The sequence below is a fragment of the Microtus pennsylvanicus genome, chromosome 11 (genome assembly GCF_037038515.1).
Source record: "Microtus pennsylvanicus isolate mMicPen1 chromosome 11, mMicPen1.hap1, whole genome shotgun sequence".
NCBI lineage: Eukaryota > Metazoa > Chordata > Mammalia > Rodentia > Cricetidae > Microtus > Microtus pennsylvanicus.
The window spans coordinates 47856164-47970331 of NC_134589.1; the positions used below are offsets into that span (position 1 = coordinate 47856164).

Below are 114168 nucleotides of genomic sequence, written 5' to 3' on the forward strand. Positions count from 1 at the left end.
GTCACTTCTCCAAGACCAGGGCACTACAGGAAGACTCTGTGTCCTCCCTGCTTGTCCAAACGGCTTCTGGGGAAGGGGTGGAGCCGAGCTTGACTCAGGAGCTGCCCATGTCCTTCTGCAGGGGAGATGTGTAGGCAAGGCATGACAGGGTTGGAGTGGAAGTCCCTGCTCTGTGACAGTGCTGTTGGCTGACAAAGCAGGGACTTTCCCGACTGTTCCCAAGAGGCAAGATTCTGGATCACTGATAACTACAACCTGCCAGGCCTGGGGAGGTGGCGGGATGAGGCAAGGTCAGCTTCTAGGCCACGAGAGAGAAAGACCTGTAGCCAGAGCAGCGCAGAGTGGTCTTCAGGTGTGGCTTCGGTAGGGTGCTGCTCCTGCAGCCTACGTCATGGAAACCTACAGTTAGAACTCAGGGGTTCTCACCACTGCACCAGCAACGCCACCATCAGGGCCCTACCTTCAAAGAGATGCAGGCTCTTTCTTCCTCGCCTGCCCAGGCCTGACTCAGCCTTGGCTTGCCTTTGCTTCTGATGTCTCAGAATCCTGGGCAAGAGGCTGTTCTGGGCTCTGTGTTGAAACTTTCCTTGATTACACGCTTTTCTTCAGCAACCAGGTGGAGACTCGCTTAAAAAATGCTTTATCGCTCACGCCAAGTCTCGCCCTGCAACAACTGGATTAGGGGAAGCCCCCTCTGCGCTAAGGATATGGCCTCACAGAAACTCAGTGTAGCTCCAAAGGCTGGTCCATATTAATGTCATTGAATCCAGCCATCTAAGACCCCTTACGTAGGAGACCCCAGCAAGAGCCCAGTGAAGGATTCAGACCCTGAGAAGGTTGTCCCTATCCTCAGGAAACGTATGGACCATCCAGAAGACCGGCTCCAGCTGGGACAATCCCTTCACAGGTCACAGGGGCCAACTAAGGTGGGAGGGAATCATCAAATGAGGAAATGATGGGTTCCAGTCAGAGGGAGCATTTGGACTGAAATTGGAAGGAAGGAAGCTTCCTCCGCAGAGCATCAGACTCCAAAGACCCTGACCTGTTTCAAGGTGTGGTGACATGCCTAGGGCAATGTGTGCACTCAGCAAATGATCAAACGTGGGGTTGAGATGCACTGAATGACCCCTTAGTCACCCAGAGTTGTGTCTGGCCCCTGGCCAGTCAGGGACACTGTCGCCACTGCAATCTAACAGGGAACTGACCCGGCTGGGCCGACCCAGCAGTGCATGCAAAAGGCAGTGCTTCTGCCTACACAGTACCAAGTTTGCCTTTGTGAGGTTCTGTCTCCAGCCTGGGGTCCACAAAGCACAATCGCAGATCTGTGCAGCTGAAATCCCCACCTCCTTCTGTATCCTTCTCCAGCCCTTGCAAACCCAGGATTGCTTGCCTGGTCCTGTCTGCCATGTGAATGGCCCCACAAAGCCCCAACTCTTAGCAACTGTCTCCTACCAGATTCCCAGTTCCTGCGGCAGCCACGAGCTGGCTCGTGCTTGCTTTTCTTCAGCAATCTCAACTCTCCTTCCTTGGTGGAAAGAACATACAATAATCCCAGGAGGAGGCCTTTCAGATTAGGGTATGTATGCACATGGAAGAGACAGGGCCAGAGCCTGGGGTCAGGTGCAGGCAGGGAGGGAGAAAGGCAAGATTCTTGCTATCCCTGTCCCAGCCTGCTTTCCAGAGGCTATCCCTGTCCCAGCCTGCTTTCCAGAGGCCTGAACATCAGGCAACCTCTTATGTCTGTCAAGATACCCAAGATCCTGCTAGCTGAGGTCAGAGCAGAAACCCTAGTCAGTGGTCTGTCTAAAAAGCCATCCTCTGCCTGATGCCCCACACCAACAGAGGGCTCACAGGAGGCTCTGAGCAAATTCACCCTACTCTCTGCATCTTGTAAGACCTATAGATACCAGGTTACCAACCCACAAGATTCCAACTCCCTAGAGAGGATGAACGGGAGTCTCTGTGGGTGGGGGCCAGTGAAGAGGAGCAGATTCCTTCACACATTCCTAGAAAGAAAGAAAGAACCCTAGAGGCTGGAGCCGAGAGTGAGGCAGAGTTCCGTCTCCGTCCTCAGGCCTGAACAGAGATCAGGATAGGTTCCACCTGCATCAAGGCAGGACATAGCCATTTCAAGGCTAAGCGCTGAGAGGGAGTGCCAGCGGTTCTGGCACAGGGTGTCAATAGAAGGGGGAGGGGCTGTTGAGGGCAGGGTTGGAGAATTCAATTCATGGGAAATCTGCACTTCTGATCAATTTTGCTGTGAACCTAAAACTGCTCCAAAAAATAGTTTATTAATTTAGGGCTTGGCTATATAGCTCAATGGTAGAGTACTTGACTAGAATGTATGGGGCCCTAGGTTCAATCCTCACAACCAGCAAGAGAGAAAGGGGAGGGAAAGAGAGAAAGGGAAGGAGGGAGGAATGAGGAGAAAGGAAAAAGAAAAAACTGGAAGCCACTGAATGAAGGTGCATTAACAAACAGTATTTTAATTTAAAAAGAGGAGCAAGATTCAGACATGACTTTTAAAAACAAAAGAGGTTCACACAAACATTTTGTTTGTTTTACTTTCAAATTTTCATTTATTTCAAAATCTTATTACAGCCAAGACAGTGGGATTAACTACATATAATAAAGCATATGCACATGTTAAGTTATGGGGAATAAAATCTATTTTGGTAGGCAGTGTTAATGAAAATTAAAATCACATACATTATAATTCAACATCCTCAATTTAGTACGTTATCTTGCTTTCCTGTGTTCTGCTAAATCCCCACACCTAAACTGTCTTTAAATACTTAAATTTAGTATTACTGTCTTTGCCTATACTCTGATTTCAAACAAACTTTGCATAAGCTTCTCTAATATCTGGTCTATTTGATCGTCAATGTCATGCAAATATGGATGACCAGCCCCTGATAAATCTGTTCCATTTCCTTCATAGTCTGAAAGGAAAAAATACTCTTCTCTTTCAACTAACTCTTGATGTCTGTCTTGGTAATCTACAGCCACTCTACCAGACTGAGGCTATATTACCTCCAGGATCCCAGAGCTGGACTCCTCTGGCTCCAGGGAAGGGGGATTCATCCTAGAATAAATGAAGTCCCAAAGAGTTCCACCTAGTTCTCAGAATAAAATCCCACAGCAGAACTCAGAGCCACCAGTGACTAAACCCCAAATGATTATGGCTCCTGTGCCTAATGTCTAAGTCGTCTACAGACAGCTCTGAACTTTGACCATCAAGTCCCTCTTCTGAATCCCCTGAAGCCAACAGGGACAGTTGTGAGGCCCCCATGCATCAGAACACGTTCAGGATTCTCTGAATTGTCTCATACAGCAGCCTGGGAGATTTGAGGTAGAAACTGAGAAGCTTGCAGAAACCGTGAATGTTTAGGTTACAACAGGAGAGGCTTGGCAAGAACTGTAGGACTCATCTACCAAAAGGCCGCTCTGTCCCAATTCTCTCTCATATGGGAGCTTGTCTGTGTATCAAACTGGCAACTTCCTTCCACCAAGTGTTGCCTCAGAGGCGTGAGAATGAATGCAAAATTAAGGCTCAAGCTGCAAAATGGATGGATCAAGTTGATCCCACAAATCTGTGCTGTCTCTGGAAGAACCTTGTCTTAACCTCGGTATCGACAGAGCCAGCAAACAGGTTTCAAGAGCAGATGTTCTTCAGGCGGGTCCATGGGCACCGCTGAGTGCTCTCTTCTCTAACCCTGTGGAGGACCACTTAATTTGTGCAGGAAAATTACTAAAATTGACAAGGTCAGTTTTAGAAGGCACTAGAGGAAGGGAAAGTCTAACGCTGAAGAAATGGCTCAGAGAATTGAAAACGTCTAAGATGCAAATGGCTGCCGAGATGCAAAACAGACGTTGCTTCTACAAGCAACTCCAATCAAATAGCTGTGGAGGCGCCCATTCAGCTTCAACACACAGAGAAGATACGCCTGAAAATGATCCTAACTACTTCACGAACGAATCAATATTTTATACATTGGGTGCTGTCCCTTTAACAATTTTGCAGAGGAACACCCATAAGATCTCCTCCAACTCTGACTACATTCAAAAAGCTGCTCCTATTTCAAAAATCTGAGGCAGGGGAGAAGACTGAGAGGTTAAAACACTTGCCACACGGGTGTGAGGACCAGAGTTCGGATCCCCAGAATCTGTGGAAATACGGAGCTGCTGTGGCAGCTCACCTGTAACCCCGGATCAAAGTCTTGCTCAGAGGCGTCGCCTGAGCAAGCTGACAGCATGGCAGACTGTATTGGCTAGTTCTGGGTTCGACTCTGAGGCCTTTCCTCAGTGAATAAGGTGGAGAGCAATCTAGGAAGATTACCAGTATCAACCTCAGATCAACACACACACACACACACAAGCACGCACGCACGCACATGCGCACGCACAGACAGACACCAGAATACATGCATGTACACCACAGGCAGAAACAAATGAAATGTGTTGTTATCAAACAATCTGTTTCCTGACACAACTTGCTTTCTGTGCTACAAGTAAAGCAAGGAGCCCAGGGCCCACAGCAGTAGTAAGAAGCCTGTCCAACTCCCTTGGGACAGGAATGGCCCGCATGCCCCAAGCCTGACTCAGCAGTAAAGATGGGTTTGAAGTCAGGCTGCCTGGGGTCAGACCTAGGTCATGCTCTTTGCTGGCTGTGTGACTTACTGTTGGAGCCTTGCTTTTCTCATTTATAAAGGAGAGCTAATAACAGCTTCCTCGCGAGCTGTTAGGAAGCTTAAAGGATAACGCACATCAAGCCCTTTCATAACCACTCCAACCATCCTGGCGGTCGGCATTCTTCCTCCTCACTCACCTGCCCTGTGGGCTGCGCACATCACACTTCGCCCATGAGCACCTCAGCGGCGGACCTTGCCCTCCTCCATCTTACACGTGAGATGAGCGTGGAAAGGGGTCTTGCTACTCCCTCCAGAGAGTGGAATGTCCCCAAGGGCTTGTAAATTTGAACACTTGATCTCCATCTAGTGGCACTGTTTCAGGAGATTGAAGATCCCTCTGGATGTGGATCCTAGCTTACAGAGGCAGAAACTCCCACACTTTTAACTGTCAGACACTGATGGCTTAGAGCCTGGGCCCAGCATGTCCTTACACCTTACACAAACATTTAGAGCCTGACTCCTGGTGATCATGAGCCCTTATACTAAACCAGTGGCTCTCGATCTTCCTAAAGCCGGGACCCTTTGTTCCTCATGTTGTGGTGGCTCCTATTCATAAAAGTATTTCATTGCTACTTCATAACTGTCGTTTTGCTACTGCTGTGAATCGTAATATTAATATCTGTGTTTTCCGATGGTCTTAAGTGACCCCTATGAAAGGATCGTTGACTCCCAAAAGGGTAGCAACCCAAAGGTAGAGTGACAAAATAGTCTCAAGAAAGACCACTGAGCCTGATGGCTCAGCAGGTAAAGTCTCTTGACTCCAAGTCTGAAGACCTGAGTTCAATCCCTGGGACCCACAAAGTAGGAAGAGAGAACTGACTCCCACAAGTTCTTCTCTGACATATGTTGTGGCAAATAAATAATTTTGAGTAGAAAAAAAAAGAAAAACAAATGATGCTATAAAACTTATTATTTAACAAGATAATGAGAAGCCTACTTCACCTCTCCTGATATGGGCCCCAAACAAACAGCGCACAAGATAAGACCATGTAACTTCCTTCTAACTGTAAAAACAAAACAAAAACCTTCCATTCCTCAAGAAGGTGATCCCTTCCTCTCTCTCTCTCTCTCTCTCTCTCTCTCTCTCTCTCTCTCTCTCTCTCAGAATTTAGCTCACTATTAGCCAGGTGTGGTGGCACATGCCTTTAATTCTAGCACTCAAGAGGCAGATGGATCTCTGTAAATTTGAGGCCAGCCTGGTCTACAGAGTAAGTTCCATGCAAGTCAGGGCTACAGTGAAATCCTATCTTTAAAAAAAAAAAAAAAAGTCCCATTTTCCCACTGTCTCTTTCTCTGTCCTGACATTTCCTCACACTCTGAGCTGATAGACTTTTTATCCGTTCTCATTGTCATTGCTGTGCCCTGTACACATAGCAGTGTTCCTCTGTGATCTCCGCTCCAGGCTTCTGCCTTGAATCTCTGCCTTGGCTTCCCTTGATGATGGGCTGCCACCTGTAAGATTAAATAAACCTTTTTCTCCCCAGGTTGCTTTTGACCAGAGTGTTTTATCACACACACATACACACACACACACACACGGGGGAGAACACAGACTGAAGAGAGAACCACCTAGCAATGTCAGCCCAATTATTATCACCAAGTTCATACTTATTATAAAGAATATCTGCAGACACATACAGAGTTTATTTTGTGAATTACAGGACTAACATTGGGAGGTGCATTTAGCACAGCAGGAAGTGGAGCAGGATTGTGATTATGGCAAAAGAAAGATCATTAAAAACTTCCTGCCATGTCTCCTGGATTGAAAACTTCCTGACATGTCCTTTGGATATGGTTTTGTATTTTTTTTTTGAAACAACAATGAAGCTAATACTTTGTAAAGACTAATATTCTACATTGAAGAGGAAAGTCACTTTGGAACAACTTGATTCTGCTGGAATTGGGAACGAGACTAGCATCCCCCACCTTCTCTGGGCTTGTCAAATGACAGACTCCTCCAAAGCCTCTCAGGGCAGGTAAGACAGTCAACACAGTGTAGAGGAGAAAGGTTTCAGCATTTTATATCAAAGCAAGTATTTAAAGGTTGTTTTCCTGGACTACATCTGCTCCTATCCCAACAGTCCAAAAATCCAATAAAGCCAGGGTGTAACATGTGTCCAAGTGGAGATTTGCTCTGTTTAAACAAAGCTTGTACACAGCTGAAGGCCAAATGTTTGAAAATTCGCCTGAAGACAGTCATGGTTGGATGCAGATCTCTTCCCACGCAACCTCCCACTTTTCCACAGCATTCCCTGTGACGTCCTAGGATTGTGCCTAGGCAGGCACAGAATGGACCCAGGCAACGACAGGACTCCATGTTCCCTGAGCACACCCTTCCCCCACAGAGGCAATGGGCCATCCAAAGGCCCAGCATTGACCCCTGGATGGTGTCCCTCACTTCTCCTCTGGGGCCATGGAGTCCTTGAAGACCTCAGCATCCTCTGGCTTAAGGGATCCTGCAAAATGCTTCAGATGAACTTCCTCAGGCTGGGTGGTGTGCCTCTCTCGAGTGCTTGCATCCCTCAGAAGGGGAACCAGGGCAAAGTTCTTCCAGTTTCTCCCTGCAACTGAAAGGCAACAAAATCATTAGCACCTTCGATACAACAAAACAAGTATGGGTTTATTGGTAGGCCTCACATCTCCAGATGAAAGGAGACCTAGGTACCCCTCAATCAAAGAAACCTCTCTTTAAAGCAGACAGAGACCATGACAGAAACCACAACTGGATATAATGCAGAGATCAGTAGGTTGTGGGGAACCCATCCCCAGGGGATACATCATCAACACAACTCCTACACCTAAAGCTCAGGTAATGTTTTGGAAGAGGGAGCAAAGACTGTAAGAGCCAGAGGACCAGGAAGTCTGCTATTAGACTGTCTCCTAGAGATGGCTGCCTAAATAAGACCTAAATAATGACAATATCAATAGACATGATAACACAGAAGAAGAAAATCTCAGAGTCCCACCCCTGGACAAAGAACTACAGGCAACTAATGGCTGCTGAGAGAGGAGGAATTAGCCTCTCCCAGGGCAAGCTCCATATTGGTTACCCAATACAAAGTGGTATCCTGGAAATCATACACACACTAACAACAAAAGCAAACTCAGAAGGTTATGTTTATATATTTGTGCATATAAATATGTGCATACATATCTATAATAACAAATAATGGGAGTACCTGGAAGGGGTTGAAAGGAGGTGACATAGGAGGGGTTAGAAGGAAGAAAATATGGTATTATATTTTAATTTTAAAATATATTTTTAAAAAAATCTTAGCCAGGTATAGTAGCACACACCTTTAATCCCAACACTCAGGAGGCTGAAACAGGTGAAATTCTGTGAGTTCAAGGCCAGCCTGGTCTACAGCATGAATTCCAAGACAGCCAAGGCTACATAGTGAGACCCTGCCTGGAAAAAATTCTTCAAACTCTTGGATCCATGAAGTTTCCTCTTCCCCTCATCCACGCAGGTAACATCTCTCTCTCTCTCTCTCTCTCTCTCTCTCTCTCTCTCTCTCTCTCTCTCTCTCTCTCTCTCTGTCTCTCTCTCTCTCTCTCTCTCTCTCTGTGTGTGTGTGTGTGTGTGTGTGTGTGTGTGTATTCGTGTGTGTGTATTCGTGTGTGTGTATTGGTAAATAAGTATATTTATTTGGTTTTTTATTGATTTTATTGGCTATACATTTTTCTCTGCCCCCTTTCCTTCCTCTCCCCTTCAACCCTCTCTCATGGTCCCCATGCTCCCAATTTACTCAGGATATCTTGTCTTTTTCTACTTCCCATTAGATCAGATCCATGTATGTCTCTCTTAGGGTTCTCATTGTTGTCTAGATTCTCTGATATTGTGGTTTGTAGGCTGGTTTTCTTTGATTTATGTTTAAAAATCACATATGAGTGAGTAAATTGATAATTGTCTTTCTGGGTCTGGGTTACCTCACTCAATATGATGTTTTCTAGCTCCATCCATTTTTCTGCAAAATTCAAGATGTCATTATTTTTTTCTGCTGTGCAATACTCCATTGTATAAATGTACCACAATTTCCTTATTCATTCTTCGGTCAAGGGGCATTTAGGTTGTTTCCAGGTTCTGGCTATGACAAACAATGCTGCTATGAACATAGTTGAGCACATGTCTTTGTGGTATGATTGAGCATCCTTTGGGTACATACCCAAAAGTGGTATTGCTGGGTCTTGAGGAAGGTTGTTTCCTAATTTTCTGAGAAATTGCCATACTGATATCCAAAGGAGCTGTACCACCTTGCACTCCCACCAGCAATGCAAAAGTGTTCCCTTTACCCCACAACCTCTCCAGCATAAGTTGTCATCAGTGTTTTTTATCTGGGCCATTCTTACAGGTGTAAGATGGAATCTCAGAATTGTTTTTATTTGCATTTCTCTGATGACTAAGGATGTTGAGCATTTCCTTAAGTATCTTTCAGCCATTTTAGATTCCTCTGTTGAGAGTTCTCTGTTTAGGTCTGTACTCCATTTTTATTGGATTATTTGTTCTTTTGATGACCAGTTTCTTGAGTTCTTTGTATATTTTGAAGATCAGACCTCTGTCTGATGTGGGGTTGGTAAAAATCTTTTCCCATTCTGTAGGCTGTCGTTTTGTCTTGTTGACTGTGTCCTTTGCTTTACAGAAACTTTTCAGATTCAGAAGGTCCCATTTATTAATTGTTTCTCCCAGTGTCTGTGCTACTGAGGTTCTATTTAAGAAGTGGTCTCCTGTGCCAATGCATTCAAGTGTACATCCCACTTTCTCTTCTATGAGGTTCAGTGTGGCTGGCTTTATGTTGAGGTCTTTGATCCATTTGGACTTGAGTTTTTGCATAGTGATAGATATGGATCGATTTTCGTTCTTCTACATGTTGATATCCAGTTATGGCAGCACCATTTGTTAAATATGCTTTCTTTCTTCCATTTGATATTTTTTGCTTCTTTGTCAAAAATCAGGTGTTTGAAGGAGTGTAGATTAATATTTGAGTCTTTGACTCAGTTCCATTGGTCCTCCTGTCTGTTTTGATACCAATTCCAGGCTGTTTTCAGTACTGTAGCTCTGTAGTAGAGTTTGAAGTCAGGGATTGTGATGCCTCCAGAAGTTCTTTAATTGTACAAGATTGTTCTGGCTATCTTGGGTTTTTTTGCTTTTCCATATGAAGTTGAATACCATTCTTTCGAGGTCTGTGAAGAATTTTGTTGGGATTTTGATGGGCATTGCATTGAATCTGTAGATTGCTTTTGGTAAGATTGCCCATTTTTACTATGTTAATTCTGCCTACCCAAAAGCATGAGAGATCTTTCCACTTTCTGGTGTCTTCTTTAATTTCTTTCTTCAAAGACTTAAAGTTCTTGTCATACAAGTCTTCCACTTGTTTGGTTACAGTTATTCTGAGATATTTTATGCTATTTGTGGCTATTGTGAAGGGTATTGATTCTCTGATTGTTTTCCCCAGCCCTTTTATCATCTGTGTACAGGAGGGCTACTGATTTTTTTTAGTTAATCTTGTGTCCTTCTACATTGCTGAAAGTGTTTATGAGTTGTAGAAGTTCCTTGGTAGAATTTTGGGGATCTCTTATGTAAACTATCATATCATCAGCAAATAGTGAGAGTTTGACTTCTTCTTTTCTGATTTGTATCCCCTTGATCTCCTTTTGGTGTACTATTGCTCTAGCTAGGACCTCAAGAACTATATTGAATAGATATGGAGAGAGTGGACAACCTTGTCTTGTTCCTTATTTCAGTGGGATCACTGGGAGTTTCTCTTCATTTAGTTTGATGCTGGCTGTTGGCTTGTTGTGTATTGCCTTTATTATGTTTACATATGTTCCTTGTATCCCTGCTCTCTCCAAGACCTTTATCATGAAGGGATGTTGTATTTTGTTGAAAGCTTTTTCCCAAGTAACATCTTAAGGTCTCTTCTTCTCCCAGGCACTGGCAAACCTGTGACCTCATGAGTCTATCACACACCTGTTTCCACCTGTATTACCTGGCTCCCTAAACGGGAGGGTAAAGAGGTTTCTGCAATGCAACTCCACATTGGGCAATTCTTAAGTTATGAACAGCAGCCAAGAAAAATTAAGACTTAGAGACAAGGTCCAAGCAGGGCGTAGAAGCTGAGGAAAACACCAAGGGAGACCTGGTGACACTGGGCTTCAAATAAGAACTTTGGCAAGAACTAAAGCCCCAAGGAACTCTTAAGGAAGACTAGTTATTATTGTCCATCAATATACTGACCACTAACTGGCTGGGAAGTGGAGACACCCAGCTTAGGAACTGTTGGCCTAGCCAGTTCCAGGGTCTCCAGAGCATCTAAAGTTCCCAGTACCATTCACCATATCCTCATTCTCGTACCAAGACTCCCCACGCACTCCCTAGTTCCTTCACCGACCACCTATTCCTCCCTCTCCTGCATTCTCCCACTTCTTCCATCCACATGCAGCTGGGCAGGGAGGGGTCCTTGTTATCCAAATTATCAGACTATCATCACTAGAGTTACTACTGTTACAGAAGTGAGAAAGCAAAATCCTGAAGGAATGGTCCCTAAGAAATAGGTATAAAGTGTAAAATCTGTTATTAAACCCCACAGCTTCTGTTCCAAATCACTGGTCCGACTGGATAAAGGTTCATTGAGAGGTATAGTGTAAAGGGCATGGTGTCCTTGTGCTCACAGATAAAGCACTAGGGAAACCAAGAATGTTCAACACTCGGGGTTGTCTCCTCAGGTGAGGAGATACACACCTGTTTTCCACCCAGAAGGCTGGGAGTGGATGTGGTTGATAGCTGGCCGCTCTATGCGATCTGTAGGGCCAGGCCTCACCCAAATCCCCTCCCCCAGACTATTATGTTTATCCCACACTCTACCTCCCTAGACCTTTATCCTGACCATTGTTTCTCAGTCAATAAAACCCATCCTTAAGGGTGATGTCATGTGTACTGTGTAGCTGGGTAACCTCTACAATGACCTAGACCACACCAGATCCTCTCCTAGGCCCTTAAGTTATAGAAACCATTCTTATGGAAGAGGTCATACGTGTTTTGCAAAAGAGTTTCAGTGCAGTCATGTCTTAAGCTTTATTGTGATAATTATCACTAGGAAACTTTTCCCAAAATGGTACCATATTTAAATATGTCTAAAATAAACTGCCCTGTCTCAGATTCTAGAAGTCTGAACCAACACTAGCTCACTAAGTCAGTGAGAGGATCATGGTAGGCCACTCAAATCACGCACAGCCATCTTTGAGTAGCTCTCAGAAAATGTTAGCCTGACTGACAAATCGAAGAAAAGATAATGAGCAAAGGTGGCAATTAGACCAGGGAGTCTTTCCATTTGCAGTCCCAGGAAAATCACCAAACTTCTGGGGACCCATTTGAAAACAAGGAAGCCCAAGGGCAGGGAACTGCTTTCCAAAAGTGAGCCGCTTTTTTCTGTGCTAGAGATGGAATCCAGACTGGTTTCACAAGCTAGCCCAGTACTTGACCCTGGGCTACATCACCAGCCCGCTAATGAGCACTGATGAAGTAGATCTCCATACAATCTTGTTGCTCGTGACAACCATAAACTGTGAAAAATGCCATTCAGCAGATGTGTTTAGACTTGAGGTGACAGATGTAAGATTCTACAAACCCTAAGAGAAGCGGCATTCACAAGGGAAGCCCTATCAATACCCTGGCTCTGCTTAGCGACAATTTTAGCAACTGTAGTACAGTGAACAGCCATCCTAGCGGAGCATGGAATTTCCCCTGAGAGAGAAGGAAGCAGTCGCGGGGCAGCTGACACAGTTAAGATCAGTAACACGGAGCATAGGGGAACAAGTGTGGGATGCTGGAGGGTTGGTCAGCTTTGGGGCAGGGTGGTTACCCAGAAGTAGTTGCTGAGAACTAGACCCTGCTTGCTGATGGTGAGCTCTCAAGATACTTGATAGATAATGGCTGTAATGGGGTTGGAAGTGGGGCAGACATATTTAACTCAAGTATAAGAAAGGAACTCAGCCAGTGTGTGGAAACACCCTTACACTCACTTATGCCTGGCACAAGCTCAAGGCGATTCCTAAGTAAGTGAAGTACCGTTTAGTATATAAAATAATAATAAATAAATAAATAATAAAATATATAAATATAAAATGTAAAAAGATACATAAAGGTAACTGAATCCAGGCTTTCCACAGTATCTTATCTACCATGTCCAGCACACAATCTGAACATACTGGACCTAAAAGGGAATCCAAGAAAATGTGGTTCTCTGTCACAAAAAAAAAGAAAAAAGAAAAAAAATAGCAGTCAAGAGAAATGGATGCCACGATAGCCCAGATGTTGGGTTTAGCTAGAGACCTTTGAACTCAGAACCCTGTGTTGGTAGGTGGCGAGTACTACCTCTGAGCCAGTCCATCCCTTAGCAGATAGAAATTGTAAAGTAACATTCCTATGTTCAAAGAAGCAGAGGAAAGCATACTCCTAATGAGGGAATGGCTGGAAGACCTCAGCAAAGAAATAGAACCTTCAGCACAGGAGAAATGGGAGCTCTAAAATCAAAAGGCTTAAAACTTGAAGTGTGAAATTCTACACAAGGGATTAATAACAATTTGGAGCTGACTAAAAACGGGGGGGCTCAATGAATATGAAGGCTTCTGCAAAAATACTATGTGGTCCAACACCCAGAGTCTCAAGCTATGGGTTGTGACCCCCTATGGGGTCATATAGCCAAATGTGAGGGCCATTAAAATGCTGGTGACATGAAAGGTTTTCTGAACACGCAATGACCAAAAGTTAATCTGAAAACAATGAGTCCAAGGAGCGCCTAGCAGAGCTGCACAGGCGTGTCCGGGGACACGCAGCAGTCACTAGCATGTGGATGGCCGGCATCTGTCACTGCTACACAGCCCAGGTCCTTTGTGAGGAAAGTCAACATGGAGTAGGAAACCCCCCCTTCCCAGAGTCAGGCCCCACCCATCCCAACTCACCTCGGCCTGACCTCAGGGAGAAGCTCAGGGTGCGCTTGACGCCCTCACAGTTGCCCGGGTCCTCATTGATGATGCCCACGTTGGTGTTCCAGGTAGTCCAGTTCACCTCATCCACCCTGTGGGGAAAGGGACAGGATCCAGGGCCAGCTGTCTAAGGCCGAGCCCATCAGGATGAAGACACAGCAGGTGGAGGACCGACAGGGCTTGTTTCACGGACAATCCGTCCTTTCTAACCACTCCAAAAGGTCCAGGAATTTTAACACTGGATTCCTAGGTTTGGCTCTGTTCACCAGGCAGTCATTTTTGAACCCCTCAAGTCTTTCAGGGCTTCATATTGGAAGTCCTGCCTCCTGAGATCTCAGCGGGTGTCTTGTGCCCACAGCTGAGTCCTATGTGGCCCTTGGACCTGCTGCTGGCTTTGAGAGTTCCCTAAGCCTGTGACTGGTCCCAGGGAGTCCTGAGCCCAGCCTCTACACCCTCTTCTGGCTCTCGATGGGTCCTGAATGCCCTGGACTGAGAGCAGGAGCTCTCAGCTTCGACTCCTGCTTTGCCTTACCTGAAACACCACCGGTAATCATCCTTGCCATCCGGCGTGAACCCCACCTGTAGGAGCTTGCCGGAGCGGAAGGCCTTCCTCATGCATTTCAGGAAACTCTTCTCTGTGTCCAGGATGGTGATGGCTCTCTGACAGAAAGGGGAAATAGGCCTTCCTGGATCACCATCTCCAGAATCTCTCCCAGCCCCAGCAACCTCCAAGCTGGCCCTGAGGTACCTCCTATAGCAGGTCTGTTTCCAAAGCCTGGCAGGCACATGCTCCATGAAGAAGATGGGCCAAGCCTGCCTATACCTGGCTATTTACTGCCTACTGAGTCCAGGAAGGCAACCCTACAAACTGATGGCGCTTACCAAGGGATCACTGGTGACCTGTGTGACATGAGAGTCTCAAACATGAGACTACCAGGTCTAAACCCTGGCTCTGCTACCAGCCAGGCATGTGACTGGAAACACAGACAGATGACATCTCTAAAGCTCAGTGCTTCTGGCCCCTACTTAGTCCTATAGGAGCTCATGTGCCCCACTGTGTGACAGCAAGGGACAGTCAACACCTTCGAGGCTGCATGCCCTGCCCCACTCCGTGGCCCACCTGCAGCTTCCAGATGTTCTTGCTCTCTTGTGCGATCTTGTTGACCGTCTCGCCCATGAGGGCGATGAGCATGTTGAGCAGGAGGATGTAGGTGAGGATGACGTAGGCCAGTAACAGGATGATGAAGACAGCCTTGAAGTCGTAGTTCTCGGTGAACTCCAAGTCGCCCATGCCGATGGTGAACTTGAACAGCTCCAGACACGTGGAGTACAGGCTGTTGTAGGAGTTGTCGGGTGGCCTGCAGGCAGGCCCGCGCCACCTGTGTGGGGTAGACTCCACAGGCACAGAGTCATTCTTCCCATCCTCAATTAGTGTCACCACGGCTGTTGGTCACAGGAGAAGGGGGTGTGAAGGATGGAAAACTGGACCCCAGACTCCCTGATACATACCTCTCCTACCCCGCACCCGGCAGCAGGAAGGCCACCCGGTTATGTAGCATCTCCCCCTCCCAGACTATCAGAAAGTTGTAATAACACACGGCTTTCTTATAATAAGAGCTTTGAATTGATCTAGTAGAAAAGGTGTTTGAAGAAATATGCAAAGCTATGTCGACCATGTACATACAGAGGCCTTTGTATAATATGCAACGTGCCTAAAAGGACAGGAAGCCTGAGTCACTTTGCCAGCCACACCATGTCTTCTAAAGATCCACTCTATAATCACGGATGTCGAGCAACTCAAAGCAGAGTGGCCTCTGCTAATATTCTTCTTTGGAAGTGTACTGCAGAGCCTGAGTACCGCTAAGCAGCCATGTGCTGTCCATACTGTGCATCCGAGAACACCCTAAGCCCAATCCCTTCTTGTACTAATATGCAGAACTTCAGATCAGGTGCCACAGCCCATACCTATCAGCGTCCCTAGTCACCAATGTTCAACCCTCCTAGACAGGAGTTCTAAAATAAACCACAGAGTGGGAGCAGAGATGGGCATGCCTCAGGACCCACGTAACCACAGAACCCAAAGGAGAACAGAGGCAGGGGCATTGCTAACAACAGGATGTGGACCAGGTAGAGGGGCCGAGGATCGGCTTGAAGGGGCTCCCAAGGACCAGATCTCAGCTTCAAAATAACTGATGATAGTAAGGGTTATGCCTCACGTGACAGTGAGAATCTATAGGGAATAAAAAGAACCCCCAAGGCCATCCATCCTCGTGTTTAAAAAAAAAAAAATTGAATTGAGGAGATGAGAAAAGCTCTTCCTTATGATAAAATGCCAGGGACTAAAGAGGCACTGAATGGTGGGGTTAGGGAATCATGAAGGCTGGGGTTGTAGCTCAGTGGGCGCTGGCCTGGAATGTATTAGACCCTGGGTTCGATCTCCAGAACCAGGAATGAAGAATGGAAGGGATGAGAAAGGGAGGGGAGGAGTGGGGAAGGGAAGGAAAAGAGAGACAAAGACAGAGAAGAGACAGACGAGGAAATGGAGATTTTTAAAATGTTTAAATTGGGGAATCTGCATAAGAAGAAAGGAATCATCTGTACTACTCTTGAAAGTTTCCTGTGAGTCTGAAATAGTATTGAAATAAGTTGGATAAAAACTGGGCCAAAATGGAGCTGTACGGCAAGCAAGTAGCACAGTAGCCTCATCCATCGCATTTCCAAGTTCTCGGGCTCTTGCTGATGTGTGTTCTGTCTATCCCTCGGTCACCTGCAAGAATGCACCTGTCGTCCCCACCCGGCTCCTCCTCCCCCAGCCCTGCAGAGCCTGAGGAGGTCAGGTGAGCAGCACACCTGCCTTCCACCAGCTTTGACTCATCCCGTTACCTGTGGAAAATCCAAACAAGAACACGAGGTAGACGAACATGAATCGGCACAGGTCCCTGAGGATCATCTGCAGGAAAGAGCAGGCTGGTAAAAGGCAAGTCCAACCATGGTAGGAACACAGGAATGATCAGGGTTGCATCAGCCTAGAGCGACAAGAGGGTATGTGACAGGAACCTGCAGTGGGCTAGGCTCTGTGGTTTCCAGCTCAGACGTCATGAGGAAATGACTCCCACCTCTCCCATGGCTTTGGCTCCGGTTGGGAGATGGCGGTTTGGAATGCAAAGGCAACAAGTTTGAAGAAAACCTGCAGGCTTGGGTCAATGCCGGGTTGCTTGATTCTAGGGAAATAAATGGGCTAAGGGCTAAACAAATGGCTCCATAGAGGATACAGAGAGGCTGAAAAGAATGCATAGGGCAGTATCTCACATCCGTGGGGCAAACAGAGCTCTGTGGGAAACACGCTTGGGAACCCACCTTTTCAATCATGACAGCATAGATGCCCATCTGCTGGAATCCTCTGGTATAGTAGAGCATGTTGGTCCAGCCCATGGCGAGGGAGAACACCATGGAAGCCACGTACTCCTTGCGATGGCTAAAGTACAGTACCACAGACGCCAGCATGAACAGAGACTGCACAAAGCTGAGGGCAGAGGCAAAGTCGTTCAACTTAGGAAAAAGGCCCAGGCTGCAAGAATCGCAAGAGTGAGAATGTAGCCATGCAGGGGCTGGGGCTGTGCTGTCCCAGCAGGTACAGGGAGGAAAATGTATGGCAAGTTAGAGGGGAAATTTTATTCTTCAAAATTTTATTCAATGTAAATATAATGTAGATGCTCCTTGACTTACGATAGTTTTATCCTGCGCAATCCATTGTTTTTTGAAAATATAAGTGAGAAATGTACTGAATAGCCCAGCCTACTGATGAAGAGCTCTTACACACGGCACTCTACAGCATCTGCTGCTTCCCCTCTGAGCAGCACCACTGAAACACTCAAGGATGTCCAGAAAACAAGAAAGACCAAGAAAGAGAAAGAAGTGAGAAAGAGATGGGAGCCGTGAGAATCCCAAGGCTGGCAACAGAAAGACGTGTCAGGTGAAAGAAGGATCAGGCTGGAAAATAAACCAGTCTCAAAGAGAAAACAGGAAAGAAGGTATGGTGGACACCTCTGTCACCCCAGCACTCCAGAATCAAAGGCAGGAGGATTGCTGCGAGTTAGAATAGAGGGTAATTTGGGTTACATAGAAAGGCCCTGTCTCAAACAAAAGAAAGAAAACTCTAGGAAGAGATCCCTCAGGGGGAGAAAAGTGATCTGGCCATGTGTTACAACTTCTAAATCTGATTTTGAAGAAAACTGCACCTGCTTTAGGATGTGTGGGAAGAATTAACATTGTCTACAGAGAAAACTAAACAAGGGAAAATTAAGGGAATGGTAATCTGATAAGTCAGAAGAAACAAACCACAAACAAGTAATAGAACTATTACAAAGCTGTTTGACACTTAGGAATATTTACAAAGGGACAAGAATGCAAATGAAGATTACTGACTAAAACAAATACTATATAATCACATTGGAATTGTGGAAAAGGGGAAGCAGATGGGAAGGAGGATGCTAAATCCTTCTCTGTGGCATGAGTATGTGTCAGAAGAACGAGCCCAAGTGGGTTTCAGAGAAAGGGAAGGGTTGGGGGTAGGAAACTCCTGGCTTTGAGTATAAGAATTCTTACACTCTTATGAGTTATATCAGTATGTTTGAGTAGTTTTGATAACATAAAAGTAATATATATTTACTGGTATAATTGCATGCATGTGCATGTATATGTGTGTTTTAACGTGACTGTAATGTGGCTGTAACTTTTAGGAATGGAATCTTAAGTCTACTCCTACAGTGCTATGTAGGGGAACATTTCTCCTTTATGCAAATAGGTATTGTGCTTACCGATTGCTATAGACCCGAAAGATTGAGCTTGCCCTTTGAAACTAAAATAAAGGTATTTGAAGATTACCATGAGAACATGAGGCTTATGTATCCTAGGAACAAGCTCGTCACAATAGCACCAGAAATCAACTCCTTAGTCACACCAGAAGCAAAAAGAGAAGCCCCTGGACTAAGAGAAACCTGGGCATCAGAAGAGAGTTTAAGTCCAGATCCTAGGAAACCCGTGGTGGAAAGCCTTCTGTGCAGGATGAGGCTCACAGGGTCTAGTCTATTTTATGAACAGAGGCTGTGCGACACCTGTGCCTTTGTTTATCCATCTCCTCTAAAAGCAGTGGCCCCCAACCAGGAGCACATGCCACCACCCACAAGAAAAGAACTGTTGGTATTTATCTGCGGGCGTTTTGATAATCAAGCCTGGAAGTGGGGGGTGGGGGGGAAGCTATTGGACAGAGGCCTGGGATGCTGCTAGACACTCAGTGTATGAACAATCTCTTTCTCAACAACTGTGAATTATGTAGTCCAAAATGTCCGTGAAGTTGGAATGAAAAGCAAACAAATTTTTTAAAATCTACCTTAAAGACTAGAGATTCTTGAAGGCAAGAACTATGTATAGTTCACCTCCGTCTCCCAGTGTCGACCCAGTGAACAGCAGAAGGATGCACACTCGGTGAACAAAGGGAAGGAAGGGACCCCCTAACTCCACCAGTAAATCATGCGACACCATGACACAGTCAGCCAACCCCAGCACCTGACATTTATCTGGCAGTGTAAACAGTTGATATTCACTCATCTGATGAATATTTGTTGAGCGCCTCCCACCATTGCTTCAGCCTGCCTACTGAGGCCCGCCCTGCTATGTGCCTGTTCAAGCATAGGTGAGAGAATGAAGGAGCTAAACGGAACACAAAGCAGCACTTACAAAAGTATCTCGCTGTAGCTGTCCACAAACAAACTCTTGAGGGATGGCCGCCTCTGCAGGAAATACTGAATCTGTGAGGGAACAGACAGAGTAAGTTTCTGGGAAGTTTAGATGTGGCTGAACAGGGAAGCTCCTGGTGTCTTTCGGAGGGCCAGCATGCTGGAACACTGGCGTGGGTTCCAGCAGACTGTGAAGAACGGAGCAGTAGCAATCAAGCTAATTGGAAGGGTGATGTCATGTGACTCATGGAGATCTTTAAAAACATTGACTACAATAACAAGTGTCTCTAGAAGGCAATTCGGAAAGAAACAGATCATCAAAATGCTATGAGCTGCTGTATCCCATGGTAGAGCTGAGAAACCTCTTTGCTTCTAACTTGTTCTCCCAGCACCACCTTCCTTTATGATAAATGAGCATAGCATTATCGTAAAAATCCCTTTATGCTTTTGTAGTATGGTTGGGCATCTCTTGGGTATATTGCCAAGAGTGGTATTGCTGGATCCTGAGGTAGGTTGACTCCCAATTTTCTGAGAAACCGCCACACTGATTTCCAAAGTGGTTGCACAAGTTTGCATTCTCACCAGCAATTATTTGTAATAGCCAGAAACAACCTAGATGCCCCTCAATGGAATAATGGATAAAGAAAGTGTGGCACATCTACACATTAGAGTACTACTCAGCCATAAAAAATAATGACATCTTGAATTTTGCATGGAAATAGAAAACACTATCCTGAGTGAGATAGCCCAGACCCAAAAATATGAATATGGTATGTACTCACTCATTAGTGGATTCTAACCATAAACAAAGGACATTGAGCCTATAGTTTGCGATCCTAGAGAAGCTAAGTAATAAGGTGAACCCAAATAAAAACACATATAGATCCTCTTAGAAAATGGAAGCAGACAAGATCGCCAGGCAAAAGTTGGGAGCATGGGGGTGGGGTGGGGAAAAGGGGAGAGGGGGAAAGAGAAGAGAGAAGGGAAGGGTTGGGGTGAGCTTGGGGGAGTGGGGTGGTTGAGATGGAGGAAACATGGATATGGGAGCAGGGAAGAAGATATCTTAATTAAGGGAGCCATTTTGAGCTTGGCAAGAGGCTTGGCTCTAGAGGGGTTCCCAGGTGTCCACGGGGATGTCCCCAGCTAAGACCCCAGGCAGTGGAAGGGAGGGTGCCTGAACACTCAGGAGGCACAGGCAGGTGGATCTCTGTGAGTTTGAGGTCTACAAGAGCTTGTTCCAGGACAGTCTCCAAAGCTACAAAGAAACCCTGCCTCGAAAAACCAAAAAAAAAAAAAAAAAGAATGCAACAACAGAATAAACTACATAGAGAGAACTCAAGTCAAAATTATATAATAATAATATAAATAATGATGATGATTTCAAATTCTGCATTCAGGTCTCTCTTCATGGAGTTCTCACCCCTCTTGAGTCTCACTCAAGGAAAGCGAAACTAAAAAGCATAAATCCCATGTCTTCCCTAAACTCAAGTTTATACGGGGAAGTTGACATAAAATTAAAAAAAAAAAAGCTCCCAAGTTAAAAGAAAAAGCCGCAGGGCCTGAGGAGATGCCTCAGCAAAGTACTTGATGTGTGCATGAGACCAGCAGGTGCAGCAGCATTACACATCTGTAAGTCGTGCTGGGTAGGGAGTGCCCTGGGGCTCGCTGGCCAGGCAATCGAAGACCCCTCCCACAAGACAGTGGTGGAGGTCTGCCTGTCTTGCCTGATTGTCATGGGTCCTTAGGATGGCCACCCACTGGATGGCCCCTGCAACACAGTCATGAACACCCAGAGGATTCTCAGCTGCACTCACTCAGCTCCCAGTGGGTCCCTTGACTTTTGTCAGGGACAATAGAAGCCCACAACTTCTGAAAGAATGCTTACCCCTCGGAAGAAGAAGTAGACTCCTCCCAACACAGACAGGATCTCTCCAGTGACTCGGAAATAGTCTCCAACGGTGTTCCTCAGCTTATAGGGAGGCTGTGAGGCACAGAGAGCCCAGAGAGCTTATGGGGGCCGGGGGGCTGTGAGGCACAGAGAGGCCAGCGACTCCACTCACTCACTCATTGACCCATTCAGCAAACATTCACCGGGGCCACCAGGTACCCAGCCTTACAGTTCAGACTTGGCCCTGCCTAGGAGACAGGCCTCCCTCTGTTGAAAGAGAGAAGCAGAGGCCTGGCAAAGTGATTCCATGGAAACCTGAGAACTGAATTTGGTCCCCGGAACCCATGATGGAAGGACAGAACTGATTCCAAAAAGTTGTTTGTTTCCAATCCTGATCTCTGCATGTGCACTATGACACGTGCTCGCACGTGTGCGCACGTGTGTGTGTGTGTGTGTGTGTGTGTGTGTGTGTGTGTGTCACATACATACATCACAACAACAACAACCAATAAACAACGAGGTACTAGGGGAACATCTGCAAGAAGATTCCTCTGTGGGTCTGATTGCCTGAGTCTCTGGGTATCAGAGGATCCTTGCAGGGCTGTGCTGTCTCCCAAGCAATGTCCCTTCCCAAGGATCTGAGTGGACGGGAGCAGGGGACAGGGTAGGTGGAGGTGCTCTTACAGACCTGGTGCACTGGAATCCCATTCTCCCCACAGCCTGTGATGTCCTCCACACGCCCGTGAACATCACCCTCGTGTCGCAGCCATTTTCTGGGAGGATCCCCTTGACGCTTTGTCAGCACTAGCTCACTCCCTCCTCTCATTTATTAGCAGACTTCTCCTCTCTCTAACAACGTGTGTGTCCCTTCTTTTGTTATTTTGTTATGATGCTGGAGTGCTGGGAATCAAACCTAAGGCTTTGCACATCCTAGGCAAGCACCATGCCGCTGAGCTATACCCATTATCAATTTTCTTTTCTTTTCAAATGAAGTCATTAAATGCCCTTTATACACAGATAGAACTCAAGCTTTTAAATTAAATTTACAGGTAAAAATGTTCCAGAAATAGGGTAGAAAATTAGTGATCTGGGTATTAAATGAGAAGGTTCAATTCAGAAACACACTGAACTAAGAGATGGAACCCAGCCTGACACAGAAGAAGTACTCAAGGGCATAGGTCTAAGGAGCAAATTTGTAACAAGCAGGTGAGTCAAACAGTGCAGGCTAGCAGGTAGCAATGGAATTGGGGCTTGTACCATCCTATGATCTCCAGACACCCAGGGGCAACTGCCTCCCCAATCCTGAATCTTCATACTCAGGAGCCTCAAGGCTCATGTGCTCTACTTCCCAGAACCATGGACTTAAAAGACAAAATCCAGGCACAGGCCAGCCTGCAAGAGGGGAAACTAAGGGCAGAAAGCAAGGCTCTCCAAGCAGCCTTTCTACCTCTCAGTGAGCTAGGAAGGGGTGGCAGGCAAGGTCTGGACCTGGAGCCAATAGCATCTCAGGAGAGTACCCCACCCCAACCCCCAGATAGGGCCCGTGCTCCTGTCCGCACCAAGCCTTCCACAGGCCGATAGTAGGCAGCCGTGGTGAAGATGATCATATACAAGCAGTAGACGAAGAAGTTGAAGTAGAAGATGCGCTTGATAAATCTGTCCCACTTGTCCTGTAGGAGTCTGTTCAAAGGTTCCACCAGAAGCATGTCATGGCGGTTCTATGGGAGCAGAGAGAAGTGAGGCTCACTCTTGCACCAGCAGCTACCTGAATAGCTACACCAGCCCACGGCACTCCTCACACCTGTGTAGCCCATACAGTCAAGGAAGAATGCCCCCTCAGCCAGCCAAGCAACCAAGGGTCACCGGAGGTCTGAACCGCTGTACAGCCAGGGCCTTGGGCTGGCCCCAGCTCTGCTGCGGTTCCTTGAGTGAGCCACCCTCTTAACTTTAGTGTCTCCGTGAGTACACTGACTGGGAAGAAACTGGACAAGCCCTAAGACAGTGGTTCTCAACCTGGGGGTCAAACGATCCTTTCACAGGGGTGGCCTATGACCATCAGAAACCACAGACATTTATGTTATAATTCATAACTAGCAAAATTAAAGTTATGAAATAGCAATGAAAATAACTTTATGGTTGGGGGGGTCACCACAACATGAGGGTCACAGCGTTAGGAAGGTTGAGAACCACCACTCGAAGTGCTCAAGCAAGACTTCATCATCTCCCACATCCCGATCCCATTATCTCTAGCAACTCTCTTCACTCCCAGGGCAAGAGGATGATTCTTGGGGGGGGGGGGGGCACAGTCTACACTCTTCACTTCTCATGAAGTTGGCTTTAGGCAAAGCCTCACATCCAAAGGCTTGGACAGCTCACAGGACCTAGAACGTAGAACAGATGAACCCAAGGCAGCTTGCTCTCGCCTCCTGCTTTCTGTTTGGGCTCTACCACAGAGGCCCCGTTGTGCGACTCCTTGAATACTTTGGGGATGGGAAGCCTCACTCCCTCACGCCAGAGCTTCTAAACGGGTGCTAACTGCAGGGGTGATCTGTTATTGGCATACATTTAGTCATCTCGGCCTTCCACCAGCCTGCCTGCTCAAGCCGAATGGCCCAAGATAAGCCCACACTCCAATCCCCAGAAAAAAACGGGGACAAGAATTGTTGGTGGCTGGGCTGGAGAGACGGCTCAGAGGTTAAGAGCACTGGTTGCTCTTCCAGAGGTCCTGAGTTCAATTCCCAGCAACCATATGGTGCAACCATCCATAATGAGATCTGGTGCCCTCTTCTGGCATGCAGGCGGAACACTGTATACATAATAAATAAACTTTAAAAAAAAAAAAAAAAAAAAGAATTGTTGGTGGCTGCCCCAGAGCTTTCTCTCCTCCAGATTAAATTCCTCAGTCTGTAGTGAGGGCATTCCCTTTTCAGACCACCCTATAAGAACTCAGAAGTCACATTTAGCATGGCCGCCTAGGCGGGGCTGACAGGACAAACTAGACCAGGCCTCACCTTTCTTGGACTCTGATTCTATAACTACAGCTCCATCCTGTGAAGTGCTATGGTAACCCCTCACTGCCTCCACTGGAGTCTGCTTCTGGAGCCTGGAGTGTCACTCTAGGAAGAGGGGACAGGTGAGGTGGCCTTCCACCCAATGAAGGTAGGCTAGTACTCAGTAATGCTTCACTTGGAGCCAGAAATATTAAATAGAATGCCATCCTCAGTACACAAAAGTAACCTCTAGATAAAGGACCCAAAATGAAATTCCCTACAAATGAGAGGGAAGAGAACAGAGAAGGGCCGCTGTGTGACTCCGTAAAGAACAGGCCTTCAGAGCACAGCACACAATCCAGAAGCCAAAAAAGAAAAAGAGCGACCAGCTTAACCCTATCAGAATGAAAACCGTAAGTTTTTTTTCATTTTCATAAGTAAAGGGTGCTGTAAAAGCCAAGAGACAAACGGGGAGGAGAAGCAACACCACACTGCAGCAGGAGAGAAAAGGCTGATGATTCATTTGGAAGCGAGAGGTCTATAAACCAGAATAAACCAGCAAATAGTCCTGTAAACCTTAGGAGACCCACCAAGGTACAAAAGGCCAGTAAATGCATAACAATGCCCCGCCTCACCACAGGGTGGGTCAACCCACGACTTACAGTCCTAGCACTCTGGAGGGAGGAGAGTCAGGAGTTCAAAGCTGGCCTGGGCTGCATAGCCAGCCCCATCTCAAAAAGCAAGAAGAAATAGGGTAAGATTTAGAGACAGCAATTTCATGTGTCTTTCACTGAAAAATCCCCAGGCTCGTGTCAGTGGCCTGCGGAGTGGTGAGCAGCTGCAAACAACTTGACCGTCCTGTGGGAGGGACACTGGGCAACAGCTTTAAACAGGCAGATATCTGGGTGCCAATATAAAGCTAACTACAACACACACCAATGAGTGAAAACAATTGCTTATCCTACAGGGTGTATAGTATGAGCCCATTCACACAAATTAAAAAAACTCTCTGGAGCTTTTCACACGGTATCGAAGGGAGCTGTCCTTATCGCTGGACTTCCGAAATGTTCTCATTTTTATGAGCGAATGGCTATCATTCGTTTGCTAAGGGAAACATAATGGAAAGGAGGAGGGGCACGGCTGCAGGACACAGGCTCCTAACAGCAGCGTTTCATGTGAGAGACGAGACGGATGGAGCTTGGGCAAGGGCGCTGGCCTTGGCCACTCACAGGGGTCTCGCTGCTGCTGTAGGCGATCACCTCCAGAACTGAGTTCTTCTCGCAGGTGTCAATGCAGGACAGGTCATAAAGGGAGGAGTGCACCGGCCCATAGGCCCATTCCGTGAATTTCCTGGACAGGTGCCGGCACTCAGGTTCATGGATCTCCCTCTGGAGAATGTAAGCCAAGACCTGTAGCAGGTAGGAGAGCCCTATTGGGTCAGTCAGGGCCACGCCACAGGCTGCTTCCCCATGCAGGCTCTGAGCTCCTCTGAAAAATGCACTTAGCTTCCCACCTCCACCAGGAACCCAACCCAAGCCCCAGCAACTAGTTAGATCCACTAACTAGCTGCTTTTAGCCCCAGCTGCATTACACCAGGGCCTCAAGATTTACAGTCCTTCTGTGAAGGACAGTGGTGGCCCCTTCTAGAAAACCTTCAGCCAGAAGGAAATAATCAAAGTCTAAGGAAGCAATAAGCCAGTCCTGATGGTTTGTGGCTGTACTCACAGCACTCAGAAGGCTGGGACAGGAGGATCACTGCAACTTTGAGACCAGCCTAGTCTTAAATGGGCAGGGATAGCTTTCCAGTATCTCTACTATTGAGAAAGCCCCTCCCCTCCAATTCAAGCAGCCCCAGACACATCATCAGCCTTACCTGACATCATTCATAGGACCCTGATTTGGCTGGGGCCTGGTCTACCTGGTCTGCTCCAAGTTTCCCCCTTAGGACCCTCCTTATATTCCAAAATTCTCACTCACCCTAGTAAAATAACAATCAGCCTCTTCTCTCAACCTAGACTACATACACACACACACACACACACACACACACACACACACACACACACACATCCCTGCTTGATGGTTTCTGCTCACAGCTCCTCTGACTCACACTAACAGCCCCATTAGCTGGTGGAATTAGAGTCCGGTACACACAGTCCTCTATCCAGACCCCCTCCCTGCCTGATAATAGCAGCTCCAGCCAAAGCACCCACCCTACCCCAATCTTCCCAGTGCTAGCTGCCAGAGCTAGTGGAGTGAGCCCCTTTTTGTTGGTGAGTTCTTCCAGCTTCAGGGTGGGGTGGAGTTTGGCCCCCAGGATCAGGATCTCGTTGTACATGTTTGTCACGAACTTGGTGTTGTCAGCTGTATTATCTGCCACCTCCACCAGGGCATGTAACACCGTGTTGCCCACCGAATCCTGGGCACTGATGTCTGCTTGCTGCCAGGAGTTCTGCAGCAGGAACTTCACAATGGCCAGCTGGTTAGTGCATGCAGCCAGCGACAGAGGTAGCTCACCTGCAGCCAACACAGGGTCCTCAGTGGGGCCCCAGGAATGAGACTGGCTAGTCCCTGAATGACTGGGTCTCTAGCTCCCTTATGTATGCCACATGGCCTCCCTACCAAAGTAGAAGCCGGGCCGCCCTTTGGTTTTCTTGAAGAAGTCTCCATTGGCCGCAGCCTGCACGTCTGCTCCGTTCTCTACCAAGAGGGTCACCAGTGCCATGTTTCGCCTCTCAATGGCAATGTGCAGTGCTGTCTGGCCTGCAGAGGGAAGCTCAGTTAGCCTTGTGATTACAGCCCAGAGAGATGCACCCCCAGAGAAGGCCCCTAGCAGGTAGCAACTGTGGAAGAAGCACACAGAAAACGCCAGCCTCACAGTGGGAGGCCAGGATCCACAAATGAAGCCAGGAAAATCGTGAAGCAGGAACAGAACAGAAAATACCAAGCTGCAAAAGAGAGGAGTCAGAGGGAGATAGGAGGGAAGGACAGTCAGCAGGAGAGCAGCAGCGATCCCAGGAAGGAGACTGATCCGAACCAGAACGCAACATTGTGGCAGGAAGTGGGGCAACCCCCTCAGGGCGTAGGTGTGCTGTAGCTGCACCAGGCCACCCCCCACCTCACCCTTGTAGTAGCTGTCTGTGTAGCTGGCATTGACAAACTGCTTCAGGCTGTCAGTCTGCCGTGCGACATCCAGGAGCAGAGCGATGGTGTCGTTCTGCCCGTTGTGCAGGTTGAGCATAGCTTTTAGCAGACAGGTCTTCCCTGTCTCTGGGTCTGAAGGGCAGAGAGAGGGTCAAAACCAGGCCAGGGTTGGAAAATGGCCCCCTCCTGGGAAGCCAGCCCTCAAAGGGCCACCTTTGAATTCGCTGTCAGTCAGGCGCTTCTTGCTCTTCTGCAGAAAGGACAGCAGGCTCTCCAACTCCTGGCAGTTACTCTGAGCCACAGCATCGAAGATGCTCCTGCGGTCATAGAGCCTAGGGGGCTTCTCCACGCCGACACCGGTGGAGACAGAGTCCTGGGATGCCTGCCTGGGAAATAAATTACACCCTCAACTCGGGCCCTGCTCTGCCCTGAAGCCTTTGGGGCTTCTGAAGCCCCAAGGCAAACCAGGCAGTTTAGGAAACAAATCTAATGGGGATCCTGGGGCACAACTGTCCATCCCATCATGCCCCTGACCTGTCTATAGAGAGACTGGAGAAAGTCTTTGCTATTGTCACCTCTTCTACCCAGTTGCCTTCCTTCTGGGGCTCAGAAGACAGAATCCTAGAGGGAAAGCAGGGTTGGCTTGGCCTCTGATGAATGAAGACATCTTCACACTACCCAGAAGCCACCTTGTGACTCCTGGCCCTGCCTCAGAGGACGTAGGAAAGCTGATAGGTTCTTCCCCTGAACTGTTTGTCTACTTAGTCCACAAGATCCTAACCTTGACTTTGAAGTCTAAGTTTTTGGGTCTGGTGAGCATTCAGGGCCTGGAAATCCTGGCAGCTGGGATCAGTATACACACTCCAACTTCTGTGACTGTGTGTCCAGTGAGGGTACAAGAGTGTGGGCCAGACCACCTCTGAAGGCTTAAAAGTTCTGTGACTTTTAACCCAGAAGCAAGACCGCTCTGAGGAGTTAGCCCATGGCTGGGACTGCCACTGGTGGAACCACTTGGGTCTTGGAAAGGAAGGACCTCCAGATTTACCTGACACAGGCAGGCCCATCCCCAGGCCTCTGGGTAATGACAACAGAGCTGACGGTGATAATAGGGCAGGAGGCCAGTCCGCCTTCCTCGTAAGGGCAATCCATAGGGGAGGCCTCCTCTGAGTCACCCTTCCCAAAAAGCCGGGTGCGACTCCTGGTCGTGAAGATGTGGGGCTTGGCTGGAGACGGCCTGGAGTTAAGATCTCTGTCCGGAGGATCCAGGCAGTTCTCTTGAAGTGGGTGCTCAGACTCCCCCGAGTCTAAGCCATCCCATTTCTTCATCTTTCCCAGATCCTCTGTGGCCCAATGTGCAACCTGTGGGTAGCCACAAAGATGAGGTCTGTGCCCATCTGGGGGACCACAACTCCTCATCCCCTCCCCGCTCTCCTTGTCAAGGCTCCCGTGAAGCAGGACACCGCAAAAGCCCAATTAGTACTGCCCTGCAGAAGCTTTTAGGGCTGTGCCTTCCACTCCAGCAGCCCTGGGGAAACAGAACTGTACTTCCCACGGGGTCCTGTGGCCACAGTGGTCAAGCTCCCCACCTTAGAGCCAGCAAGCTCTGAGGCTGAGGTCAGAAGCCTCCCACCCCTGAGATTATCTGGGGCTCAGCAGCCTGGTTTGTTCTTCCTTCCTCCGCATACCACATTAGAGAAAGGACATGGAGGAACTAACTCAGTAGTGAGACCAACGGGTTGACCAAGCCCCAAGGAGCCAGGCAGTCCATGTTCGTGGAAGATGGTGATGCCCCCGTCTATGCTGTATAAACTCGTGTGCCAGGTGCCAACGGTCACATGTACCACCTCCCTTTGCCCTTCCACACAGCTGCAGCAACCGAGTGTCAGGAGGGGACTGATGTGTGGAGCATGTATGCAAGCCTTGGGTCATTTTTGTGAAACTGGTGTGTTTCCAGCATCTCCGCCTATGCTTTGTGGCATCATTTGCTGTGGGGTTAGCAGGTGTTCTAGACCTGAACCTCTAGACGTAAGCTAGTTCCTCAGATGGGTGCTCTCCACTTAAGTGGGGACCAACACTCTTTCTCCCCATCTCCCATGGTCCCCCTCCACCTGCTGACCATCCTGCTCCCTGGTGCCCAGGTCTCTCCTGGATCAGGGACCTTTGCTCCCATGGTGCCACCAGATGGAGTGTTTTCCCCTCCCCTTCCCTGCCCAAATATTCCCACCTTTCAAATGCCTTCTCCCCTCAGGACCCAACACGGGTCTACCCACATCCACAAAGCCCCCCTCCATTCCCTGATCATTCAGAGAGGCCAGGCTCCTGCCTAGCCATCCTGATAGACCTTTTAGCACAGTCTGCCTTAGAGTGAGCTATATCTGTCTACCTGCTTGACTCCTCCCATGCCCTGTGACCTGCTGTGTCCCTTCATACCAAGGCTCAGGGCCCATCATGGAAGAAGAGGCAGAGAGTTTGCAAGGGCCAAGGGTCCGGGGGGAAATGAAACACTGTCTTCAGGACACGATAGGGCTGCTGCCCTGGTGGACTCTCAGCAGCTGCAGTTTTCCATGCAAGACGGATTCTACCCACACTGAAGAGCAAGGTCTCGGGAGGCTCCATCCCTAACTCTGAGTTATTGCTAGTCGGTGGCTGCTGAGGAGCGAAAAGTTGGTTTTCTTCCGGAGTGTGGCCCCTGGTAGGTTGCCTGTACTCCGGTGGATGATCCCATATCTATGCACATCAGGGGTTCACTCGGTTCGGGTATTTAGAAGAACAAGGAAGAGGAGGCATGGGCAGGAGACACGGAGCACAGTGAGGCTAAGAGGGTAGATGTGATCAAAGTGCATTGTGCTTGCGTGTGAAATTCTCAAAGAATAAATTCTGATAACTATTTTTAGAAAAGGAAAGGCTGTGCTGGACTCTGGAAATCAGAGCGATCAGACCCAGGCTGTCATCCGTCTCAGATCACAGTCCGTTAGGGAAACGAGCAGCCCAGCCGCATCTCCATGCTGGAAAGCAGCCACTGACAGAGGCTGAGGAGGTCTCTCGAGTCCTGCATTTCCAAGGGAAAGTTCAGGCAGCACAAACCCTGAGCGCATGGCCAGGCCAGGCCCACAAATCGGCTGCGGACTAATATTCACAACCAAGAAAAACCAAATGAGGGGCCCTGACCAGCCCCAACCTGCGCCTGGCAGAGCATAGCTGCTTCCCAGCTGGTCTGCTCTCGGGAGCACCTAAGGGTGTGGGATCCGTCAGAGCCACTGCCACAGAGAGTGCTTCCAGACACAGAAAACCCTCTTCTAACCGCTCCTCCTCTGTTCAGCTTGCCATTCAGCCCCATCTACACTGTGCTGCAGCTCAGACAGGAGACAGGGGAACAATAGAACCGGAAGCTGCAGGCCTAGAAGGCCAAGGAACAGACTGGAAACATGATTAGGCAGGCAGCAGGAAGCCAAGCAAAGGTTTGGAATTACGGAGCCGGGTGCTGCTGTAGGCCTTCGAAAGACAGTTTCCTGCCAAGGACCTGTTGTTCGTAGTCTGGGGAGGCTGTAGTGATTTTAAAAGCTCAGCATGGTGTGGGGTGTGATTCAGTGGTGGAACGGTACTGAACGTACATGAAGCCCTGGGTTCCATTCCCAGCGCAACAAAAATCTACTAAAAATAAATAAATGATAGGCACAGGGAACAAATGAGAATAAGCATGGTCATTATATTTGAGCACATCCTATGATCAACACATCCACCTATATTCACCTAATTCTTGCATCTCTAAGAGGTAAATCTTCCCCAGATGTGGAAGCTGAAGCCAGAGAGGTTACGTTGTTTCCCAGATGTCACACAGTGACCAGGAGGAGCCCGGATTTGACTGAGAGCATCTCTAGCACTCTGCCACCTCTCCGACTCCTTCCTCTGGGACCAGACAGAAGTCCCAAACCTAAAGCAACCTCCTGATCAAGCAAGTATCCCAAGATCCCCCAAGCCCCAAACAAAGTACAGAAAAGGTTCACGGCCAATGCCTCACTCTCTCCAGAATGTCCGCAGCTGACCCTTGGATAACGCTGGCTGCAAACCCAAGAATAAAGCAATCCTGATGAGCTGAACCACTCGACAAGAGAGATGCCACCAGCAGGACTCTCCATGAACTTTGCAGCAAGGTTCTTGGCTGGGTCTTTGCCTCTTCCTTGGACTGATCCCAATCTAACCAAACCAGGAACTGGGATGCAGCCCACAAGTCACTGTGAATCATCACCGCACTTTCTGCATCCAGTTCCCCCTGGAAACTAAGCTTCTCCCAGTCTAAGGGTAAGATGATTAGTGGGGCAGCGGGGGAGGAGGGAGGGCATGGGCAAAGGAAGGGAAGGGAATGGGACAAGATAGTCTGTCATAGCCATGACTAAAGTATGTCTGGACATGAGCCCCATAGGGATGCCCCAGTCACAGAAGAAGGTGTTATAGTGACCCGGGGAATTCAGCCATGCTTTCTGCAGACACTTGTTGGTTTTCTGATGGAGGCAGGGGTTCTGGTTCATGCCAGGGCCATGAACTCATGATGCACTCCAGGGCTGGGCTGTCTTGAAAACCCACCCTCCAAGACCCACTTTAACTCTGGGTCTGCATTTCCTTGCCAATGGGTGGAGAGTATTCCTCCTTTCTCTCCAGACCATGGGGGCATTCTGGGGGGTGCTTCTCCCACTTGCCTCTGTGCCCCAAACCTCCCTCCCCATTAAGACCTAGAGAGCATCTCCTTCTGGCTACCTGTGATTTTAAGAAGCTGAGAAAGCATGGCCAGCTACATCACGCCCATTTCTACCCAGCCCAAGCATCAACTCAGGAAAGACAGAGAACTGAGCAGGGTTTCCAATGTATATGCCAGGAAGGAAGGACATAGGGGCTCTGCTAAGAACAGAGAGGAACCAGCACAAGAAGCCAGGCTGCCCCCACCCAGCCCTGCACCTCTCTGTACAGAGGCCAGCACCCTGACCGCATCCAGCTGTGCACAAACCTCTGGCCTCTACAGTAGTTGCAGCCTCCTCATGCCGGCTGCAGGAGCCAACGTAAGAACGCTGGTACTAACAGCGCCTCTTGCAGGGACCCACTGCCTACAGTCAGTCGAATTAAGTGTGCGGCACTGTCGCTTCAGCCTCCTCCCAGCCACCCCTAAGGCAGCCATGGCACCACCCAGTCTTCAGATGGGGCGATTGAGGCCCTCGGAGCCCAGCGGAACCAGGCACAGCTGGACAGTGGCAGGCCATCAAGTGGAGAAAGGGACTTACCAGCTAGGTGCAGGCACACCACAACGGAGCAAGTGCGTAGGAGCTGTTCTTCGTGGAAGAGTCGGGCTGGTGTGTGGTAAGAGTGGCCTTCCTGCCTCTGTGAGGGTCCTTGCCCCTCCCTGGGTCCACAGCAGGGGTGGGCTCTGGGCATACTCTGGCACTCAAGGAAACATTTCCAGCAATGGCAGCAGCTGCTGTTGCCACGGCTCCAATTCCCAAAGGATTCCAAAGCTTTTCCCATCATTTTTGCCCTTTTTCAGAAACCACTTAGCCACCGCCCCGCCTCCAGTCATGCCAGGGCCAAGGTGCACTTAGCCGCCTACAGCCCAGTCCAGTCTGAGCCATGCCTTGTCTCCCAGGGCAGGAAGACTTTCCAAATCATTTTTCTTGTATGTCATGATCTGAGGAGCAGCTTCCCCAAATGACCGTCCTAGCCAGATAGGCAAAATCCAGTGTCCTAAAAGGAGTTTCACCTTGTCTGGAGGCCCTGCCTCCTTCGGGCCTCTGGGTTCTTGGGTACTCAAGTCCTGGGTAGAGGATAGCTTTTGGGCTCTCTAGGTCTTCCAGAACCCAGCCTTACTTGACTGGGGTTCCCCAGTGAACAACAGAACACAAGAGAATGTGTGTATCAATTTCTTGTGTCCCCTCGTGTTGCCCTAACGGCCAGGAGGCAGGTTCATACATCACACACAGTGGGCGATTAGGACAAGCCCATTCCTTCCCAGATCCGGTCCAGGAAAATCCACCAGCTTTCAGGGATTGCATGCAGGCTGCACCCACAAGTGCCCTGCAGAAGCCACACGAGCAGCTGCATCTGGGAAGCCAGGGGGTGTCAATAAGCCGCAGCTCAGAGACAGCTACTGCAGCCTCACCTGGAGTAGTACAAAAGCTGTGCCCAGAGTGGAGGCCCTCAGAGTACAGTGACTCCCTGGTCACTCTACAGAACTGTCACCAAAGGACTTCCCCACACCCACCTCCCAGGCCCTGCAACAACCCCAGGCAGTGGGTGGGCAGAGACGGTCATACCTAAGTTGCAGGAGAGAAACCTGTGGCACCAAGGTATTAGACAGTTATTCAGGTCCCATGACTAGTCCAGGCACGAGATCCAGGCTTAGAAAATCATTCCATACCACACTCCTCCTCTGTTGCATATGCCGTTTTAGCTTCAATTAGTATGATCCCAAGGGCTTGCTCTCATTCTGCAAGTGTGGTAAGATGTCGAGAGTCTAAACTTCACTGTCCTGACCACGGCAAGCACACAGCAGGTGGTCTGCCGTCCAGTCACACCATTGACAACGCCACCTCCCTCCAGAGCTTCCTCACCTCCCGAGCTGAAACTCTATCTCTCTTAAACAAGCCCCCATCCCCTCTGGTCCCTATGTGGCCCCCAAAAGGGTCATGCGCCACAGGTTGAGATCACTGGTGCAAGTGTAATCAGTGTGACGGAGGACCGGACCATACTTGTCTGTTTGTAACTGGCTTCTTCCACCTCGCATGATGTCCTCAAGGTGTCTGGTTTCCTCCCGTTTGGAGACAGTACTATTCCACTGTCTGCCTGTATGTCTGACTCTGCTTATCCATTCATTGGCTGATGGACACATAGGCTGCTTTTACCTGGTGTTCATTCCCGATCCTGCCCTTTTTTTTTTTCCTCAAAATTCGATGGTTTGCATATAGGCATAGATTCATGTGACCAAAAGGTCACGCCCTAACCTGGTCCAACCTCTAAAAGGTCATTGTCTGACAGAGGTTCCCCATCGTATTAGTATGCTACAAACACTGGCTTTTCACTCTTTGTGATTTTAATTCCTCTCATTTTCCAGAAACAAAGTTAAATACAAATTACTGGGCTTTTAAATTTAGAGAGAAAACAATGGATTTTCTTTTGCTCATGTCTGCCCTGTCCCCCACCTTGTCATCCTCTTTCGATGCCGACTGATCTCCTTCCTTCCACTTTCTTGTTTCATTCATACATATGCATGTATGTGTATATATTTAATCCTTGCTATAGCACATTTTTTTATCTCCCATTTGCTCCCCCTTATGTCTTCTTTCCCCTACACTGTCCCTTTTCTGTTTTTAATTAAACACATTGAATATATAAATGTATACATATATATAATCTTGATTCTATATGTGACAGAAAACATGGTATTTGTATAATATGTTCCATACATTTTCTTGCAAGGAACGTGAGCTGGTAGCTGTACCTGTGCGGCTACTTCTTCATGCTGGGGACTAATGAGCGGGGGTCAATGAGCTCCAGGAGCCAAGGCAGGCCAGAGGAATTAGTGTTCTCAGAACCACGGCTACTGACTGCTGAGCTGCGTCCGGCCATTAGCCTGAGGTTGTGACTAATTGCTTTATAATGAAAAAAAAAAAAGATTTGCTTAATGTTTCATGAGTCAGCCGAGCAAACATCTCTGTAATGAGAATATCTTACTGTCAAAGACTTGCCCTGATGTGTTTCTAACCTTCTGATTTTTCTTAGGTTGGAATGGATTTTATGTTCTAATGTATGCTTAATGTGCTAGGAATTATTTATTCCTAAAACATTTTTTATTAAGCTTCTTTCAATTATTAGTATCTTAGACATTAAGAAGCATGGTGAGTTGAATTTTTTAAAGATAGGTATTTTATTAGCGCATCTTTCTGTGTAAATAAGCAAGGGAGACCTGGTGTGTAATGGCTGTGTAAGAATGAATGAAATGGACTAGCCAAAGCCCATGGCTGAGACGAAGGTCAGGTGGGACCTCACGACAGGCTTTGAGAATCTCACAGCAGAACAAGAGGATGAAAAAAAGGCCTCTGCCCACTGGGAGCCCACAGCAGATATGAATCATACACAAACTCCCTCACATGGGGCAAGGCCTATAGCAAGCACTTGACTGAGGGGCAGTGTCCCTGTTACAGCGGGGAATCCTCTGAAAGATGTGCCACCAGGAAGACTCCATGCCGTAGGCACATGGCCTGTAGGTGGGGCCATAGACAGGGGTAGGATTCTGCTTCGCTAGACCATTCCAAATACGAGCAAAAGGCAAGTTAGGGTGAAAGAAAGCAGGGCAGAGAGCACAGGGACGTGATTCAGGAGTTTCTACTTGGGAAAGAAAGAAAAACACAAAACACAAAAGCCACAGGGTCCGTCTGCAGCTGAGGTCACAGGCCAACGGAGGTGTGCCGGAGGGGAAGGGTGGGCTGGCATTCACCTCTCTGTCTGTGGGAGCCAAGCTGCCCATCTCTCTCCAAGCAGTTTTCTAGCCTCTCCTGGGGCCGCCACCTTCTGTAGAAGCCACCCTCCCATCCAGTGTCCACACCATCCACGCCACCAACCATACGCCTCCATTCCAGGGAGTCCCTGCTCTCTAAACACCACTGACTTCAGGAGAACACGCCCATCACAGTTTGGCCAGCACGTCCCACCACAACCGGCAACTTTTCAGCCGACTTGTACAGATCTTGTCTGATGGATCTGGGATCTGAGGACCTCAAAAACTGGGCCAGACTACAGTCCAGTGCTGTAGACAGCCTTACTTCAGGTTCAGGGTACTTTATACACGAGTATAACGAAGAAAGCAATGGTTCAAAAGAAATCATTGAGTTTGAGTTCAGAAAAACATGTGAAGAAACACCAGTAAGCACACACTAAATAATGACATAGCAGCCCTTTCCAGAACTTTCTCGGGCAGACCAGCTTTAACACGAAAGCCTGGCACGTAGTATATATTATATCTGGGAAAACATGAAAGCAAGGCAGAAGGCAATTCAGGGCACGCTGACCAAATTGGGTTCTATAGCTATGTTCTGACATCCAACAAGAATGAACATGTCTTATAAATTGAATGTAAATGTTTAACACAGGAAGCACAAAATCACATCCAAGAACAAAATGCACCTGAGGTAAAAGGCCCTCTGCCGTTTTTCCTGGAGCCCAGTTCTCTCTCCCGGTTCCTTGCCCCAAGGTTATTCCTTTGACTGTGTTCTGACATACAACTCCCATGGCATCTTTTCATTTGCTCTCTGGCCAAATTACTTCAGACCCAATGTCACAGTCTGGGTGTGTCAACACTTTAATGTGAACAGATGCACTTGCCCCGACCCTCTCCCTAGAGTTCCAAAGACAGCACTGTCTTCTCAGCCCACCGTCATTCCCTTGGGACTCAACTCAATCAAGGGGACATCATCCCCTTGGTACAGACCCAGGGTCTTCCTAATTCTTCCTTGCTGCCCCACTTAGCCACTCTTCTGAGCCCACCTCCATTCCTGTGTGACATCCCACATCTTCTTACAGAGACCCACAGGTGGACAATGTGCAGACAGTGAGAGACCTCGGAGCACTCAGTCCTAAGTGGGCTCCCCGAGGCTCAGGGATCCATGGGAAAGAGGAGGCAGAAAGATGGTAAGAACCAGAGGTCATGGGTGACTCCAAGGAAATGGTGTATGAACTCACAAAGACTGACAGCATGCACAAGACCTGAACTAATCCACGCCAGACAGAATCCTAGCATGAAGAAGTGGGAGAAGACACAAAGTCCCACCCCCCCACCCCAATCAGAAAGCTATTTGCATTGATATCTGCTAGGAGAGGGAAAATGACTTTTTCAACCACACACCAATGGAGGCCTGTGCACAGGAGCTGCTAACCAACACAAAGCAGACTCCAAGGTCTGTGCACGTGCGCGTGTGCTTTATGTGCTGTTGTTGCTGTTGTTATTACGGCTTGGTCCTTTTGTCTTTTGGGGGTTGTTTTGTTTATTCTTGGTTTGTTTCTGTTTGGAGGGAAGAAAAGATGTGAAATGTTGGGTAGGGAGGTGGGGAGGATCTGGGAGAAGTTGGGGGAGGGGGAAGAATATAATAAAACAATATTGGATAAAATTTTAAATAATAATAAATACAATAAAAAGAAATGCAGTCCGAAATGAGTGGATAAATAAATGAAATGAAGAGAGTAGCCCTGGGGGTTGGACTCACTGCCTTATGCTTTCAGCTAAGATACCTAGCGACTCGGTTTCTCCACCTGTGAAATGGATATAGCAATACTCACCTCCTAGATTATAAAGATTAAGCGAGTCAAATAAACAAAACTTACCAGTTCTCACTTCACAGCAGGTAACAACAAATATTAATTGTTATTGAAACTCTAAGATTTGGCTGGATGTCCCTTGCATGGAGCATAAGCGACTCCCCCTTCTGGGCATGTAGATTATTGCCACGGTGCTTAGTTTGTCTCCCAGTGATAGAAATCCATCAACACATCAGCTTGACAGGATTCCCAGGTGCCCCCGTGCTGCTGTGGAAGTGAGGCTAGTCTGTTCTGCGTTGGGAACAATGGAAACCTCACAGACGCCATGATTATTGTGGCTGCATAGTCAGGATGAAGTAAGGTCTGCTGTGGTAATAAAACATCCCACAAAACTCAAAGACAGCAAAGGTTTTTCTCACTCACGGTTGTGTTCTTCACTGACTGGCAAAGATGGAATGCTATATTGCCCTCAGTCAGGGACCCAGGAAGACAGAGTATGTACTCTCTGAAGCACCACCCATCTCCTGGGCAAAGGGAAGAGAGTGTGGCGAAGACAGCGGCTTAAAACTGACACGCATCTATTTCCATTTTCCTGGCCAAAGTCAATCAGATGAGAAAAAACTGTACACGCTCCTAAGACGTGAGCATTGCAATCCGGCCTGATGCTAGCAGCCACCTAATTCATCTGAGAAGCAAGCTGACGTCCAGCGTGTTTTGGCACCTTGCAGCAAGGAGGGTTGAAGCAGTGGATGGGCTGTAACGTCAGGACAGAGAAAAGAGGCCCTGACATCTTGCTCAACCCCACCTCCACTGCAGATGGAGGTCTCGGGCAGGGGCACAGCAGCAAGGCATTTAGTCAACAAGCTTGAACTCCAAGGCTCAGCCCTCGAGGACAGAGCAGACACATGGCCTAAAAAGGTCACAGAGTTCTAGCGTCATGCTGGCTCCATGGCTTAGAGGACACCCATCCAGGTCTTCACCTTATTACATCTAGTTATTTATTTAGAACAGGACATGCATGTGCCACTGCACAGGTGTGGAGGTCAGAGGACAATGTGAATCCTAGGGACGCAACTCAAGTCACTGGGCTTGGCAGCAAGTCTGTTTACCCACTGAGGCATCTCACCAGCCCAAGATCTTAATCTTCATGCAAGGCCAGCTGCACCTCAGGAAGCTAAGTGATCCTAGAACACTGCTTCTTCAGCTGACAGGGTACCAAGGAGCCCTCTGCCTTTCTGCCTCCCCCATTAGGCCTTCCTCAAGAGCTGCGACTGACTGTCAAGGACACCTGATGGGCTGATCTAAGTCGTGTATCCTTGCCCTGGTGAATATGGAGCAAGGCCTTTTTTTTTTTTTTTTTTTGAGAAAGGGTCTCGAGCTCACTCTGCAGACCTAGAACTCACAGAGATTCACCTGCTTCTGCTCCTCAAGTGCTGGAGTTAAAATCAGGCACCACCATATCTATGTATGAGGGTCCCTGCCGCCATATCAGCCATGTCCGTTTTGCAGCCATGCAGTAATATATGATCTTCCCAGAACAGAGAGGTATGTGTTTATCAAAGGGACGAGACTCTGGGAAAATGAATTTTATTCAGTTCCCTGAACTGTAGCCAGCAGTGGGAGCCAAATTCATCAAATGGGTTCCCACAATCAGCTCGCAAACGACTCATACAAAGAGACAACATGGCTGCTCACCAAAGTTACAGCTGCCCCCTAGCCTTGGGTCCTCTAGGCGTCTAGGTGGAGGCGTGGCGATGGTGACGCTCTCCTGGAAGGCTCTGTAACTTGAGAAGACTGATGGCGCTCTGGCCCTATACGCATGCCCACTTGAACAGGGCATTTCTACTGAGCCAGAGCCATGAGAGGCCAGAAAGGCCCTCACCACAAAGGGGTGGGACCTGTGGGATAAGGGGTTCTCTCATGAAACCGGCCACCCCCTGTGGCAGGGGCTAGGGGCACATATGACTGTACACAGTCATGGGAAAGGCTCAGTGCCTTGCCGCCATCTTTAAAACAGTCTGTCAGAACAGTGTTCGCCACGGTACTCTGGTCCCTTTGACTGTTCAGGCCACCTGCTTTTCCTCCTCTGGAATGTGCCCTCAAGTCAGTTGTGTTGAGAGGACTCAGGGTAGCCCTGGTGCAGTACTTTCCCAGAAAAGAATGCACACGGCAAGGAAAGCACACAGCCCAGCCTCCTCCAAGCCATTCTGCTTCACCGTCCTTAGGCCTCTCTCTACGCGAACATGCGAGAGCTGAGGGACAGCAAGACTGCAAAGGAGCCTCCAGCCACCTGGTAAAATCCTGCAGGAAGGATTTTTCCCATAATGCATTTGACTCAAAGCTGGATCTCTTATAGAGACCAGTCCAAATGCTGGACATAAAGCGAGTCTTCTTTGCTTAATTGGAGCCACGACTACTTGACTGTTCGCTCTGAAGTCATCTTCCCTTTCTGTCTACAACTGCAGCACAGATGAGCCTAGCGACCAGGAAGCTGTGTTTTTCTCTCTCTTCTTCTCCCTCTCCCTCTTCCCATTCTCTCCAGCTCTCACATTTGCATTTGCAATCAGCTCTCAGATCTGTTCTTGGAAGGCACTAGTTTGGGATCTGATTAGTGATTCCTGGTTTCATGATTATCATATTCCTGAAGATCTTCGTCAATTTAGATAGCACCTCAAGATCAAGTATAATTTACAGTCTGCTCACAGGACCGTCCAGGAAAAGGACAATCCAGAGATCATGTTGGCAATGTCGATTAGATAGGATTACCAGCATTCCTTTAACCAAAGAGCTTGCTGAACTAAGGCTCCTTCTGGTGGAGGTCTCTCCGGAGCATGACTAGAGCTGCCCCAAAGGCTGCATCCACGTCCTGCCCAAAGCACAGCGGCAAAGGGAACGCCCTCTGGACCTCCTGCTTCAGCACCTCATTCCTGGACAGCGCGCTCCCACTCCCCATCACCCGTTCCACACCCCACTCTTGGAGCTGGTGAAAAGGAAGCATGGAGTGCAGGTTCTGAACAATGCCTCTGCACAGGGCCCGGGTCACATGACCCAGGGAAAGGTCAGACGAGGAGATTCTAGTCACCGAGGCCAGCTGGTCTGGCAGGTGCCTCTCGCCCAGCACGGTTGGGGTGATGGTGAGATGCGTGTCTTTCTGCTGTGCAGCCGCCTCAATCATGCGTGAATAGACCGTGGATTCTTCAACCTCCAGGCCTGTCAGAAACGGAAGATCTGGGTGAGACCATGCAGCTGATGGAGGCAGGCAAAGACGGTGCAGCACATGCATGCAGTGCCTGAGAGGCCAGAGGAGGGCACCACATCCTCCGGGACTGCAGCTGGAGATAGTTGTGAACGACCATGAGGGCGCTGGGAATTGAAACCAGATCCTCAGAAAGAGACACTTCGGGGCTCAGCGATTCACAGTCTGGCTGGCTGGACCCCAGTCATGTGTCTCCCTATGGCCACAGCTAGACTTCTGCGAGACAGCTCATCCATATTGTTGTGAGTCCTAACCCTAACGTGAGCATCATAACTATAGCATAGCTATGGGCTCCTAAAGGACCAAACATAAACATCCATTAACAAGCATCATCAGAACTGTTGTGTGAGCCATTAGCAGTGTCACTGAAACCCATGGATCGCACACTAAACCGCCCTTGCTATATGAATAACCGCCCTTGCTATATGAATGCAGCCTAAGCCATTCCTCATTATACGCATGGAATACCTGCGGCCCAGGAAGAAGTAATGTTTGCTGTCTTCAGATGATTGAAGCCAAGCCAGTGTCCCAGTCAGATTTAGTTCCCCATCCTATGTTATCTCTACATTCTAGAAAACACAATTATCTGGGTGCAGTGTCACTCCAGAACCCAGAGAGCTGAGGTTTATATAGTGAGACACTCATATCAAAAAAAAAGAAAGGAAGGAAAGAAGGAAGGAAGGAAGGAAGGAAGGAAGGAAGATATAAATAATAAGGAAGATTTTTTAATTCAATATACTTTCAAATTAGAATCACTTTGGGGTTGAGGCATGGTTTGGTGGTAGAACAAGTGCCTAGCATGACTATAGCCCTGGGTTCAATATCAAGCACCATAAAAAGAAAATAAATGATTCTGATCTTTAACTTTCCATTAGCTAAGGGAGAACAAATCCAACTTTGATGAGAAAAAAAGTTACACAGACTAGGGGCTCTTTATTAAGTTTCATTCACCATAATAACCTGAGTTACCCAGACTAGGGCTCTTTAGTAAATGTCGTTCACCATAATAACCTGAGTTACCCAGACTAGGGCTCTTTAGTAAATGTCATTCACCATAATAACCTGAGTTACCCAGACTAGGGCTCTTTAGTAAATGTCATTCACCATAATAACCTGAGTTACCCAGACTAGGGCTCTTTAGTAAATGTCGTTCACCATAATAACCTGAGCTGCTCTGAAGGCACTGTGGGTCCTACTCCCAGACCCTTTGATGGAACAGGTCTAGGCTACAGATTCTGAGATACAGCCAGGTTAGATGGCCATGAGCCTAAGGCTGTAGGTGCTTCTGAAATATGAATATGAAATATGAACAGAGCTTCTGGTTCAGGGTTCCTAGGGCAGACTGTGAGACCCTGTATTTGTGGAAAGCACCCAGAGGCAGGGCATTGCTGGTCCCAACTTGAGCAGCGCAAATGTGATGGCATTGGAATCACCTGCAGGACGTTTGTAAAATGCCACGTTCAACCCACACCATCCCCAGGCTAAGTCAGCATTTCTGAGCATGGGGAGGTCAATACTGGGTGTTGGAGAGCCTTGCATGTATGCTATATATACTTTTTCATGTGGGTACATGCATGTGGGTGGGGTGCACATGTGTATGTCCATGTGGAAGCCAAAAGTTGACACTGGGTGTCTTCCTTATCGCTCTCCACATTAATTTTTGAGACAAGTTCTCTCACTAAAACTCTCTGGTCTTTAGTAGGCTGGCCAGCCAATGAGCTCTGTGAATGGGCCCATCTACTCCACCTTTTATGTGGATGCTAGCATTCCAAACCCAGATCCTCATGCTTTTATTTTACCAACTAAGACATCTTCTGAGCCCTCAAGATGGTTTTAAAACTCCACAATTAAAGCTGAGACTGTGGCTCCGTGATAGGACACTTGCCTGGCATTTGTGGGAACCAGTAACCTAGACAGCCACGGTAGCGTCACATGATCAGAGCATCTAGCACATAAGTTCAATTATGTGCACTCAGAAATTGGAAAGAGAAAAACTGGCTCCGTGATAGGACACTTGCCTGGCATTTGTGGGAACCAGTAACCTAGACAGCCACGGTAGCGTCACATGATCAGAGCATCTAGCACATAAGTTCAATTATGTGCACTCAGAAATTGGAAAGAGAAAAACTGGCTCCGTGATAGGACACTTGCCTGGCATTTGTGGGAACCAGTAACGTAGACAGCCACGGTAGCGTCACATGATCAGAGCATCTAGCACATAAGTTCAATTATGTGCACTCAGAAATTGGAAAGAGAAAAACAACTTCAATACTGTATGCAACTAGTCATACCGTTTGATCCCTCTAGAACTGTCACTAAAATATCAGCCTCCTGTTCCTGTGTTTATTTGAAGTTCTGGGGATCAAACCCAGGCTTGGCATATACGAAGCTTGCATTCCATCACCAAGCTATGTGCCCAGTCCCAGGTTTCTTCCTCATCCTCTCCCCGCTTCTCCTCTAAGACAAGATCTCACTATGCAGCCTGGGCTGGCCTGGAACTGCCAGGGCTGCCTCAAACCCATAAAAGGTCACCGTCTCAACCTAAAGTCATGTGTCACCGCATCCAGCTTCCAACTTTCTTCTCTTTTTACTTTTTTCTATTTTATTCAGTTAACATTTTTCATTTATTTTATATACTAACCTCATTTTCCCCTCCCTCCTATCTTCTCATTCCCTGTCCCCCCACTCCCATCTACCCTCCTCCCCATCCACTCTCCAACTTGCTTTTTTAAATAGGAAAATCGGGAACAAGAGCGTAGAAGAGGGACTGTGACAGTGAGGGATCTTGACCCATGTTTGGAGGAGTGAAAACTGGATTTTCACTGGAGCCCAGAACCTGCGGTCTACGACTGTGGAGGGAGATGCTGAGAGACAAAAGCTAGGTCCTTCCTTTCCCATGGAGACTCGAGTCTGGGAGGCCTAAGATGCTTCTGAAGGCAGGGACAGTGTGCCAGGGCTACAGCCTAAAGGTATGGACACTTTTGTACCCAACTGGTCACTGAAGCCAAGTAGGCTCTGTTTGGAAGCCTTCCCACCAGAAAATTCTTCTCGGCCCACATTTGCAGAATATATGAAATTCTGCCCCTGGCCCTGGCTCCAGATGGCTGCTCTTCCGGAGGATCTGGTTTCAATTCCCAGGGCCTGTGGTCATCCACAACTATCTCTAGCCGCGGTCGCACAGGATGTGGTGCCCTCTTCTGGCCTCTCAGGCACTGCATGCATGTGCTACACAGCCATACATGCAGACAGAAACACCCATACACATAAAATAAAAACAAAGGAGAAAAGAATTAACCTAGTTCCCATACCAAACAAAACTGGAGTGTCTAAAAAGTGTACAGAGAAACTGTAAGGATTTAGGGTATCTACCTGTCAAGACTAGGACTTGGGGGAAATGGTGGGACTGTCTCTCGGCATACAAATCTTCATCTATAATTAGGTGTTCTTACAACTCTGTTCTTGGATTAGGCACAGAGCATTTGCCTAGAATGTAGAAGGAATTGAGCGAATCCCCAAACAGAAAAACTGAAAACTTGTACTCTTTAGAATGTACAGCATATAAATGTGTAAGGTTGAATCCTTGAGGGAGAACTGCTCAATCAAAAGGCAAGAACATACATAACAATAGAATTTCACAAAACCTTAAATTACATAAAAACACTGATCTTCAGACACTCCCTGCTTCATCAAACAAGAAACAAAAATGTGGAAAGTCTTACAGAGAGGTACATGGAATAGCGTCCAGAACACGGTCCAAGAATGGAGTCATGCAAGGGGGATGTCGAGTGTTTGTGAGAAAACTCCAAGAAAATAAGACACGAGTCTTATGTCCTCCATTTCTTAAAAAACACAGAACTGTTCTTGGAACGTGCTTCTGTGCCCCTCCCCTCCCCGCTGTAGTGGATTGTTTATCACGACCGACTGTCGCTATCTGTTTATAAGGCCTCTATGGAAAAGCATGGTTTTGCCACGTGTGGCTTGCCCATCACGTGTGGCTTGTCCTTGTGATTGGACACATGACTCTTCTTCACCCTCAGAGAATAAACTGTCTTATGCCTTGAATAAAGTTGGCTATTGCATGAGATTTTAATCCACCTCATTTTCAGGATCCGTTCTCCCAGGTTCACAGAGTAGTAAATCAGAGTAGTAAACAGAATAGTACTATCTCTTTTCCAAGTAAAAAAAACAAACCCAATCCAGTTACAGCAGAATCTGAATATGGGGTTTTCCTGGATGGTCTGAGGACTGGTTCTGCAACTCAAACCCTTCTTCTCGTTCTCCCTACAAAGACACACTAGGAGGATCCAAGCCAAGAAGGTAAAATTTACCCCTCAATCTGCCAACCCCAGCCTGCCAGCTTGTGTGCACGGCCTGTGGAAGACTCCCACGTGCCTTCTGTCTGTGTCTTACCTTGTTCCCATATTTTATGTTTCCTACAGTTACCTGACTTTGACATACATGTTCCAGTAATCACTTCACCTGACATGTTCCAGTGACCACTGCACCTGCCATGTTCCAGTGTGACCACTGCACCTGCCATGTTCCAGTGTGACCACTGCACCTGAAGGCCACAATTTTCCTAAACCTGGTTAGCTGACCTTCAGTGCTTACAGGACAGACCTCTCTGGTAGACGGCAGTTACATGTGCCACTATACACAGAGGAAAACCTGGTAGGTACTCCCAAGGAGCCTTCCAAGAAATGGAGGCAGGAACTGCCAACCAGAAGTAAGTGCTATTAGGATTTTATAATGTTGTCAAACACCAGTGGTCTTTTTGCTCATGTGTGTCAGTCATTCCATTTTTTCAGATATTTGTTGTCATCAGAAGGGAGGCCTTAAATGTAAGGAGCCATAAGACCTGGACTTTCTAGTGGAGAAAGTAAGACTATGGAGTCAGAAGGAGCTGGGAAACTGTTGCAATAATCCATGGTCAAGGTTGGGGGAAAGTACCTGGCCACCCGCCTTCCCCCAAATATACGTGTACAATGCCATTTAAGAAGCAGAGGAAAGGAAGCTGAAATCCCAAGGTCCCAATGAGGAGCAGAAGGAGGGAGAACATGAGCAAAGAAGTCGGGACCACGAGGGGTGCACCCACCCACTGAGACAGTGGAGCTGATCTTTTGGGAGCTCACCAAGGCCAGCTGGACTGTTACCGAAAAAGCATGGGATAAAACTGGACTCTCTGAACATGGCGAACAATGAGGGCTGATGAGACGCCAAGGACAATGGCACGGGGTTTTGATCCTACTTAATGTGCTGGCTTGGTGGGAGCCTAGCCAGTTTGGATGTTCACCTTCCTAGATATGGACGGAGCGGGGAGGACCTAGGACTTACCACAGGGCAGGGAACCCTGACTGCTCTTTGGACTGGAGAGGGAGGGGGAGAGGAGTGGGGAGAAGGGGAGAGGGGTGGGAGGAGGGGGAGAAGAGCGGGAGGAGGGGGAGAAGAGCGGGAGGAGGGGGAGAAGAGTGGGAGGAGGGGGAGGGAAATGGGAGGCTGGGAGGAGGTGGGAATTTGTTTTTTTTTCTTTATTATTCTCCTTTTATCAATAAAAAAAGAAAAGAAAAGAAAAAAAAAAAGCAGAGGAAAGGAAGCTGAAATCTTAGGCTCCCGGAGCAGGCAAGAATGTGTGTGTGTGTGTGTGTGTGTGTGTGTGTGTGTGTGTGTGTGTATGTGTGTGTGTGTGTGTGTGTATGTGTGTGTGTGTGTGTGTATGTGTGTGTGTGTGTGTAGGGACTCAGCTGGATCTGGACAGTACACACTGTGTGACAAGGGCGATGAGCAGGAAACACACCACTCTGTGGACTATACCTTACCTAGATCCGCCATCCACTGAACAAGCATGTGGACAAATGTGGCCAGCACATTGCCCCCATTGAGCGACGCTGCCACTCCTAGGTAGGTCTTGTCAAAGTAAGGGAAGAAGGCTACTGGGGCTGCAGGATCTGGAGTCTGCAGTGGCTGGAATCCCACAGGCATGGAGGCGGCCAGCTGGACGGAGGTGCTGATGTTGAGAACTGCACAAAGACAACAGAGCTTAGGCCTGCGGGGCTAACTCGGGGTCACATATCATAGCATATAACAGAGCAGGGGGAAAGCACGGTCGTGTTCAAAATATGAGTGTTCTTGAATAGTACTTATTTTAAGAGGCATAGACAATTGTCCCCACCAAGTGTGTGCTAGACTCGGTCTAATAAATAAACACTAATAAGTAAAATAAGTCGGTCTAATAAATAAAATAAAGCAGGAGCAATAGTGCACGACTTCCCCAGAGTTAGCAGGTTTAGGAACCAAACCGTAGCAGCATCCAATTCCTTCACCTGTTAAGTGATCAGAAACAACAAAAGCAAAAACAGCCTCAAAAGGCAATAAAGAATCTTTGTGCTATGCCACATCAAACCTTCTAGCAAGGCTATAAGCCAGAAGCAATATTATCCCACCTGTCTCTAGGCTCAGGGCCAGGGCCCAGGGAAGGGACCCCGTGCACCCTGCTCATGGAACCAGAGAATCCAACCACCCGGGGATTGGGGAAGAGGGAGCCTTGCTATGACTAGAATGCCCTCGCCCAAACTCATGATAGAGTTCAATTCCATTATGAGGCTAAGAAGGGCAACCATCCAAGTTGGATCAGATGGCTCGTTGATGAATGGATTTGTGGGTTATGGTGAGAGCAACTTTTTTAGAAAAGCTAGCTCACCCGGGCTAGTTTTCTCTGTCTTTGTGTGTGATGTCCTTTGTCATGCCATGATCTGCGAGAAGGCCCAAGACTAGATGTGGCCCCTCAATGTTGTATTGCCAAACCTCTAGAGTCATAAGCTAAGTAAACCCTTTCCTTTATAAATTTCCAGTCTGTGGTATTCAGCTACAGACTGTTATCCTAGTATATCCAATACTATGGTTTTTAGGGGTGAGAGGAAACTAGTCACGGTGCTGCACAGTCAGGAAATAGAGGGAATAGAAATAGAGAATAAAGAGTTCAAGGCCAGCCTCGGCTATCTAAGATTCTGTCATAAAGAAAAAACCACTTAGGAGCTGGAGAGATGGCTCTGTGGTTAAGAGCACTGGCTGCTCTTCCAGAGAACCTGGGTTTTTAAGGACAGAGTAAAGAGTTTCTGTAACTAAGACATAGAGGATTCTGGGGGTGCCATCTCCCAAACATTGCCCTGCACATCCACCTCTTCAACTGTATCCTTTGCTATATCCTTCACAATAAACCAGTTAACATATCTCTTTAAACCACGCAGGCAACGTAGCTGAACTATAGAGAGAGTATAGGAACCTGATACAAATGGCGTGGGGAGAAACCTCTCTAGACCTGAGCTCTCAACCTGTGGGATTTGAAGATACCTCCAAAGAGAAGGTGTCAAGGTTGAACTGAACTGGAGGCCACTCAGCTGGTGTCTGCCTTGCCCAGTTCATTACTTGCTGGTGCAGGTAGAAACCTGGTGCCCCCAGTGTCAGAAGTGATCTGTGATACAGCCCTACAGTGGGAAAAGTTGTCCTTTCACCTAGGAACAGCCTTCACCACTAACCAATTTTAGAACATTCCCATCACTCTCAAAGGAAAAATGTGGGGCGAGGGAGATGGCTCAGAGGTTAAGAGCACTGACTACTCTTCCAGAGGTCCTGAGTTCAATTCCCAGCAACCACAGGGTGGGCTCACAACCATCTATAATGAGATCTGGTGCCCTCTTCTGGCCTGGCAGGACACTATACACATAATAAATAAATAAATAAATAAATAAATAAATAAATAAATAAATAAATAAATAAATAAATATTAAAAATAATAATAATAAAAGGAAATGTACCCTTTAACAATCACTCACCACACTCCCTAGCAACCAATCACCCTTCTCTGTCCATGGCTATACCATGACATTGGGGCATTAGTGGAAGCATGGGATGTACGGCTTTGTGTCTGTCCTCACTCTCTGTAGCACTCACAGAACTCCCATCTCTTTCAACTGTACAGATGGTCCAGTTGTCACACTCCACTTGGGGCTGTTGGGAACGGTACTGGTACAAACTACTGGGCTGGAGTGATTGTACGGACACGTGTTTCTGGTTCACTTGCTGTATCTCTAGGACTGGAATCACCAGGTCCTATGCTAACTCCACATTTAGCCTGTGAGGACCTACGGTGTGTTTTCCAAAGGGTCTGCACCACTTTACATGTCCTTAGATTTTATAGATTCTTAAAAAGAAACCAAATGGAGACTGTGTCCTGACAAAAACGGTTCTGCTCTTAGAAGTGCATCTAATATAACTTTCATTGACACAATAATAACAGCTCTAGTCCCCTTCTCTTGCCTTACTGCTCATGCTGAGATCAGAACCCAGGGCCTCGTGCATGCTGGGTAAGTACTCTGCCACTGAGCCATGGTCCCAGCTAATATCTATTTTCTTGGTCATGGGGTACACAGAAATAAAGAAGTAGGCTTCTGCCTCTCCTAGCCCTTATGGGGTCAATGCAAGGAGAGATTCTCCTGCAGAGATGAAGGAGTCTCCACCTTGACAGGATGCTGAGCCTGTGGCCACGCTGTGGGTCACAGACCCTGGGGTCAGAGGGTACTGAGGAGACAGCAGCCGGAGTCTAAGGAGGGAACAAATGGCAGACTTACCTGCATCAGTCCTTCGGCTCATGCAGGAATAGACAGAGGCTTGTAAATCACCCAGGGCTACGCCCACTTGTGTGCCCTTTGGGATCTCAAACCACGAGTGAGAGGTTCTGCCTGCCGTGCTGCCTGGCTCTGCAATGTCAGGGAGCAGGTGGACAGGAAAGCCCGCCGTTTCCAGTCTGCAAAACAGAAGTGAGCCATCTGGATTTTACCGGTTCCTGGAAACTCGGTGCTAGAGTTACACACAGCAGCAGGGAGGACAGAATGCGGTGTTACCACAAAACGTCTCTGGCATTTTTAAAGTCATGAGTTTGGGTTTTGTAGACAGTGAGCAGCCATCAGAAAGAGGAAGAGATAAACAGAAGAGGAGGACGGGAACAGGGATTAGAGGTGAGCCAGATGTCAAGGGCATTCCAACACCTGTGTCTGAGGGGACACAAACCTTCTGCAAAGGGAACTCTGGGGCCCCAGTACATTAGAGTTGGCTAGCGCATTCCAAACCAAACCAGGCCCAGCGGCCTCATGAACACCCCATGCATCCACTGCTCACGGTTAGTGAAGGCTGCATGAAGCATACCACAAAGCTCTTTACCTGAACTACCATGTGTTTTTAACTGTGTCTTAGGGCTCAAGATTGAGGCCCTGAAGAAAGTGAACTTACAGGGCCCTGGAGTTCTGTACCTGAAAGGCAAAGGTTTATGTAGAATGAAGTCGAAAGCATCCCTCTCCCAGACAGCCTCTGCCCCTTCTCTTTCAAATACAGGCAAGGACGAAAGCTCTAAAGACCTACTGAAGTTCTCCCTGCAGGTCATCTGGACCCACCCATGAAGCCATACTCACATCTCCAAGTTCCAGCTCTGGCTCTGGGTGTTAAAATAGCCCCAGCTAGCAGCATTCTGGTCAGACATCAGGGGTTTTGGTAAGCCACACAGCATGGCAACCACATAGTCTTGGATGGTGCCAGCTGCATCATAGGACTTCAGGAACTCTGGGCTGTTTGTCACACCAGAAACAGTTCGTCACAATATAATGAGAATATGGAAGCTCATGCTGTACCTAGCTGTGAACAGAGGGGACTAGACACGGCACAGCTGAGGCACAGCCACAAGCTCACAAACTGTAGCTCAACGCAGTAAATCCCTGGAAAAGGCTATCCTGACCACTCTAGACAAAGCTATCCCCATATCAGCTCCAGGGAAAGAAACCTGGGGGAAGAGGCCCTATGCCTGGGAAAGAAGGTCATGGCTCTGTCCCCTACAGCCTGGCCCCACTGTGAACTCACCTTGGTAAGTCACTTGCCCTCTCTGGCTCTCCCTCTCTCTCCCTCCCCACCCCACCTCCACTCCCATCTCTTTCAACTGTACAGATGGCCCAGTTGTCACACTCCACTCGGGGCTGCTGGGAATGGTACTGGTACTAACTACTGAGCTGGAGTTAGAATGGTGAGCCTCCACAAATGGAACCATTCTAGACCAAATGTGATCCTTGTGACTCTACCTTCGGCCAGGCCTCACTCAAGGTACAGAGCAAGAGATGCTGACTAACTAGAGATATAGTCCTGTCTGTCCGCACCCCAGAAACCCCATGCTGATTCAAAGAACAGCTGTTATACCTGTTTTTCAAAAGCCAGAAGATGGTTGCACAGCCAAATCCCGTGGCCACACTGAGATGGGATGCTGGTTTGGGCAAAGAAGCCAGGAAACCACTGTTACAACGGCCGTCCTGCCATGTGACCAAGTGGCTCACGGCTCTGGACTCAAAGACAAGGGCAGGCCCTCCTTCCGTCCATTCACAGCCTGCAACAAAGGGGATGACAAAAATGGAGAACACAGCATTGAGTGAGTACAGGCATGACCTTGGATCTTCTCTACAGTGAATTTACAGCACGACCTTCCCCTCTGGGACAGGGCTTCATTCACACATGGGTCTGAGAGCAGAGTGGCTGGGTGACCTCACTCACTTCTCCCGTGTGTCTCACCTCTGTTCTCCCCCCTCATCTCAATGTTCACTCTTCGTGTGTGGGGGTTGGGCCTAGGGTGGAGTGGGTGGGTGGGTGGGTGGAAAAGGGTTGGGTTAGACTGGGTGTTTTGAGACAGGGTCTAGCTCAGGACTGGTCTCAAATTTAGGATCCTCCTACCTCAGCTTCCTGAGTGCCAGAGTACTACCATACCCAGGTTTGGTTGGGTTTGGTTACTAAATTCATCTCTAACTTGATACACATGTCCCCCATCTCATAAGAGAAGACATTTAACAAACTCTCAAGGTCCCTTGCTCATCCTGTCCTTCCAACCTTCATCATGACAAAATTTTCTAGGTTTGATACGAGATGGATCACCCAGAAGTTTCCTCTTTTCTTTTGTTCAGAGCTAACTGACTACTTATTTGTTGGGCTAGGGACAGAACCTAGGACCTGTTGAATACTGAGTACATTTTACCACTGAGCACATTCCCATCCCCAAATTCATTATTATTTTTTTGACATTAAAGAGGTCTGACCAAGCTTATTTCATCTATCTCTTCTGATATGAAATCCCCTGTGCTCTGACTTAAACACTTTAACCAAGCTGCTTTCAGCGCAGGTCCTCCTGCATCTGCAGTCCTTCCTGCCTCAGATGCTCTTCATATTCTCAAGGTTGAATGGCAGCTTCATCCGTTGGAACAGTGTAGGTCCAAAGTTCCTTTCCTTCGCTGTTTAAAACCATCATCTGTTGTAGATTCCCATACATCCTTTGCTGTATCTCCTGTTAAGCAGTATCTAATATTATTCCTTTAGTTATGGCCTTACCTGGTGACTTATCTGACTGACAGAATATGGAGAAAGTCATAACTGGGAACAGCCAAGGCTAGGTTATAAGAAGTGTGGCCAAGGCAGAAGAGATGACTCAGTGAATAAGATCAAGCAAGCAAGCAGACTTGAGTTCAAATCCACAACACCCAGGTAAAAACTAGGCATGGCTACCACCCCGATAGAGATGGGTAGGTCACTGGGGCATACTAGTCAGCTAGCCCAGTGAAAAGGGTGAGCTTCGGATTTAGTAAGAGACTGTGGATGGCAGGACACTCAACAGCAGTATCCTTAAGCACCTCAGTGTGGACCTGCTCCCTGGCCTCCAGGAGCCCTACTTGGGTCGCACACTGACCAAGCGTGAGGTGGGCTGCTTCCTCAGCCACTACTCCACCTGGGAAGAGGTGGTTGTCAGGGGCCTGGCCAGGGTTGTGGTGTTTGAGGATGATGTCCACTTTGAGGACAACTTCCAGAGGCGGCTGGAACGGCTGATGGAGGGTGTGGTGACTCAGAAGCTTTTGTGGGACCTGATCTACCTCGGCCAGAAGCAGATGAACCCTAAGGAGAAGGTGGCTGTGGGGGCTTTGCCTGGTGTGGTGGTGACTGGGTACTCCTACTGGACACTAGCATACACCTTGAGCCTGGCAGGCACTCACAAACTGTCAACCTCCCAGCCTCTGCAACGCATGCTACCTGTGAATGAGTTCCTCTCATCGTGTCTGGTCAACACCCAAATGACCAGTACAAGGCATGCTTCTGGCCTCGGGACCGCCATGCCTTCTCAGCCCAGCCTCTGCTTGCCTCTCCCACCTACTATGTGGGAGATGCTGAGTGGCTCAGTGACACAGAGACATCTTCCCCCTGGGATGATGACAGTGGCCACCTCATTAGCTGGACTGGCTCTCAAAAGACTCTTCATGGCCCCCACTTGCACCTGGCTGGCAGCAGTGGATATAACCTCCATCCTCACCCGGGAATGAGTTCTAGGTGAGGCTGGGTCTGGAAGAGGACCAGTCCATTTATCTCAAAAACTATGTGAAGGACCAGTGAGATGGCTCAGTGGATACAGGTGCGGATCACCAAGCTTGAGGACCTGAGTTCAGTCCCTGCATCCCTATGGTGAAAGGAGACAGCTGACTCCTACAGGTGTCCTCTGACCACCACACATGGTCAGAATGTGGCCATGGAATACACATTTGTGCCCATGCACACATGCACGCGAGCACACACACACACAAAGGGTTGTCACCCACACCTCCCTCAGAGAAACCAGCCTCCAGATACAAAGCCCAGATACCCTGCAGCCACTGTGACATCTAGCAGACATTCCCAGGAGAGCTGGCCTTGCAGCCTTCCTCATAAAGATACCAGGCACTGAGAAAGGCCATCCTGAGCCATCCTGAGGAGTCTGTCCCCAGATGAATACTAGCAAGCAGCCTCCTTCAACACCATGCACGAGTCAGCCAGCTGTGAATATTATGAAATAGTATAGAAAATACTTAGGATATAACATTAAGTGAAAAACCATTACATACTAATGTAGTTCCTGTATGAGCTCTGGTATGTTTTTAAGAAGTAAGCCTCAGACTGATTAGCATAGCATGCACACACCAACACACACACTCAAACAAATAAAATGCAACAAAAATTAAAAATTGCCTCTTTATAGAAAGTAGGCTGAGAGAAAGGACACTTAGTCTAAGTCATTATATTAAGGTAGTGGAACTGGAAATGATTTTTGTCTTTATTTTTCTAACTTTTTAATTAATGTTTAATGATACATTAATGTTAATTTTCATGATCACTATTACCCTGGATATTAATAAATTATACAAAAATGGAAAAAAAACAGAGTCAGTCAGAAAGCATCCTGAGATGTGATGGAGTGATAGCTATCTGTAAATCACTAAGTTTGGAGATAATTTGTGATGCAGAAATAGAGGCAGCAATCCGAAATCTCATCCCACTGTACTTCCCAAAGAGAATTGCTGTAAGAAAGTGTCCAGAGGTCATCTGTTCCTTTTTATTTTGTGTGAGATCTGACCTGGGGCTCTATGAGCTTTTAAGTTTTCTGTCCTCAAAAGTTCACTAGAACATAACTAGCTGTAGGTTTGGTACACATTCCTTGGGCCCTTTCAGTCTGGGGTATTCTGTCTTATTTTGTCAATTAGGGGAAGTTTTTCTTCATTATTTCTTCATATATTTCCTCCTCTCCACTTTCATTTTTCTTTCTCATTTATTCAGATGTTAGTGCTTCTGTTTGTAGCCTCTGCCTCTCTTGAATGGATGGACAGATGACAGGTAAAAGACAGACAGATGATAGATGGATAGATAGATGATAGGCAGATAGATAGATCATAGACAGAGAGACGACAGATGATCAGATAATATATAAATGATATACAGATAGATAGATGAGAAATAGATGATAGATGATAGATAGATAGATAGATAGATAGATAGATAGATAGATAGATAGATAGATGATAGATACATAGATAGATAGATAGATAGATAGATAGATAGATAGATAGATAGATGATAGATACATAGATAGATAGATAGATAGATAGATAGATAGATAGATAGATAGATGATAGATACATAGATAGATAGATAGATAGATAGATAGATAGATAGATAGATAGATAGATAGATAGATCCTTTCCATTCTGACAGTTTTCAGTTTTAATATCTGCTTTCATATATATTTGTGAACCCATGTGTGCACATGTGTGTACATCTGCACGCCACAGCGAGTGTGGAGATCAAAGGACAACTTGTAGGAATTGGTTCCTCCATCTGCCATGCGGGTTCTGGGAATCAAACTCAAGTTGCCAGGCTTGGCAGCAGGAGCCTTTACCCACTGAGCCACCTCACCAGCCCCAGGACAGATCTCAATCTGGCCTTTCAGTCTGATATCTGTTCAGAAGTTTCATCCATTCTACTATTAATTTCATGTATTACACTCTGTTTCAACTTCTATGCTTTTCAAATCTAATTTCCCTGGTTCTTTTTATATGTCCTTTGTGCTGCCCTTGCTGACATCATCCCCCCTTCTATATTGTGTAGTGTTTGTGATGGCTAGTTGATGTTAACTTGACACAAGCTAGAGCCACCGGAGAGGAGGAAGGCTCAATTGAAAAAATGATGAGGCTGTAGCCAAGTCTGTAGGGCATTTCCTTAATTAGTGCTTAATGGGGGAGGGCCCAGTCAATTGTGGGTGTGGCCTCCTAGGCAGGTGGTCCTAGGTTCTATAAGAAAGCAGGCTGAGCCAGGAAGTGGTGGCACATACCTTTAATCCCTCTTCTGGCCTGCAGATGGACATGCACACAGAGCACTCACATATAAAATACATAAATAAATATTTAAAAAATAAATCTTTTAAAATCGGCTGGGGACTATTGTTCCAGATAGATGGAACAATGGCTGCAAAGACTCTAAAGGAACCTTGTCAAACAGTCTGTCAGTATTCCTGCATGCAGCACAGCAGAGAGGCAGGCTACAGGCCAAAGCTTGGACATCAGGGACCTACAGCATCTGCCTGGTGTCAAGTTAAGTTCCCCTGGGAGGCGGGGACAGGAATGGGCACTTCCTCCTATGACAGCATCCTCCACAGCTGCAATGCTACCTGAATCTGTAATGAGATCCAGCACCCTCTTCTGGCCTACAGGCATATATAGACAGAACACTGTACACATAATAAATACTCTTGAAATAAATAAATATAGTAATTCACTGTATGCGGCGATTTGTTTATTTATTTATTTATTTGCCATGTTTTGTCTACATGTATGTTTGTGCACCACATGCATGCAGTACCTGTGGAGGCCAGAAGAGGGCAATAAATTCCAAAGGAATGGAACTACAGACGATTGTAAGCTGAGCCTTGATTAAGTGATTGTTATCCCCACATATAAAAAAATAAAGCAGGATGCTTCACAGACCTAATAATCAGTATGTAAACCTAGGAAGCCTGTCCCAGAATCTGACTCAGCAGAAGCCTCCTTCTCTTTCCCTCTTTCGTTCCTTCTTTCTCTTTGTTAAAGAGCTACTATATTTTGAAGTTTGTAACAACACGATGATAAATGAAAGCATTCTCAATTTAAAAAAATATTTAAATATTACAGAGAGGGCAAAAGTCCTGCTTGCCCATTCTCTGCTCAGTTGCAATCCCCTTCTTATCAATGTGCATTCTTACTGGGTAACCGGCTATTGTTGACCTTCACACAACAGGTTTTGTTTTGTGTGGTTGACCTGGATGTGTTTGTTTAAATGATAATAGTCTATTGTGTCTATTGCTGCCCAACAACACGTCTTAAGTCCTCTGTGTGTCAATATGCTTGAATGTACCTTATTCTTTCTAACTACTAAACATCATCCCACGTCATGGGCCTGACTGATGTATGCAATGAGTCCCCACAGGTAAATGGCACAGTTTTACCACTATAAACAAAGATGCAGCGATGTCTCGTGGACCAGTTCCCAGTAGTATAATTCCTGAGGCACAGCAGCCACCCTTTTTTAGCAGGCCTTGCCAAGCTGCCCTACAAAAGAGCTCTGTTAATTTACACTATTTAAATACCAACTGCAGTATTTATAATAAGCCAATCTCCTAACCCTTTGACAACTCTTGAGAGCCCCAGGCCTTTTGATTTCTTTCAGCCCAGTGGGTGGAAAACAACGTCTCATGGTTGTTGACATCGGCATTCTCCTAATTGCGGATGGCACTGAGCAGTGTGTCCTCTGTATTTCCCCTTCCAGGAATTGTTTGTTAGGGACCCTTTGGTCCATCTGCCTTTTCTTCGCCTGATGTTTGTCCTCCACCTCCTCTGCATTGGGAAATGTTTTCGCCCTGTCTGCAGATTGCCATTTAGCTTTATGGCCCCTACTTTTCTCCTTTTATTGAGCCTGAAAGTGGACTCTAAAAACAGGCCTAACCACAGGCCTCTCAGAAAATGCCAGTCACTCCCAGTCCTCCCACTTGCTCGCCTGTGTCCTCACTGAAGTACTTGGCCCTCTACTCGAGTTGCAGGTGCCTGACCATGTTGGCTGTGTTCTGGAAGATACAGGCTTCTACAGACAATTCCACATCTCCCAGGGGGACCAGCACACGGCCTCCACGTGGTAGGTACTAAAACCAACCTGAATTGTGGCCACCATTAAAAATGGCACAGCTCAATCCCAAACCTGACTTTGCTGGGCTCCATCATCAGGAATCAGTAGCAGCACACTTGCTTCCTCTTTCCCAAAAGCAGAGAGCAAAACAAGACGGCAGGCCGGCTCCGTGAAATTTTAAGAAGTTCTTCCAACAATGTGGCTGATGGTTTGTGTGGTTGGTACAGAATCCAGGAGACTCAGAGAAAGGAAGGCAGATGACCAGACCACAATCATTAGATCCCTGCTCTCCCCTTTAGAAAGGGTTTTAGTATTAAAAGGACATTTATTCTTGTTAATGAAGAATTCGAGAATTTAAAAAGCTTTTACAACCTAAGACTGCCTAGGAGAGGTCAGCTCCGGCGCCCTCGTTGGCCTTCTGCTGCTTGGAGCCCCGCAGCTCACTTGGCAGAATGACCTGATAACAGGCAGTCAAGGGAGCAAGGGGCTTCTGCAGATACCCAGCCCTGTCCGGGGCAAGGCTCAGAGGACACATCACTAGATGAGGAGAGTCACCATCCACTCAGCCCAGGGCACCTGAGTCCCTGGCTTTCTAGGCAGACAGGAGTGAATCCAGCATCCCACCCTCTTAACCACATCACCCATCAACCCAAAGCAGCCATTTCTCTGCCTGAAAAAGCTGCGCTCGGCCAGCTGCAGTGCCATGTGTCTGCGTCTGGGAGGTGCAAGAGTCCATCCCAATAAATAAGAGCACCCATCGGCGCCCAAATGATAATGTTCCTGAGGTTGGATGGTTTTATAAACTACCCTTTCTGGATGTCTGTATGATATTTTCTATAATTTTAAAAAAGGAATGCCTAGCAATCTGGGGAGCTGGTGGCTTCCTGTAAATTCTATTCCTTCTGCAGACATTCTGTAGGGAAGTCCCCCCCCTTCACTGTACCACTGCCTTCCTGTGGCTCTGTTCTTCTGAGAGACCTTTGAAAGCTCGACCACGATTGCCGCTGTACGGCCAGAGCATGTTGTTCTAGCCTCTCTGAACTTCCTGCTCACCTGCGCAGTGGTGACAGTCACACTCATCATAAAGCTGTTGGGAAAGACGGATGAGGTCATGCAGGTGGCATCCTTACCCTGACACCTGGCACCTGAAGTGCTTGTTGTCCTCCTAGAACAGTCTTCCCCTGAGGGCCACACAGAACAGGTGACCACCTTTGCCCTGTGGCCAACCTTCATCAGGTGAAGACAAAGAAATGCTCTGCAGACACATGCTTAGCATACACGAGGCCCTGGGTCCCATCCCCAGGACCAAATGACAAGAACACAATAACAAGAAGAATGTTTTGTCCACTAAAGTGATAGTAACTAGAATTAAGAGAAATTATGTAAAGATTAGAAACTATACCCAGCTGGGGCTGGTGGCACAAGCTTGTAATTACAGCTACTTAGGAGGCTAGAGGATCCTAAGTTCTTTGCAGTCTGCCTGAGCTATTGTGAGTTCAAGGACGGCCTTTACCAAGCTTTACAAGCCTGGGCAATTTACCAAGTCACTAATAAAAAGTAAAAAACAAAAACTAGGGCATAGTTGAATGATAGAGTACTTGCCTAGCACATATGAGGTGAGGTCCTGGGTTTACATGGAAGTAGAGGCAGGAGGGCCAGGAGTTAAAGACATTAAACTTAGCTATTTAAAGAGTTTAAGGCCAGCCTGAGCTACATAAAACTAAGTCTCAAAAAAAAAAAAACTATACCCAAGGCCAGCAAGATCATTCAGCTGGTAAAAGTGCTTCCCACACAAGTCTGGCCACCTGAGCTCCATCCCCAGAACATACAATGGAAGAAGAGAATGGAGAGAGAGAGAGAAAAAGAGAGAGAGAGAGAGAATGATAAATTTAATTTTAATTTTAAAATACACAGATTCCGGTTCTCTCTGCTTGGCATCTTGTCCAGTCACAGCAGGCACAATAAAGAGAAGGCTATGTGAGATCCTCTCTACTGAGTCCCAAAGAAAAATCAAAGTCACTTTCTCCCTGGCTGTCCACGGGCAATATAATGGATGTGCAAGCAGAAAGTTTGAGCCTTCACTACACATTTGGCCCAGACAAAATGTACACAAAACACAGGAGATAGCATATGATATTTTGTTCTGAGGAGCAAGGCACTATGCCCATGCCAGGACAACCTGACCCTGGTCCAAGAGTCCTTCGCAACCCTGTTCTTAGTCTGTTAAGTGACCACAACATGAGATCATTACCCACACCGAGCATACCTTGACCTGATTTCCAAAATAGGATGCCATGCATCTGTCCAGACACTCCGATAGCCCTGACTCTCTGGAGTTGCTGCCGGGGGAGGGCATCAAGGCACTCATTTAGGGCTTGGATGATTCTAGTCACATCCTGCTCCCGGCCCTGGAAATAGAACAGGACAGGGTGGGCATGGGCAAACAAACAATCAGACCAAGGAGGGAGGGCCTCCAGAGATCTCCGAGAGAGAGAGAGAGAGAGAGAGAGAGAGAGAGAGAGAGAGAGAGAGAGAGAGGACTCCTCCGAGGGCCATTGCCAAGATACAGAAGTGAAGGATCTGGTTAGCTCCAGCTGGGCCCGGCCTGAGACTGTCTATCAAAGGCCCACTCCCCACCCCCTGAGACTGTCCATCAAAGGCCCACTCCCCACCCCCTGAGACTGTCCATCAAAGGCCCACTCCCCACCCCCTGAGACTGTCCATCAAAGGCCCACTCCCCACCCCCTGAGACTGTCCATCAAAGGCCCACTCCCCACCACCTGAGACTGTCCATCAAAGGCCCACTCCCCACCCCCAGGGAGGAAGCCGCAACTCTAGACTGTTCAACAACACACCAGGCTCTGCTGGGAAAAAAAAAAGTGTGTTCCACAGTCAGCAGGAAAATAAGGAGGGGGGTCTCCTTACAAGGAACGTGGAAGGGTGGGACAGAGGCAGAGGAAGAGACTGGCAATGCAGAGGCAGATGAAATTCCCCTCCCTCCCCTCCAATCTAGGTTGGCTAGACTGAATAACTAACTAGAGATAGACTCAACAGAAGAAAAAGCAAGTCAATTTATTAACAAGCAAGAGGACATAAAAAAATCACAGCATGGAAGAGAATCAGAAGACACAGGACCATTGAAGTTTACATTACCCCTTTTTATAGGAATGAAGGAAAGAAAGACTAGGGAATGTAGAGAAATTAGAAAAGTCCTGCATGATAAGGGGGGAGCAGAAATTAGCTGGTAAGATGAATCTCTCTGAAACTCAAGTGAACCCAAAGGATGGAAATTAACCAGAGAGAAAGGGAAGTCCATGCAGGAGGGCTCAATCCCTTGGTCTTCCTGATGAGCCTGAGGGTGAGATTCCATGGGGGATGAAAGGCAGGTCTAAGCACCTTTGTAAGTTGGTCTTTGGGGGGGAGGGACAATGAGAAGAAAGTGGGGCGGGCAATGTTGCTTGTTGTCCAGGCTGGCTCTGAACTCCGGTCCCAACAATCCCCATTCCAGCCTCAGCCTCCCAAGGACTTGGAAAGTGAGGCTCATGTCCAGATTGTAGCCTGCTCTTGACACATCTGAGAAAAAAACCTCTCTGTGTGTTTGGGTGAGGAGAAAACTTGGTTAGGATATTTTCATTCCCCCTACACTGGCTTCCTCAACAAAGATGCCATAATGGGGGAATATCATCCTTTGAGCCTCAACACAGGGAAGATGTGGTCAGGAGAGACCCAAAGAACCAAGTACAGTGGAGCGTGGAGCATGGAGCATGCTTTTAATCCCAGCATTGGAGAGGCAAAGACCTGGAGATCTCTGTTAGTTCAAGACCATCCTAGTCTACATAGAGAGTTCCAGGGCAGCTAGGACTATGTAGTGAGACCCTATCTCAAGAACAAACCTCCAAAAGACTAGAGTACTATCAGATAAGTCCTAGCAGGAGGAATGTTTGAGCTTAAGAGTTTGAGACTAGTCTGAGCTAGTGAGACATAGTCTCATAGTGAGATCTCATTTAAAATAAAATAAACAAATGAGTGAATAATAAATGTAAACAAAGCAGATCCTGAGGCTAGAGAGAGAGCTCAGTCAATAAAGAGCTTGCCATGCAAGCGTGAGGACCTGGTTTTGAAACCAAGCACCCACACAGAGAAGCTAGGCACAGCAACATGTGCCTATAATCCCAGTGTTGCGAAGCAAGAACAACAAACTCTCTGAGGCTTGCTGGAAAGCTCTATGCTCAATGAAAGATCCTGTCTCAAAAATCCAAGTGGACAAATGAAGGAAAATGCGCAACATTCATCTCTGGCTTATACATGCACACATATGCACACCCACCCATATACACATGGATGCCTACCTACACCACACACACACATACACACACATATCTTAACCATTCAGAGCATGTACAATTCTTGCAGAAGACCCAAGTTGGACTCCCAATACCCACATTAGGCAGCACCCACTTTGGGGGCCTACAACCACCTAGTAACTCCAGCTTTGGTTGGAGCTGACACCCCTGGCCTGCATGGACACTGGCACTCACATGCACAAATCTACACACGGACATGCATGAATACACATAATTTAAGTAAAGTAAGTTTTTTAATTCAAAATAGAGGGGCTGAAGAGATGGCTCAGCAGTTAAGAGCACTGGCAGCTCTTCCAGAGGTTTGGAGTTCAAGTCCCAGCAACCACATGGTGGCTCACAACCATCCGTAAGTGGAATCTGATGGCCTCTTCTGAAATAAAGGTGTACATGCAAATAAAACACATACATAAAATAAGTAATATTTTTTTAAAAAAATAGTACCAAATACAGAGAGAAGTGTAGAGCATTAGCCTAGAATCTACCAAGCCCTGAGTTCTACTGCACTCATGAAAACACTCTGATTAAAAATACAAAATACACCCTGTTTCGAAAAACCAAAAAAAAAAATACAAAATACAGTTGGTGGAAGAACCCATTCTTACCAATTACAAGGCCTTGGATTCAATTCCCAGAAGAAAAAAAAAAGAACAAAAAATAAAGTCATGAAAATTCATCAGAGTTTAATCTAAAATCATATTAATACCAGTAAAAGTCAAGAGACCCTAGTAGATGACACCACACAAAGAATACAGGAGTTGGACAGGTTCAAGCTGAGCCGTTGGCCTTAGACAGGGAGAACACATTTAAAGTTGTACAGCTAAAGAAATGTCAAATGTGGGTCAGGGGCTACAGCTCGATAGTAGAATGCTTGCCCAGCAAGTGCAAGCCATGAGTCCGATCTGAAGTGAAAGGTTCGAGTTACATCTGAGGGCTGGGGAGATGGATCAGTCAGTCAGGTGCTTTCCTTACAAGAATGAGGACCTGAGATTAATCCCTGGCACTGGTGTTTGTGAAAGCCTGGTGCTGTGATGCGTATTTGGACTCCTAGCACTGAGGAGGCAGAAATAGGCTGATACCTGGGGCTCATGGAACAGCTAGCCAGCCTACTTGTCAACCTCCAAGCCAGTGAGAAACACTTTTTCAAAAAGAAAAAAGTGGGGGTGGGGGATGGGACTTGAATAAAACCTGAGGGCTGAGGAACACAATGCAAGGTTGGCCTGTGGCTTCCACTCACAACCAAATACAGGAGCATCTAAAGGCACACGTGCTGGTTCAGAATTCACACGAATATGCAAAATATCTCACTGATCATTGCTTGTTAGATGATGTTTTATATGCATTAGGTTAAATAAAATACATAACAAAAATTAATTTATCCCAGTACTCAGAAGGCAGAAGCAGGTAGAACTCTGTTACATAATATGTTCCTGCAAAGCTAGGTCTACATAGTGGGACTCTGTCTCAAAATAAATAAATGATAGATAAAATCTAAATTAAATTAATTTCATTAATTCCTTTTACTTCCTTTAAAATAGCTATTCAAAAACTGAAAATTACATGTGTAGCCCACATTTGTGACTTTCATTTCTGTTAAACAGTGGCAGTTTAAAAGTCCCCAAATGGCCATCGAATGGTGCATCCCCTCAGGACAGAGGGGCCTCTGTTTAAAATGGGTCTAGGGTGAGTGGATTGTGTGGGTGGAGACCATGGAGGAGGAACATGAGCCAGCTGGGGTAAAGACAAGAAAGCTGTGTTCAGAAGTTCATTTTAGGGTTGAGTGTGACCAGGGGCAGTCCCGGGACAATGGGCACACCCATACTGTGACAGAAAAGTTATTGTTACTGCTCTTTCTTGGTTCAAAACATCAGTAGAGCTATACCAAGATCCAGAACTTCAGACTTGAAAAAAAAAAGTGCTGAACAACTCACTCAAACCAGCCCAACCCCTGTGCCCCACCAATTGAGGAGGCAGAGCCAGAGACGACAGACAATCAAGAGAGATTCCCTTCAAAAACTTGTATTTTTGCTGCATGGGGTGGAACACACCTGCAATCTCAGTGCTTTGGAGGAGGCTAAGAAAGGAAGATCCAAATTTGAGGCCAGCAAAACCCTATCTCATAACAGAGAGAAGGGGGCTCAATTTTATGAGAAAAAGGCAGGGTCTGAACCCATTCTACTATAATCCTGGCCCAGCTCCTCAGTCCTCCAGAATCAGAGCCAGCTTCTCCATGTCATAATTCATAACGTCAAATATCATTCTAAAATGCCCTGAGGCTCCAACCAAATTAAATGTGAAGGCCTCTGGAAAAATTAGAAGAGTTCCTGTCATTTTTATCTTCTTAAACACATCCCAGCAAGAAGGATTCCAGACCCCAAAGACCTGAATACAGACCCTGGGCAAGAGCTTCTGAGACATGAAGCTCAAGAGTGGGAAACTGCACTCAACCCAAGTCTCTGGCTGGAAGAAGCCTTAGTGGTCACCTCATTCAGACGAGGAAAAACATGGAGGCCAATAAAAAAGTGAGATGTTACACTCCACCTTGTTATTAATTTCTGTAAATAAATTGACTATAAACTCTCCCTTTTCAGGAAACTAACAGGAGTGGAGTCTGAGGCTTGGCGTCTGTTCTGAGGCTTCTTACATCATCTCTGAACAGAGCCCACTGTCCTTAATTCATGGGATTTTACATGTCTGCACATATTTATGTATATATGTACACTATATATACATGTAGACTATATATACTACGTGTGTGTGTGTGTGTGTACATGACATGTGCCTGTCGTAGAGCACAGGGGACCATTAGAGGGCAGCTTTTCTAAAGTCAGTTCTTTCCCTCCATGGTGAGTTCTGAAGATGGAATTCGGGTCATCAGGCTTGTTCAGTAATTGCTTTTAGCTGCTGAGCCATCCTGTGGGACCCTGAATGTGTACTTTGCTATCTTATAGTTTTCAAAAGCCACTGGTTGTGGTGCATAACTATCAGTCTGATAATTTAAAAAAATTATAAAGATAGTTTTAAAATAAGTTTAGTTTGTCAAGACAAGGTTTCTCTGGGTAGCCCAGAATGACCTTGAACTCACAGAGGTCCACCAGCCTCTGCCTCCCAAGTGCTGGGATAAAAGATGTGCACCACCATGGCCCAGCTCATTTTTAAAATTTTTAATCAACTAGCCAGGCGGTGGTGGCGTATGTCTTTAATCCCAGCGCTTGGGAGGCAGAGGCAGGCAGATCTCTGAGTTCGAGGCCAAGCCTGGTCTACAGAGAGAGTTCCAGGAAAGGCTGAAAAAGCTACTCAGAAACCCTGTCTCGAAATATATATATATATATTTAAATCAATGTATCTCAGGGTCTTCCTTCTTGCTCTAACATTTCTCTAGAGACTCTTGCTGGGGCTGGAATTCTCTGAGTAACCAAGTGAAATTTTCTGTTCACTTTCACTTCTACGGAGTGAGACGAGCAAGGTAAACCTAATTCTGCATCTGATTTCCAGAGCGCCGCCTGCCTAAGGGGTACAAAATGAAGTCTGAACTTGAGGGCACAGAGCAAACGTGAGCCACGAGAAGCAAGCGTGATAGTTGGGCCTGTGGTTATTACTCTGAAAGCGAGTGCTCTCAGGTCAAAGTACAGAAAGCGATGGGCACAGAGTAGAGGGATCCAGCACCATGGGCAGGGCCGCCAGAGAAGCCCTAGAATGGAAAGATCGGTGCCCACCGATGAGAAAGCTCCCTGGGAAAATCTAATGGCTTAGCCTGAGCTGCAGCAGGCTGCGAGGCTCTGGAGGAAAGGACAGCAGGCGGAGGTCGGACAGACTGGACAATCAGAGGTACTTCTTCACGGAAAGGTGCTGTCCGGGATGCCGCCAGGGTCGTCCGGGGGTGGCGGCTCCAGGACGCTGCCTCACCTGGGACCCGGCCTCTGTGCTCTCTGTCTCTGCCCGGGCAGCCCGGGCGCAGCTGGCCAGCACCACGAACCCGGATGAGTTGCCGGGTGCAGCTTCCAACAGGGCGGCCTTCACGGACGTGGTGCCCAAGTCGATGCCGAGAGTGACGGGTCGCGAAGCCATAGCCGCGGTGACAGAGAAGCTGCGCTGGTTTGAGCAGCGCGCTAGCCCAGGAACACTTCACTGGGAAGGGCAGCGCGGGGGCGGGGCTTCCCTGACACGGGAACAGGGAGACTTCTTGTCTTCCCATTGGCTAAGGACGGCAGACTGCCACACACAGCACCCCCGGCGATAGGTAGAGAGGCGACAGAGGCGGGACCTATCGGGTGGAGGTTCCCGGACTGTGCCGCGCGTCCGAGAATCTTCACCGAAAGACGACAGAGGCTCCGAGAGTCCTGCCGCAGGCGAGACAAGTGACTAGCTCTCCCCTCACATCCGAGCCCCCGCCCCTGCCAAGATGCATGCGCCCTTCCCTCGACCCTACCAGTTTTATCAGGCTAGGACTCGTGAAAACTACAACTCCCAGAGCTCCTCGCGCCCAGCTCCATAAACCAAGTGGTTCGGGTCAGGTGACAGCTGGCCCCGCCCTCACACAAAGTCAGCGGAGCCCAAAGAGTCCTTTACATTCTGAAGAGGCATCTGGCGCGAGATTGCTGCTTTCGGTGAGGTCAGTCCACCGATCCTGGGAGGCTGTCAGGTGAGAACTATCGCGGTCGGCACGGCCTCTCTTTTTCCTGGTAGGACACCACCCGCCCGGCAGCAGACAGTAGCCGGACACCTAAGAGGGGCAGTCTGTCGCGAATGCAGCCTCCTTCAGCTGAGCCTGGGTTTCTGTCCTCTGGCCCCAGCCCAGGCCTGCATCCAAGTTGAAGGGCCAGGTTATTGGTGAGCTAGCGGCTGCCAACCAAGGTCGGTGGCACAGTCCGAGTGCAGTTGGAACCCCTTGCTTGCCTCCTCTGGTGCGCCTCAGTCTGGCTTGGGAAGGTGCAGGTGGCTTGGGGGGGGGGAAAGTTAGATACTGTTAGGACCGTTCCAGAAGCTCCTGTTGATTCGCCCAGAGGAAGAGAGGACACCTGGGTCTTGCCTTTTCAGTAATATTGAGGAAAATAAGTGCTTTGTGAGAGCTTGCTGGGAGCCCTGGGTGGTAGCAGTAATAACATTACATCATTGTTTCTCAACATTTTTATCTTATCAGTCCACCTCCTTAAAAATTTTAATACAGCTGATAAGCTCTATTTTTTTGTATTATGGCTTTTGGGGGAGCCACAATAATAGTTGCCGATATTTTCAGACCCCAAGAGTTTGTTTTAGCCCCCTTTGAGAATGCAGGCCTTAAGTTTCATCTCACTTTAATTCTGTGGTGCGGTTACTACTGTCCCTGTTCCCCCATTAGGAAGCCTCGGTTAAAAAGTATTCCAAGTTTATACAGCAGGTAAATGGGAAGCCTGAGACCTGGACAGTCCATCTCCTGGGAACACATTCCTTGTCCAGTCTATGTTAGTTATGCCTTGAGGAAGTTCCAGGTTATGCACCAAGGGCAGGACTACCTCAGCCACCTGAGGAAGGAAGCTGCCGCAGGGGTTGTCTGATTCCAGGTTGCTCTTGAGTGGGGATGGTAGACTGAAAGCACCACGTGACTGAGGCCTGGAGAAGGTCAGAACACACACCCAAGATGGGCTTGGCAAGTGTCTTTCTTTCTGAACAAGCCTAGTTGTGCGGTTAACCAATCTGATCATTTTAGCCCTGTGGTCATCTTGTCAATTCTTTTTCATCTGTTCTGCGGTTTTTCTTCCGGATGTCTTAGCCTTTAGCACTTTTTTTTTTTTTTTTTTTTTTTTTTTTTTTTTTTTTTTTTTTTGCTGACAGAGTGTTTGAATTTCATGGTCCATATCTGCTTCAGTGAAACTAGAGAAGAGATGGGTTTTGGAAAAAGAGAACACTCTGCCAGTGAAACTCCATTCATTTTCCTTCCCTGTTAACTGGGTTGTGGAAAGCAGTTGAGGGAACGGTACGGGTCTGCGCTCACTTCCGCAGAGCAGGACTTCACACAACCCACTTAGGAGCTCTGAGCAGGTTTGCCCATTACACAAAGCAAAGATAAGACCTCTCTGAGGTCTCCTTCTCGGAGGTTGTGATGCCAAGCCTGTGAGGTCAGAGGTCACAGAGCCTGTGAAGTAGAAGTCCTTTATGAACTGTCCCACTGCCATGGCTCAGGTAGCATGTTGTCCACCAAGAGCTGAGCTAATTCATCCTTAACATACTTCTCTCTTGCCGTTTGTCTTTTTTCCTAGTTCTGAGAAGTCAGAGAACATGGCGAGGAATTGCCTGCTTATTTTGACCCTTTTCCTCTTGAACTTCATGGAGAAAGGCGGTAAGTTTAAGAGTGACTTCTCGGCTTTGTAAGAAGGGAAACAGTGGAAAGTGTGACCTGTTTGTCACCAAAGGTTTAGTGTTCTCCATGCCACCTACGGTCGGCCTCCACTCAGCGAGATAGCCAGATTCAGGTGTGGTATGGGGACACACAGAGAGCCAAATGGTCCCAAACATAATTGGCCTATTGTGCTGGGGTGCCTCTTGCCTTCTCTGTATCAACAGAGGTAGTAGTTGGTTATTTAGTCAGACCGTACGACTGGCTCTCAGAGCCTCTCCAAGCTGAGGTAGTATCTATAAAGAACAACTTGTGCTTCTGCCCTCTGGACCTCACGGAGAGAGTTGTGGGTCCTAGGAGACATTAAAGAAAATACCTTTCCCTTAGAGAAGATCGGAGCTAGTTACAGCATCCTGAGCCACACAGAAAGCACACTAGTGGAGATCATACATCCTTGTCAGAGGATCCCTTCAAATTCTGTTGTCATCCTTGAAATACACAAGACATTTCTGGGATTCCTTCTGTGAATAGCTTTGTTTGGTACTCCCAGATCCCAGGCCCATATTCATCATTAGGTAGGCCATTACTCCAAAGCAGATGTATCTTAAAGTCCCTGACAAACAATTTCAGAAGCCTGGGGAAACACGAGAAGTCCTACACATGTGCCCTAAAGCTGTACACACTGCCTGCATCATTATGGTTACCTGGCCTCTTGATAGCCAGAAAACTGGTCATCTGATCAGCTCATCTAGGTTTGGTAAATATCGGTCATATTCCTTAGTAGTCACACCTTATGGAGAAGTAATCTCTAGGGGGGAAATGGTAAGGAGGGATTCAGACCATGAGGCCTGGTCCTGCCGCCTTTCTGCAGAGGGATGCCACACTTCAGCCCTACTGAGTTGACTCTCCAGGAATTGAGTGCATGCTTGTGTATGCATGTGTGCATGAGCACATAAAGGATACTGCCTAGGAGATCGTGGAAAATCTTGCCCGTACTCCCAACTACACAGAGGGTAAACTGAGACACAGGCAGGGTAGAAAGCCTCACAGATAAAACTACGACTGGAAAAGGGCCTCTTCCATTTGCCTCTTTCTTCTGACCGTCTCTATGAAGGAGCAATGGATGCTACCACAGAATTGAGAACCTGGAATTGGATTGGATCCCAGCCTCATTCTGCTGGACTTTTCTTCTCTGTTTGGGATGTCAGCATCAAGGATGACACAAGAACAGAAAGCCTCCAGAGATTGTAGCTTCTGACTTCTTTGAGTGGAATTTGTGGCAGTGCAGCCTAGTGGTAACTGCTTGGGCTTTGGACCCAACAAGCCTAGCTTTGAATCCTTATTCAGTCGTGTGTAGCTATGGGAGTAGGGCTCCTTCCCTCTGGAGGGAGTTTTCCTAGACTTAAAATAGGACCGAAAATGCCCAATTCCTATTGGAGATATATATATAAAATGGGGGTGACGAGAACAACAGAAATGGTGTCATACCTGTAGTCCCAGCACTCCGGAACTGAGACAGGAAAATCAATAGTGTCCCTGCATTCCAGGCAGATTGTGGGACCTCACAGAAAGAAAGAAAAAGAAAGAAAGAAAGAAAGAAAGAAAGAAAGAAAGAAAGAAAGAAAGAGAGAGAGAGAGAAAGAGAGAGAGAAAAGAGGGAGGGGGGAGGAAGGGAGGAAAGAAAGAGAGTCAGTAGCAATGACTGGGATGAGGTAGGGTGCAGAGTGGTACCAGCCAGCAGCAGTGGCTTAGATCTATAATCCTTGCTACGGAGGCAGGAGAATCACAAGTTTAAGGTGCAGGTTATGGGACAAGATTAATTAAAGACTGCTTGAACAATTTAATGTGACCCTATTTCAAAGTTTAAAAGTAAGAACATAAGAAGGGCTAAATATGGAGCCCAGTGTAGATCACTTGCACTGCGTGTGTAAAGACCTGGTATTCAATTCCCAGTCTGGGAGAGGGAGGAAAATAGGGAAGGAGAGATTGGTTTGCTGTAGGGAAAACAAGGTGGTCTCCCCTTGGCTCCTGCTGTCCCTGGGTATGATACAGCTTCCCAGCTGCCTCCTATCTTGGACTAAAACTAACCTGCAGTTGTAAAGTGATGACAGTAATAGACGCTAACAACTATTTAGCATTGAGGCCGTGTAGAAAGTAGAAAGCGTGCTACTAACCATTTTGAATTTTATCTGTGAGACAGGTCTTATTCCACCCATTTTACAGGTGAGGCTCTACAGGTGTAAGCTCACTAGTAAAGTACCTTTCAACAGGTCACACAGCTAGGGAGTATCAAACCAGGATAGAACTGTGTGGCTTCAGAGCCTAGAATCTCATTTGCTTGACCACTAGTGTTTTCCATAGTACTGAGTGAGGATGATTTAAACGCTCTCTGATCTGGTTCTTTGAAAGCTCCCATATTCCTACTTTAATATATACAAAGACTGGAAAAATCTAACTCCCTGATACCCTTTTAAATGCCTACACGTACACACACAACATGCATGTGCCTGCCCCGAGCAGTGACTTGCTCTGGGTCTTACTTACCTGACGTAGTCCTGAGCAGTAAATAAAATTTCATAGACTGGTATAGTAAGTCCTACACTCCCTTAGCTGGGCAAGCCCAGAACAAAGCCTCAGACTGATAGCACTGCAGGCAGGATAGAGTTAGCATAGCAGCCACGATAGTTAGCATGGCAGGAACAGAGTTAGCATAGCAGCCACGATAGTTAGCATGGCAGGAACAGAGTTAGCATGGCAGGGACAGAGTTAGCATGGCAGGGACAGAGTTAGCATGGCAGGAACAGAGTTAGCATGGCAGGACAGAGTTAGCATGGCAGGCAGGACAGAGTTAGCATGGCAGGAACAGAGTTAGCATGGCAGGACAGAGTTAGCATGGCAGGAACAGAGTTAGCATGGCAGGCAGGACAGAGTTAGCATGGCAGGACAGAGTTAGCATGGCAGGACAGAGTTAGCATGGCAGGCAGGACAGAGTTGCCAGAGCAGCCTCCAGACGGTGAAGCTACCACAACTGATCTGACCTGAAGAATCCACTGGTGAGGGAGCTTACTATGGAGAATCACATCTGAGAGACTTGTACTTTGGGGACAGCCACCATCTGCATTTATACATGGGGACCAAGCTGAAGAAAGCAGCTCAGATGTGGCAGAACTGGGCTCAGAAGTGTGAGCACCTTGGGACATGAGGTGACTCTCCCAGGAAGGTGGGAATACCAAGGGGAGACAGTTGAGGTTGGAGAAGTGACACTGTTCTCTCTATCCTAAGCTCTAAAACTTCAGGTCCTAGTTCTTCATCTTCTGCCATGGAGGGTTCTGGGTAGAGGCCTGCACCTCCTATCCCTGTGGGAATCGTTTCACCAGATGGAGCCCTTGCTCTGCTGCCTAAGATACCCTTTCCTCTCTTAGTCTGGATCCCTGATCATGACTTCTAGGATGTGCCTGTCCTTGAAGTCTGTAAGTCAGGGGAGGTGAGATGGCCAGGTATGCCCTGAAGCTTTGAATGCCTCAGCATAGCACAGTGACAAAGGAGGTGAGCTGTCCAAAGAATACAGGAATTATTCAAGCTAGTCAGCCATTCCCTGTGACCACAGTGTGCTTGGTTATTTGATTTCCCAAAATTATCTTCCTTCTTCCTCTTGGCATTTTGTTTCATTTTGTTTTGTTTTATGCTAAAGATTAGATTCAGGGTCTTATGCTTACTAGTCCTACGTTCTCCCTCTGAGTTATACTCCCAGCCTGGCCCTCACCCCAACATGGCTTTCTAAGACTCAATCCTGCTTCCTCCCTCACCCTGGAGGCCTGTTTGTCCACCTGCTCCTGAGTTAGCGCCTTCATGCCAAGAAGCAAGCCCTGATGGTGAAAAGTGTACATCCCTCACCAATATCCTCCAGTCCCTAGCACACAGCCTCAGAGAGGGAACCATGCATGGGGTGAACTGAGTCTGCAGGAAAGCCCAGATGGTTCTTTAGAAACATGTTAGCCGGGCCTTGTGCCCGTCTCAGAATCTAGGAATGAGACCAGACCAGTTTTTCAGAGGGGACCCATGGGCTGTTTTCAATGTTTCTCCAGTCCACCCTTAACAATCCCAGATGTTGGTTGAGCAGTGATGGCGCACGCCTTTAATCCCAGCACTCAGGAGGCAGAGGCAGGCGGATCTCTGTGAGCTCAGAGTGAGTTCCAGGACAGGCCCCAAAGCTACACACACACACTAAAAAACAATGTCTCGAGAAAAAAAAATCACAGGTGTTGAACTGAATGTCTGTTTTATAACTTTTGGGCTCTGTAGCTCCCAAACCATTTCTGGGGAACTCAGCTTGCCCACATAGGGGAAGGAAGAGGAAGTTCCAGCACTTCCTGCTCTAAACTGTGGCAGTCTGGCCCTGGTGCAGAGATGGAAAGATCATAATACAAGTCTGAAAGTACTATCAATGAATCAGGGCTAGTGAGTTCAGATGGCAGGGCCTGGTGCCCATTCCTCCTTGTGGGCTAAACTCTTTGTCGTGGTGACTCATGGCATTGACTTGCATCTTTCCAGAGTCAACTGTTAGTCTCACGGTTCCTCCCACTGTGAAGCTGGAAAATGGCAGTTCAACCAATGTCAGCATCACCCTTGGGTAAGTTCTCAAGCCCAGTTCTCTCCTCATCCCCACTTGGTACTGACCTCTGGCACAGTCTGCATGGACTTCCTGTGTGATGCCCTTGCCTTTGTTGTAGGACATAAAAAGAGTCTAAGATTGCAGAGCAGGGTCCCAAAGTCAAACACCTACAGAGTCTACAGAGTCCCTGTTTCCACTGGGAGAAAAAGGGGACACATTTCCCTAGAAACATGAGCTGCTTCCTCTAACAAGAAGAGTCTTCTGGTGGCCACAGGTGATGCCAGACTTCAAGACCCTTTTCAAGACTAAATATATGAGCAGAGCCCTAAAAGTCAAGGGTTGAGGAACTGAACTGCTGACCAGCATAGCACAGCTGAGGTCACTTGCCACAGCAGAAGTGAGAGTATCAAGGGGTTCCACCCAGCCCTGATCACACTTAGCCTTTGTTTAACAGTCTTCCTTGTGTGCCAGGCATGGTGGCGCACACCTTTAATCTCAGGACTCAGGAGGCAGAGGCAGGTGGATCTTTGAGTTTGAGGCCAGCCCGGTTTACAGAGCAAGTTCCAGGACAGGCTCCAAAGCTACAGAGAAATCCTGTCTCAGGAAAAAGAAAAGAAAAAAGTCTTGCTTGCTGATACCTACTGGTTTAGGCATGAAGGTCCTAACCTGGTTCACCCTCTGCCAGAAGATATTCCTCTGTCTCTGTGGTCTGCAACTGCTTCACCATGCCTGTGGCTCCCAGATGAGACAATGCTCTTTACACCTGCCCTGGAAAGTCCCCAGGCCTCCTCACAGACCTGCTGCTCTGTCCTCATACTTTGCACACCTACCTCATATAAACCATCTAAGTTGTCTGCTTACCCTCTCTCCCCTCTCTGGAATCTTTAAATAGCTTCCCGTATTTGAGGTCTCCATGGGTTGCTTCGAAAGGACTCACTTCATCCCATCCCTGCTGATCTTCACACCACACCCTGCTCGGAGCTGACCCTACCGAAGGAACTTTTCCCACTGGGGCAGAGAGCCATTGGCCTGTTCTGTTTGCCCCCATTGTTCACAGCTAGAATTCCACCTTCTTGTGTTCTCATCCTACTCCAAAGGAATATCTAGTCTCCTCATAAAGTGGGAACATGGTTCCTTCTACCTCTCCCAGTTTTGGGGAAAATACCTAGGTAAAGGTATTCTCCTATAGAAATAAATGAAAATAAAGAATAATGTCATGCAAAAGAAGGTAAACACAAAAAACTCCGGGCTGTCAGATTCTTTGTATATAAAATATAAAAACAGCAACTCCATGACGCCAGGCCAGTGGTTATCCTTGGGGTCAGGAAACTTGAGGGGAGCAGAACAGGGCTTCTGGGGTGTTGGAAATGCTCGTTTCTTGATATGGTGGTTGGATTGTGTAGTCTGAGCACACTGCCCTTCCTGATCCTGATTCCCAGAGAGAGGAAGACCTAGTGTGAAATCCAGAGGGTCAATTGACATCTTACAGAGTCCAACCTCCCAACAGTAACCAGACTCTTATCTTCCTAGGCGTCCATTAAATGCAACCTTGGTGATCACTTTTGAAATCACATTTCGTTCAAAAAATCTTACTATTCTGGAGCTTCCTGATGAAGTAAGTAACAGACCTTACTAATGCTTAAGGCAACACTCGGCAACAGAACACATTTTAATTTTAATTGTGGGGGAAAGTTACCTAGGCTCCCCCCGCCCCCGCACACCTCACTCCATCATAGAAATATGTGGTTTGGGCTTTGTTGGCCTCTTTAAGGTTGAATGTTTTCTGCTATGTAGTTTGAGTGAAGGATTCACAAGATGAATGCAAGTTGAGATGAATAGCTTCCGGGTCTTCAATCCTAGAGCTAAACCGTGGTTAATAATAATAAGTAAGGTACAGTGTACAGACAGGTGCCAAAAAATAAATAAGATAAAAAATTTAAAAAAGCTTGAGGCAAAGGTGGTTCTGAGAATGGAGAAGCTCTAAAGATATTTTAAGGCCCTGCCATATCTTTGTATAGGAAGCATCAGCCTTGCTTTAAAACATTTTAGGAAATGAGGGGTTCTCGGTGTGTAGAGTGTTTACCTGGCATACATGAGGCTTTATGTTCAATCTCTGCCAACACACAGAAGGAAGGAAGGAAGGAAGGAAGGAAGGAAGGAAGGAAGGAAGGAAGGAAGGAGGGAGGGAGGGAGGGAGGGAGGGAGGGAGGGAGGGAGGGAGGGAGGGAGGGAGGGAGGGAAGGAGAAAGTTAATGTGTGTGTGGAGAGAAAGACTAACTTTCTAATTTTTGTGTTTCTAACAGAATCTCAGGCTTAGCCCAGACCTACTAATTCAAAGTCTACATGTTAGCAGGGTCTGTGAGTGACTAGGGGGGTTCACGTCATTCTGAGACATTGGTGGTGGTTGGGTGTCAATTGCAGAACTGTCTCAGAGGTTTTCTGTGTAATAGTGATGATCATTCATAGCTTTTTATGTTTTATCTTCCTGCTCCTACATTGCCAGTAATATAAATCAGTTGTCATTGGCTAGATAAAAATACTTTAATAGGGAAGCAGCAACTCCAGATAAAAACAAGCAAATGGTGGGCCTGTTTGATAGGCTGTTTGATAGGCTGAAGCAGGAGGTCACAAGTTCAAGGCCTGCCTAAGCTGCAGAACAAGTTTATAGCCAACCTGGGAAAATAGTGAGACCTGTCCCAAAATAAAAGGTAGAAAATAAAAAGCTGGAGTTAGACCTCAGTGGTACAGCTGGATGTGGTGGCACACACCTTAAATCCCAGCACTTAGGAGGCAGAGGCAAGTGAAACTCTGTGAGTTACAGACCAGCTTGATCTACTTTGCAAGTTCTAGGACAGCCAGGACTACATAGAAAGACCCTGTCTCCATGTCTCAGAGGAAAAAAAAAAACAACAACCAAAACAACTTCAGTTGTGGAGCATTTAGTAGCATGCACAAGGTACTAATTCAATCCCAAGTACTGAAAGAAAAGAAGAAAAAAAAGCTTAACATCAGTCAGATAAGTCTGAAGGCCATAGTGACTATTATTAACAACGAAGTATCATAATATAATTATATATCAAATAATAGTATTTGGTTGAGGAAGGACCATGTATAGGACAGTGGATTCACAAGGTTATATTACCCAATGATGTCATAACCACCTTTATTTGTGTACATACTCATTACAAGTGTTCACATGACTATGTAATATCCTGTTGTTAAAGGAAATGTGCCTATACTTGAAAACTGATAAAAGATTAGATCTTCAATGTTCCCACACCCAACAAAAGAATGTTAAGTATGTAAAGTAGTGGATACGTTACCTTATTTTAACCATATTGCAGTAAATACATAGATTAAAGCATCACACTTTATCATATACAATTTTTATATGTCCATAATAACAAAGGATGAGGAGGGGCTGTAAGAAAAAATGCAAGGACAACCTTGATGTTCAAAAAACCCTGGGTAGTTGTGGAAATGGGCTACAAATCATTCTGAGCCCCCCAGCAAGCAAACAGCAGTAAGAGGGGATTCAGAGTATCCCACTAAAGAGCCCCTCTGTCAGAGGTAGCCCTTATACACCCTTGTCCCCGTGGGTAGCATTGTACAGTATTAACCACTGCAAACACAGACACAAGGAGCCTGAAGGCTGAGGCCAGAATGCAACACAATGAAAGACACAGTTCTAATAGCAGGTCTACTTCAAGGCTAAGCTTTGTTTGACCTGCAGGTCACATGTAGAGACTCAGAGGAACAGACACCAGTTAGTTTATATGTAGACAGCGAAGTAAAGGTGTCCTCCTGTAAAAATAAATGAAAGTCAAGAATAACAGGCAAAAGAAGCCCAACACAAAAAATGGGCTGTAAGGTTCCTTGAATAAAAACAGTGAACCTGTGGTGTCAGGCCAGTGGTTATCCTCGGGGTCAAGAGGCTGGGGCTAAGGGGAGCTGGGTGGAGCTTCTGGGGTGTTGGAAATGCTCACTTTTTGATCTGGAGCCTAAATGTGTGTAGTGTATAGAGACACTTCATCAAGCTGTGATGTGTATGCTTTTCTGTATGAGTATTATAGGCCAGGTCTGTTTGTTTAATTAGCAGCGAGAGTCAAAACCAAACCATTGTTGGAAGATGATCTTTAGGAACACCTGAACCCACCTTCTCAGGCTCCTGCATCACTGGCCCCTCCCTGCCCGTTCTTGTCCTGTACCTGTGGTATAGGAAACCAATGGTTAGAACCTGGGAGTCAGGAGGTCTAGGAGTTCAGCCTAGAAGCGTTGGGTCAGGGACTTCAGCCAGACAGTGTTTCCCTTATTTGTAGGTATCATGTCTCCTAGACCACATTCTAGAGATTAAAAGCAATAGCAGCAAATATAAAACAGCTGGCATTGTACCTGGCAGAGCCTCAAGTCCAGTAGGAAGCCCCTGCTTGCCAGGCATCCCATCCATTGAGAGCTGAAAGCAGGGTGATCTCCAAGTCTCGGCCAGATTGTGCTGTGTTAGCAAAACCCTGTGTGTGGGTGGGCTGGGGGTGGGGGGACAGGTGCGGTGGCTTCTACCTGTAATCCCAGCCCTCAGGAGTCTAAGGCGTGGGGATTCCTGTGAGTGTGAGGCCAGCTGGAGCTACATACTAAGTTGCAAGCTAGGAAGAGCTGCATAACAAGACTCTGTCTTAGAAAACCAGAGAAAGAGACAGAAAATGAAACACCATGGTGTAATGAGCTGCATGCATGTGGTACTTGCAACAAAGGTGGAGAGTGGGACCTAGGATGTTATAAGGCAAATGGGGACAGTTTGGTTCCGTCAAGATGCCATCCAGCTCCCCGCTTCTCTGAGGGAACTTCAGTGTAGCAGGAAGATGATAAAAAAAAATCAGATGGCACAGGCAGGCGCCAAGCCCATCTTCCAGAAGCAGGGCTTTTGACAAACATCAAGCAGAAATGACCACAAGAGCATCTTGTGTTCCCACTTCTTCTGCTTTGCTGTTAGACAATGAGGCCGGGCATGGGGAAACATCCTTTATGGATTTCACTGAGCACACAACAATGGAAATAGAAATAACACTGCTCTCACAGTCGTGGTACGAAGCACTCCTAGCCTGCCGTGTGCCCAGCTCTGCACTGGAAGCTTTAGGGACATCATATCCAAAGCAGCCCTAGGAGACAGGCACTGGTGTTACCCCCATGTACAGATGAGTACACTGAGCTATCAGGGCTAATGAGAGGACAAAAGTTATCCTACACTCCTTTGGTGGTTAGCCAGGGAGGGCTAAAGACCGGCCTACAGTTCTGCTCAGAAAACCAGATGGAGCCGGTTGTGGTGGCGCACGCGGTAGGATTTGCTGAAGGAAACCAGATGGAAACATGGGCAGGGTGGGATTCTTGTGCCTGGTTAGTAAGTTCTCAGAAAGCAGAACCAAGTATGATATACCCCTGCCCCCATTCCCTGGTTCATGGCCTGGAGCCAGACCCTGTTAACTGTATATGGCCACAGATGAAATTCAGCCTTCTTAACAGGTCATAGTGCCTCCCGGAGAGAAGAATGTGTCTTTCCAAGTGACTTCTCAAAATGTTGGACAAGTGACTGTTTATCTGCACGGCAATCATTCCAACCAGACCTGGTAGGCTGGTGTCTGCCCCACCCCTGTGGCCTCCTAGAACAGGAAGGGTGGACAGGCACAGATGTGCATTGGGGCTTCCTCCAGAAGCTTCACTTCAATGCATCCTCACCCCAAATTCCTTTCTAGTCCCAGGATTCGGTTCTTGGTGATACACAGCAGAATCGTTAGCATCATAAACCAGGTGATTGGCTGGATCTACTTCATGGCCTGGTCTGTCTCCTTCTACCCACAGGTGATCCAGAACTGGAGGCGGAAAAGGTAACTTGCCCAGCTTAGAGCTGTCCCTGCAGACCCTTGTGGGGCCGCAGGAAGACACCCCTCTACACTCGTCTCTGTACAAGTAGGGTGGGGTTTCCTATGCTGTATATTTAGTTCCTTGCCCAGTTTAGCCCTTCCCTATGGGAACAATGACATGGAGCTTCTCACCTAAATCAAAAACAGACTGGGTGGGGGAAATTCTGTCCTGGAACTCCTTGGCCCTGGAAAACTGGACTCCATGTCATACAGCCTTTAGCCCCTGAGACTGTATAGCTCTCCTGTCTGTCTTCACACTGGGTCTCGGATCTCTTAGGGGACTGCCAAGCAGTGAGCCAGGGAAGGGGGTGCTCTCTCTCCCCTAGAGGCCTCTAGCAGGAACCTCTGGAGTAAAGGAGGGAAGAGGGGATTGGCTCTCAAGAGGGCCAGTTAGTAATGGAGAGATCTCTAAGGATGGTGCTGAGGCCTCCTTTCTCATGTACTAGGTGCTAATGTCCCCTCCCATCCCAGGGGTTCCCTGCCTTAACCTTCCCTACTTTTTTTCTCCTCTGCCCCCCTGCAGTGTCATTGGTCTCAGCTTTGACTTCTTAGCCCTGAACTTGACTGGCTTCGTGGCCTACAGTGTTTTCAACATTGGTCTTTTATGGGTACCCTACATTCAGGTACAGCATCGCTCGCTCCCTACAGCCCACCCAAACTGCTTCTCTTCACCTCTTAGCTTCTCCTCACCCCCCAACAGGAGCAGTTTCTCCTCAAATATCCCAATGGTGTGAACCCTGTCGACAGTAATGACGCCTTCTTCAGCCTGCATGCGGTCGTTCTCACCCTGATTGTCATCCTGCAATGCTGCCTGTATGAGGTGAGCGATGAGGTCTGACCTGGCCTGCCACTGATGTCCTAAGCCAACCCCTACCCCATTCTACCCGCATGCCCTGAAGGAATGGTGGCATGATGGCCCCCAGCCTTTTGTGGCAGAATGGATTTGGGGTGGGCTTTCCTATCCTGTCCCTGGCTTAACTGAGTGGGGGGGGAGGGGGTCAGGAAAATGGTGTTTTCTTGGTAAAGGGAAAGGCAAGATCATTCACCATAGCATGAGGGAAACTGTGAGTAGATGAGAATGGCCAGGGAGCCAGCTCCTGGGAGGTCAGGAGGAACCTGGATTCAGCTGTCACTGAAAAGCAATCTGGGGTTTCAGCATGGATTGAGGGTACCTAGAAGTCCCGGTGTTTCACAGGAGCACCCCTGACGTGAGCTTTAGCATCGCCTCTCCATAATGTGGCACCCCCGCATCACAAGACCAGTGGGGGCTCCTTGGTTTTCTTGCACCTTTGCTGTGATGCTCTGCTGAAGTTCTCCCTTTGGGGCCATGTCTAGAGAAAAGCTGCAGTGGGGGACAGACTCCCAGGTTTCCTCCACATCGTGGGATGAGCTATCAGCAGGCTAGGTGAGGTTTTGGGCCTCCAGCACCGGGATTTATGCCCTGCACTGTTTGCTCCTCCAAATGAGCTCTGAGGTGTCCAACTCTGTGGAGGTGAAACTTGATTGGCAGGGGCTGGAGGATCATGAATGGAACTGGAGAGCTTGACTGTAAAGGGTGGGGCTGTTGCTAGGAACTCCACACCTCATCCCAGCCCAGGCTTGATTCACTCACCACCCAGAGACCAACAATCTGTGGATTTGGTCTCCTGCCCTGGCCTTATGCAGACACAGGCCTAGTACTCTTGACCCCCTTTACACAGGTTACACCAAGGCCAGACTTCTGCCTCCATCCTGCACCCCTGTCCAAAGCCACCCTTTCCTGAAATCATAAAGCAACCTTTGTGTCCACATCTACAAACCCCACCTTTTTCTCATCCTCAGCGGGGCAACCAGCATGTGTCATGGCCCTCCATTGGCTTCCTGGTACTCGCATGGCTCTTTGTGTTAGTCACGATGATTGTGGCTGCAGTCGGTGTGACCACATGGCTACAGTTCCTCTTCTGCTTCTCCTACATCAAGCTCGCCGTCACGCTGATCAAGTATTTTCCACAGGTACCCAAGAACCTTCCTGCATTTCCGTATGGCTGGTAGTGTGAGAGGCAAGAGGTACTGGGCCCAGGCCCTGCTCTCATGAGGTAGCTTTTACCAAGCTAAGAAAACAAGGGGAAAGCTATGGTAAAAGCCGGTAAACCTAGAATGGCAAAAAGCCAGTGGGTACCACAGCCTGCTCTTTCCTGGAGTCTTTCCTAATAACTTAGGATTTCTCTCTCTTGCCTGCCTGCCACAATAGCCATCTCTAAGGACCAATCAGAAAAGATCAGACAGAGGAGGGAGTTGACCACTGTGGCCTTCTCCTTTGAGAAGATGTTCTCCAAGGAGGTCCCTCAGCACACTTCCCTCTCCAGTTCTTAGAGTTCAATCCAGAACCTGGAGCTTTAGACTCAAACATGTCTTCCCTGGCAAGCATGATGGCTCGAGACTAGAGCCTGGTGTAAAGAAATGACATCCACATAGGAGTTCTAGAGCCGCCTTGAACTCTCCCAACAAAGAAGCCTCAGAGCTGAGTCTTGTATCCACTGGCTACAGGCAGGGGTAGACCCTGAGGGGAAAGCGGAGTTCTGTAGACTGTGGAGAGTGCCAGCTCAGGCCTGGGTACCCTGCATGGAAATCTGACTGCTGAGCAATATTGAGAATCTAGAAACTGGGTAGCTAGAGCCATGGAGGAACCAGGCTCTGTGGTGAGGCTTAAGGCTGGGAACCGGAGGCAGGAACATTTGTGGGAGACATTGGGGATTATCTAGAACTGGAGAGGCAACACTAAGTGGGGGACAGAATGAGAAAGATCAGTATGGCTGCCAATAAGGCCAAGACCTCCCTCCTGCATGGTAGGGAAGGAGATGGTGCCAGCTAGAGATACTCTGAGGGCACTGTGGGTTTGGTGAGGTTGGGGCAGCAGGAAGTGGGGAATAATGCCCAAGAGTTAGGAAGCCCAGGTGGAAGAACTAAAGGATAGCCCTGACTCCACAGCTGGAGCTGGATTCCACACCAGAGTCTGGCTCCCAACCACATTCCTAAGTGTGGAGTTCAGGCTGAGATCGGGGACAGGATCACTGGAACTGTGAAGGATCAAGAGTCACAGTCAGACACAGTGGTACACACCTGTAATCCTAGTACTTGGAGTATCTGGGAAGCTGAAGCAGGATCATGAGTTCAAGGCCAGCCTAAGGTAAATAGACACTGGCTTAAAATAAATAAAAATAAAAATTGGAGGTCTGCCTCTAAGAGGCTGAGGAGCCAGGCAGCACTCCTCCGCCCCCACCCCACCCCACTGGGGTCCAGGAGTGCAGAAAGGGCAGGGAGGAAAGGAAAGCTTCCCTTGCCCTGCATACAGACTGGGGCCTGTTTCCCTAGCTCCAGTCTGTCAAAAGCCCAGAGGTCATTGTGTTCTTTGGAGCCCTGAGTTTAGTACATGAGTGGGAAGAATCAGCAGATCTCATTTGGAGTAGCAGTCACAACGCATGTGTGGCATTGTTTGTCCCCAGGCCTACATGAACTTTTACTACAAAAGCACCGAGGGCTGGAGCATTGGCGGTGTGCTTCTGGACTTCACAGGGGGCAGCTTTAGCCTCCTCCAGATGTTCCTCCAGTCTTACAATAATGGTGAGTCTGCCAAAGCTGCTTCTACCCAATGAGTGAAAGCACAGGAGGAAGGGGCTTCCTGGGATTCCCCTAGCTCATGCAGTTTCCTGGGCAAATGGGGGTCCTCACATCCCCACACATCCACCTGCCTTAGAAGCTAAAAAAAGATTCTGTTTTCTCTGGCTATTAACAGACCAATGGACGCTGATCTTCGGAGACCCAACTAAGTTTGGACTTGGGGTCTTCACCATCTTCTTTGATGTTGTCTTCTTCATCCAGCACTTCTGTTTGTACAGAAAGAAACCAGGGTACGAACAGATGAACTAGAACCCAGAGACCCAGTGTAAACAGCCAGGGCCTGGACTCTGGTAGGAAAAGTTGTATCCTGCAAAGGCCAGAGAAACAGCTGGTGTTCAGGGCTGGTACAGTATGCCGACAGAGAAGCACTCTCTTCAAGGGCCAAATGCCTTAAACTCAGCCTGCCTGCCTTCATCCTGGCCCCACCTGAGCCACAGAGGACTCCCTCTCTGGGACAGACACCTGACTCTACCCCAAGGCTGAAAGCCAGACTTGAAGTGGTCTCTTCCAAACTAAAGTTCCAGCCCCCTGCTAGGAGGCACCCAGCCCTCCTGCATCTTGATATGCCATCTCTCTTTTCTTTAAGGCTTCAAGCAGCACACACAGATCCCGACAGCCAACCCAGACAGAACTGGGCACCAAGTTTGCAGCCGATGGCCTTGCCCCAAACCACCAGTATTTCTGGGAGCAGCTCGAAGGGCTAACCTTACAGCTGGGAGAGCCAAGGGTGCTTCCACCGCTGTGTTCACAGGGACCAAGCAGCCAGGTGCTGTGGCTAATGGACTCGAAGGTGCTGATGCTGGTGGCGGAGGGGAAAGAACTCTGGGGTGAGGCTCTGGGGTCCTTTCTCTGAAGGCCACATTTCTGATATTCATTCTATATAACTGCTCCAGTAACTGTAGACCATGTGGCCCAGGCCAGTGCCTGGTAAAGTATATTTCTGATCCCTGAGGTGCCTGCCAGATCAGTGTGAAGCAGACTCACACCCACTGCCCTCTGGATCGTAACATACAAAGACAGATATCACAGTAACTTTTTGATTTTTTTTTAACACCGAGGAATATTTTGTATATGCCTCCAGGCCAGAAGAGGGCACCAGACGCCATTACAGATGGTTGTGAGCCACCATGTGGTTGCTGGGAATTGAACTCAGGACCTTTGGTAGAGCAGGCAATGCTCTTAACCTCTGAGCCATCTCTCCAGCCCCCGAGGGATATTTTGAAATGACTTGTTTTCTTTTGCCCTCTTTCTTACCTCTACTCTCTGAGAGTGAGACGGAGCCCCATCTGAGTTCCCCACCCCTACTGCTCCTAACCTTACACCTATGGAGCAGGCACTCAGTACCAACCTGTGCCTTCGAGACCCATCTGTCAATCAAGCTGTAAGAGTAGCTCCCTTAGAGGGGAGGGCAGGCTCCTTCCCCTAATCCCAAACTAGAACTCGAATTTCTTAGCTGTTGAGGAGCCTCAGAAGAGCAAGCCCTCACCACCTATAATGCTTATGGGTCTCACCTTGATCCCAAACCTCCCTTCTCATTCCAGGTTGTCCTTCCTATGCCAGACGGGGAAGGAACCAGGGTGTGCCTTGAGTTTATCAATCTGCTCTTTTTGCTTTCTACAAGACTAATATTGAGGGCCTCTTATATTTCTCATTCTTGTATATTTTTTTATGTTTGTATCTTGTTTCATTTTGGTGGAGTATATGTCCTTAATTAAAAGGTGGCTTGTTTACTGTCTGTACACTCAGAACATTTACTAGGTGCAGAAGGCAGTTATGTTGACCTTTGGAACCAAGTCCTTGGGGCTTGGAGGACCCTGCTTACCTGTGTGAAGAAATGCATAGGGTTGTGGAGTGCACTGGCTTGAGGTGGCTGCATGTTGATACTGGATCTGGGAAGCCCTCTCGGGTTCAAAATGCCTGCCCAACCAGAGTCAGGTAGGTTTGTTTCACAGTGACTTATCTACCAGAACCAAGGTCCCATCAGCATGGGACATCAGGCTGTGGATGTCAGCAGGGGTTTCCGGGTTGAGGGTGGGGCACAAAGCAGGGGTGGTGAAGATCTTACTCTGTAGGCTGAACCATCTCTAAAGTCCTATTTCCTAGAATCAGAATTGCAGCCTGGTCAAGCCCATAGCTCACCTATGGGAGGCTAAGGCAAGAACACAAGGTCATGGTCAGCTTGAACACAGCAAGAAGACTGTCTCAGGGTAAGGAAGGGATGTAGCTCACTGGCAGAAGGCCTGCCTAGTGTACAGGCTTGAGACCCTGGGTTCAACAGTACCAGAAAAAGAAAAGAAAAAAGTGTTATTGGGTGCTACACTTTAAAAAGAGATTTTAAATGCTGGACTTTTTCTTTAGGAGTGCCATGACTGCAAACCCAGGACTCTGAGCATGTCAGACAGGTGCTCCATTGCTGACCTACACCTCCAGCCTTCTGAGCTTTCCTTTCCACTTTCTGATTGGCAGGGATAGGCAAGCCCCTAAGTGGCATCGGCCTAGAGTTCCCAGCTCGCCATCTAGTCAGCTTGCTCCTGCAAATATCTGGGGTTTGGGGCTGGAGAGATGGCTCAGCGTTTAAGAGCATTGCCTGCTATTCATAAGGTCCTGAGTTCAATTCCCAGCAACCACATGGTGACTCACAACCATCTGAAATGAGATCTGATGCCCTCTTAGGGCCTGCAGGCAGACACACAGACAGAATATTGTATACTAAATAAATAAATAATAGATCTGGGTTTCCCCATAAACCTGAGTTCCCTCTCGAGTGGGAACTGAAGGTAGGCTGCACAAGAGGCAGATGAGGGTTTCATAGTGACACCTCTGAGAAAATACACTGAAGACTTCCCACAACTGCCATGAAAGTGCTTCCAGGCATTTCCACAAATGTGGTCTCTGCACACCACAGCGTGTTCCCAGTGAGGCTTCTATGATACCACCAGAAATATGTTTCCCAGGAAAGTAGGCCTAGGAGGAGTTGTGCTTTTCTCAGAACAGCAAGGGACAGGCTAGCCATCCTTAAAACCAAAGCACTTGTTTCATTCCACCCTCCAAGACTCCTGCCCACCGTCTCAGCAGAAACCCCTAGGAAACTTGCAGCATTGTTTATTGGGCACAAATGTTGAGCATGGGGTAGCATCGTACTGCCTCATTTCCATAGTAACCAACTGGCTTAGTCACATGCTACAAGTTGCTGCTTCCAGGTGTGTGAATTAGTAAGCTAAATCCAAAAGGAGAATTGAATTGGCTTTTCCAAACAGTAAGATAAAAACACTTTGTATCAAAGTCGTCACTTTAAAAAATACAAAAGCTAAACCCACAGGTGTAGAGAAAAAAAAATGGCAATCCTGAGAGCTGCCCTGAAATGTCAGTCTTGAAACTTGTATAAATTGTTTAAGCAGGCAGATCCTGGAGAGGCCAGCACCTGCTAGGGAAGTGAAGGTAGTGGGAGCCTGCCCTCTTCCATCTAGGTGGCCTTCATACAGTCTCTGGCATATTTGGGTCCAGCTCCAGGCTGGGCCCCATGACTGGGGAAGCATGGAAAGAGGCACTGAGGAAGGACAGGGCCAAGCCCTTCAGCCAGAGAAAATGGGGAAACATGGCCCTGCCTGGCATTTCCAAGCTTTGGCAGCTCTCAGAAGGTGTTTCCTGACTGCCCAGCCCCTGCTGTGGCCAAGTAGTAGGTCTCAGGCTCAGCCTACGGTCACTTTAGACTGGATACTACTCCAAGCCCTCATTTCCAATCCACAGCCTCCAAGACAGAGAGCTGGTCCCATGGCCTCAGACTGGGGTTGAGGAGTAGGAAGGTTGGTTTGGACCTTGGAATCAGCTGTTACCCCTCAGAGCTGGGGCCCAGCACACAGCAGAAGCCAGAACGAGATACAGAGCGTGGATGTGTTGTCACTACAAAAAGGTTGATGGGTACAGGTCAAAACTGACTGAGTGCTAAGACAGCATGGACTGCTGTACCGCCTTCTGCAGAGACTGTCGCGTCACCAGCAGCCGCACCACCTCCTCCGAGCGTTTGGTGAGCCGCTTCCGAGCCTGGTCATGAGTGACCATGGTCATGTCCCAGCCGTTCACCTGGCCCAAGGAGAGAACACAGGCTACCTCAGCTCTTCACCCTCTAGAGCAGTGGTTCTCAGCATGTAGGTCGCAACCCCCTTGAGGGTTGCCTAAGACTGTAATGCATATCACATATGTATATCACGATTCATAACAGCAAAATTGAAGTTATGAAGTAGCAACAAAAATAATTGTATGGTTGGGGGTCACTACAACATGGGGAACTGTATTAAAGAGTCACAGCATTGGGAAGGTTGAGAACCGCTGCTGTAGAATCTGAAAGCAGGGTTTTGAGGGGCCCAAGCTACTCAGGCCGGCCCACAAGCTAATATCTCATTACATAGTGGTACACAGAGCAACCAGCTTCTCTAGGGGCAATAACAGCATGGCTTCAGAAACCCATCTCAACGAGTTGCTCCTCTGGGAAGCTAGGTTAGCCCTCAACCCCAAGTGCTTCAGCCCCTCACCCCCAAACCTTGTTTTCCTCCTTTGGGACAACTGTACCTGCATGATCTTGTCTCCAATCTGCAGCCCAGCAATTTCAGCAGGGCCTCCCTCAGACACTCGTGTGACATAAATGCCCTGCAAAGAAGCAACCCAGGTAAAGCCCTGTGGTCAGTGGATTGGCCCTTTACCCATGGAGCCCAGAAATTCCTCTGTCCCCATGCCCACCTTTCCCACCAATACATTCAGCTGGTATGGACTGTGCCATGACAGCCAGGTGGCCAGTGTAGCTGCCCCTGGGATGTTCCAGCCTGCTGATGGCCACCTCCTGCTCCTCCAGGTGTCTCAGCATGCCTTCTACTTAATCCCACCATATCATTTAGGACTGACTAAGAAAAAACAGTCTGCTCTTTCCACACAGGCTCAGGAAGAAAAATCTGCCACCTCAGGCTTCTGGGACCCTAGTCTCTCACCTTGTCTGTTTTATCTTCTGAGAAGGGATTCTGGGAAGGGTCCTGGTCGATCCCACCTCCAATACTGAAGCCCAGGATTAAGTTCTCACCTTGACGCAACTTATGAATTTCAACTCTTTGCTGGTAAAAGAAAAAGCAAGTTGTTGAGGGCAAAGGGTAGGTGGGTGGAGAAAGATCTGATCTCTGCGCCCAACAGCAACCTCAGGCTGCTGGTCAGCTTAGAACTATGCCAAGGGGTTGGGGTTAAGGGCCCTTTGCAGAAATCCAGCTGGTCACCTATCTGGGAGGTTGGTGGTTGGGTCTAACCCCTACATACAGCCCTTTGCCTGCAACTTTCCCTACCCATTTTCCATCCTTATTCAATAATGTATTATGGACCCATCCTGGCCTAAGAAATGGGGTACTGTGACAGCTATAGGGAAGACACCCATATTTCTGGGGAGAGGACCACCCAGAACAGGAACAATAACCCTGAGAATACAGGTGCCTGCTGTAACTCAGATTGGCTGATTGCTGAGCAATCCCTACAGAGATTATGAAAGCCAGGAGGTGCATGGGAGAAGTAGGGAAGAAACTTGCACAGAAGAGACGAGAAGAGCTCCCTGGACAATGAGTCTGGTGTTCACAGCGCAGGACACAGGACCAGGAGGTGAGATGGGATGAAGGATGACTGTGGGGTGTAGCCCTGGTCATATCATCTCCCCAAACCTTAGGTCTGTTCTTCAGTGCAAGGAACAGTATTCTAAGGCTTCTCAGCATGCTCTGGGGTTGGGGGTCTCTAACTGTGTGGGCTCCTTTGAGAGCCCTCAGAAAGCATCCTCCAGCTACCAGAGGTTACCTCCGAAGTTGAAGGGGTCACTCAGGAGGCAGAGCAGGGGGATCTCTGTGAGTCTGAGGCCAGCAAGATCTACAAGAGCTAGGTCTAGGACAGGCTCCAAAGCTACAGAGAAACCCTGTCTTAAAAACACCGAACACCAAAACAAAAAAAGAAGTAGGCATAACTTTCTAGACTTGAGAAGGCTTCAACTAAGGAAGGATCATTTGCACCCAGCCTTAAGAAATGATAGTGCACCACCTGACCTTGATCTTGAACCTACTGGAGTTCAGAAAGGAGATAGGGCAAGGCATTGATGCTACAATGATCACTGGAGTGGGTAGGGTACGGAGGCCTGAAGGCATGAGCTACTTAGACGTGACGTTCCACAGACAAGGACTGACCCTCCAGCCATCCAAATCAGTGGCTCTCAACCTGTGGGTCATGACCCCTGTGGGGCCAACAACGCTTTCACAGTCACCTAAGATCATCAGAAAACACAGGTATTTACATTACAATTCATAACGGGAGCAAGATCACAATTAGGAAATAGCAAGGAAAACAATTTTATGGTTGGGGTCACCACATCATGAGGAACTGTATTAAAGGGCTGCAGCATTAGGAAGGTTGAGAAGCAGTCGAGATGAACATAACCATTACTCAGTAGGGGACCCAGGTAGAGTGCAGTGTAGTTGGGAGTGTCAGGAGCCACCTGCTGACATCACTTGGGGCCAGAGTTCAGGGGAGGGGACAAAATGACTGTAACAGAATCAGGATGTGAACTACCCGTGAGAGGGCCAGACTGGAGGAAAGCATCTCCACCCCGTGAGCAATCAAGACTAGGGACAGAGGCCAGATCTGCCTGCTTACGCTCAGGCATGCACCTGGCACTAGGACAGGACTGTGGCCTTACAGCTTAAAGAAAGACCTGACTGGACTGCTGAGAAGAGGAAGAAGAAACACGATGCCTAAGGCCCATTCACCTGGGGCTTCCTGCCCAAAAGTGTAAGCTGCTCCAGATCTATTCTCATGCACGGCCACCAGCAAGGTCCAAAAGGCGACAAGGCCCTGTGACTGACTTACACGGGAGAAGTCAGGCAGCAGAGTGGCTCTCCCTAGGCCCTCACCTGCACCCTCTCTTTTCCAGGTGAGTCAAGCCTGGACACCTTTCTGGAGCAGCTAGAGAGAGATCCTAGAAGTGGTGTGAAAACCAGGAAGCTGTCCACTGGCCCAGCAGTGTTTCCTTCTAGCCAGGCCTGAGCTGGTGCTCTAAGCTCACCCACTCATGCCACCTTCATCAGTGGCTTCATTGCCCCCACCCTCTTGACTCTGGGCGCTCTCCAGCACACCCGTCTAACACGGCCCCGTCCCAGCCCTACAGCTCCAGAGCATACTGACTCACACCTGTGACTCCAACACCTGGAAGGCTAAAGACGGAGTGCTGCCAGAAGTTCAAGGCCAGCGAGGGCCTAAAAGTGAGGCTGGGCGCTGGAGCTCCGAGGAGGTTCTGCATACCCACCTCTGCCTCAGGGCTGGGCTGCAGACTCCCTCAGACAGGGACCTTGGTGTTTAGATCTACACCCCTACCCCTTCTTTCCTTTGCCTAGTCAAACGCAACTGGTGTTCAAAACAAACCCAGAAAAGGCGACCCTGGAAAGAAAGGTCTACAAAGTCAAGTATCACACACACAGGAACACGCAATTTGAACCAAGGGGCTGAGTATCCTGTAAAGTTCTGAAAACCAAGTTTAGCTATCGAGGGGGTCGGTCCCCAGAGCAAGGCCGGATGAGAAGGGGGGAAGGGGCTGTTAGGACAAACTCTGGCCAGTCCCACCCCCTAAATCTCCTACGGCTAGGCAACGGCGGCAGAGAGCCGGCTGGAGCAGAGGAAACGCTTCCTCATTCCAAAGGCTGCGACTCACTCACTCTCGGACGTCGGCGCCCGCCCCCCGCGGCCGCCCAGCTGGGAACACGGAGGCCCAGGGCAGGGGAGTTTTCTAACACTCCCACGGACCAGCCTTTCTCCTCCGTCCTCCCGGTCGGCGCCTGCCAAAAGGTATTCGCCCTGCGGCGACAATGCCCGGGATCTGACCTCCGCTCTGGGTCTCGGGCGGTTCTTAGGTCCCAGCCACCTCTCCTGGCCAGGGAAGGCTGCAGCACTGTTAAACAGAAACGGCAACTGGAACTCTGGCCACCGGAATGCACGCATGAGCCCCGGGTCCTATGCTTTCTCCGCCTGTCTAGATGTCAGTTTTGCCGCTCTGCAAAATGGGGTGAGCCAAGAGGAGAAGGAGCCCGCGCGAGCGCACTCACCACTACGGCGGTGACAGGCTGGCCCGGGACGTAGGACATTTCGACTCAAATGTGAGAAGCCGACAGCGCCTGGTGAGACCCGCAGCCAGAATGCCCACGGCCGCGCCCTCCCTGGTTAACAAAGGGCAGCCCTGCTCGGCCCGCCCCCTCATGAATACTTAATAAGTCTCCAGCCAATCACCAGCTGGAGCGCTGCTCGGCTTTCGGGAGTCCCGGGACTTGGGTGCAGAAGTGGGGCGGGAGGGGAAGCGAGCCCGAGGCGCAAGCGTAGGAGGGCGGGGCGGAGTTAGTGCGCATGCGCAACCTGAGCCCTCCCAGCAGCCTCCGGCGCAAGATGGCGGCGCGGGGTTCTCCGTAGTTTCCTGTGTGAGGGAGCACGAGGGACTGTGTGCCGCTGTGTTCCAGGTAACTCGGCGAGCCTTTCGGGCGTGTGCGGATGTGCCGCCGTCCCAGGCCGGCTCGAGCCTCAGCCTCGGCGTCCCGTGGAGGTCAGAGGCCTAGGCGCGGTGTCGGAGCACCCAGGGGAAGAAGGCGCCGTGCGCCCAACTCGCCGGCCTTCGGGCGCCACTTGTAACTTGGTTTTCTCCGCAGTTCCGCGTTGAGTCCGCGAGAAGGCAGAAGCGGAGCCCCGGCGGGTGCGATGGCCGCGGTGGTGGCCAAACGGGAAGGGCCGCCGTTCATCAGCGAGGCAGCCGTGCGAGGCAACGCCGCGGTCCTCGATTACTGCCGGACCTCAGTGTCAGCGCTGTCGGGGGCCACAGCCGGCATCCTCGGCCTCACCGGCCTCTACGGCTTCATCTTCTACCTGCTCGCGTCCGTCCTGCTCTCTCTGCTCCTGATTCTCAAAGCGGGAAGGCGGTGGAACAAGTATTTTAAGTCAAGAAGACCTCTCTTTACAGGAGGCCTCATTGGAGGCCTCTTCACCTACGTCCTCTTCTGGACCTTCCTCTATGGCATGGTGCACGTCTACTGAAATGAAGGCAGGGGTGACTTAAAAAAAAGGAAGATTGGCAGGACTCTTGCCAGCAATTAACACCGTGTAGACTTATTTAGTTTTTAAATTGTTTGAATTCGCTGCTTGTTCTGTACTGTTATAATTTATATCTGAAGACAGCCTGTAATATTCTTCAGATTAAATGAAGTGTGACACCTTGTCGTCGAGTTCTTTCCTGCCTTGATGTTTAGCCACGCTTTGAAGTCTCCAAGATTTGCTCCCTGGAGAGCAGGCACTAGGCCATAGCCTGTAATTTTCTTGGATTTGCACCTAGTAGATCCAGAGGGACCCCTAGGGCTTACAGGAGAGAACATAACGTTAACATCTTAAAAGACTGTTGGCAGTTCGTGTTATTAAGCGTTCTCTCTGTGCGGGCATTATACTGTGTACTTCCTGCACGGGCTATGTTTTAATCCTAGCAATAACTCTGTGGAGATGTTGCTGTTAAATTCTTGTTGATGCAGAACCTGAGACTCAGAGAGGTTAGATGTCTCTGCCTGTGGTGGCTCATCTAGGAAGAGGCAGAGCCAGAATCCAGTTACAAGTCTGTTTGCTTGTACCATATTGGGTGAAAGTACCGTTCTAGCATCTCTTCCCACTAACCACTGCTTTCGGGTATGAAATGAAATCATTTAAGTTCAGTTACCTGGTTGTGGCTAGTTATCTTTCCTATCAGAAAAAAATGCAAGCTATTTTTTCTAAAATGTGTTCTACGGCAATTAAATAGGTTATTTGGACATGTAATCAAATGAATCTGTTGCAAGTGTAATGCCTCTGAGTATATGTTCATTCGTAACCCTTCCTTTTGAAGGAAAATTTTAGAATGAAATACATGTTTCACTGAAAAAAAAAATATAATTGTGTTAGACTTGTAATGAGCATGTTGCACATGGAATTTATAGTCTAACTGGGGAGATTGACAGTATCCGGTTTTACAGACTATAAAAGATGCCATGAAAGAATACCCAGAAGCACTACGTCTAGTTAGGCTTGGAAATGGAGTCAAGGAAGACTTGAAGAAATAACGTGTCTGACACTGAACGGGTAAACAGCAGCTGAATAAAATAAGGGAAAGGGCTGCTTTGAAAAGAGAGCATGTAGCAGAGCCGCAAGGCAGGAAGGATGTGGCCTTTTATTAGACCGTGAGGTAGTCCTGACCAGATCATAGAAGTTGGCCTTGATGCCATGAGCATCTAGGGGAAGTTTGGAAATTTTAGGAATGTGAATTGGCTTTTAGTTTTTAGAAAAGGATATGAAAGATTGAATTCAAAACCTCTTTCCCAGACTGTAGATGGTCTGTGTTCACTCTGTAATGCCCCAGGCACACAGCCCTGAATCCTGGTTTGGGTTCTGGACCACATGCTTGCATCTCATGCCAAGAAGCTGAGGTCACAGTTTTACCTTCCTGTCCCAAAGAGCCCTCTTCTGAAGATCCTGACGTGCATGTTTGTAGAGCAGCAGCGTCTCTGGGAAGGAAGGGCTCAGCTCATTCCTGATGGATTCCTACTTGATTTAGTGATTTTCCTGTTATTGAGCAGTAAATGTATTGCAAATGTTTAAAACTGAAATTCATTTCCTATTCATTTTGAGAAGATTTAATACTCATGGGGCAAAAGAAAAGTTGATTTCAAATATTTCCCAGCATTTATCCAATGAGAAGTACTAGTTTTATCAGTCTTCCTAGTCTTTTATAAGTTTTTATTCTTAATCTAGGTATATTTGTCTGCATGTTAGTGGGTATGTGCTCATGAGTGCAGATGCAGCAAGTGCTCTTAGCCACTGAGCCATCTCCTTCCTTGTCTTTTGGCTGTTCAAGAGTCTTCTTGGGGCCGGCAAGATGGCTCAGCAGATAAGGTGTCTGCTGCCAGGCCCAACGACCTGAGGTCAGGCTTCAGGACAGACTCTGACCTTCACAAGCACACTGAGGTGCATGCACACCTACACACACACAAATAAATGTAATTTTAAAAATTATTCCCATGCTTTGATTTGAATCTCTTTGCATGCATGATAACAAGGAATGTAATACATTTGTTATTATTACTTGTGTCTGCCTCTTTTTGTCTAATCTTACATCTTTTCCCCTACATGGGATAACCATGAAGGGGGGAAAAAAAGAGGGACACATTTAAAATTGATGCCTTTTATTTTAGAAGTGTCCAAAAATACATGTCATAGATGTCCCAAAAAAATGCCTGCCACCTTGACCCATTTGACTTTTTATCCTCATTGAAAGGAAGAGCCACCCTCTGAAGAGAGCTTGTCCCTTGGGAGGGTGTGGGTAAGACTAAGGGGATCCCTGTTCAGATCCCAAAGACGCTGTGATTAGGGACTGTGGTCCCCAGCTCAAGCACCTGGAACAAGGCATGTTCCACCTTTATGATGGCCTCCCCCACTGAGAGGAACAACTGATGGAGGACAAAAGGCAGCTATGATCCTAGCACAGCAGCTTGTGATTTCATGACTGATCCATGTCACATTGATAGCACCCAGTATAACAGCTGGCCCACATCATGGTGCTCCCAAAGGGTATGAAATAACTTTTAGGACAATCCTAGATGGCCCAGTTTGGGCTAGGGACTGACACACAATTCATTAGATCCTAGAAGATGAGAACAAAAGCAGACTCGTGGGCAATGGCTGTAGCCAATAATCCAAGCAGTGCCCAGAAAGAAAAAGTGTTTCCCCAAAGGTTGGGAGTTAAGTTCCTGACTCACTTCCCGAGTTAGAAGCCTCATTCCACCTGTGGAGGCTGTAACAGGAGGATCATGAGTTTGAGGCAAGTCCTACAGAGGAAGACCCTGGGAGGTTTTGGTTGGTTAGTTTTTGTTTTGTTTTTAATTTAGGCAGCTGGCTTCCATAGATGGATGGGCTGTATTATATCAAGGTTATGCAGAAGGCAAGAAGCTAGGAGAAAGGGGCACAAGGCAGCTTTGGCAGAGTGGGCATCCCTATGAGAAGTTTTAATAAGATCTCTGGTCTTTCTAAGTTTGAGCCTCCTAAAACGATCCAAGGGTCGACCTAGCTAAGTTTGCTAGCCCAGAAGGAACAGGTTAACAACAGATTTGTCAGGCAGTGGAGTGTAATGGAGACCAACAGATTAAAAGAACACTTCACAACGACCACGGCAGTGACAACCTTTCAGGTTGTTTTCCACATCAAAGCACCTGGGATTCCCTTCCTTCCCTGTCACATGACAGGTGGCTCCTAACCTTTCGGATTTAAACTGTCACTCCCTTGAGTACACTACTCAGGCTGCTCCAGGTTAAAACGTTCCCTATTTAGCTCTTGACAAGTGTGACCACGTTATGGTTAAGATTGAGCACCCACCAACGGGAAGCATGTGGGGGCAGTGGCTGTGTGTGTTGCTCACCAGTGTCAGGGTTTAGTCCGACTCCTGACAAGAACTGGACACATGAGCTCAGTACTTACTGACAAGAACTAGTAAAAGGCATTTTCATTCTGATAGAAAGTGAGTTGTCTGACTGTCCCCAGGCCATTTCAAAGCAGTAGGAAGAAGAGCCAGGCCAAGCTCACAGTCATGACCTTTGACCCTCTTGTTTGCTCCTGAACATAAAAATGACATGCTGGGTTTGCTTTAACAAGGAAGTCAGCTGCCTAAGTGGATCGCCCAGGCTTTCACCTTCGGGAAGCAGCATGGCTTGGTGACATCCCCAGACAGCCAAAGGTGCCAGAGCTGCTTCCCTTTGAAGAGGTCCTGCTCTGGGCACGGCTCCCTTCTGCCCCAGTAGCAACAACTCCCCTCACCCCATTTTTTTTCTTTTTACTTATTTTTGGTTTTTCCAGACAGCCTGTCTCCATAGCCCTGGCTGCCCTGGAACTCACTCTGTAGACCAGGCTGGCCTCAACTCAGATCTGCCTGCTCTGCCTCTCCAGTGCTAGGATTACAGGCATGCTCCACTACACCAGGCTAAAAACAATTTTTTAATTCATTTTACTTCATATATATAGGTATTTTGTTTGCATGTATGTCTGTGCACCAGGAGAATTACAGGAGATTGTGAGCCCTTATATGAGGGCTGGAAATTGAACCCAGGTTTTCTGAAAGAGCCATCCTTCAGCCCTCCACCCTTTTTAGGAGGGGACATCACTATCTATTGCCCACACTGAAATTCTGAGCTCAGGTGACCCACCATCATGTGCTGGGTCTGCAGGCCTACAGCACCTCACTCAGCTATCAGACCCCTGCTGATTACCGCCTGCATGGGCCCAGTGGAAGGATGTTTACTGTCCCTGGCTTATGGTGGAGATGCTTTCCAGAGATGCATTTTTGTCAGGCTCTCTGCAGAGTGGGTGCTGGTCCATGGACCGTACTTTGAGCTCCATAGAATGAAATGCAGTGGGGACGGAACAGGACACACGGATCAGGGACAACCTTTCAGAAAGTCCTCATTTATCTCTTTAGCACTTTGAGGCTGAGCTTCTGAGAGCAGGAAATCAATCGGGGACTTCCAGGAATGCCCCCAGCCCTCCCCCTCAAAAAACAAATAAACAAACAAAAAAAACAGCCAGAGCTAAACTGCACAGGCAAGTCCATCTCTCACCTGGGCAAGCTGATTTCCCAGAGCTACCCTAGTTACCCTAGGGTGGGGGCTAGAACAGCCAGTGGCTCGCCTGCCTTCCCTGCCGGAATCCCACCCAGGAGCCCCTGGAGTTTGTTCTTCCCTTAAGTTTTTCCCAGGTGCCTCCTCGGCCACCCTTAAATTTTACACTCGGGGGTGGAGCTAAATGTCCCCTGGATGTCATCCAACAGCTTTTCTGAGCAGCCATCATTCTCGATCATTCTCTGCCGAGACTTGTCGGGAGCCTTGGCTAGAGGCTGGAGGAAGGCCAGGCTGTCTGGGCTGGCTGAAGTCTCTGGAGAGAGTTCCATGTGAGCCCTGGGGCCTGGTCAGCATCTCGTTTAAGCCTCTCAAACAGGAATAAAGTACAGCATGCACCCGTAGATGTGTGCTGCCTGAATGAATAAATGACTGTCCCTCTGGTTCAGAGATGGGCATGTAAACATTCTACCACTGAAGCCCCTGGCCTGCCCTTTCCTGGGGGCCTGCCCCAGGGCCTCCTGTCTGCATCTGAGCCAACAGGAGGCTCCCCTCCACACAACCAAAATCCCTGGAGTTGAGAAGCCTGTTCCCAGAAGCCCATTCCTGAGCAGGCACCAAGATGCCTCTTCCCAGTTCAGAGCTGTGGTCTGTCCTGGCCCCATCATCTTTGAATATGTTCTCTGCCAAGAGTCCTGGCTACGTCTTCACTGTTTGCAAGAGCTGTGGCTGCTTCACATTCAGGATGGCTTTCTCCTGGAGGCCAGGCCTTGGAGGAGGGGTGAGCGCCAAAGGCAGAGAGAGGGCCGGCAGGAACTCTGCAGCAAGGCCTTTCTGAGGCAGCGTACACGGCAGGCGGTCACAGCCTCTCTCTCTGGCAGTGAGCAGGCAGACACAGACCAAGAGAAAGAACCGCTGTCCTCGCTGCAGCTCAGATGCTTGACGATGTTCACGCTGAGGGCTGGAAAGCACGGGATCTCCCACAGCAATAGGAGGCTGTGCTAGACAAGCAAGGTGGACCTGCAGGTAAGGGGCTTAGGTGGGTGAGCAGCTAGTGACAGCTCAGGGAGCTGCTAGACTTAGGGTCTCTCAGTCTGGTCTCCCTGCTGCAGCCCTCAGCTTCCACCTTTCTCTCCTTACCAGCTCCATCCCAGGGAATTTCTCACCCTGCCCTGACCTAGCTCCCAACAGAAGGAGAAGGCTACCCCAACCTTAGCAAGGCTGAAACTGGGGGCTGAGAGAAAGTCCATCCTATGCCCGGGAACACCCTCTGAAGCCAGCCAATCCCAAGTAGCCCCTCTACAGAAGCCAGTCCCCAGCCAGCTGTCCCACAGCCCCTCACCTGGCAGGCTCAAAGAACTCCTGGCAGTTGCTATTATGCTTTATGCTATTCTGGACCAGCTCTTGGGGATGCTCATCCTGCTGACCCCCTTCTGGTGGCTTGTCCTCTGGCAGTTCCTGCTCAATCTCATTGGCTTCGAGCTCCACACTGGCTTCCTCCTCCTTACCCCTGGGTAAGACATGGCCGCCACCTTAGAACACTGACAGAGAATTGCACCCCCAGCTGGGCCACTCTTTCCTCCAGCAGAGCAGCCTGTGGCCAGGTGGACCCGTACCAGCTGGGTTCGTTCAGGCTGCATCTGAGCAACCCAAACAAATCACACAGGTCCGCACAGCACCCACAGTCCAGGTTGCTGGGGCTGAGGAAGCACATGCTGCCTGACCCAATTCCTCATTCTGGTCTCAGTTCTTCAAAAATGCCTTCTCCAAGGGCAAGGCCAGGACCCCTTTCCCTTCCTGTCATCCCAGACCCAGCACCCTCCCATGCTGTGTTCTGTGTTCCAACACTAAGTGCACATACACACATGCACACATATCTTCCTCTGTCTGTCCTGGACCAAGTCCTTTTGTAGAAGCCAGTGTTCCCATCTCACAGATGGGGAAACCGAGGCTCAAGGAGTCATGGAGCTTGTTTAAAATCACCCAGTAAGATAGATCCTGTAAATTTATCTTCTGCCATGAGACCTGCAGACATCTTCCCCAGGTCTTATGAATCAAGTCCGGTCTTATGAAGCTGGTACACATACCATGGCACCTATACACCCCAACCCAGGACCAGCCAGATGAGGCTCCAGGCAGGGGCTGGGGTGCTCCTTGGAACTGGGGGATAAAGGTTAGCTTACTTCACTTTCTCAAACTTCTTGTCTCGGTAAAACTCGCTCTTTCTGATGAGGTAGATAAGCACCAGGTCGCAGAAGAAAGCCCCCTGCAAAAGAGTTCCAAGCTTTGACTCAGAATCCTAGCTTCATAATCCTGGAGCCTGCAACAACTCAGCAGCAGGGTACCACCTGAACATAAAGAAACATCCCAGGCCGGCAGTGGTGGCGCGCGCCTTTAATCCCAGCACTTAGGAGGCAGAGACAGGCAGATCTTTGTGAGTTCGAGGCCAGCCTGGTCTACAAAAGCTAGTTCCAAAACAGACTCCAAAGCTACAGAGAAACCCTGTCTTGAAAAAAACAAAAAAGAAAAGAACCATCCCAGAAAGGGGTGATGTTCAGGGGCACAAAGCCGCTCCATGGTAGACACAGGTGAGATCTGGGAGTGCCTCCTGATTCCATGGCCCAAGCGCACCTTACTGCCCTGACCAGATCTAACTTCAACACATATCTGCTAAGAATCTATCACCGGCCAGATTTGCACTGGGGTGCCAGGAAGATATGGACCACAGAGACCTAGGGACTCCCTGTGCTGCAGGAGACAAGCGGATTATGATATAGAGTCATCAGTCCTATAATGGGAACAGGATTGGGAGCAGGTGAAAAAGCAGCGTTCACTCAGCCTGGGTCGCTGAACTAGAGGCCTGGAATTGCATTGCAAAGGGAGAAGCAGGCTTGTCATCACCAGGAAATGCTCAGGGCCTGTGGGGGAAGAGCAAAAGGTGCTTCCGGTGGGGGTGAGAACCAGCGTATCTGAGAATGCTTTGGAGACGTTGGTCCTGGTCCTTTGCGGGGCGGCATGAGAGTGGCAGTTGTGCTCATTTGAAAAGAGCCCTGATAGCCGGTGTAAGATGGACCAGCAGGGCCGGGCGGTGGTGGCGCACGCCTCTAATCCCAGCACTTGGGAGCAGAGGCAGGCGGATCTCTGTTGAGTTTGAGACCAGCCTGGTCTACAAGAGCTAGTTCCAGGACAGGCTTCAAAACCACAGAGAAACCCTGTCTCGAAAAACCAAAAAAAAAAAAAAAAAACCAAGATGGACCGGCAGGCATCTTAGCCTTGATAACAGGGACATTACAGCTGTGGTCAGTAAAAGACAGGAATAAGCCGGGCGGTGGTGGCTCACGCCTTTAATCCCAGCACTCGGGAGGCAGAGGCAGGCGTATCTCTGTGAGTTCGAGACCAGCCTGGTCTACAGAGCTAGTTCCAGGACAGGCTCCAAAGCCACAGAGAAACCCTGTCTCGAAAAAAAAAAAAGACAGGAATAAGCAGACCCAGTTGTGATGGACTAATCACCCCGGAACACAGATCAGAGCACGTTGTATGTAATGCCACTCTGCTCCAGCAGAGGGCGACTCTACCTATGGAGCAGGGATAGAGGTGTTCCTGAAGGCAGAGGAGGCCCTGAGTAGAGCGTGCCCGTCTTCCTGTCTTCCCTAGACTCCAGAAATGTCATTTATCAATTCTTCGTTCCTACTTCTTCCCTCACCCTTCACCACCACCTTCCATAATACTGTGGGATAACTTTTCTGTACGCTGTGTGTTTGTGTTGCTCTCGTTGGTAGATAACAAAAGCTGAGTTGGCCTATAGCCAGGCAGAATACAGCTAGGGAGGAAAGCCAAACAGAGATAAAGAGCAGAGAAGGACAGAGTCGAAGGGACACCAGCAGCTGCCCAAGAGCAAGATGCCAGCAGATCAGCAGCACCACGGACATGTGGCAATACAAATAGAAATGGGTTAATTTAAATGTAGAAGCTAGTTAGGAATAAGCCTGAACTATAGGCCAAACATTCTGTAATTAATATTAAGCCTCTGAGTGATTGCTTAGAAGTGGCTGTGGGTCAGGGTGGGACAGAGAACCCTCCATTGACACAGTGCACCCTTGCCTTCACTTCACAGCTGTGTCCCCAGACTTCAGAATTTACCTACATTGGACGAGCGCTACACCTGCACACAGTGAGGCATCCCTAAGCAAGACTGCTTGAATCCGAAACACTCCACTTGGGGACCACTGTTTCGTTTTGTTTTGTTTTTCAAGACCGTGTTTCTCTGTGTCGCCCTGGCTATCCTAGAACTCACTCAGCAGACCAGACTGGCCTCAAACTAAGAGATCCCCTTGCCTCTGCCTCCTGAGTGCTGGGATTAGAGGTGTGCGCCACCACTGCCCATTGTTAGGGATCACTCTTAGTCCCTTGTAAAGACAGACTTCCCAGTCTCAATGCAAAGTCTATCCCGGGTCCTGACAGAATCTTCTGGTAGGTGCTTCGGCTGCCTAGGCCGGGGAGAGAGGCAGCCTCTGGCAGTCTTGGCAGGGAACTGGCTGTGTTGGCATGAGCTCCCAACCAGGACTGCTACAACTCCCACGTTTAACCTCTTCCCCGAAGTGCCAAGGGTATGACGGGCATCTGCAGGAAGCCCTTCCCTGAACTCTAGCCACTTCCTACTATGGGTGGCTAAACGCCCACCCCAAAGGATTACAAGACTATCTACCCTGCCTCTCATCCTCTCAAATGCAGGTTCTCAAACAGAGACCATTTTTGAGCAACACAGCTGTGGGAAGGTCCCACTAGTGAATGAAGATTAGGGATTCACTTAAACAAATTGCACAGGACACCCCCAAAGCAAAGAAGCCCCTGCCCCCGAATGTCAACACTGCTCAAATTGGCATAGCCTAATCGGTTTCCCATTACCAGTACTGGAGATGGAGATTTTTAGACCCAGAATCCCAAAGCTTCCAGCCTGCACTGGACTGGAGGGCAATCGACCTGTGGCACACTCCACTCAAGCTCACAGTCAGAGCTACAGGCAGTCAGTGTCCCCTGGGGGAGCTGGCAGCATGTGAAATCACCCTTGTCCCTGTAACCTCACAAGCCTCCTGTGTGCTGGCCTCAGCATGCTCTACCTCCCTTTCCCCAGGAAGCCAGCAAGGCAGGGGAGGTACTCACAGCACCCATGAGTGCCAGCCCAGAACCTATGTTGATGACGGTAGGGATGATGCTGAATTTTCCCGCCTGTGGAACAGAAACAGCCAGGTGAGCACGGCAGGGTGAACGGCTGGATCCCAGGGCCACTCCAACCTCCCTGGCCCAGCAGCCACCAGGCACTGGAATGGGAAGCAGATCTGCGTACCTTACCGTTGACGATCACGTCAAAGCGGATGCCATAGGCTTTCATCAGGTCACGGAACTCTACCCCGTTAGGGTCACGGTAATACCTGGCGAACCTGGGGAGACAGGGCCCAGGGGACGCTCATCTGCCTGTACCTTTTCTCCATTGCAGAACAAAGTGTCTGCTTTGAGGAATTCTCTGCATTCCAGGGTCCTAGAGCAACTCTAGGAAGGTGCCCAGACCTGCTCACTGAGGCATACACAAAAGACAAGGCTTTCCCAGTATGTTCAGTGCCAACAAGGACCGCAAGAACACTGGTGAACTTGACCCAGCAGAGGATACAGAAGAGAGTCAAGGTCACCAGGTAGCACAAAAACAGCAGTTACCTGAAGTTGTACCCAGAGGAGATGGATTTGGTGTGCTTGTTGTCCAGACGGTTGAAATAATAGCGTGGGTCGCATTTAGAGGCAGCTTTATCTAGGTCACAGTCCCATTCGATGTGGATTCCTATCACACCACCCTTGATACAAGAAACAGGGTGAATGCTAGAGTTGTCTGTGGGTGGACAGAAGTCACAGGGCAGCCCTTTATGAGAGTCAGACAAGTGGGCCGGAGGTTAGGTAGCTGGACTGGCCTGACCACACTTTAAACACAAATCAACATGCATCCGTGGGGATCCTTTCAACTCTTTCTGCTGATATTCTAGAGTCAGAGAACCCAGCAGGTGCCAGGTCAGCCCCACCCACCCACCCATCCCCACTGAGTGCCTGATAAAGCCAGGCCATTTGTCACAAACAGTTCTGGAAATAGTGAGCTCCTGAGGACAAGTGACCTAATGTCCCTCCACCCTCACCTTCTCTCTGCAGAGCCCAGATTCCCAGGGAGAGCCCTCTGACCACACACCACACACCTTCAGGGCTATATCCTGGAAGTCGGCCCCTGCCCAGCGGACAATGGACCCCAGTCGGAAGATGGGACAGTAGAGGTTCTTGGAGCTGAAGTGACAGGTTTTCAGGAAGTCTTTGTTGTTTGTTTCTAGCACATTGGCTCTAAGAGGAAGCCGTGACAGGAGGGTGACATGTTCTGCTGCTGGGCCTGACCCAGGAGGCAACGGGCCCTTTGCCAGACATGATCTCTTCCCCGGCATTTATCTTATTCCCCTCAAGAACAGAGACCACCCCCAAGCAGAGAAAAGGACACCCCAGGGAGGGCCCTCAGCCCACCTCCCCACCCAATAACCAAGTCCCACCTACTTGGAGAAGTTGAACTTGGGGAAGCGAATGAAGTTCTTTATGAAAATGGTGAAGCCTTCAGCATCCTTCAGGAGGGGATCCCTGAAAACCAGGCCAGGGTAGCCTGAGCGGGAGACCTGCCCCTGCCCTCTATGACTCCCCTAGACCTATGGAGTAGGTAGGCCTCTGGCCTCGGGTGGGACCCACTGTGTAAGACTGCGTAGGCAACTCCTCTGGGACCACAGGCCATGGCCACTCACGTTGGCATGGACATTGTCTCCACTGGGCACCAAGCGAAGATCTCACAAGTACCCTGGGTAGAGTTCCCCACCCGTAGACAGCGACCAGTTTTCAGCCCTGCAGGGGAGGGACAGGGGCAATGACATGGACCTTCCTGTTCAGGTTTCTTTGCCCTGCTCCAGCCCCAGCCACTCCAGGCCCTCACCATGTCCAGCAACAACAGGTTCCCCAGCATGGCAGTCAGTGTCCTCAGAACACTCGCCGTCAGGAATGCCTTCACGCTGCAAGGAAAGACAAGGATCTGTGAGGAGCCTAGGACTGGGTCCCATCAGAGATAGAAGAGGGCTCCTTCCCCGGCCTGAGACCCTTTGAAAATCTGTTTCTCGGGCTGACACAGTGGCTCCGTGGGTAAAAACATCTACCATGAAAGCCTGGCAGCCTGTTTAGTGCCTGGAAACCATGGGGAAAGGAGATAGCCAGCTCTGACCTCCACGCACGTGCCGTGGCATGCGCACACACACATTCACACATTCACACATGCACACATACACACACATGCACACATGCACATGCAAGCAGGCACTAATCATGAAAAAAAATGTAAATCTTTAAAAAATTAAGAAAACCCACCTCTTCCTCCCAAACCACATGGTATCATTCAGTATTTATACAGCTTCTTGCCACTCTTGGAGCAAACCAAGCCCCTGTTTCAGGAGGATTGTCACCACAGCTGGGGGCTTTCCAACCCTCCCCAACACACATGCCAAATCAAACCTCAGCACAGATGCCCTGCCGCTGGTTAGGAGTCACGATCAGGTTGGTGACCACGAAGAAAACGTTCTCCCCCTGAGGAGCCAGACAGAGTTTTGAGGAATTTCCTCCTGGCCTTTCGGGGAAGAGTCGTGGGTCTCTGCATGGGGTTGGGAACAATGGGGACCACAAAACTGGTGGTCACTGTCCATCTGTCTGGTGTTCCCACGCTTTCCAAGTGGCTATCTTTTCTTGGGTAACTTGCAGCTTCTCAAACCCCAAGCACATTCACCCTATAATTCTGTCCCGACCTCAGCCTGGTTCTATCTACACAGGGCAGCTATGAACAAGTTGGGGAGCTATTCTTGGGACACTGTGCCAGGTCATTCTGGGTCCCATGTGGTCCCATCAGACACATAGATCACTGAGAACAAGAGAAGCCAGGACTGCCTGGGGCAGAAAAGGAAGCAGGGACCGCGTGGGGAAATGGACCTAGACAGGGTTTCTCCTGAGCAGGAGAGACAATTGATGGAGTTGCCTGGGTACTTCCTATGTGACCCGCCCCACCTCACTAGCCCAGGACCCAGGTAGAGATCTGACCTGAGACGGAATGACAAAGTCGGCTACATCCCAGAGCCGTTCTCCGAGCATAGTGGTATTGGTATAGGCCACACCCTTGACTTTGGTGACCACAGCACTCTGCAGGGAAGTGTCAATATCCTGGTAACTCTTCTTTATCAGAAACACCCATCTGTAGACATATGACAGGTAGGCTTCAGTCACAGGGCTGCGCAGGCCCAGGCTGGAATGAGAACCATAGTAAGTCCTAGGCTGGTGGGAGTGAGAGCGAGCTCAGGGGTCACCTGTCCCACGAGCATGCGTTACTGTACTCAAGATGCTAAAGTAGGAAGATAGACAGTTGAAGGGCATTCTGGCCTACAGGATCAGACACTCTCTTTTAAATAAAATCCGAGGTTGGAGACTTGGTTTAGCGGTTAAAGCACTTGCTGCTCTTGCAGACGATCACTTTCCCATTCCAGGCACCCACTCGGTGGCTCACAACCATCTGTAACTACAGTCCCGGTGCCGACCTCCTCAAGGACAGGGGCCAGGCACACATAAGCTGTACAGACATACATGCAAGCAAAACATTTATACACATAAAATAATAAAATTAGTAACTCTAAAAAAGAAGACATTGCCAAGTGTGGAGACACACACCTTTAATTCCAGCACTTGGGAGGCAGAGGCAGGCAGATGTCTGAGTTCCAGGCCAGCCTGGTCTACAGAGTGAGTTTCAGGACAGCCAGGGCTACACAGAGAAACTGTCTCAAAAAAAAAAACAAAAACAAAAACAAAAAACACACGAAACAAAATGCCAAAGGTGGAGGGAAGAAATAAAGAAACCCAAGGGGGATATATACTAGTCCAGGGTTTTCCTAGCATGTATAAGGCCTTGGGTTTGCACCAAAAACAAGCAAATTAGAAATAGTGAGACAGGCGGTGGTGGCACACCCGTTTAATCCCAGCACTCGGGAGACAGAGGCAGGTGGATCTCTGTGAGCTCAGGGTCATCCTGGTCTACAAGAGCTAGTTCCAGAACAGTTAGGACTGTTACACAGAAAAACACGTTAAAAGAAACCAGATAAATAAGTAAATAAATAAGCAAATGAAATCTCATATTGTTTTTATACTAAAAACGTAAGTGGGCCAGCAAGATGGATCAGGAGATAAAGACAGACGTTCTGAGCTTGATCCCCACACACCTGGTGGAAGGAGAGAACAGACTCCCATATGTGTGCCATGCCACATGCTGTCCACACACAAAAACAAATAAATAAAGTAATAAAAATAGTAAAAGGCTGAAGAGATTGCCCAGGAGTTAAGAGCACCTACTGCTCTTGCAGAGGACCTGCGTTCAGTTCCCAGCACCCACATGACCACCTGCAACTAACTCAAGTCCCTGGGGATCTGACGCCCTCTGACCTCCATGAGCACATGCACACAATGCACATAAGCTTATGATAAAAATGCAAAACATAACCAACAAAACCAAATCAAAACAAAAAAATGTGGTCTCTTCAAATTAAAAACATTTACACATCAAAGGACACTACCAGGGAAGAAAGTATAATTCAGGCTGGCATCTGCTCACAGCGATCTTACCTCAGCCCCTTGAGTGTTATAGGCGTGTGCCCATCATCACATCTGTCTAAAGAGATAAATATGCCTGGATTGTATGTGTGTGCTTGTGTGTGCTCCTGAGTCCTTGGAAGCCAGAAGAGGGAGTCAGACCCTCTGGAGCTGGAGTTCCCTGGGCTGTAAACCAATCAGCCAGGAAGAGAACTTCTTTTTTACATTTTTTTTTTTTTTTTTGGTTTTTCGAGACAAGGTTTCTCTGTGGTTTTGGAGCCTGTCCTGGAACTAGCTCTTGTAGATCAGGCTGGTCTCGAACTCACAGAGATCCGCCTGCCTCTGCCTCCCGAGTGCTGGGATTAAAGGTGTGCGCCACCACTGCCCCGCGAGAACTTCTAAAAGAACAGCAAACACTCTTAACCACCCAGACGCTGCTGCAGTCCCTAAAAAGATAAACTTTAGAAATGAGATGGCCCTTGTCAAATGCTAAGCAGTGTTCCTGAACAGAGCCAAAGCCCCACGCACAGAGCTCTCCAACTTATTCTTGTAGCTCGATATCATCCAGCTTAACCCGTCTTGGTGAAGCTGCGGAAACCGATCAAAAGAGGAAGATGCCAGCCCCTTGACTCATGCAGTGAGCGGCATGGCATGCTGGCTCTCTCCAGGGAGCCAGGGAAGTGTCAACCAACCTGTCCACTTCCTCATTTCTGGGGCAGAGCTAGGGAAGCCTTGAGCCTAAGCTATTGCATTTTCAGGAAACTCTGAGAAAGCTGTGATTCTTGAGCAGCCTTCCATTTCAGCAGAGAAATGCCAGGCCAGTCCAACTCAAAAGAGTAAGCAAATATTCAGCATTCGTTCATTCCTTTCATACCTATGCCCAAGTGAAGTGACACCAGTCCCTCCCATCAAGGCATCCTCAGACTGCAGGGAGAGAGAAACAGACTCCGAGTAAATGACCATCCAGATTGGCCATGGGAATGCCAGGGAGGGACGGAGGAGTCATTGGAGCACTCAGATCTGAACAAGGAGTGGAGCCACCGAGTAGGGAAGGAAAAACAGTGGCAGCTGAGCAGAGGCAGTATAAAGGCCCTGAGATAGGACAGTGCCAAGTGCCTTGGTGCTAAAATCTCAGAAAATGCTAAGAACGCAACTATTATCCACGCCTTTAATCTCAGCACTTGGGAGGAAGAGGCAGGTGGATCTCTGAGTTTGAAGCCAGTCTGCTCTACAGAGTAGTTCCGGGACAGCCAGGGCTACACAGAGAAATCCTATCTCAAAAAACCAAACTAAAAAGAAAAGGGGGGGGGGATAACCATTAGAAGGCAAGCGAGGCTAGGTCAGGACTGTCCTCCCAGAAGCAATAACTGTACACGGTTTAATGAGGAAAAGAGAGTGAATCGCCACTGTTCTCCGTGGCTGCCTCTCTTCACCTGTGACCTCCTCGCTCCCTAGGAGCAAGGAAGACCAAGGTCTAGCTGTTAAACCTCCAACAAGCTGCCCCTGGGCTGGTGGGCCCACATCCTGCTAGGTGAGATGGCAACAAGGGGACAGTAGAGCTGCTGGACATTGGAGAGGCTGCCCGTGTTTCCCGTGAGCTAACCCTGAGTTCCAGAACATGCCAATCTGATGAGCTGGCCCAACCAAGAGTAAGTCAGTGATGCTCCGTGCTTATAAATAACCTGCTGGGTGCCTGGCCCAGCTGTCAGGCCAGAACCCAGGGAGGCCTCTGGGGGGCAGCTGAGCCCAGAGTCCTGGCATCCCTGCCTGTTGGCCATGGCTGTAACACTGGGCACTCAGTCCTGGGAGAAGGGGCTCCCTACAAGTAGCTTCAAACCAAGGTACCCAGTTGCCCCTCCCACGTTTCACAAGGCGTAGAGTGTCCACTTTTCACCTTCCCACCCTACATCCAAGTGCCCATGAAGGCCGACTCCCCAAGCCCCTGTGTGTCTACACCTTCCCCTCCCCATTCCCCTGGCTTGAAAGAAGTGCCCGAGAACTCACATGAGCAAGTACAACAGGATGGTGAGCTGCAGCAGCCGGTAGAGCAGCCCCACCTTCTTGCTCTTGGCGACCACGAACTTTGCGGTCTTATAGTCGAACAGCGACTGGGCGAACCCCTTCCAGGCCGCCTGGCCCATACCTCCGGCTCACTCCGGCCGCCTCTGCCTCCTGCCGCCCGGAGGCCAACCGAGTACTCTTGCGTGCGCTGCCGCAGTCCCGGACGCGCTGCTCCAAAGGGCGTGAGCCGGAGGGCGGGCGCGCAGACCCGGACGCGAGCACCGGGACGCCGGGAGGACCCCGCCGCCGCGGGGAGTCGGACTGCAGCGAGCGCCCAGCCTGGGATGCGGCCACCTCCGCTGACACGGTGACACCACCGAGCTGTGCCTCCGGCTACTGGCCCGCAAGGACGCGCGCACCGAGTGCGGAGGCGAGGAAAGAGGGAAGGTGCTTTCCAAGGCGTCTCTCCCGCCCCTACCTCCTCCCACGGGACTCGCTCCAGGGAAACCGGGTGGGGAAACAGAGGCAGGATCCGGGAAGGACCCAGAGCACAGGAAGTGTAGGAAGATGGGTAGAGACAGTCACTAGTAATGACTAGTTTCCAGATTGCCCTGGCCTCGCTGTTCACGGTGTCAGACAGGCTTGTAGGTCCCTAGCCGCCTGTGTCTGCTGTAATCCAGGGGGTGTTTTGCCCACTTCTGCGACTGCGGGCTTAAACCCTACAAGTTTCTGGGGTCGAGGGCCAGCGGTCCCAGTCAGGTATGGAAAAAGCCAGGGCACTAAGGTTTGGGGCCCTAAAATATGCTTAGAGTTCCCAAAGAAAAAACTGGTCTCAACGCCATCCTCTGATGCTGAACCAAACAGGGAGGGAGAAGAGGTCCCTGGAACTGAGCCTTGGAGCTGGTGTAGACTGGGGTAAACTGTCTGTGGCAAAAGGGCTGGGCGACTAGAGGCTTCCTGCGCTATGGGTCTGCATGCAGTGAGGGGCTGTGTGGTGAGAGATTGCCGGGCTGTGTGTGTACTGTGGAACTGTGCATGGTGAAGGGCTTTGGTGGGGGGGCTGTGTGGTGGTGGGCGCTGTCTGTACTGAGGGCTGGGTGTGGTGGGGGCCTACGGGCCAGAGCTGAGGGGCGAGGGGATGTGCACACTATTTTTTTTTTTTTTTTTGGCTCCTGTGTCTGAGCATTCCACCCCTGTTCCTCTCCTGGTCCTGGGCTGACTCTCTTGCCCAGTGGGAAGCTCGCTCTCTGAAACTAGGGACTCTAGAGATTGAAGGCAGGTTGAAACCCACCGGTGTGATCTCTAATAATGAAAGTCTCAGGGAAAGCCAGGTGGTGGTGCACATCTTTAATCCCAGTGCTTAGGAGGCAGAGGCCAGTCTGGTCTACAGGGAGAGTTCCAGGACAACCAGGGCTATACAGAGAAACCCTGTCTCTAAAGAAAAAAACAATCACCATCTCGGGGGAAAGTCTATAGTTTTGCAACTGGGAGGAGAGGAAGGGGGGCAAACTGTGGTTGGGATGTAATATATGAGAGAATAAATTAAAATTAAAAAGGACATATTCCTGGGCTTTGCCCTTGAATGTCCCATTCATTCTAGGAAAGGGCATAGAGATCTGCATGTTGTTCTTAAAGTGTCATTTGGAAACCATGCCTTGTTATAACTTCAAGCTCAACCCAGCCAGTTCCTCAAAAAGGCTTATTTTTATATGCCCAAATTAACCCCCACCTTGTCCCATGACCCCAATTTACTCCTGGAGAGCACTTTTTTTTTTTTTGGCTTTTCGAGACAGGGTTTCTCAGTGGTTTTGGAGCCTGTCCTGGAACTAGCTCTGTAGACCAGGCTGGTCTCGAACTCACAGAGATCCGCCTGCCTCTGCCTCCCAACTGCTGGAATTAAAGGCGTGCACCACTATTCCAGGCTATCTGCAGAACACTTTCTATACCTGAGATCTCACTAATTATGTGTCCTGTGTCCCCTGACAAGACACACATGCTTCCTCCCAGTGCTGCTTCTATTCTGGCTCAAACCTTTACCGGCACCTATTGTGAATGTCATGACAGGAAGACATGCTAAAGAGATGCTTGTGCCCGCCCTCAGACTGTCTAAGGATTGAAACAGGTTCCCAGGGGCCTTGTGCTGGGAGGAAGGGAAGGCTGAAGCCTGGTGCCTGCTAGAGGCCTCTTTCAGGATGGGATTTCACACAGTTCTCATAGCTTCTCGGGTTGCCTTGCAGAAGAGACAGCTAAGAATGGTGGAGGGCAGGACCACATCTTGAGCAGGATGGCTTCCTTATGCACACTCCTGCCTCCTCTAAAGGCTGGGAGAAGGCTGTGGAGGGAGGCTGGGAGTTTGCTGGATCTGTTTGTTCCTCATCGAATACACCACCCCTCTGCTTTTCACTATAACTTGTCTCATAGGCTTGTTGATGACAGGTGGTAAAAGCTAGCTCCTTCAGGCCATTGGGGCCAAGTCTCTAACCCTGACAACTCCAGTCATCTTCTATTTGCTGCTGGAGAGGCCAGAATGTCAGGTACCTGCCCTCTGACCTGTCAGAGTGGCCACTCTGGCTTTAGAGACAGAAGCCTTGCTCTACTGTGCCTTCCTACACACACACTGCATCGCTGAAAGCGGGCTGCAACTTCCGACAGAACTATCCAGAAGCTCGAGAGACCTTGAAAGGTATTTAAAGAGGAAAGGGTTACCTCCTTCTTATACCCAGTGGTTAGTCATGACATCAGTTTATTGCGTCTTTCAAAAAAAAAAAGTGTGCACAGGTATATACAATCAATCAATCAATAATACAATTTAATTTGAAAAGAAAGGACAAATTCCAGGATGTATTTCAGAAGTCAGGGTAAGCATGCTTTCTTGAGGGTAATGTTTCAAGTGTATGCCTGTATCTGACATTACATAATTTTTCCTGGGGTTTAGTTAAAATAATGTAGGGTAAATATATTTAAGTTGTGTCCCAGAATATCTGGACTCCATCTCTACATTCTGAAGCCAACTCACTGGGCCACAAGCTCAGACTTGACACCCTCTGTGCCCAAAGGGGAGAGGAGCGCTCTAGTTGTGACACTGGTACTAAAAACCTGAGCACACCTTTAATCCCAGCACTCGGGAGGCAGAGAGACACAGGATCTCTGTGAGTTCAAGGCCAGCCTGGTCTACAGAGCAAGTGCCTTGACAGGCTACAAAACTACAGAGAAAAAAACAAAACAAAACAAAAACAAACAAACAAAAAATCCAAGCACTGGCTGTTCTTCCAGAGGTCCTGAGTTCAATTCCCAGAAACCACATGATAGCTCGCAACCATCTATAATGAGATCTGGTGCCCTCTTCTGGCATGCAGGCAGACAGAACACTGTATCCATAATAAGTATATAATCTTTAAAAAGAAAGAAGTCTAAGGAAATTACCACAATTATTGCCTGCTCTTCTCTCCTCTTCCTCTTTTTCTCTTTTTGGTGGCAGTTTTTTTGTTTGTTTGTTTGTTTGTTTGTTTTTGTTTTTCGAGACAGGGTTTCTCTGTGGTTTTGGAGCCTGTCCTGGAACTAGCTCTTGTGGTAGTTTTTATAATGCTGGAGCTCCCACCTGAGGCCTTGCACTGAAAGCTCCACCCCTAGCCCTCGCCTGTCTTGAGAAGCCATTTTCTTTGATTTAACTAGCCCCATGTCAAGAATCTTAGAGTTCCACAATGCCCTGGTAAAATAATCCTTATCCCTACTGGCATAGTGAATCCTTCAGAGTGTTGAGTACCTGCAGAGCCCTGGTAGATGCCTTCCCTGCCTAGCTGAGTCCGCACAACCTCTCCTACCATCATTTTCCTGACTGCCCCTCAGAGCTTAGATGTACCCATGACCATACTGTTCGTGAGCCACAGCTCCTAGGAACAGGAGTACTACCAAGTGCCTCTAAATGTCACTCCTGGAGTCGGGTCTTCAAAGCTTCCTCCCTGACTTCTCACCTCTCAGCCTCTCCTCCCCCAAGTGCCCACCATGCCTCTTTACAATGAATATGGTCTCCAGAAGTAAAGGAGGAGCAGCCAGAGCACCACTCTGTTTCACAAGCCTGCATCTGGTTGGCTGAGCTCAGACATACACTCTGTGGTGAGGGGAGTTAGAACACAGATTCGACAGGCCTTTTTGTTTTCCTAACATCTCCCTTCTCCTAAGACCTGGCACCCTCTAAGTCTATTTTCTCCCATGGCTTGGACAGGCTCCTGGTATCTTGCTCAGCTGTGAGTCCTGGGATAGTTTTCCTGTAGAAAACATAGTGACACCACTGGAGAGACAGCTCAGTACTTGTTGTGGCCAGGCAGAGGTGGCCCACGCCTTTAATCCCAACTAGGGAGGCAGGCAGGTGGATCTCTGTGAGTTCAAGGCTAACCTGGTCTACAGAGAGAGTTCCAGGACAGGCTTCAAAGCCTACAGAGAAACCCTGTCTCGAAGAGAGAGAGAGAGAACTTGTTGCTCTTACAGAGGACCCAGTTTTGGTTCCCAGGACACCACCAAAAGGTGGCTCACAACCATCCATAACTCCAGTTCCAAAATATCCCATGTTCTCTTCTGACTTCTGCAGGCACTGGGCATGCACACACATACATGCAGGCAAAACACTCATACATATGAAACAAATCTTTTTTAAAATTGTTAGAAAAAAAAGTAAGAAAGAAAAGCTCCCTTTCTCCAGGGTCCAACAGAAAAACACCAGCAGCAGGTGAGTGACTTCAGGGGAGCAGCCAGTGACAGCACTGCTTCCCTCAGTGACTTGGAAGGATCACTTGATCACACCCCCAACAATTCCAAGATGCAAGGTCTCCTCGTACCTTCAGCATTAGGGAGAGTGAATTAAAGCCTCCCCCTGGTCTAAGAGACTCAAGCTCAAAAACCATTCTTCATAAAATGGAAGGGAACCGGAAATAAGGCACGAATCTCACGTGGCGTGGATCTTGGAGAGTTCAGCTGCTGTTTCCACATGTCGAGCTCTACTTTCCAGTCCCCAGGGAGAGGGGAGGCCAGGAGGTAGGGGATTTGAAGGCAACCTTTGGTAGAGGTCTCTGCAAGATTATGTAACTCTCCTTCAGAGTTCCAAGATCCTGGAAGGCCCAGGGCCAAGTGTGAGAAAGCTTGTATGGCAAGAAAGGGTTCACCAAGGGCAATCTGTTCTCTAATTTCCCTTTGCTCTAAGAGGTCCTACTATGACCAGCATATTTCATAACAGATATTCTGATCCATGGAAGAACTTGTAATTGTGGAATTGTGGGGCTGTTTCTTAAATTATTCTCTCTCTCTCTCTCTCTCTCTCTCTCTCTCTCTCTCGCGCGCGCGCACGCGCGCGCGCGCGCGGGGTGTGTGTGTGTGTGTGTGTGTGTGTGTGTGTGTGTGTGCGTACGTACATGTACTATGACACATATGTAGAGGTTAGAGGAATCTGTTCTCTTTTTCCACCTTGTGGGTTCTGTGGATTGATCTCAGGTGGTCAAGCCTGGCAGCAAGCACCCTTGTCGAGGACAAGAGGTCCTTGTGCACACAGAGAAGACCTGGAGAAGCCAGGGAAAGTTAAATGTGTAGACTTATTTTTGACAAAGGAAGATGAACTTCAAAGGAAGTTTTTTACCAGTCTTCAATGAACACTCGAAAAGGCTGTAGTTTAGTTTACAACCTGGTGATCCTTTGTTATCCTTGGAGCCGGAATTTATCCCCCAGAATTTATGTTCTGTTTATCCCAGACCCTTTCCCCCTAAACCTTGAACATTGCTTCTAAATCCATAAAAGCCATCCTTATGAGTGATGTCACTTGTCCTTTACAACAGCCTAGGTGACTTCTGTGTTATCTTAGGGCCAGGCCAATCCTGACTCCCAGTGTTTACCTCAGTACTTCTCCCTAGACCCTAAATCTTGAGCACTGTTTCTGAGTCAACAGTACCCATCTTCATGAAAGAAACCAGATGTACTTTGTAAAGAATTTCAGTGTAACCAGGGGTGGTGTGACCTTTAATCTCAGCTCCCATGATGCAGAAGCAGGTGGATCTCTGACTTCCAGGACAGCCTGGTCAACAGAGTGAGTTCCAGGACAGCCAGAGCTATATATAGTAACCCTGTCTCTGGAGAAAAAAAAACAAACAAACAAACCAAAAAAACAATGTAAGCATGTCTTAAGCTTTGTCATACTCACTGGACTGAGTTAACTGTCATCAGAAAACTTGTTTTTTCCAAAATTGTGCTGTGCTTAAATAAACAACCTGGGGTTAGACTCTAGAAGTTTGGCCCAGCCCCGGCTAAGTTTGGCCAAATGGAGTTTCATTCTTACATCACCCTATTCTTTTCCCTGATGACCATAGAGCCTTCAGGGACTCCCACCCCCACCTACCATACCCTTACCCACTGAGCCATCTCACCAGGCCCTCATAAATTTGTTGCTAATGTTCCTTAATTGCAGTCAAGAAGAAAAAGGAAGCTCTTTGCTG

General features: G+C 48.4%; 6 protein-coding genes across 13 annotated transcripts; 2 read left to right on the plus strand and 4 right to left on the minus strand.

Moving 5' to 3' along the window:
• Positions 1-6372: 6372 nt before the first annotated feature.
• Trpv1 (transient receptor potential cation channel subfamily V member 1) lies at positions 6373-28756 on the minus strand. The gene is made up of 15 exons (XM_075942381.1): positions 28476-28756; positions 27644-27816; positions 27410-27562; positions 26909-27049; positions 26505-26803; positions 25516-25695; positions 22856-23014; positions 21294-21389; positions 19410-19480; positions 17031-17196; positions 16557-16623; positions 14794-15116; positions 14206-14333; positions 13650-13765; positions 6373-7258 (listed from the first exon to the last, which is right to left on the minus strand). The coding sequence occupies exons 1-15, from the start codon at positions 28754-28756 to the stop codon at positions 7086-7088; spliced, it is 2526 nt and encodes an 841-aa protein (XP_075798496.1). The 3' UTR covers positions 6373-7085.
• Positions 28757-39291: 10535 nt separating this feature from the next.
• Shpk (sedoheptulokinase) lies at positions 39292-65994 on the minus strand. The gene is made up of 7 exons (XM_075991718.1): positions 65768-65994; positions 59767-59908; positions 51210-51393; positions 50438-50590; positions 49601-49776; positions 46793-46993; positions 39292-40930 (listed from the first exon to the last, which is right to left on the minus strand). Exons 1-7 carry the CDS (start codon positions 65927-65929, stop codon positions 40518-40520), a joined length of 1431 nt encoding a protein of 476 aa, XP_075847833.1. The 5' UTR covers positions 65930-65994; the 3' UTR covers positions 39292-40517.
• A 122-nt stretch (positions 65995-66116) lies between these two features.
• On the plus strand, positions 66117-84083 carry Ctns (cystinosin, lysosomal cystine transporter). Of its 3 annotated transcripts, XM_075991721.1 has the most exons (12): positions 66169-66503; positions 68098-68177; positions 72726-72804; positions 74317-74401; positions 78301-78404; positions 78531-78662; positions 79222-79321; positions 79399-79518; positions 80520-80690; positions 82181-82298; positions 82471-82585; positions 82942-84083. In XM_075991721.1, the coding sequence occupies exons 1-12, from the start codon at positions 66268-66270 to the stop codon at positions 83057-83059; spliced, it is 1458 nt and encodes a 485-aa protein (XP_075847836.1). In that variant the 5' UTR covers positions 66169-66267; the 3' UTR covers positions 83060-84083. The 3 variants fall into 3 exon arrangements, with proteins under 3 accessions (XP_075847834.1, XP_075847836.1, XP_075847835.1); XM_075991719.1 differs by having other exon boundaries at positions 66117-66503; positions 82471-84083; XM_075991720.1 differs by lacking the exons at positions 66169-66503; positions 74317-74401 and having other exon boundaries at positions 68124-68177; positions 82471-84083.
• Positions 84084-85441: 1358 nt separating this feature from the next.
• Positions 85442-90619, minus strand: Tax1bp3 (Tax1 binding protein 3). The gene is made up of 4 exons (XM_075991728.1): positions 90461-90619; positions 87335-87454; positions 86922-86999; positions 85442-86435 (listed from the first exon to the last, which is right to left on the minus strand). Exons 1-4 carry the CDS (start codon positions 90497-90499, stop codon positions 86298-86300), a joined length of 375 nt encoding a protein of 124 aa, XP_075847843.1. The 5' UTR covers positions 90500-90619; the 3' UTR covers positions 85442-86297.
• Positions 90620-90736: 117 nt separating this feature from the next.
• On the plus strand, positions 90737-93428 carry Emc6 (ER membrane protein complex subunit 6). 2 transcript variants are annotated; one of them, XM_075991729.1, is made up of 2 exons: positions 90737-90865; positions 91052-92329. In XM_075991729.1, the coding sequence occupies exon 2, from the start codon at positions 91101-91103 to the stop codon at positions 91431-91433; it is 333 nt and encodes a 110-aa protein (XP_075847844.1). In that variant the 5' UTR covers positions 90737-90865; positions 91052-91100; the 3' UTR covers positions 91434-92329. The 2 variants fall into 2 exon arrangements, with proteins under 2 accessions (XP_075847844.1, XP_075847845.1); XM_075991730.1 differs by having other exon boundaries at positions 90765-90948; positions 91052-93428.
• A 1958-nt stretch (positions 93429-95386) lies between these two features.
• P2rx5 (purinergic receptor P2X 5) lies at positions 95387-108145 on the minus strand. Of its 5 annotated transcripts, XM_075991726.1 has the most exons (14): positions 107699-107780; positions 106569-106618; positions 104162-104312; positions 103586-103657; positions 103017-103092; positions 102832-102928; positions 102593-102673; positions 102250-102388; positions 101726-101859; positions 101361-101454; positions 101177-101242; positions 98200-98282; positions 97359-97526; positions 96876-97036 (listed from the first exon to the last, which is right to left on the minus strand). In XM_075991726.1, exons 2-14 carry the CDS (start codon positions 106601-106603, stop codon positions 97018-97020), a joined length of 1215 nt encoding a protein of 404 aa, XP_075847841.1. In that variant the 5' UTR covers positions 106604-106618; positions 107699-107780; the 3' UTR covers positions 96876-97017. The 5 variants fall into 5 exon arrangements, with proteins under 5 accessions (XP_075847842.1, XP_075847837.1, XP_075847841.1 ...); XM_075991727.1 differs by lacking the exons at positions 96876-97036; positions 106569-106618 and adding an exon at positions 95387-96785 and having other exon boundaries at positions 107699-108145; XM_075991722.1 differs by lacking the exon at positions 106569-106618 and having other exon boundaries at positions 95387-97036; positions 107699-108143.
• Positions 108146-114168: the final 6023 nt, after the last annotated feature.

Excerpts from the sequence above, each read along its gene's own strand:
- P2rx5 (XM_075991727.1), bottom strand. The coding sequence starts at position 107,835 with ATGGGCCAGGCGGCCTGGAAGGGGTTCGCCCAGTCGCTGTTCGACTAT. Across the intron at positions 102,929-103,016 it reads ACCTGTTGTTGCTGGACATG|GGCTGAAAACTGGTCGCTGT; the intron begins GTGAGGGCCTGG and ends CCTCCCCTGCAG. Across the intron at positions 97,527-98,199 it reads AAGAAGTTTGAGAAAGTGAA|GGGTAAGGAGGAGGAAGCCA; the intron begins GTAAGCTAACCT and ends TGTCTTACCCAG.
- Emc6 (XM_075991729.1), top strand. The coding sequence starts at position 91,101 with ATGGCCGCGGTGGTGGCCAAACGGGAAGGGCCGCCGTTCATCAGCGAG.
- Shpk (XM_075991718.1), bottom strand. The coding sequence starts at position 65,929 with ATGGCTTCGCGACCCGTCACTCTCGGCATCGACTTGGGCACCACGTCC. Across the intron at positions 50,591-51,209 it reads TTCTGGCTTTTGAAAAACAG|CCCAGAGTTCCTGAAGTCCT; the intron begins GTATAACAGCTG and ends TGTGACAAACAG. Across the intron at positions 46,994-49,600 it reads GAGCCGAAGGACTGATGCAG|TTCTCAACATCAGCACCTCC; the intron begins GTAAGTCTGCCA and ends GTCTTTGTGCAG.
- Ctns (XM_075991721.1), top strand. The coding sequence starts at position 66,268 with ATGCGCCCTTCCCTCGACCCTACCAGTTTTATCAGGCTAGGACTCGTG. Across the intron at positions 68,178-72,725 it reads GAACTTCATGGAGAAAGGCG|AGTCAACTGTTAGTCTCACG; the intron begins GTAAGTTTAAGA and ends GCATCTTTCCAG. Across the intron at positions 79,322-79,398 it reads TATGGGTACCCTACATTCAG|GAGCAGTTTCTCCTCAAATA; the intron begins GTACAGCATCGC and ends ACCCCCCAACAG.
- Tax1bp3 (XM_075991728.1), bottom strand. The coding sequence starts at position 90,499 with ATGTCCTACGTCCCGGGCCAGCCTGTCACCGCCGTAGTG. Across the intron at positions 87,000-87,334 it reads CAGAAGATAAAACAGACAAG|GGCATTTATGTCACACGAGT; the intron begins GTGAGAGACTAG and ends GCTTCTTTGCAG. Across the intron at positions 86,436-86,921 it reads TTGGAGACAAGATCATGCAG|GTGAACGGCTGGGACATGAC; the intron begins GTACAGTTGTCC and ends TCCTTGGGCCAG.
- Trpv1 (XM_075942381.1), bottom strand. The coding sequence starts at position 28,756 with ATGAAGAAATGGGATGGCTTAGACTCGGGGGAGTCTGAGCACCCACTT. Across the intron at positions 27,817-28,475 it reads GATGGGCCTGCCTGTGTCAG|GCAGGCATCCCAGGACTCTG; the intron begins GTAAATCTGGAG and ends TTTATTTCCCAG. Across the intron at positions 23,015-25,515 it reads ACAGCAGCAGCGAGACCCCT|AACCGCCATGACATGCTTCT; the intron begins GTGAGTGGCCAA and ends CTGCTCCCATAG.